The 132,713-nt window shown below is 43.8% G+C and overlaps 2 protein-coding genes and 1 non-coding gene across 3 annotated transcripts; 1 reads left to right on the forward strand and 2 right to left on the reverse strand.

The window, feature by feature from the left end:
- Window positions 1-18,526: 18,526 nt before the first annotated feature.
- RANBP1 (RAN binding protein 1) lies at window positions 18,527-64,717 on the reverse strand. The gene is given in 9 exon segments (XM_030217739.1): window positions 18,527-19,690; window positions 24,967-24,977; window positions 36,531-36,577; window positions 36,580-36,594; window positions 43,622-43,750; window positions 46,070-46,227; window positions 58,440-58,576; window positions 64,188-64,335; window positions 64,624-64,717. Coding segments are annotated over 8 exon segments (630 nt in total). The 5' UTR covers window positions 64,203-64,335; window positions 64,624-64,717; the 3' UTR covers window positions 18,527-19,572.
- On the reverse strand, window positions 32,885-33,015 carry LOC115481243. Its single transcript, XR_003943909.1, has one exon. It is a non-coding gene; the product is annotated as a small nucleolar RNA SNORA77 (small nucleolar RNA).
- Window positions 64,718-64,813: 96 nt separating the features above from the next.
- TRMT2A (tRNA methyltransferase 2 homolog A) lies at window positions 64,814-93,287 on the forward strand. Its single transcript, XM_030217738.1, has 12 exons — window positions 64,814-64,974; window positions 66,331-66,960; window positions 70,825-70,933; window positions 73,315-73,496; window positions 83,199-83,313; window positions 83,968-84,083; window positions 84,659-84,770; window positions 88,690-88,812; window positions 89,938-90,013; window positions 90,377-90,493; window positions 91,134-91,230; window positions 92,901-93,287. Exons 2-12 carry the CDS (start codon window positions 66,341-66,343, stop codon window positions 93,082-93,084), a joined length of 1,851 nt encoding a protein of 616 aa, XP_030073598.1. The 5' UTR covers window positions 64,814-64,974; window positions 66,331-66,340; the 3' UTR covers window positions 93,085-93,287.
- Window positions 93,288-132,713: the final 39,426 nt, after the last annotated feature.

Consider the following 132,713-nt stretch of genomic DNA (forward strand, 5'->3'; position numbering starts at 1 on the left):
CATGAGGATCCCAATATTGAGCCTATATAGGGACTCCACATCTATTGCCAATCGGATGCCCAAGTATCAAAATGAATCCCTCGCCCATTGTAATGGAAAGGCCCCTCCCTAATCTTTTTGCAACTGCGACGAGGACAAGGCCTCCGATTTATCAAGATTGAGACAGAACCCAGCGTAGTTCCCATATTCTTGAAATAATTCTAATATGGCTGGCAGAGATGCCCTCGGATTCCCCAAGTGCACCAAAAGGTCATCTGCGAATGCTGCCACTTTAAATTGAAAAGATCCTACCTGAATACCCCTAATCTCTGGGTTTGCCATCATATCTCTGCTGAGGGGATCTAGCGTCAATACAAAAATTAATGGTGGCATTGGACACCCCTGTCTAGTCCCTCTGAGAATCAGAAAATCCTGTGACAGTTGCCCATTCACCAGCACTCTGGACCTTGGTGCCACATACAATGCTTTAATGACTGAGGTGAAGCGTCCTGTAAACCCATAAGCGCTTAAAGAGGTGAAGATAAAATCCCAGTGCACCCTATCAAAGGCTTTTTCTGCATCAAAACTAATGAGTAGAGATTGTATGTCTTTCTGTTGTCTATATTCCAGTGTAGCAAGTATTGTCCGCATGTTTTTAGCCACTGAGCGCCCCTTTACAAAGCCCACCTGTGCTGCATGGACGACACTGGGTATAACCCTGGGCCACACTGGGTATAAACCGGGCCAATCGATTGGCCATGATATTTGCCAATAATTTAGCTTCATACTTTAGGAGCGAGATTGGGCGATAAGACTCTGGAAGCGTGGAATCCCGTCCCGGCTTAGGCAAAACAACTATGTGAGCCATGTCTAGCGATGGTGGCATGGCCTCCACCTCCACTATCTTATTGAAAAGGCTAGTAAGGGGCGGCACCACCTCTTCCCCCCATTAGTTTATAGAATTCCACATGGAATCCATCTGGCCCAGGGGCTTTCCACCTATGGCTACGGGAAATGGCTAGGGCTACTTCATCCTCTTGTATTGGCTCGTTCAGATATTCTCTATCCTTAGGGTCTATTGAAGTTAGGTTCAAACCTTCCAAGTATAAGGATCCCAGGAGGCCCTCCTCCAGAGGTGAGGCGTAAAGCCGACTATAGTAATTGTAAAAAATAGCTTTTATTTCCTCATCCATGCGAGCCTTATTCCCCCCTTCCCCCTTGAGGGTAAGGATTTTTTGAGATTCCCCCTTTTGGGTGAATCAAACGAGTCATCAGTCTCCCTGCTTTATTTCCTTGATGATATAGCATATATTTACAGTATGTCTGCGATTTAAGAGCCCTCCTGTGGATAAGAGAATTCAGCGCTGCCTGCAGATCTATAATTTGCTGTCACTGGGCTGCCGACGGATAAGCCCCCAGTTGCTTCCTGACCCTACAAATGTTTTCGCTCAACCGCAGAATTTCCCAGTCTCTCATCTTGTTCACATGACAGGAGTAACTTATCATTTCTCCTCGCAGAAAGGCCGCTTCCCAGTACAACACCGGGTCCTGCTTGTGTACCGCATTATAGGCCTTGTATTCTTTCCAACAAGTTAGTAAGCGTTCCTGAAAAGTCACATCGTTACTCAATTCCAATGGAAAGGCCCATTGTCCCATACGGGGTAAATTACCTCCCACTGACCACCTCAGCTTCACCCAGGCGTGATCTGAAATAACATAGGGGCCTCTCTCTACCTGTTCTACTTTTCCAAATTCACCACTAGATATTAGTATATAATCTATCCGGGCTTGGTTCGAATGCGCTCGTAAAAGGTGTGTGTAATCTCTCCCCGTAGGGTGTAGCTCCCTCCAACCATCAACTAGTCCAAATACCCAAATTAGTTGAAGCATTCCTCTGTTAAGATAATATGATGTACCTACTCCTGGGGAAGACCTATCCCATTGAGGATCCCAGACAGCATTAAAATCCCCCCTCCAAGGATCTCTGCTTATATTGTAGCAAAAGATTGACTATGGTCTTGTAAAACTTTTTATCATACTGGTTCAGGGCATAAAGATTACATATGATATAGGTATGCCGTTGTATAGTCACCTCTATCAATACATACCTGCCTGCTGGGGCCACAGCTAAGGATTGTACTTTGTCTACTATCCCCCTCCTAATCACTATGGCCACCCCTCCCTTCTTCCCCTGAGATTCTGCTGCTTTGCATGAACCAACCCACCAAGTTTTCAGTTTAGCGTGCTTCTGGTCATTCAAGTGTGTTTCCTGTAGCAATGCAATGTCAATTCTGTGTTTTTGTAGATGATGTAAAATTTTTGATCTTTTTATGGGCGAGTTAATACCTCCCACGTTCTGTTACCAGGTTCACCATGTACTCTTAGCTAACTTGATTTGTCCATGTAACAATAATCAACTATAACACCAGAGAGGGCGTCCCAGCTCACCTTCTCTGCTTAACAGAGTTGCCAGGTCTGTCCCACACCATAACATTACCTCCCACCCCTCAATCCTCCTGAGTCGCCTTGTCCTATATTTCATCACTTCCTTATCATCCCACTTCACATTCTGCCCCCTCCCCTCCCCTCCTGCTTCCCCTCCCTCATCCAACCCCTTCTTACCGACCCTTCCTAAGAGCGGCCACTCCCAACACCTTCCCCCGTTCCCCCTTTGAAACTTCTCCCATGAATCCTTACCAACTCAGACCCCACAATCACCCAAATCGTCATTACAACCTCACACAAAAAAACCCCAACACTTTATGCTAATGCTGAACTGAACATTTTGCTCGCAACTTGTGTCTTAACAGTTAATCACCATTTAACACATAACTTGCGTCTTAGCAGTACTCCATCATTCCTTTATGTGGTGGCAATCTTTCAGTCAATTCAGCCTCCTCTGACTTCCATGCAAGAGACTTATGAACAGTATGGCATACCGGAATCCAAACGTCCCCGACCTGTTGAGTTTATAAGATCCATCCTCTCCAGCCTGGAGGGTTCAGAGACACAGTCACTGGTTTACCGCCATATCTCCCTCATTCTCCCGATTTCCTATTTGTGTCATAAATTATTGCGCTTTCTCCACCTATGTATAAGTTTGTGTGGAGCCCTTGTAAGTGATTTTCAATATGGCGGGGTATAGCAAGGCAAACTTTATTTTTGCATTGAATAACTTACACATCAGGGCAAAAGGTCTACGCTGCGCCACCACCCCTGCTGAATAGTCTTGAAAGCACAATATTTTTACATTCCCGTATACCAGTGGTTTCCCTGCTCATAGTGCCTGCAAAATTGCTTGTTTGTGTTGAAAGTTTGGGACCCTAAGAATCACCACTCTGGGTTTTGCATGTTGAGGTTGTCTGGATCCGATCCTGTGCGCTCTTTCCACACGAATGGGGCCGAATCCCTCTCCTAGTTTTAACTCTTTCTGTCTTCAGCCTTCCAAGAAACCCACCAGATCGCTGTCCATTATGCTTTCAGGTAATCCCACCAGGCGCAGGTTATTCCTTCGCGACCTGTTCTCTAGGTCTTCCATCTTAGCCTCCAATGTTGTAATCCTTTTAAGCATGGATTTCTGGGCTGATTCAACCACAATGACCCGATCTTCCACATCGCTGGTTCATTGCTGAAAGGTCCCACATTTTTTGGCGAGCTCCGTGAGCTGTAATTGCATCCGTTCTAGCTTAGCGTCTAAAGGAGTAAATCTGCGTTCTAATAGCTCCTCCATCACTGTGGACATCTCTGTGGTGATTTCTGACACCCAAGCCGATGAGATTGTAGAGCCCGCAGAGCTTTGCCATCTTGTCTTCTGCAGCTCTGCCCTTGGCTCTGTCTTTATGTGCTGATCTTGCTGCCATTAGTTATTTTTGCACTGCTCCAATGATCCGGGTTGTAGCCCTTGCTTCCACAAGTATTTTAGATCCATGTGAGGTCCGATTATCTGATAATTATGCACGGGGAAACCGTCGGGGGCCCGGAGCGACTCAGCCTAGCGACTGTCCTCCAGCATGGCGTCACATGACCTCCCCATATTTTGACAGTCCTCGTCTCCACTAGGAGGCCATTCCATGCTTCCACCACCTTTCTGTGAACGAATACTTTCTTAGATTCCTCTTAAGCATATTTCCTCTTAGCTTCAGCACATGCCTCCTCATTCCAGAGTTTTTATTGTACATTAATGCCCCTGAGATATTTAAACATCTCTATCATATCTCCTCTGTCCCTCCTCTTTTCCAGCGTATATATGTTGAGGTTTATAAGCCTGTCTCTATATGTTTTATGTCCAAGACCACTTACCAATTTCGTAGGCGCCCTCTGGACTGACTCCATCGTGTTTATATCCTTCTGTAGGTGTGGTCTTCAGAATTGCACACAGTACTCTAAACGGGGCCTTATCAGAGACTTATAAAAGGGCACTATCACCTCTTTATTCCTGCTGGTCATCTCTCTTCTTATGCACTCAAGCATCCTTCTGGCTAAGACTGTCGCTTTTTCTACCTGTTTGGAAACTTTAAGATTATCAGACACAATAACTCCTAAGTCCTGCTCTTCCTTTGTACACAGAAGCACCTCAACCCCAATATTGTACCATTTCCTCAGATTTTTGTGACCCAAGTGCTTGACCCTGCATTTTTTAGCGTTAAATCTTAGTTGTCAAATATTGGACCATTTCTCAAGCTGTGTTAGGTCCTTCCTCATGTCATCCACACCTTCCAGGGTGTCCACCCTGCTGCAGTTTGGTATCATCCACAAAGAGACAAACCTTACCAGACAGCCCTTCTGCAATATCACTCACAAAGATGTTAAAAAGAGCTGACCCTAGGACCAATCCCTGCAGTACTCCACTGTTAACATCCCTATCTTCCGAGTAAGCTCCATTTATCACTACCCTGTCTCTCCTTCTGTTCAACCAATTTTTAACCCAGTCAGTTAGTCTAGGTCCCATACCAAGGGTACTCAGTTTATTTATGAGCCTGTCTGGAACCGTGTCAAAAGCTTTGCTTCCACATATTCCTCCCCCTCAGCTTTGAGCCTCACAATGCTATTATGGCCCTTGCTCCTGTTGCTTACAGATCTGAAAAACTCTTTTATTACCTAATTTTACCGTATAAGCTATCTTTTCTTCCATTTGCCTCTTCGCTTTCCTGACAGCTTTTCCAGCTTCTCTTAGCTTATCCAAGTATTCTCATCTGTCCTCTTCTTTCTGAGTTGTTTTATAATGTATGAAGACTAACCACCTTTCCCTTTCAGCTACTACATTTGAGAACCAGAGCGGCCTTCTTTTCCTCTGTCCTTTAAGTAATTTATTAACATAAAGGTTAATTGCCTTTAAATTATTATTATTAGCATTTGTATAGCGCTACAAGACACACGCAGCGCTGAACACCTGACAAAAATAGCTCCTTTCAGTCTTGTCCACCGCTGTTCTACTTCCTTCAGCTGTTCCCATCCTACTCTTTCTTGAGGAATTTCCCCATCTCAGCAAAGTTAGTTCTTTTGAAATCTAGGACCTTCAATCTCAATTAAGTCCTCACCTCTGTCTTAATATTGAACCACACCATTTGGTGATCACTAGATGCCAAATGGTCTCCCATCATGACATCAGAAACATTCTCTCCATTTGTAAGCACCAGGTCCAGAATAATTCCATCCCACATCGGTTCCATTACCCACTGCTGAAACAATTCTTCCTGTAGGGAATCCAAGATCCCTTTGATTCTGGATGACCCCACAGCAGGGATGCCCCAATTGACATCCGGCATATTAAAATCACCTATCAGTAGTACTTCCCCTTTCCTAGCTATCTTGTGGATGTCTTCAATTAAGTCTCTGTCCATTTCTTCTGACTGTGAATGTGACCTGTATATTACTCCGATGTAAATACATTTTCCCTTCCCTCTTTCCAATTTAACTCACAACGCTTCTTCCGTACCCCACGTGTCCTGCAGTTCCGTCACTTTATATGAGTCCTAGCATATACCACTCCACCCTTTTTTCTGACCCTGTCCTTCCTGAGTAGATTTTAGCCAGGTATAGATATATCCCTGTCATGGTTTTCCATGAATTACAAAAAATCAGGAAGAACAAATCCAACAAACCAAGTTAAACCATAAACTCACTATAATAAACTTGGATTTAAAATAATTTATCTTTTTTTATCAAAAAGATATAAAAAAAGATAAATTATTTTGAATCCAAGTTTATTATAGTGAGTTTATGGTTTTCCATGACCGCCACTAAATCCAAGTCAGTTTCTATCATTGTAGCCTCTAGATCTAGAAGTTTGTTTACCATAATGCAGGCATTGGTATACAAGGCTCTCCAAATGTTACTCTTCTATAGGGGCATTCGATGATCTACCTTCCTGAGGGTTATTTATACACTCTGTCCCTTCCTTGATAGATGGACACCATCACCTCTCAGTAGTTCATGGAAAGTCATCCAATGGTCTAGGAAACCAAAGTGCTTACGTCGGCACCATCCATACATGAGGGACTGGTTCATGCATGGGTGGTGGTGGGGGGTTATTTTTAAAAAATAATTTTAATAAATAAGACATCTCAAATATTACCCTGGTGAGTGAATGGCCAAGGGCCCCCTTGAACCTTCCAACCCCAACCTCAGGAAACATACACCAGGAGCCCAGACACCCAGAGTTGGGAAGCAAGAGCAATGCTCACTCATGCCTGCTTCCATATTGGGTCAGGTGCCACACATCTCCAACATACTGTATCTATACAGTTCAACAGGTCCCCCCCCCCCCCCCCATTCAAAAATTGATCCTGGCACATACTTCAAACAGAGTGGAGGAGCAGCCTAATGGTTAGTGCAGTGGGCTGGGAACCAGGCTCAATTTCTACTACAGTGTTGTGACCCTAGGCAATCACTTAACCCTCTACTAGACTAGGTGCAAAACTTAGAGAACGAACACTATCTGTATTTAATATATGTAAACTGCTTTGGTTATACTACAGAAAGACAACATATCAAATCAATGACCTGTTACAGAATGAATATAACACACTCCAGGATACAAACTCTTGAATGTAGCTCACCTTGAGCTACTACTGAAAAGGTATGATTAAAAAAAATAATAATAATAAACACTCATTCAACAATGAATCAAGTGCACCATGGTGAGGGTCCTTCTGCAAAATAAGTCTGGCAAACTGAGCCCTTGTAGTGGGTCCTGATGCACTGAGTTGGGTCAGGTGCTACCATTTTCCAAGACAGCACCGCAGAGGCAGGAAGAATCAGGCATAGGGAGGCCTAGGGGCTCCCAGGGTAGTTGTGGGGAAGGGGCACTTAGGCCATAAGCACTCTTGTGTCATCCTAGCTGAAGTACCCAGTTTTATCTCCAATAATCCCTTTGCTCTTGCATATATCTTTACACCAACGCAGGGCTGTACTAAAAGTTTAGCATTAAGGAAAGGCTACAGCAACAGGGCTGGTTGCTTCAGTCTTGTTTGGGTTTGTTTTTTCAACACTGAAGAGGCAATTTCCTACTCAAGCACTTGTATGTAAGATACACACCCACCCTCCTATGTTTTAGTACAGTAATTTTACCACACTACAAGTCTTTTCTATATCAGAAGAATGAGTAGCAGGGAAAATAAAACATGTGCCATAGTATATTGTACAGTTTCCTGCATCAGCCTGACTTCCTTAGTCTCCATATCTCCTAAATCAGGATTCTCCCCACCTTCAGTAAAAAAGCACAGATATATAGTAAGAGCAAACATACCCTACCACAGGGTAAGGGTGAAGTAGGCAGAGACTGCCCTTGCCTTTTACAAATCTGTCTCTCATCACTGATGCCTCAGAACTAGGAAACCATATTTTATGTTTTAACCAGCTGTCACTCAATTGAAGTAATAAGAACAGTGGTCACTTTTCCTAATTGAGAACAGTGAATAACAGATGCCCAGGAACGCAGCAAAGAAAGCAGGAAGTAGGGTGGCCAAACCTGAAATGAAAAGACTTATTACAGTAGTTACAATACCAGTAGCTGGTGAGGAACTACAGAATAATCCTATTAGAGGAACTGGATTTATCAAAATTGAAGATGAAATTCAAGATGAAGGGCCCAAGTAAGACACCTTGGAAAACGAATCTTAACAAGGCTGGGTTCTGCATTTTTAGTAATCTCCCAGACAATAGATCTTAGGGTCACTATGGTCAATATACTAAAATAGCTCAGCCTATAACAGCCAAAACCAAGATGATTTAAAATTATTTGGTAAACAACACGCACATTGATGCTACCTCTACATACCACACCCTGGAAAAGGCCTGACACCCTTGTGCCTTTTTCACTTGCTGCTGTCTAAAAATACAATTTACAATCCATTAAAGTAGGAGTTTGTTGCATTGATCCATACAACAGGCTATGCTTTCTATATGAAAAAGTTATAGATTAAATATCTAGTCTTGATGCACAAGTCTTCACATACTTTATCACTGCAAACCCAAATTAGCACCCTTTCCAAAATCTGCCTTAAAACCTATATGTTAAATAGAGCCCTCTGGTCGCAGAGTAATTGAGATGATTCCAAGGTATTTGTTGCATAAGTTTGATACAAAAGTCTATACATGCCAAGCACAGCTGCCTCAAATTCAGGCTAAAATTATTCAAATGTATATATTGAAACTTTCTTATAGCCTTCCCCCACTATGCTTGATTATGTCTCAGGGCACTATCAGGCCCATTATTATAAACTGGGATTACCGGTGCTGCCTTAATCAGTCAAGCCCTACATAGTAAGTAACCATGAGTTAATTGCTAAGGCATACCAGTGTGAAACTTAAAATTACTTTCAGATCTACAGCAGTCTCAAATTCAGGCTACGGAAAATTTTGACTGCAAGAAGTTCAAGATTATTCTACAACCATTATCCATATTGGATGGTAGCAAGAAAAGCCATATTGCATACTATTTACAAAAAAAACTTGGGGGGGGGGGGGGGGGGGGGAATACCGGACACGTCATTTTGTGATCCGAGACCAAAGCAAACCTTTTTGGTTTCAAAGCTAAGTGATGCCAGTGCCTGCTAACACCATCATCATACGGAAAAGCATGATGGTGACAGCATTAACACTGTGGGGATGCTTTATGCAGCAGGGACAGCAAGACTTCTGAAGATAGAGGGGAAAAAATAAGACAGAACCTGGAAGAAAACCTGGGCTGCAATGATTCACCTTTCAGCAGGAAAAGGACTTTGGGTGCAAAAGCAAAAATGGAGTGGCTGAGCAAGAAATAAAATGCTGAGTGACCCAAAGCCCAGACCTGAATCTAACAGAAAATCTATGGTGAGACTTGAGTGCAGTCCATCATTGATCTCTAGACAAGCTGAAAGAGTTCTGCAAAATAACTCACCATTACTTAAAAAAAAAAAAAAGGCTGCCACTAATTATTGACGCCCAGATGCAAAAGGTCCCCATAAAGAATCACTCTCATTTCCACCTCTGTAAAAATTACTGATTTGGAAATACAAAGTTAAAAAATTACTGATTTGGAAATACAAAGTTATTCCCAAAGCAACTCGCATGCAAATGAGCTGCTTGCAAAAGCAGTGAGCAGCTCAATGGGGGGGGGGGGGGGGGGGGGGGGGGGGGTTAGAACTTTTGTAAAACTAATTCCATCACCATGGAATTATGTGAAAGCTGAGGTTTTTCATTACCAATAGAAGAATGAATTTTGTATTTAGTCTCAATAGCTTTAGTACATCTAAGTATACGGAGTATTCCAGATGTCCTCTTTTATTTGAGTAACTCTCATGTAAAGGTAATGCTATAATTTCTCTAGGTATATTAAGATTCTGTAAGATATCTATATGCTTTTCCTCTTGGATCAGGTTTTGACTGCATCTCCACTTGAAGTTCTTTGGCAACGCTTTGCAAAAATTTGGAAGTAGGACGTATGCTCTTGAAGAGATGGGTCTGATGGTATTCCAGGTGATCTGGTAGAATGTGATGAAGATGATCACAGTGGGGTTACAGAAGCTGTAAAAAAGAAGTGTCAGAAAAAACTTCTGCAAGAAATGAAGTAGATAAAGGTAGTGAAGAGAAATGAGATGATCTGCATGGGAAGAGCGTCTAGATGTAGAAAGCTCTCATTTCTTCCTGCAGACTGTCTTCATAATTCCTGCAGTTCAGTAGGATAATTTGAGGATCTGCTACACACAGAGAGGGGAGGCAGAGAAAGTGAAGGAGCATGATTGCCTGTCCTGAGGAGAATGACTAGAAGGACATCAGGAATGTTTTCTAGTCTTCTTGGCAAGAGGTGGAGAAGCTGAACATACTGCTGATATAGCCGTATTATCTGGCTGAGGTGTTGACAGCTGTCTCTGCACCAAAAAGGAGTGAGGTATCTGTGTAGACTGTCCTCTGTGCTGTTTAGAAGGGCTATCCCTTTGCTTCATTGGTGCAGGAGGGACTGAATGGGAATCCCTGCACCGAATGGGATGATGATTCAAGCTCTCTCCCTATCAGGTGCTGCTGATGGTGTAGGCATAGTTCTGAGCAGTTCATCAGTATGGTGATATCAGCACTTAGGAGGAGTGCTGCCTGCGCAGAGGATTTGTCCTGTAAATGCTTATCAGCACTTCAGGTCTCAGACAGCTTTTGAGGGCAGCTTATCCTTTGTGTGTGTGAAAACTCGAAGCCAAACACCAAGACTGTTTCTCACACTTTGAGGTTTTTCCATTATGTTTAGACTGTTGGGATGTGGTGTCTCAGCAAGAGATCATGAATTTTTGCAGGGACTTACTCATTATTTAAATAGTCTCAATTTTAACTCCCTTATTTTTCTTGCTCTGGGAGACATTTAACCGCAAGCAGAGCGAGAGTTACTGTTTAGGAAGGTCCTATACAACGGATACAGGAGTCATGGGTATCCAAAGCTAAAATTTTATGCATGCACTTTGAGCAACGCTGAACTCTTTAAAGGACATCATTATGAGTGACAAGAAAAGTCTCTCTCATATGGTCCTAACCGTACCATGGACAAGAAAAATTAAGTCGGAATGTGATGGGTCTGTGCTTGGTCTACTATTTATACTATCTACCTTATGCGAGAATTCCCACACATGCGTTTTAAAAGTCTCTCAAGACTGTCAGCTTTGAATCTCTCTGTTTCAGTGCTGGCACCTGCTAACCACCACTCATGTGGCTGAAATATCACCATTGTCCTGGGAGAAATGATAGCATCTCTAACAGCAGTATGCTGCTCAAAGAATCTACTTGTTTGATACTCTAACCCCTCAAGAGACCTTATCTACCATGTCCTTCACAGAAGTGATGTCAAGCGAGAACTTGAGTACTCTGACAGCCTGCTCCTAGCATGGACTATGAGTAGTTTGCTCATGGGACTTTTTACTCAACACAGTGGAGCTGGAAGCTGAAACCACAAAGGTTTTACATTGGTACCCAAACCCATTTGAATTCTAGATAAACCCATGGTGTCTAAAGTGCACTTAGAACGTTTCTACCAGTACTTGTGCTAGGCTCTTTGGGTTAGCACTTAGTATACAGGAGAAATGAACTCTCATTAGCAGACGTAAATCACTCTTGCCTCACTTGACTGTTGGCTCTCACCAGAGGCTGCATTCAAAAGAGCAAGCATTGTTCATCATTGTGGAGGGGGGAAAAATACACTGCAGCCCGATGTCACATAGATAAGGCGGCTACTTAGAATCATTGTAGAACAGAAGCTATTTTGAAAGGGCTACGTTCTGACTACTCAGCCAATAGAACCAAGTGTGTCTTCATTATCCTCTATCCATGGAGAACTAAAGGATTGTTCATTAAAAAAAAGGTAGTGAAGCCTGAAATCTGAGACTTCAAGAAAACATGGAACACAGAAAGGAATCTTAGTTGAGAAAAAGTAAAACAAAAAAGATAGAAGCATAAATTAGTATCACATGTTTATGTTCTACTCAAAAGGAGTCAATGATGAGTATTGGGGTTAATGGAAAGAAAAAAAAATGGGAGTAACACAAACATTAGGGTCCCAATAGTCAGCTGGTGGCAATCAGCCTTTTTCTGACCACTGGCAGTGTTTATCCCTAGCAATTCAATACCAAGCCACTGAATATTGGCACAGGATGTCTAGGTATATGGGAGTGGCAGAAATAGCAAGTGTGATATTCCACATGTATCCAGCTACAGTGAACTGCATAAAGATAAGCCGTTTATGCAGTCACCTTGCCTGGTTAGTGGCAGTCAAGTGCTGACTCTGCTCCAAGAACACCCCCACAATAGACAGTTTGGGGCTGGGAGCTAATCAGGCATTTTAGCAGCACTATCTGGTTAGGTGCTGCTGAATATACCCATTAACCCTGTGCATGTGATTTAAACAGTCCTAGAAATCCTAGCAGACAAACCAGGCACTGTCAGATCAAAAGCCCAGTATCAGTTTCCAACAATGGCCAATCCATGTCACAAGTACTTGGCAGGATCCTAAACAGAGACATGCATTCTTCTTACCCCAGGGATAAACAGTGGGTTTTCCTTAGATCTACCTTAAGATTTTATAGATTCTTTCTCCAGGACTTTGACCAAAAATTTTTTTTTTCTTAAAACCACCAATGCTGTTTATTCCACATCCTCCGGCAATTCCAGGGTTAAAGTAGTATTGAGTGAATGTTTTTTATGAGTGAGGGTAAGAACTGGGGGCAGAGGGATGAGAAAGGTAGGACAAAAGGAACAACAGTTTACTACAGCGTGTGTAACCGCATCTGGGAAAACATGACTAGAGTCTGGTAAACTTTAGTCATGTCTCCTCAGAGGAATTAACATATTTGAAGATATGCTGTTTCAAAACGGATGTGCTTTCCTAACCCAAAGAAAAGGAGAGTTTCTCTTTTAATAGATGAGCGAGTCTAGTTTGCAGAAAGGAGAAGTCTTAAGAGTGCTCAAGGGCTTAAGTTGCACTCCATTTTATTCACAAAGCAAGTCTGATTCATATAAAGTCCGATATTCTACCATCAATGAAGGAGGAGAGCTTTTCTCTTACCAGAACATGGCAAAATGAACAGCAATAGTAAAACATGCTGAGATCAATTGTTCAGATCTGGCATTTATCCGACCGGGAAGTACAAGGAATAATTTATGTGCAACTCATCACAGTGGAAATCTCTCAATCTGCTAGTACCTACTTTTTTTAAACGTTGCTTTTTACAAAATTTGCCATGTTTTAAATTATTGAAAAACTCAAAAATTAAGATGGAGTCAGCAGTCCAGCAGCGAGAGGGGTGCTATCCAGTCTTTGCATTGAGTGTCACATGTATGGTTATCTCCCAGTTGGTGAGATGTCATATGTGTGTGCCCGATGCAAAGAGCTCCTAGCTCTCAGGGAACGTGTCCATTCTCTTGAGGCTAGAGTAGCAGACTTGGTGGAGCTGAGGGAGACAGAGAGGTACATAGAGGAGACCTACAGGGATGTTGTAGAGAAGTCCCACCTCCAGTCTGGTAGCCCACCAGGGGATGTACTATCCTCTCGCACCGAGAATATGTCTCCAAGTGCTGCCCAGGAGAGAAAGGTTAGGACAGCTGTTGTAGTTGGTGATTCGATCATTAGGCATATAGATAGCTGGGTGACTGATGGACGTGTGGATCGCCTAGTGACTTGCCTGCCTGGTGCGAAGGTGGCAGACCTCAAGCGTCACCTAGATAGCATTCTAGATAGTGCTGAGGAGGAGTCTGCTGTCTTGGTACATGTGGGTACCAATGACATAGGAAAATGTGGGGGAGAGGTTCTGGAAGCCAAATTTATGCTCTTAGGTAGAAAGCTCAAATCCAGATCCTCTAGGGTAGCATTTTCTGAAATGCTACCTGTTCCACGCGCAGGGCCCAAGAGACAGGCAGAGCTCCGGAGTCTCAATGCGTGGATGAGACAATGGTGCAGGGAGGAGGGTTTTAGATTTGTTAGGAACTGGGCAACATTCTGCGGAAGGGGGAGCCTGCATTTAAAAAGGGGAGAGAGCAGCTTTTAAACTAGAAATGGGGGGGGGGGGAAGGTCAACAGTCGCTCAAAAGCGCATGGTTTGAGATAAGGTATCTTGCAAAGATACCTCACAAACATGGAAGATAGGGTTTCTGGATAGTGAGGTTGCACAACAGACCATGGTAGGCCAGGTGCCCTTAAATACAACTAAAGATCAGACAAAAGATGGCAAATCAGTAGTGTTCAGTACTAAGCATCAGGCAAATAGGAACAACATACTCTGAAATGTCTATATGTAAATGCTAGGAGTCTAAGAAATAAGATGAGAGAGTTGGAATATATTGCACTAAATGAAAAATTGGATATAATAGGCATTACTGAGACTGGTGGAAGGAGGATAACCAGTGGAACACTGTCATACGGGATACAAAGTATATCGTAGTGATAGGGTGGACCGGACTAGTGGAGGGGTAGCATTATATATTAACAAGAGCCTTGACTCAGATAGATTACAAATTTAGCAGGACACAAATCACACCTTTGAATCATTGAGGGTTGAAATTCCATGTATAAAAAGGGAAAAGGACGGTGATAGGAGTGTACTACCGTCCGCCTCGCCAGGATGAGCAGGTAGACACAGAAACGATAAAAGAAATCAGAGACGCAAACAAAATGGGCAATGTGACAATAATGGGTGACATCAATTATCCAAATATAGACTGGGTAAATGTAACATTGGGACACACTACAGAGGTACAATTCCTTGATGAAAATCAAGGACAGCTTTATGGAGCAGCTGGTGCAGGAGCAGACGAGAGAAGGAAAAAATTCTAGACTTGGTCCTTAGTGGAGCTGGGCCGCTTGATAACAGTGATCATAATATGATCAGTTTTAATATCAACCTTGAACTAACTATACACAGGAAGTCAAATACGTTAGCGTTTAACTTTAAAAACGGAGACTATGATAAAATGAGAAGAACGGTGGGGGGGGAAAAAAAAAAAAAAAAAAAAAAAAAAAACTTAGGGGGACAACTGAGAGGGTAAAAACTGTACAACAGGCATGGACACTGTTCAAAAATACCATCCTGGAGGCCCAGGCCAAACATATTCCACTAATTAGAAAAGAAAGACGGAACTCCAAAGACAGCCGGCCTGGTTGAAAAGTGAGGTGAAGGAAGCTATTAGGGCTAAAAGAAATGCCTTTAGAAAATGGAAGAAGGAACCGTCTGAAAATACAAGCAGCATAAGGAGTGTCAAGCAAATGCAAGGCACAGATAAAGAAGGCCAAGAGAGACTACGAAAAAAAGATAGCATTAGAGGCAAAAAACATAGTAAAAATTTTTTCAGTATATTAAAAGTAGAAAGCCGGCAAAAGAATCGGTTGGGCCGCTGGATGACCAAGGGGTAAAAGGGGCGATCGAAGACAGACGTAGAGGAGAGATTGAATGAATTCTTTGCTTCGGTCTTCACCGAGGAAGATTTGGGTGGGATACCAGTGTCGGAAATGATATTTCAAGCGGACGAGTCGGAGAAACTTACTGACTTCACAGTAAACTTGGAGGACATAATGGGGCAGTTCAGCAAACTGAAGAGTAGCAAATCTCCTGGACCGGATGGTATTCATCCTAGAGTACTGATAGAACTGAAAAATGAGCTTGTGGAGCTACTGCTAGTGATATGCAATTTATCCTTAAAATCGAGCTTGGTACCAGAAGATTGGAGGGTTGCCAATGTAACGCCATTTTAAAAAAGGTTCCAGGGGAGATCCAGGAAATTATAGACCGGTGAGTCTGACGTCGGTGCCGGGGGAAAATGGTAGAGGCTATTATTAAAAACAAATTACAGAGCACATCCAAGGACATGGATTACTGAGACCGACGTCAGCACGGCTTTTGTGTGGGGAAATCTTGCCTGACCAATTTACTTCAATTCTTTGAAGGAGTAAACAAACATGTGGAGAAAGGGGAGCCAGTGATATTGTATATCTGGATTTCCAAAAGGCGTCTGACAAGGTACCTCATGAAAGGCTACAGAGGAAATTGGAGGGTCATGGGATAGGAAGAAAAGTCCTATTGTGGATTAAACACTGGTTGAAGGAAAGTAAACAGAGAGTGGGGTTAAATGGGCAGTATTCACAATGGAGAAGGGTAGTTAGTGGGGTTCCTCAGGGGTCTGTGCTAGGACCGCTGCTTTTTAATATATGTATAAATAATTTGAGAGATGGGAGTAACTAGCGAGGTAATTACATTTGCTTATGACACAAAGTTATTCAAAGTCGTTAACTCGCGACAGGATTGTGAAAAATTACAAGAGGACGAGACTGGGAGGCTAGATGGCGTTTAATGTGAGCAAGTGCAAGGTGATGCATGTGGGAAAAAAGAACCCGAATTATAGCTACGTCATGCAAGGTTCCACGTTAGGAGTTACGGACCAAGAAGGGATCTGGGTGTCGTCGTCGATAATACACTGAAACCTTCTGCTCAGTGTGCTGCTGCGGCTCGGAAAGCGAATAGAATGTTGGGTATTATTAGGAAAGGTATGGAAAACAGGTGTGAGGATGTTATAATGCCGTATATCGCTCCATGGTGCGACCCGCACCTTGAGTATTGTGTTCAATTCTGGTCGCCGCATCTCAAGAAGATATAGTGGAATTGGAAAAGGTGCAGCGAAGGGCGACTAAAATGATAGCGGGGATGGGACGACTTCCCTATGAAGAAAGACTAAGGAGGCTAGGGCTTTTCATCTTGGAGAAGAGAAGGCTGAGGGAGACATGATAGAGGTATATAAAATAATGAGTGGAGTGGAACAGGTGGATGTCAAGCGTCTGTTCACGCTTTCCAAAAATACTAGGACTAGGGGGCATGCGATTGAAACTACAGTGTAGTAAATTTAAAACAAAATCGGAGAAAATTTTTCTTCACCCCAACGCGTAATTAAACTCTGGAATTCGTTGCCGGAGAGTTGCCAAGTTGTGGAGCAGTGGCCTAGTGGTTAGGGTGGTGTACTCTGGTCCTGGGGAACTGAGTTCGATTCCCACTTCAGGCACAGGCAGCTCCTTGTGACTCTGGGCAAGTCACTTAACCCTCCATTGCCCCAGGTACAAATAAGTACCTGTATATAATATGTAGGCCGCATTGAGCCTGCCATGAGTGGGAAAGCGCGGGGTAAAATGTAACAAAAAATAATTAAATAAATAAATAAAAAGGGGTTAGACGGTTTCCTAAAGGACAAGTCCATAAACCGCTACTAAATGGACTTGAGAAAAATCCACAATTCCAGGAATAACATGTATAGAATGTTTGTACGTTTGGGAAGCTTGCCAGGTGCCCTTGGCCAGGATTGCCCGCTGTTGTGGACAGGATGCTGGGCTCGATGGACCCTTGGTCTTTTCCCAGTGTGGCATTACTTATGTAAATACATTTTATAATGAAAAGTTAATTATACAGTTTAAATGGCTATAGAGCTGTATTGCATATTAACATTTCATCAGAAACACAAAAGCAAACTGCAAATACATAATATAAAATTGGCCCAAAGATGTAGATTTTTATTGGCTGCCATACTTCATAATGTTGATGAATGAAGATATTGCTCATTCTTAAGAGAGTACTGTTTAGGCTATTCCCTGCTCTAAACTTTCCTATTGGCTTCTCTCTCCCTCATACTAGGAATGATTGGTGTTCAGCATCTACCCATCAGAAGTTCAACAGTACACTTTTTCTCTTACAATACTGAAAAGACTAGCATCTTTTGCTGTAGCCTTCTGCTGAGGGTACACCCAAAGTGGTCTGGTCTTCAAGGCATCTAATGCATATGCAGGAGGTAAACAAGTATCCACTGGAGGCCCAGTGTATAAGCAAATCTCATGCATATTCACTGTGGTAGTTCTGAAAACCCAACTGGCTAAATATACCTCCAGGAGAGGGCTGGGAAACAGCACAGAGAAAGAAAAGGCATGAAGTTATGCAAGAGGTCTACTGGTTTCAATTTGTTCTCCTTAGGAAAAAAATGCAATCAATAAAGCTTCCTTTAAATCATCAAATTCCACTATTAGATGTGGCCATAGAAGAGGTACTTACTAGTGCTTTAGAGGCAGCCACTGAACGGCTCAAGTCTCAAATTTACTTTCCACCCCTACCAAGAAGGAGCTAAGGCTACCATATTGCAAAAAAAAAAAAAAAAAAAAAAAATGGAGGCAGACATCCCCTTCCTTTGTCAAAAGAAGAAACGGTTCATGATTCAAAGTCAAATTATTTTACACAGAAAAGGGAAATACATTTTTCACAATGCCAAAAAAACAATGGAATCCTCATGTAAGCAGTTATCAAAATTTTAGGAATATGTGCCTAGTATTTCGACAACTAATATTTCCAGCAGGTGGGATTCAGTGTCAGTAGTAGAACCAGTTGCTAGATAAAAGCAGAAGAAGCTAGATAAAAGCAGAAGAAAAGGCACAAAGGTAAGGAGTTAGCTAACTACTTCTTCAAAGAACGTGCAGGTAGTTGTGCACAACACTTTAGAGAATCGTAAACTATGGAAAGGAAGCACTGAACTTCCGGGTCAGAACATCACTCCACATTACACTAGTCATAATCAATTGTTTCTAGTTGTCAGGGTTTTGTTTATTCTATTCAGTTAAACAGTTTTTTCAATGCAAAAAATTGATCCTGGTACATACTACAAACATACTTTGAAATATACTCATTCTGTATCGGTAGGAATGCTTAAAACGTTCCAGGACACACACTCATTCAACAACGCATCTTTCCTCCAAAGAACTAGGAAAAAAAAAAAGTATACAACATAGTGAAAAGGGAACAACCAACATTTCCAGAACACTAGCAGTCTACAATACTTGTGGCCCAAATTAATTCTTTGGTGATTAACTAAAACAGTACAGTGGCTTCCCCTTTTAAGTTAAAACTATCACTTAAACTCCATAGTGTTGTAATGAATAGCTTGTTATGAAAACCTACTAAAAGAGATGAACAAACATGTAAAGACTTAGCGGAAAAAAAGGGTTCTTTGAAAGTGCAAGCATCCACTTAAGTTGTCAGCTTGTGACCCTGAGAAATATTCTGCAAGTCTGTAGTTTATAAACCTTTGGCCTGGGCTTATAACTTGGCGAAGCCTCTTCTGTTTCAGGCCAAAAAAAAAAATAAAAAAAAGTTACACTTCATATTTGAATCAGCAAAAGGCATCATCCTAAAGTCTCACTATTGCTTAGCAAGAATTTCTAAACCAGCTGAATTTTAACTTTGCTTTTGTCTAGCTGCTTCAAAAATAAAATTTACATCTGTCAGGGTTACAACACTAAAAATTTAAACAAAAACCCTCACAACTGTTATCTATTAAGTGTTAACGGCAAAGTTTTGTTTTATAGATCTCCATCCTGTCTTGTGATGATGCTTTGTTTCCAAAATGGTTTTATTCGTTCTTTTGGAGGACTATAAATGTTTCCACTATGGAAAAGAAAGTTAGAACAGTACATATTCATGACTGGGGAATGAAATGCTTCTGAACATATTTCCTGAAAGGCAAAAAGCTCATGGGAAAAAAAAATGCATGTCTGAATTCAGTTTCTGTAAAGTCCCTTGTAAAAATAAACAAATCTTAAGGAAAGAGCACAAGGCCCCAAGTGATCTATTGGTTCTCTTCAGTTTTCTCCTCTGGAGTCTCATCTTTCTTCTCAGGAAGCTTGCTTTCTTCCTTTACAGACAGCTCTTCTAGTTTCTCAGCCACTTTCTCAGCACTATCATTTCTGGCTGGATCTGCAAATAATGCACTGTTAGAGATAAAGGCATATTTTAGAATGAACATACAAAATGGAATCAAGATGTCCATGCTCAGATGTGTCAAATTCCAGTAGTATTTTGGAACAGGACCTGCTGACAGAGCTTTTTCTATTTCGGTTTCTGCTAAAACCGAATCTGCATTCAAAATTCACCATTCAGCATCAGCATAAACCAAAGCTGAAAACAAAACTGGCCCTGCCCTCTGAACAGCAAGACTGCTGCTGGAAGCTCTGGAAGTCATTTTGAGGCAGGAATGAGTAGGGATCGCCCCAGCCCCACTAGCCCAATGACATGGTAGGCCCAGGAGGGGCTGCTGCTAGAGATGGATTCAGAAGGGGGGAGCTCTTTTTGGTTGGGGTGGGGGAGAGCATGGAGTTTGTGCAGCATAGTTTCAGTTTCCCATCAAAACGCACAAGCATTTTCAGACAAAACTGAAACAAGGCCGAACATGGACTTCAAGTTTCAGCTTCCGTGCTGAAACTGGCCTGGTCAGCTTCAATGTTTCTAAAATACATGCAGGAAGATGAGATGTACGCACTGGCTACATATAGTGGGAGAATCCATTTTAAAATAGTTAATGTCTAAAATATCAACAGCGGCAATTCAAAACATACATAATACTATCGGCACTTAGATGTATCAGTTGGTAATAACTGAAGCGTAAGTGCTAATACATAGACATGTATGTTTGCCATTTTAGAAACCTACACATCTGTGCATGCCCAATTAGGTAGAACCTGCAATCATCTGACCCAACTGCAAATGAGTGGGGGAAGCCTCTCCGCTCAATCCTTCCTATAGAGTGCTGACCAAAATGACCACGTTCTAGTGCATATAGACATGCTTTCCCGTTCTGAAATGGGGAAGGGTATGTATATTTTAGCCATGCCTCAGTCCTGTCCAAATATACCCAGGTCCTGGCCCCTTGTGCAAATCACTAATATGTGCATATGACATGTAAATACCAGCTTTTCCACATTATATACACAAACGCAAAATGTAGAATTTACATCTGCAAGTTACAAATATGTCTTCCAAAATAAACTACCCAAATATCTCAAACAAAATGTTCACTCATTTAATTACGGGAAAGCAAGTTGCTCATCTGTTACTGAGGTTCTCCATTGACAAGTCAGAGGAATGCAGCCACACCAATGAGTGATATCACCCCAATGGCAATGCTACTACTACTACTACTTAACATTCTAAAGCGCTACTAGGGTTACGCAGCGCTGTACAATTTAACATTGAAAGACAGTCCCTGCTCGAAGAGCTTACAATCTAAAAGACAAATGTACAGTTAATCTGATAGGTCAGACAGATAGGGGCAACCTATATGTTCAAAAGGTTAGGTTCCGAATGCAGCATTGAAGACGTGAGCGTTAAGCACGGATTTGAAGATGGGTAGGGAGGGGGCTTGGCGTAGGGATTCAGGAAGATTGTTCCAGGCATAGGGTGAGAAGGCAAATGAGCTCTTCCAAAGCTCAGGGAAGCCTTTGGAGGTGGCCCCCTAAGCATATGCAGGCATTCCTGCGCTAACCCAGTCCCATTCTCCTCGATGACTCAGCTGTCTCAAGAAGAGGGGAAGGAGGGTGGATTTCAGCATTTCCCTGCTGTCTTTGGAGAATCCCATTTCAGTTAAACAATTCCACTTTCTCCATCAACTGGCCAGTGGAAGGCAGCCACAGGTTGTCCTAATTTCTTTCTGGTAGACAATCTGGGGGAAAGATATAGATTGTGTGTGTGTGTGTGTGTGTGTGTGGGGGGGTTCTAGGCACAACTTGGTTTATGCAAAGAAGTCACGTCCTCCAAGGAAAATCATTATCCACCAAAGTTGTGTAATATGTGTCACAGCCACAGAGAGAAACTCTTTCAACTGAATCAATAGAACCTCAAGTAGATGATTCCCTGGACGCACATCTTCAGAAAAAGAAAGGCTGGCTAGGGTGGCTGTTGAATTTCCAGGCTGTCAGAGCATGCAGTTTCAAGTTGGGATGCAGCAGCAGCTGTCTTCTCTGCTGGGTTTTCAAGGTGTGATGATGTCCAAGTTGAATCAGCAGCCAGGGAGAGAAGGGCCAGTAGTTTGGGAAACAATACCTGTCTGGCGCAGAGTGGAACAAATTAGGATCAGAGAAGTTCTGTCCAGCTGCACTTTCCTAAATATTTGGGTATGACGGTGGAAAGGCAGAGAACAGGCCCCATTCCAGGAGATGGCAATATATCATATGCAATCCTGTTATCAGCCGGGTGAAGTCGTCAAGGTATATGTCTTTGCAATATCTGGTGTGGAAAAGATGGTCTATGTCCAGCTGACCTCAGAAGTCTCAAAAATCTAAAAAAAAAAATCTACTGAGCCAAAAATCTAAAAAAAAAATCTACTGAGCCACTGAACTGCAGAGCGACCCCTCATGTGTATCTAGTTTATGGCAGAGTGTATCTGCTAGATATGGAGATTGCAAGGTTCCAGACTAACTGCTTTCTGGGAAAAAAAAACCCCCAAAACTGAGCCTGAGTCACCCTGCTTGTTGACATACTAAAGAGCCTCTTGATTGTCTATTTGACTATGCCGGTCTTGTGGCTGAGCCAGGTTTGGAAGGTCCTTACGGCCATAAAAATGGCTCGAAACTCCAGGAGACTGATGTGTAGGGCTCTCTTAATATGTCCACTTCCTTTGGGTACACAACATGTGCTTCCCAACCTGTTGTGCAAGAGTTATGTGAACTGGTAGCATGTGAAAGAGATAGGGGCCCGACGTTGGTCCCAATTTCACTTGAGATGCCACTGAAGAGCTACATTTTCAGGAATGCAAATGGTTATGATGTGGCTTTTGAGCCACGTGACCCAGACCTTGCAGGATTAGTTGTACTGCCAGAGGCAGAGACTGTTGCAGGTTTGAACATAATGCTCATATTGCTTCGCTCCTGTCTTGTGGTAGGAAGATTTTGGTCGCTGAGTATCTATATTACTAATGCATTGAAGGAGCTGCAAAGCTGCAGCTTGGATTTTCTGTGTTAGTAAGAACCCCCAATCACAGAGGATTTGGATCATTGCTTGGGTAGTAATGTTAGCACACTGAGCGGGTCTGGCCAGACATAGCCAAAGGCTCCAATTTTAAAGGCGTGCATCTGCCACTAGTAGGCATTTTGTGAAAACCAAGGGCAGAGAGGAAAGGATGAATTGAAGACCTTGTATTGGTGGTGCTGGTTGAGAAATACAAATCATAGGAAATGCCAGTGCTGTGGCTGAATGGGTATGTGTACAGAGGCATCCTTGAGCTCTTGAGAGGTAAGATCATCTTGGTGTTGAGTTGTGGTACAATGCTAGCCAAGGAAAGGTCTCTTTAAGTGACAATTCCGATGACTTAAAGCGAATGCTACATACCTGTAGAAGGTATTCTCCGAGGACAGCAGGCTGATTGTTCTCACTGATGGGTGACGTCCACGGCAGCCCCTCCAATCGGAATCTTCACTAGCAAAAGCCTTTGCTACCCCTCGCGCGCCGATGCGCACCTCGCATGTGCGGCCGTCTTCCCGCCCGAAACCGGCTCGTGCCGGCCAGTCTCATATGTAGCAAGACAAAGACTAGGGAAGACACAACTCCAAAGGGGAGGCGGGCGGGTTTGTGAGAACAATCAGCCTGCTGTCCTCGGAGAATACCTTCTACAGGTATGTAGCATTCGCTTTCCTCCGAGGACAAGCAGGCTGCTTGTTCTCACTGATGGGGTATCCCTAGCCCCCAGGCTCACTCAAACAACCACCATGGTCAATTGGGCCTTGCAACGGCGAGGACATAACTGAGATTGACCTAAAAAATTTACCAACTAACAGAGTGCAGCCTGGAACAGAACAAACATGGGCCTAGGGGGTGGAGTTGGATTCTAAACCCCGAACAGATTCTGAAGCACTGACTGCCCGAACCGACTGTCGCGTCGGGTATCCTGCTGCAGGCGTAATGAGATGTGACTGTGTGGACAGATGACCACGTCACAGCTTTGCAAATCTCTTCAATAGTGGCTGACTTCAAGTGGGCTACCGACGCTGCCATGGCTCTAACCATTATGAGCCGTGACATGACCCTCAAGAGCCAGCCCAGCCTGGGCGTAAGTGAAGGAAATGCAATTTGCTAGCCAATTGGATATGGTGCGTTTTCCCACAGCCACTCCCCTCCTGTTGGGATCAAAAGAAACAAACAATTGGGCGGACTGTCTGTTGGGCTGTGTCCGCTCCAGGTAGAAGGCCAATGCTCTCTTGCAGTCCAATGTGTGCAGCTGACGTTCAGCAGGGCAGGAATGAGGACGGGGAAAGAATGTTGGCAAGACAACGACTGGTTCAGATGGAACTCCGACACAACCTTTGGCAAGAACTTAGGGTGAGTGCGGAGGACTACTCTGTTATGATGAAATTTGGTGTAAGGGGCCTGGGCTACCAGGGCCTGAAGCTCACTGACTCTACGAGCTGAAGTAACTGCCACCAAGAAATGACCTTCCAGGTCAAGTACTTCAGATGGCAGGAATTCAGTGGCTCAAAAGGAGGTTTCATCAGCTGGGTGAGAACGACATTGAGATCCCATGACACTGTAGGACGCTTGACAGGGGGCTTTGACAAAAGCAAACCTCTCATGAAGCGAACAACTAAAGGCTGTCCTGAGATCGGCTTACCTTCCACACGGTAATGGTATGCACTGATTGCACTAAGGTGAACCCTTACAGAGTTGGTCTTGAGACCAGACTCAGACAAGTGCAGAAGGTATTCAAGCAGGGTCTGAGTAGGACAAGAGCGAGGATCTAGGGCCTTGCTGTCACACCAGACGGCAAACCTCCTCCACAGAAAGAAGTAACTCCTCTTAGTGGAATCTTTCCTGGAAGCAAGCAAGATGCGGGAGACACCCTCTGACAGACCCAAAGAGGCAAAGTCTACGCTCTCAACATCCAGGCCGTGAGAGCCAGGGACCGGAGGTTGGGATGCAGAAGCGCCCCTTCGCCTGCGTGATGAGGGTTCGGAAAACACTCCAATCTCCACGGTTCTTCGGAGGACAACTCCAGAAGAAGAGGGAACCAGATCTGACGCGGCCAAAAAGGAGCAATCAGAATCATGGTGCCTCGGTCTTGCTTGAGTTTCAACAAAGTCTTCCCCACCAGAGGTATGGGAGGATAAGCATACAGCAGACCCTCCCCCCAGTCCAGGAGGAAGGCATCCGATGCCAGTCTGCCGTGGGCCTGAAGCCTGGAACAGAACTGAGGGACTTTGTGGTTGGCTCGAGATGCGAAAGAGATCTACCAAGGGGGTGCCCTACACCTGGAAGATCTGTCGCACTACACGGGAATTGAGCGACCACTCGTGAGGTTGCATACTCCTGCTCAACCTGTCGGCCAGACTGTTGTTTACCGCCTGCCAGATATGTGGCTTGGAGCACCATGCCGTGACGGCGAGCCCAGAGCCACATGCTGACGGCTTCCTGACACAGGGGGCGAGATCCGGTGCCCCCCTGCTTGTTGACGTAGTACATGGCAACCTGGTTGTCTGTCTGAATTTGGATAATTTGGTGGGACAGCCGATCTCTGAAAGCCTTCAGAGCGTCCAGATCGCTCGCAACTCCAGAAGATTGATCTGCAGATCGCGTTCCTGGAGGGACCAGCTTCCTTGGGTGTGAAGCCCATCAACATGAGCTCCCCATCCCAGGAGAGACGCATCCGTGGTCAGCACTTTTTGTGGCTGAGGAATTTGAAAGGACGTCCCAGAGTCAAATTGGACCAAATCGTCCACCAATACAGGGATTTGAGAAAACTCGTGGACAGGTGGATCACGTCTTCTAGATCCCCAGCAGCCTGAAACCACTGGGAAGCTAGGGTCCATTGGGCAGATCTCATGTGAAGGCGGGCCATGGGAGTCACATGAACTGTGGAGGCCATGTGGCCCAGCAATCCTCAACATCTGCCGAGCTGTGATCTGATGTGACGCTCGCACCCGCGAGACGAGGGGACAACAAGTTGTTGGCTCTCGCCTCTGGGAGATAGGCGCGAGCCGTCCGAGAATCCAGCAGAGCTCCTATGAATTCGAGTTTCTGCACTGGGAGAAGATGGGACTTTGGATAATTTTATCACAAAACCCCAGTAGCTCCAGGAGGCGAATATAGTCATCTGCATGGACTGCAGGGCTCCTGCCTCGGATGTGTTCTTCACCAGCCAATCGTCGAGATATGGGAACACGTGCACCCCCAGCCTGCGCAGTGCCGCTGCTACTACAGCCAAGCACTTTGTGAACACCCTAGGCGCAGAGGCGAGCCCAAAGGGTAGCACACAGTACTGGAAGTGACGTGTGCCCAGCTGAAATCGCAGATACTGCCTGTTAGCTGGCAGTATCGGGACGTGTGTGTAGGCATCCTTCAAGTCCAGAGAGCATAGCCAATCGTTTTCCTGAATCATGGGAAGAAGGGTGCCCAGGGAAAGCATCCTGAACTTTTCTTTGACCAGATATTTGTTCAGGGCCCTTAGGTCTAGGATGGGACGCATCCCCCCTGTTTTCTTTTCCACAAGGAAGTACCTGGAATAGAATCCCAGCCCTTCCTGCCCGGATGGCACGGGCTCGACCGCATTGGCGCTGAGAAGGGCGGAGAGTTCCTCTGCAAGTACCTGCTTGTGCTGGAAGCTGTAAGACTGAGCTCCCGGTGAACAATTTGGAGGTTTTGAGGCCAAATTGAGGGTGTATCCTTGCCGGACTATTTGAAGAACCCACTGATCGGAGGTTATGAGAGGCCACCTTTGGTGAAAAGCTTTCAACCTCCCTCCGACTGGCAGGTCGCCCGATGTCGGCACTTGGATGTCGGCTATGCTCTGCTGGAGCCAGTCAAAAGCTCGTCCCTTGCTTTTGCTGGGGAGCCGAGGGGCCTTGCTGAGGCGCACGCTGCTGACGAGAGCGAGCGCGCTGGGGCTTAGCCTGGGCCGCAGGCTGTCGAGAAGGAGGATTGTACCTACGCTTACCAGAAGAGTAGGGAACAGTCTTCCTTCCCCAAAAAAATCTTCTACCTGTAGCGGTAGAGGCTGAAGGCTGCCGGCGGGAGAACTTGTCGAATGCGGTGTCCCGCTGGTGGAGCTGCTCTACCACTGTTCGACTCTCTCCAAAAATATTATCCGCACGGCAAGGCGAGTCCGCAATCCGCTGCTGGATTCTATTCTCCAGGTCGGAGGCACGCAGCCATGAGAGTCTGCGCATCACCACACCTGAGCAGCGGCCCTGGACGCAACATCAAAGGTGTCATACACCCCTCTGGCCAGGAATTTTCTGCACGCCTTCAGCTGCCTGACCACCTCCTGAAAAGGCTTGGCTTGCTCAGGGGGGAGCGCATCCACCAAGCCCGCCAACTGCCGCACATTGTTCCGCATGTGTATGCTCGTGTAGAGCTGGTAGGACTGAATTTTGGCCACGAGCATAGAAGAATGGTAGGCCTTCCTCCCAAAGGAGTCCAAGGTTCTAGAGTCCTTGCCCGGGGGCGCCGAAGCATGCTCCCTAGAACTCTTGGCCTTCTTTAGGGTCAAATCCACAACTCCAGAGTCGTGAGGCAACTGAGTGCGCATCAGCTCTGGGTCCCCATGGATCCGGTACTGGGACTCAATCTTCTTGGGAATGTGGGGGTTAGTTAATGGCTTGGTCCAGTTCGCCAGCAATGTCTTGTTTAGGAATGATGCATGGGTACTGTGGGACGCTTCCTTAGGTGGATAAGGATAGTCCAGGAGCTCAAACATTTCAGCCCTGGGCTCGTCCTCCACAACCACCGGGAAAGGGGATGGCCGTAGCATCTCCCGGACAAAGGAAGCGAAAGACAGACTCTCGGGAGGAGAAAAGCTGTCTCTCAGGAGAGGGAGTGGGATCAGAAGGAAGACCCTCAGACTCCTCGTCAGAGAAATATCTGATGTCTTCCTCTTCTTCCCACGAGGCCTCACCCTCGGTGTCAGACACAAGTTCACGAACCTGTGTCTGCAAACCGTGCCCGGCTTGACTCCGTTGGAACCACGGCCACGGTGGGAGCATCGAGAGGTAGACTCCCTCGCCCGCACCGGCGAAGCTCCCTCCGCTGACGTAGTCGGGGAGCCTTCCTGGGAGGCGACCGCAGTCGGTACCGCACGCGGCACCGATCGACGGAGACCTCACCCCGGGCGATGGACCAGCCGGCGCCTCGCTCAACCGGTACCGGTGGCGCAATCACCCCCCGGTACCGGAGGGGTAGGGCGCAACAGCTCTCCCAGGATCTCTGGGAGAACAGCCCGGAGGCTCTCGTTCAGAGCGGCTGCAGAAAAAGGCATGGAGGTCGATGCAGGTGTCGATGTCAGAGTCTGTTCCGGGCGTGGAGGCTGTTCGGGCTGTCCAGAGTGGAGCGCATCGACACCTCTTGGACAGAGGGTGAGCGGTCCTCTCGGTGCCGATGCCTGCTGGGTGCCAACTCCCTCGGCGACCCAGAGCTCTCGGTGCCGACACGGGAAGGGGACCGGTGTCGATGCTTCTTCGATTTTTTGGAGCGAAGCACGTCACCGGCGCTTCCTGGCACCGACGAGAAGGACGTAGAATCCAACCGTCTCTTCCTTGGGGCCGAGACCGAAGAGGGTCGGTCTCGGGGGCCTGTACCGCAGGAGCCCTCAGGGTAGGGGGAGACCCACCCGAAGGCTCACCGCCACCAGCAGGGGAATGGACAGCCCTCACCTGCACTCCAGACGAAGCAACACCGTCCGACGACATCAGCAGACGAGGTCCCGGTACCACTGACGTCGACACAGTCGTCCGATGTCTCAGCGCCGATGCAGAGGGTCGATGCCTCGATACACTGGCGGCCGAGGATGAAGGTCTGGACGCTGGAGACGTCGATGCACTCGATACCCCCGGTGCCGATGCCGACGAAGAGCCCGAGAACAAATGTTTCCACTGGGCTAACCTCGCTACCTGAGTCCGCTTTTGTAAAAGGGAACACAGACTACAGGCCTGAGGGCAGTGCCCAGCCCCAGACACTGAAGACACGACGCGTCGCCTGTCAGTGAGCGAGATTACCCGGGCGCACTGGGTGCACTTCTTGAAGTCGCTGGAAGGCTTCGATGTCATGGGCGGAAAATCACGCCGGCGAGATCAAAACTCGAAATGGCGAAAATTGGCACCACAAAAATAGGGAGAAGAAAATTTCGACCGCTGCCTAACTAAGGCCTACCCCGACGACGAAAGAAAACTTACCGGGGCGAAAAGCTCGAAATACGGGAAGGGAAAAACCAAAAAGTATCTTCCCGAAACACTTCCTCAAACTTTCTTTGAAAGAACGAGTCGGAAAACGACGCGCGAGGTCAACTTTCCCGGGGCACGAACGGCGAAACACGACCGTACCGAGCGCGGACAAAAGAAGACTGGCCGGCACGAGCCGGTTTTGGGCGGGAAGACGGCACGCGCATGCGCGGTGAGCATCGGCGCGCGAGGGCTAGCAAAGGCTTTTGCTAGTGAAGATTCCGTTTGGAGGGGCTGCCGTGGACGTCACCCATCAGTGAGAACAAGCAGCCTGCTGTCCTCGGAGAAGTATGATTTCCACTTGACCTAAAAGGGCAGCTAAACTAGATGTGACCAATGCGGCATCTGCTGCCCAATGCTAGAGTTGCTGACATGCCATAACCCGTAACACTAGCATCTGTCAAAAAGGACAACCTCACTTCCTGCTGGGCGTTATGGCACGTATCTTGCTTTACAGAGCGCTGATGCTGTTGCCACAAACGAGCTGCACACCACTGCTTGAAAGCCCAAAGAGACCACTTCAAAGGCTTTTTTTTCAGCAAGCCTTCTAGCTTCCTATCCTGTATCAAATAGAACTTGCAGCCTTCCAAGTGATTCGGAGTCAAACTTTAGTCGGACTTACCACTGCTGGCTGCTGCTCCTGAGCTCAGTCTCCATTAGTCTTACCCCAGATGAGAAAGAATCAGGACTGATTTTTTTTTTTTTTGTTGAGTTGCTGTGCTGGAAAAGAGTTAACAAGGGAGAGGTGATAAGTTGTGTTGGAAAAGGAGCGCTCCACAGTTAACTGGGGAGAGGTGAACGTAGGGAAGAAGTAAATTCACAGGGCACCAGAGTCAGATATCTGAAAACCTCCAGATATGATCTGCAGACTCAAGCCACCTGCAAAGCCCAATAGGGGACAGTTGACCAAATGGACCAAGAGCAAAGCAGTTAGAACCAGAGGCTGAAAAGTGTGTCCATCCTCCTGCTGGAGATAGAGAATACAGAAGAGCTGGACTGGATCCCAAGAGAAATATCTGTTTCAGCTCAGTTTTCAGCTCTCTCACTCCACCTACTTGTTAATGGACAACTATCCCACAGGTTCTGGAATAGTGGGGAGCTACATAATAGAAACATATTTAGAAATCAGTAGATCTGCCCAATACCTTCTCAGACCACATGAAACAAGCCCTGACCACCAAACCCTCGCATCAAAGCTGTGTTCAGGAGACAGTCTCCTTCCTGTGATCCAGAAGGTCCTCCAGGGCCATGCCACTATCAACTGGTACAGTAGTCTTCACAGTCCCTGCTGAGACTAAAGCATCCACTACAGGGGGGCTTTAACACTTTCCATCCTGTTCTGGTACAGAGTAAAGATGAACCATGGGGCGCTTCAGCCTAAGAGGCACATCCGGGGCATCCCACTGAGTTTGCATGACGTCCCTGTCTTCCTACATAGGAAAAGATCTACTAGCTTTCCTGATGTCCTTCAGAGAATCCACTTTCCTTACCTCTGGAACTCCAAGATCCTCATAAAAAGTTTAAGTGGTGGATGCCAAGGAGATGAGCTCCTGCAGCTCCTCCTTATGAAAATCTTGAACCATAGATGGCCCTCTCCTAGGGGCAAGTCCTCTGACCAAGGCGAAACCTTCCAATGGCTCTTCATGCTCCCAGTCTCTCCAATGCTGCAGCATAACATCCTCTCCTAACCAGGAGAGCATCTTCATCCTCCTCCCGCTCCAAGGCCACCCTCTTTCGTTTGGGAACCCCTTCTCCTCAGGAACAACCCTGCTCAGAAAGGCAACAGAATTAGATTTTTTTGAGACAGAAGGCTCATTGATGATAAAAAAAAGCGGTTGTGGGTGGGGGGGGGGGGGGGGGGGGGGTGGGTGGGGGGGGGGGGGAACGACGACGACGACCTCCTCAGGAAGGCCAGAGGTGCATCCTCTAAGCAAGACGAGCCACCGATTCCAAGCATGGAGGTTGTTCAGAATCGATGCCTGAGACCCCCACAAAATGGACCTGTTCTCTGCTGAAGGAGGGACCACAGGCCTAGCCAGAGCCCAAGTTCTGACACACCTGAAGCGCCTGCACCATGCCCCTTAGTACATAGCTGGCCGCACGGAAGCTAGCCTCCGTAAGATCACAATATGTACACCCCTCCGGAGCAGAGACCCTGAAGTCGACAGGGCCCCCTTAGACATAGCTGGTCGCACAGAAGCTGCTCCGTAAGATCACAATATTACACCCTCGGAGCAGAGACCCTGAAGCCGACAGGTGGTACGTTTTTGGAGCCTATCTTAACTCATGGCTCTCTAATCACCCGCACAGTGGCGCGACCCAGGAAAACCTGCCCCAACAACAGAAATGGGGAGTTATATGAGAGAGCCTAAAGAGCTCACAGCAACACAGCGAGTACCAGTTCAACTGAGCACTATATTGTTCTCTCTTTTTTAAAACTTGTAGCCGTCCCCTGCCAGAACGCTAGCCCCCCACAGGAACCCAAGGCACAGCAAACAGAACCTACAACGTCCAGCCCTTAAGAGAACGGAGGAAGACCAGGGGTAAGATGGGGAGAGGGACTTGGCCACCCGAGTCTGGTACACTTGGGGACAACAAAGAACCTAGAAAAGCAGAGACTCAACAACAGAGCACAGATGCAGGAAAAGGGCAAATAAGCTGGGGTTTTTGGGGGAGGGGGAGGGCAGAAGTGAATTCAAAAATTAGAAGATCCTAGCCACCTCCCAACCACACCTTGTCTACCACATGCTAGAGACTGATAAATAAGGACTGTACAGGGTGCTTATTGGCTCACAAAAGAATCAGAATTTAGTCTCCAGTAGGTGGATGATGTGGACAACCCATCAGTCATTCTGGGCCAGTCTGGAGGGATATTAAGGAAAGACCATTCTTTAGAGCAGCGTTTACCAAGTCTGATCCTGGAGTACCCCTTGCCAGTCAGGTTTTTAGCAGATTTACATATAATGGAGGTAGTGTATGCAAATCAAGTTCATGAATATTCATGTGGAAAACCTGACTGGCACAAGGGGTACTCCAGGACTGGACTTGGGGAAACAATTAAAGATTCTTACATGCTATGCCCGCCAATGCTCGACAGCCTGCAGGGTGGGGGATAATGTTAATGGCTTGAGGTGAAGCTAGAAGTTAGAGTGAGAAAACTTTGAAGACTATTTCTAAAATTTTCTGATTAAGGCTGCAATGGTGAAGGACTTCTAGACTGGCTGAGGCTGGAAAGCAGGAATTTGTTTTTTAGGGAGCGCATTGGCATATGAATTAAAGGACTAACATTTGGAACTGGAGGCTGAGACTTGGAAGTTTAACACTACGAAATAGACTGATGGCAGTATTAATCTACTAGTGAAAAGTGATCAAGATGTTGCCAAGTTGTGAACTTGTTTACCCTGAGTGAGAAGAGAGCAGAAAAAGATCCTTACAAGTACACAGCTGCAACCTGTAAGGATTCCTCTGGTATATCCATGAGTGATGTCTGGTCCTGGTCTGGTCCCTACCCATTTTCAAGTCCTTACTCAAAGCCCATCTCTTCTCCCTTGCTTTTGGCACCTAACCACCTTCCCCAGTCATGATACCTACACTGACTACATAGTTTGTAACCTTTAGATTGTAAGCTCTTTCGAGCAGGGACTGTCCTTCCCCATGTTTAAACTTGTACAGCGCTGCGTAACCCTGCAGCGCTATAGAAATGCTAAGTAGTAGTAGTACTCTCTAGAGAGTCATAGTTTTCTCAGTCTCCACCTGCTGGAAGGCGTGCACAACCCATCAGTCACATTTTTGGGCTGGTTCAGAGGGACGCTAAGTAATTAGAAAAATGCTTTAAGTGTCAGTAATGAAAGGCGGTCAAATTTCCTTAATATGAATTTGAAAAATAGTCTAAAGCTATGTGTGTCACTGACTGTTCCATGATCACAGTTACTCGTCTATAGAAAAACTAAGTTACTACTGTGATCATGGATAGTTTATCTAGCAGACTTAAAAAGCACAGAGACTGAAAGCTGCAGTCAGGTGCAGAGTGAGTCTGCAGAAGGCAGCAGATACCACAAGGAAAAATGCGACCACTTCAAGAGGTAAAGAAGTTCAGAATTTACATGGATAACGTACTCCAATTTAATGACTTTCCTTGTTTTGACCAGCCATTTAATGTGTAGGGAAGAGTATAACCTTGACTGGAAGACAGGCAATTAACATGTCTATGAAAGATTTGATTAAGCATAACTGTGCAACAGGTGACTATAGGGATTGGACAGACTGATCAGTTATACTAGACCCTAGAAAAAGAGTCAGCACAATATACTTTAGAACCAAAACTAGTAAATAGAGTGCAGTGATAAAAAGGGACATATTTCGTATATCTATAAGATTCCAAATGACCAAGGGGAATATGGTCATTTGGATATTCTTGATATCTTATGCACCTTATCTGTAACAATATTCTGAAATTCTTATTCCATCTATATGATTGTCGTCGTAACCTAATGTAAGCCACATTGAGCCTGCAAATAGGTGGGAAAATGTGGGATACAAATGCAGCAAATAAATAGATAAAATATTGTATAAGGGAGGCTTTGTTAACATTTATAAGCAGCTCAATATCCCAGAGAATGCTCTATCCACAGAGCTGATCGATGCATTCCTAGAATGTCTCTCTTTCAGTATTGGCACCCTTGAAGGTTGAGGGTCTTTCTGCCCCTATAAATGATGAGGTGTTATGGGCCATCAACAACTTCCTGCTGGCAAAGCCCCAGGACTTGATGGTTATAGTAACAAATTCTACAAAATGTTTTAAAGGCATTTTGGCCCCGTTGCCAACTAAAGATTACAATTCCATCAATGCAGACACTATTACATCACTCGTGGCATTTGGCTGCAGTGATAATATTGCTCAAACCTGATAAAAACTCTCACCTTTGTAGTCCTTATAGACCTCTCTACTTGGCACAGATTACAAAATTTTCATATAAATCCTTGCTCACAAGATTACAAAAAACCCATTTTAATTCATGAAGATCAAGCAGGTTTTATCCAGGGCAGACAGACCTTGACAACACCAAGAGGGTTTTTGCACCTAGTATTTGGAAGGGGGGGGGGGGGGGGGGAGTGCAGATTGTACTAGTTTAGTCTTTGGATGCGGAGAAGGCCTTTGATAGGGTATCCTGGCCATTTATGTTGGCAGTGCTTCAGAAAATAGGCTTATTGAGGTCATCTGTGCATCGGATTCAGGCATTATATAAATACCCCTTAGATGTAGTCAAGCTGGTTTTCACCTCTTCCGTTGAACTTTTTAGAGGCATCCGGCAACGGTGTGCCTTGCCCCCTTGCCTTATCTATTGAACCCTTAGTGCATCTAATCCACACATCTCCTGCAGTAACTGGAGTCAGTGGTGGAGAGACAATTCATAAGCTATGCTGTTGCAGATGATAATACTCTGACACTGACTCAGCCCTACATCTTGTTACCAGCTGCAGTAGATATTTTGGATTCATATGGCCTGGTATCTGGGTTTGCAAAAGTCAGAAATCCTCAAACTTACCAAGAAACCTGAGGATATTTGACCCCTACAGCAATCATTTACCTTCTGTTGGGACTGAAACTGGGGTGGGGGGTTTCAACCAACTAGTTCTATTCACTAGATGTATGAAGCAAAACTTTTCTCCTATACTGAAGAAACTTTTAGCAGAACAAGACAATTGGGAGAGTCTTCAGGTTTCCTAGTTGGGCCGCCATTTCTGCCCTTAAGAGGATTGTCCTCGCCAAGTTACTTTGTTTCTAGCTAATCAACAAGCGGCATTATTGCAAGCTGTGGCAATTTCAAGTTTCAAAGTTTTTATTCAGGATTACTACCTTACCCATCAGAAACAATGTCTGGGCAGCTTACAATCTAACAATTGACAGAAAAGAGAGATTAGAAAGGGAGAAGGAAAGAAGGGTAGATAAAAGGGTATAACTACTCCTTGGACTAGATGATCAGCATTCCTTGAGATGGACCACCTTGTGGAAACTTCCTTGGCTCCCTTTACCACGCTTAAGACAGTTGATAAATAGGATAGATGGTCTAATCAAGGCTCCATTGTTAATCTAGGTTAAGATCTTGGTTTTCCCCAGACCGCCAGTATCACCTTTCTACATCTATCCAGCATGCCCCGTTTTATTCCTGGGTTAATAGATAAAACATACGCTCACTGGGCTACTAGATCTTTGCATACCTTGGGACAGGTCTGGGTTGAGGGTTAACTTCTTCCTTCTCTGAACTCAAGACGAATACAGATTGCCCAACAATGATTTATGCTCCGTAGAGCTAAAGTGGATTTATCTCTGGCTGAAAACTTCTACAGAATTAGCCCAAAGATCAGATATGGAAAGGGGGGAGCTCTAGATTATACAAAGCCCCTGTCCAGAAATATATCACTGGATGGAAACATTGTCTTATACTTATGACACTAAACGATGGGATATTTGTTCAAGATTTATATTGTCACCCCTATGATTGAAAATGGTTGCAGGATCTTTTACTAGTGGTATACGCTGCAGAGACTGTTATGGATAAACAAAACTGGCTCACCACTATTGGTGTAATTGTGGGGAACAAGGGTCCTTTTTCTGCATCAGGTGGGGGGGGGGGGGGGTGCTCAACAGTGCAAACCTTTTGGTCAGCGTTATTGAAGGAACTTAGGGGTTCTTTTTACTAAGGTGCACTGTTTAAGGTTCATTTTTCAGTGCACCTGCAAAAAAGGCCTTTTTTGTTTTTTACCAAAAATGGACGTGCAGCTAAATGAAAATTGGTGTGCGTTCATTTTGGGCCTGAGACCTTACCATCACCCATTAACTTACCAACAAGGTCTCATGCGTTAACACGGCAGTAATCGTCAGCGCACATACAATGCCGATTACCGCCCAGTTAACACCATCTGCACACCCGAGCCGGGCGGCAGTTCCGAATTGGCACGCATTGGGCGCACGTAGGCACCTACATGGCTTAGTACAGATAAGCATCGAGACTGTAGGCCGTTGAATTGTTCTATGTTTCTACTATATTGACAATACTGAATCAATAAAATGTTTATTTAAAAAATAGATATATATGTTTCAGTGCATGGAGTTGAGTAATCTGTTATAATTTTATAAGCCAGCCAGAAATGTGTGCTCTAGTCAAACTTTTGCAAACTTCATCTCTGTGAATGCAAAGGAAAATGTACACGAGTGCATGCATTTTTAATAGTTGGATTCAGAATGTGGAATCAATTACTTCCAGCATTATGGTAGATTAATTTGCTGCATTTCAAAAGGGAGCTGAAGATGCATCTGTATAGAACTGCTCATGCATAAGGTGTTGATGAAATGCAAGTTTTAGATTCCTGCTTGTTAATCTCTTACTCTATGCATAGTGTGGCTTTGTTTCATTTACATATGAAAATTGTAAACCTAGACTTTTAGGGCTATGCAGATTGCAACACTATTTGCAGTAACATTAGATTTTACATTAAATAAAAGTACATGTAACCAGTGATATACTTTCAAGGTTTGCAATAAGCTTCTTACCTTTCGTTGTTTATTTTTCACTTCATTTCTGCATTCTTCAATTTTACCTTGAACTTCTGTGCATCTGTTTACAGAAACAAATAACTGAGTGTAATGATGGAAACTGTTACAACTCCAAGGAAGTTTAAGTCAGCCAAGTTGAAATACTACCAAAACATACAGTGTCAAAATATAGCCTAAATGCCATAGGATTTTTGCAGGACAAAAAAAAAATAGCAACTAGCTAAAATCTTTAACACTAGCCACTGGATGTCACTAGTGCAGTACAGATAACAGAAGTAAGTGAAGGACACCATTAGAGTTATCTTTGAACACTTTAGTTAAGAGAGGTATTTTCCCAAATTTACTGGGCTTATAAAAGAACAGGTAAACTGACAAGAAGGCAAATCCCCCTCCCCACTCTATTCTTAAGGAGTAAGTCTTATAAACAAACAAAAAAAAAGCAAACAAGTATTACCAGAACACAATGTGAGATCTAAAGTTGGGTCAGGCCAAATGTCCATCGAGTAGTCTCCAACAGTTGCTAACTCATGTCATCAGAAGTAACAGGCAAATCTCAGATTAAAGCCATTCCTTGTTGCTAATTCCCAAAGTTTAAAAGTACAACTTTCCCAAGTTTACCTGGATAGTTCTGCGGACTTTTCCAGAACTTGCTACATCTGTTTTAAACTCAAGCTATCCTAAATACATTGACCACATCTGCTGGAATACATTCCACAGCTTGTGGTGTGTGTTTGGGGAAGAGGAGGGGGAATTGTAAATTATGGCTTAAGAACCCTTCACAAGGGAACCATTCCAGTTCTTTTTCAGTCACCTTTTTCCCTGTATCTTTCTCAATTCTGCTATATTTTTGAGATATGTGCAGTTCTAAAACATTCCAATACTCCTCAAGAAGCAGTTGCACCAGAGGTAGATATATATAGATATATATACACATATACATACATATCTGCATTTGGCCCCTAAGCTATATGGTAAGCTGTAATGTAGAAAAGCATTAGTACCACAGCAATGTTATTTGAATGTTTAGTGTGTGCTTATTAAATATTCCATCACTATCATGCCTGCATCATATTGTATCTCTTATTTGAATTTCATTGTTAAATGTGTATTTTTGATCCTGTTTCATGGCAGTCTTATTATTAGGTTTCAATTTGCTGTTTTCAAATGTTCCTCTCTCGTTGTATTTATGTTTATACTTGTAGAGTAACAAAATTGCAAGTTTGATGTTAAACTGTACCTACTGTACTCAGCCTTAGATATCATAAGGCAGTTAATAAATCCCAATAAATAAATATACACAAACAGGTAACATAATATACTCCATGTTATTCTTTACTCCTTTCTGAATAATTCCTAACGATTGCTTTTTTGACCACTGCCATACATCATGCCAAGGATTTCAATGTTTAAAAACAACCTCCCCCCCCCCCCCCCCCCCCCAAGGAGATCAACAGACTCACGTGCGGCCGAAAGAGGAACCAGCATGAGGGGGGGAGGAAGGGAGAGACCTGGCACCACCAGGTGTCCCTGCTCAGCACTGTAGCAAGCTCTCTATCTCCACCTTCTGGCAGAGGGACATAACCCATCAGTCTCTGGATTGATCTGTGGAATGCTATAGAACTTTCAACTTACAGTTTGTTAAAGGCTCAAAGGACGAAGCAACCAAGGCAGTTAGCACCAGATTCAAATCCCAGGCGACAATGAGGCCAAGCTTGATCCCCCTCCAAAAAAAAAAAGCAGGCAACATCCAGACAGACCGCAATTGATTTACCCCGAACCAGACCTCAAAAAAGGCAGACAATGCCACTACCTGAACCTTCAAAGAAGCCAAAGCCAACCCTTTATCCAAAGCATTCTGGAGAAATCCCAAGATCTCCACCAGAGATGCATGCAAACGCCTATATCCCTTAACGCCAACTCTCAAATATTCAGCAAACTCAAACATAAGCTACAGCAGAGTTTTTCAAACTTTTGTCTCATGGCACACTTACATGGTGCTAAAATTGTCAACGCACACATTCATAAATGGTCCAGCATTTTCCCTTCTACCCCCCCCCCCCCCCCCCACATACACATAGTCCAACATTTTCCCTTCTTGCCCCCCCCCCCACATGGTCCGGCATTTTCCCTTCTCTTAATCCCCCCCCCCCAATTCCCACAAATAGTCCAGTATCTCTCCCTTGTCTCTTTTGACCCCCCCCCCCCCCCCCCGTACCTTTTAAAAGTTTTCTGGTCTCCAGTGGTCGGAAGCAGCAAGTAGCAATTCATACAGCCTGTTCATGCCAACCCCTGAGCCTTCTCTCGGATGTAACTTCCTACTTATGTGGAAGCAGAAGTTTCAGAAAGAAAAATGCAGGGATGGCACAGGCAGGCTGTATGAATCGCTGCTCGCACAGACTGCTAGAGACAAGGAAACCTTTCAAAGGTATACTCTGTTCCAGCACAAATTAAGATGGCCCTACAAATAAAGTGACCTTCAACTCCTGCGGCACACTGGTTGAAAAACACTGAGCAAGAGAGATGGATCTCTTTTGGGATCACAACAGTACTTATAACTGCCAACAAATCACCTATCCAGCACAGTCTTGCCCTCTCGAGAGCTAAGCCGTAAGAGAAAGGAGATGGATCCAGTAGCTCCTGAGCCAATAGATTCTCCAGTTGCTGAAATTTTAGAGAATATAAACCATACGGGACCATGACTTTGTGCCGAAGGACACGACCCCCTAGGGGCCACATAAGTGGCCCTGGGACAGCCAAGGCTGCACTAGAGTGTAGATGTCTTCCGACAACGCCTCCTGCCATTGACTAAGAACCAGAGCATTTGGGCATTGCTTGCCGTTGCCATGAAAATATTACCGGCTGTCCCCACTTAAGCACTATGGTCGCAAGCTAATTCCGACAGACTCCATTCTGTCATACATAGCATATTTCTGCTGAGAAAGTCTGCTTGAACATTGTGTACTCCAGTGACATGCGCTGCTGACAGATCCAGGAGATCAATCTTCACCCAGGCAAGAAGTTCTGCAGCTTTTACTGCTACCCAACGGTTTACATAAGCCACCACCATTATATTACTGGATAGAATTTCCATTGGTTTACCTTCAAGGATTCGCGGAAAGGTCACCCAAGGCGAGACAAATCACGAGTCTCCAGCCTAATTGATCAACCACTGTGCTTCAGAGGAGGACCAACGCCCCTGCGCTACCTGTCCCAGACAGTGAACTCCCCTGCCCATCAGCCTGGTATCCATAGTTACCAGCATCCACTGCAGGAGTTCCAGAATCGCACCCCTTTTTGCACTGAGCCACCAATGCAGACTGTGTCACTTCCCCATGAAGTGGAAGACATTTCCAATTCCTGCAACTGAGAACCACCTGGACAACAGAAGGATGTAAGGGCCTCATATGCGCCCTGGCCCACTGTATCATCTCCAGCATGGCTGCATTGATCCCAAGACTTGCAGATAATCCCTGGCACAGGATGCTATGAGGTAGCACACCTTGTCTTGGAATTTAGAAATGCACAATTGAAGATAAACTCTGCCTATCTTTATCAAACCGGACACCAAGATATTTGAGACTGAGATGGAAGATTACAACTCTTGTCCGGATTCACTATCCAACCAAGGTGCAATTGCAAAGTACCTGTATATAATATGTAAACTGCTTTGATTGTGACCATAGAAAGGCAGTATATCAAATAATCCCATCCCTCACCTCAATGACTTGGGCAGAGGCTGCCTGGTTCTCCTGAAGTGACATGGCAGTGAAGTGACCAGTTGTCGAGGTAAGGATGAATAAGAATACCTTCCTGGTGTTACGAGGATCAAAAGCAGACCAAAACAGGAGAGCACAAAAGTGAAAATGCTGCTCTAAGACAGCAAAACAAAAGGAGTCTCCGATGAGCCCTCAAAATGAGATTATGTAGATACACCATAAGATCGAGTGAGGTAAGAAGCTCCTCCTGATGAACTGCCACAATGGTAGACTCTGATGTCTCTGTGCAAAAGCTGGGCACCTTTAATGCTCTGTTGACTCTCAAGATCCAGAATGAGACAAAAGGTACCTTCTACTTTGGGCACACAGTAGATGGAATAGCTGCCTAAGATGCACTCTTCTCGAGAAACTGGAACTAATGCCTGTAACTGAAGTCTTATTTATTTAGTGCATTTTTACCCCCCTTTTCCCACAGGATGCGGGCTCAAAGTGGCTTACAATAGACTGGAAAGGCGATCGCCAGACCAGTGGTAATACAAATACAATATTTAAACAAATAAGTAGACAGAGAGAAGAAAGCAAAAAATAGAAATTATGGAGTCCAAAATTAGGTCTTGACTCGCTGAGACATATTAAGATAGGTAATCAGATCTCTACATCCGGCCACTCGCGATCTTTGTCAAAAACAGCTGACCGGCAAGCTGAACCTGCCAGCAGGCAGGAATGCAGGCGAAGGCCAACAACTGGAAACAGCGGTCCAGGAGGAAAAAGGACCCCTTCAACGTGCAGCACACTCCAAACACACAGCAGCCGCAGATGACCAGCAGGTGACAGCCAGCAGCGCAGAAGACGACCTCCCCCGTCAAACACCAAAGAAGAGTGGTAATCGGCAGAGGCCCTCTGACACCTTCCATTGCAGCGTCGGCGCAAATGGTCTCTTTGCCGGACGTCCGACAAGCCGGCTGCGAGGAAAGACAGACTGCTGCTCCCCATGGCATAACGGACCAAAACAGGTGAAAAGGAGGTAATCGGAGCTCATTTTTATGCAGCAAACATTGCAACAAATCACACTGGTGCTGGCATATACCAGTGATGGCGAACCTTTTAGAGACAGAGTGCCCAAACAGCAACCCAAAATCGATTTATCACAAAGTGCCGGTACTCATTATGGGCGGGGTCACCACATGACTCCACCCCTACGATAGCCACACCCCTTACACCAGCCATGGCTCATATAAACAGACATCATTGAAAATATTATACTAGTATAGGAGAAAAAAATAACATGATTTTCTTCCATTATAAATCATTTCTGTAAGCTGTTACAGCTCCAGTATACCAAGTGCAAAATAAGACAGCAGATGTAAATTCTCCAATTCGACATATTCCAAACACTAAAATGAAAATAAAATGATTTTTCCTATCTGTTGTCTGGTGATTTTGTTTTTCTATCCATATTGGTTCTAGTCGCTGATTCTGCTGCTCTCTATCTGTTCTCTTAACTCCATTTCCAGGGCTTCCTTTCCATTGATTTCTTTACTTTTCTCCTTTCTTCTTCATTTCTTGCCCTCCATCCATGTCCAGCAACCCTCCTCTCCCCTCCAGCCACAAATGTCCAGCCACACTCCTCTCCCCCCTGCCCTCCCTCCTAGCACCTGGCAGCACCCACCATCAGGCTTCCCTCCCACCCAGCACCCACCATCAGGCCTCCCTTCCACCCAGCACCCACCATCAGGCAGTACTCCCTCCCACCCAGCACCAGGCCTCCCTCCCACCCAGCACCCACTATCAGGCAGGCCTCCCTCCCTCCCAACACCAGGAACCCCCCTCCTCCTAAAATTTAAAAAGCGTACCTCCTCGGAGTCGGGGTTAAGGTGGCGTGCGTCCGTAGCGGCAGCAAAGCACCTGCGGGACCAGAGCTTGAGAGACAGGGAAAGCCGAAGGCACGTCGAGCGAAGCACACACGCTTCGCTGCCGCTATGGACGCACACCGCCTAAACCCCAACTCCGAGCCGAGGAGGTACGCTTTTTAAATTTTAGGAGGAGGGGGGTTCCTGGTGCTGGGAGGGAGGGAGGACGGGCAGGCGGCCTGTTGCTCGTTGGGTTGGAAGGAGGGCGGGAGGAAGGCCGAACTGGGAGGGAGAGTGGGCGGACCAGTGATGGCGACGGCGCGCGTGCCAAGGGAGAGGGCTCTGCGTGGCCTCTCTGGCACATACTGTTAGTAAATGATCCTCCGCACATGCCTGTCATTAGAATTATCTCCTCCCCTCTTCCCCCCCAACCATACACATCACACTACGCTCGTACACATATTTAGAACTGGGTATGTAAATACAGACTAGTGTAACAAGGTCATTCTGTAGTTCCTCAGTCAATTTATACTAAAATTTGAATAATTGTGTCATCTGCATATTTGATCACCTCATTTGTTACCCTTCCCACATTAATGAACAAGTTCTCACTGGTCCCAGTATTGACCCTTGAGGAACTTCATTATTTGCCTCTCCACTGAGAAAAACTATTTAATCCTAATCTATTTCATATTTTTACCTTTATATGTATACCCGAGTTTGATTTGTAGCTTTACCAGCTACCAATACACATCAAGACACTGCCTCCTACCATAGGACACTAATTTTCTGAGACTCTCCAAATATATTATTAACTGGCTTGCCTTTATCCACCTCTCTAAAAGCATTCTAACTTAATGTGTTAATCGTGTTATTCATGTTATTAACAGCCCCAACCTTGACTTCCCTTCAGTATACTCTAGTCGTCCTGCAACACCACTTTGGGCTTCCAACTGCAATACTATCCAAGAGAATCCAGACTGCCCTGCCCTGAAGCAACAGCTGAAAATCTCAAGCATCAAGTGAATCACCTTGTTCTCTGTATCACTGATGAGCCAAGCTCTCACAGTCACCAGTACCCAGGATGGATTCTAACTCTATTTTTGAGGAGATATGCTACACAGTCCTCACTTCAAGTTACAGTAGAACAAAATTGTAAACAGTAGCAAACAAGATCTACAAATTTCACCCCTTGCAGGTAATTAGTCAAAGCTGACAAGCAGTTGGCTGACTTTCCATCACAGCAGCTCATCAGTGTCTTCATGGGCCATGTTTCATCACAAAGATATAGAAGCCCTAATAAAAATGTAGTTACCTTTTTTCTGGGTCTTCATAGCAAGCAGTCCATGGGCAGTTTTGCTACCCATCTCATTTTCATGGGTAGTAAAATTGTACATAAGGCTACTAATCCTTGGGAAATCCTTTAAGTTAGGTCACTAGCCTCAAAGTGACCAATATATTGGGGGCGGGGGGGAACCCTTTAACCATTTCATATTCTGCATTCTATTGTCACATCACTCACTTTCTGCATTTAGAAAACGAATTGCCAAAAGTTCAGGTTTTGGGGCTTCATCCGCGTAGTCAGCATATGTGTTCCACACCCACGCTCGATCACTCCCAGCATTTGGCTTCAGTTCCATGAGAGGTGTAACTGGGACAGAAGGCAAAAAGATGAAACTATTGTGACACACAGAAATACAATATTATTCTATCCATGGTTTTGGTTTTCAATGTAACTATAACACACAGCTCTGCTTCTCACTGTACTGACAAATGAGTCCCACATCCTCAATACAGTCAATGCTTTTTGGCCATAAAAATTCAGTAAGTTTTTTTTTTTTTTTTACTGACTCGCGTGATGTTTTATTCACACCTCTGAATCTTATGGGAATCGATGCCAGATCATCATTTTTTCAGTAAGTTCATTTTAACAAGAATTATTCCAAAGCTTAAAAAAAATAAAAATAACCCCCATTACCTGAAATTTTAAAATATTTAAAAAATGAAAAACAAAAATCAGTAGCATATATTTTTTTTTTTGGGGGGGGGGGGGGGGGGGGAAGATATTGTACAGCACAAATTAGAAGGTAGTAATTTGGGAACAGGTGCTCTATCATGTTAAAATATTTATCACATAAAAGCAATAGAAAAAAAAGGGGGGCCAGACACCCCAAAATAACAGGTAAACTCTTCAGTTGATGACAATAAGGCTAAAAATATAAGTGCATTCACTCTGCAGCTCCTCAGTACCTCCCCACTCTCATCTCTCCCTACATTCCTCCCCAGGAACTCCGTTCACTGGGTAAATCTCTCTTATTTGCACCCTTCTCCTCCACCGCTAACTCCAGACTCCGTTCCTTTTATCTTGCTGCACCATATGCCTGGAATAGACTTCCTGAGCCGGTACGTCAAGCTCCATCTCTGGCCGTCTTCAAATCTAAGCTAAAAGCCCACCTTTTTGATGCTGTTTTTAACTCCTAACCCTTATTCACTTGTTCGGAACCCTTATTTTATCATCCTCACTTTAATATTCCCTTATCTCTTGTTTGTCCTGTCCTAAGTAAGCTCCTTTGATCAAGTGTACAGCGCTGCGTACGTCTAGTAGCGCTATAGAAATGATAAGTAGTGGTAGTAGTAGTAAAAATGAATATTTAAAACCACGAGAAACTGAACAGGCATTGCCAAACCTGAGTCTCTATGCTTCTCAATCTCAGCTTTACACATGGAGTTTGACCATACACTGCCAGATGAACAAAGCTTACTATGCTATTAACATTTGCAAACATTTATGTAGCTAGTAATGCACAAAGGGGGTTTCCGTGGATCTAACATGTGCCATTAGCAGTCACTGAGAACCCCATGCAAATGTACTGCAATGAGCTCATTAGTATTCTAATGAGCTCGTGTATTCCAGGGGATAAACATCTCCAGAGCAGCCATAATTTAACAACTGCTCTGGAGCTGTCGGAAAGCACAAGCAGGCAGCTGCAAAAGCACACAGTGTGCTGCTCCTGCCTTATGACTTTCTAAGGTGGGTCTGGGTGCACCAAGCATCGTGTGTCAGGGGGTAAAGGGGTGAGGGACAGACTACCAAGTATACTGTTAGGGGCAGGGTTCAGGACCACTGGTCCCAAGATCTTAGGTCATCTGATGTGAAATACTATATGTTTCACCTCAGATGCACCTTGATGAAAGCTTTACATCTCCTCAGGCCTGGCGTTAAAGCCACAGCATTGTCCTCACCCTTTAACTGCTCAGCACATTTTGCTGCATCACCAAAGGCTTTGTGCACCCACAAAACTATGCTCAAGTTACTCTAACCCTAAGCAAAGTCTCGGTGCACTTTAGTGCACTAGCCCCTGAGATAGGAACTGGTTGGAGCCAGAAAAGAAAAAAAATAGAGGGCGGGGGGGGGGGGGGGGGGGGGGAGAGAGGCTTGGAGATGGAGAGCAACTGACTGACTGACTGCTGGGACTGGGTGGATTGTCTGAAGAGAATGAGCAGCACCTTATTTCACCAGGTTTTGGCTATCCCCAGGATACCACCATTGACTCGCTATAACACCCTATTCCACCATACACTAAAATATAGTGATGGTAAGCAGGATTAAAATAGGGTGAACAAAGTAAAAAAAAAAAAAAAAGGTAGCTCTAGCATATTTAAAATATTACAGTCATGAAAAAGTGTCCATGTTACTGTAAAATGCACTGAACTAGAAGCTATAATGAAAGTTTCTGGCACCAGAGCAGAATTTAATACTAATTTTGATGACAGAATTTAGTATTAGACGTGTCCTTTCCAGCAGCTACTTGCATACATTTGTGTTTCTACATGAAAAAAGTTATGTCGAGATGTATTTTCAAAGCACTAAGACTTACAAAGTTCAATAGGTTACCATGTAACTTTGTAAGTCTAAGTGCTTTGAAAATGAGCCCTTAGTGAAGAAAGGGATCCTATGACAACTACATACCATAATGATTTGCACAAATTTTTAAAGTCTTATCTCTCCTCATTAGGAGACGGATAGTTCCCTTCTCTTTGTGTTTCAGCAGTTTCACATCACCGGTTCCTCGTTCCTTCCACTCTGGGGGATCATTTTCTGAAGCAAATCTGAACAGCTTTGCACGCCTTTAAGAAAGAAAAGGATTAGTAGAACCAAAACGTGGACATAAATCCAGTGACTATTGTGCCTTCAGTAGAACTGCTACAGTTCTTCTTCTGTTCTCTTCTGAACCTGGTATGAATACATTCCATTTCAAGCTACTAGGGGATCACCTGTGCAAAGAGTGGGGCTCCTTCCCAGAGGCATCAACAGACCTGGCTGGTTGAAATGAGATTCCTGAGCTCAAGTTGTATAATTCCCATTGTTTAAACATGCAGTGTTGCCTCTAAGTCACAAGGACAGCTCAGAAAAAAAAAAAAGTTATCCAAACAAACCCTCACACACCAAAAGCAATGGCTAGCCACACTTGCATGTAAAAAGTGTCAAATTATCAAGGTGCTAAACAGTAAAAAAAAAAAAAAAAAAGTTGTAGTTTAGAGAGGAAAAATTATGCCCTACCTATTAATTGTTCAAAATCTGTGGGTCATGCCTATCAACCAGTAGATGGAGACTTACTAAAGGGTAGCACACTCATGAACCCTTAGGTCTTCAGTATTTCAAAATGAAAAAAAGGCAACGGAGAATAGGCGTTTCACAAAGGATGCTACCAGTATATAATTTTTCATTTAATAGTATTTTGCTGAATAACTGTGCTATTAAAAAAAAAAAAAACCTTAAAAGACTTTCTTCTAAAATAATGAAAACTAAACTAGCAGTCTTATCACGATACAAAATTGAGTCTCTGGACAGGTCTGGCAGGACAAAGGAACAAAAACTAAGAATTTCTCCTTCCTCAGTGCCCTCACCAAAGAAGTCTAGTAGAATGTGGCACAGCAATCCTTGAGAAAGGTGGACTCCTTAATCCCTGCCCAAGGAACTCTGGACCCAAAAGTAGCCTCTGCTCACATAACTATTCTGTAAGACCTCATAAAAGTTCCATGAAAATGACCACGCTGCAGCTTTGCTATGTCCAGGAGAGTCACCACTTGGGATTCTGACAAAGATGCTGAAACCTCTGGTGGAATGTGCGGTCAAGAAACTGGGATGTCCATTCAACTTTCACAATGCAAGCTGAAATCACTTAGCCAACGGGCAATAGTGGCCTTTAAATTTGCTTCTCCCTTTTTGTGTACCTCTGACTAAAGCAAGTATTCTGTCCTATCTTCAGAACTAATTTGTGACCTCTAAATATTTGAAAGCCTGATAGATATCCAACAACTGCACCAATCAATACCACTCTCTGCGGTTCTCATGTGGAAGGGGGAAGTACTAGTACCTGATTAACGTGGAAGGAGGAACCCCTATCTCCATAAAATGGAGGAAGGGATCTCTAAATAACTAGACCTGCAATTCTGAAACCTTTGCGCTAACAAGATAGCAAGCAAGAACGCCGTTTTGAACATTACCTACTTGAGAGGTTCAAAAGAGAGAAGCTATAAACTTTGAACACCACTCAGAGGAAAACTGCAAAGAGGAAGGGGGGGAGGGTTAATCGAATACATGGCACACCCAAGATAAATGAACCACACCTAGATGAGCGCTAAAGAAGATTTTTTAAATCAACCCTTAACACAAGGCTGACTTGTACTTTTGATGATTCCAGGGCCAAACCGCTTTAAAGTCCTCCTGAAGAAAGACTAAAATGTGAGTTCTCTGCCACAAACTGGGATTCTGCCCTACTTGCACACCATGATTCAAGACATGTAAACCCTAGCACAGTGTTTCCCCAAGTTCAGTCCTGGACTACCCCTTGCCAGTCAGGTTTTCAGGATATCCACAATGAATATGCATGAACTTGATTTGCATATACTGCCTCCATTATATGCAAATCTCTTAAGCATATTTATTGTGCATATCCTGAAAACCTGACTGGCAAGGAGTACTCCAGGACCAGACTTGGGAAACACTGCCCTAGCATATGCCACAGAGGTGGAACAATTTCTAGCCTGAAGCAGGATAGCAATTTCATCTTCTGAATATCCTTTGCACCATAAGCGTGACCTCTCAAAGAGCCACGCTATAAGGAAGTCCCACAAATATGGGACTTAAACATAGAAGGCCCCTCTCCTGGAGAAGATGCTTCTCACAAATCGATCAACCACTGCATTAGGTCTACTCAGTAAGGTTTCCTGGGCCAATATGGAGCTATTAGAATCACTCTGCAGCAATGTGATTACTTATTTTCTTTATTTATTAGGATTTACTGCCTTTTTAAGCAGCAATTACAGCAGTAAAAATATTCAAACAACAATACAAAATATGGCATAGTATACTATTTACAATGTCAACAATACGTAATAGAACATTTTAATTGACTGTGTAGGGTAACATAGCAACATAGTAGATGACGGCAGAAAAAGACTTGCATGGTTCATCCAGTCTGTCCAACAAGATAAAATCATATGTGCTACTTTTTGTGTATACCTTACCTTGATTTGTATCTGTCATTTTCAGGGCACAGACCGTAGAAGTCTGCCCAGCACTAGCCCCGCCTCCCAACTACCAACCCTTCCTCCCCCCACCGGCTCCGCCACCCAATTTCAGCTAAGCTTCCGAGGATCCATTCCTTCTGCACAGGATTCCTTTATGTATACCCCACGCATGTTTGAATTCAGTTACCTTTTTCATCTCCACCACCTCCCGCGGGAGGGCATTCCAAGTATCCACCACTCTCTCTCTGTGAAAAAAATACTTCCTGACATTTTTCTTGAGTCTGCCCCCCTTCAATCTCATTTCATGTCCTCTCGTTCTACCGCCTTCCCATCTCCGGAAAAGGTTTGTTTGTGGATTAATGTCTTTCAAATATTTGAACGTCTGTATCATATCACCCGTTTCTCCTTTCCTCCAGGGTATACATGTTCAGGTCAGCAAGTCTCTCCTCATACGTCTTGTAACACAAATCCCATACCATTCTCATAGCTTTTCTTTGCACCGCTTCAATTCTTTTTACATCCTTAGCAAGATACGGCCTCCAAAACGGAACACAATACTCCAGGTGGGGCCTCACCAACGACTTGTACAGGGGCACCAACACCTTCCTTTCTTCTGTTGGTCACACCTCTCTCTATACAGCCTAGCAACTTTCTAGCTACAGCCACCGCCTTGTCACACTGTTTCGTCGCCTTCAGATCTTCAGATACTATCACCCCAAGATCCCTCTCCCCATCTGTACATATCAGACTCTCCCCACCTAACACATACGTCTCTCGTGGATTTCTACTCCCTAAGTGCATCACTATGCATTGAATTTTAATTGCCAAACCTTAGACGCGTGGGTTATGCACTTCTACCAGTAGAGGGAGACTGAGAAACACTGAACTTTGAACACTGTACATATAACCTGTGCAGAACCCCAACTAGCCAGTATATGAAGAACAAAGCAGAGAATAAAACCAAACCACTCACAGAACCCTGTACGTGGTAACTTAAAACTAAGAATGTTTGTGCTTCCACAGGCTGGTCACAAGAGCAATCAATCTGTACCAGATACGTAACAGCAACAGAACCTGGCAACTGGAGCCTGAATAAACGTAAGCAACAATTATCAGCTGTAGCAAAATAACGAGGCTCAAAAGAACACCTCCTGGCCTACCTATACAGGGCAGGCTCTTGACCGGTCTAGAGGGTCTAGAGGAAAGAAAATTAGCAGGTAAGATCTAATTTCACCTTCCTCAGCGACCCTCCAGACTGGTCAAGACGCGTGGGATGTACCAAAGCAGTAAACATCTATGGGTGGGACCCCCGAAGGCCAGAGGTCAAGACGCGTGGGATGTACCAAAGCAGTAAACATCTATGGGTGGGACCCCCGAAGGCCAGAGGTCAAAAACTTGCCTCTTCCTTTGCATGAACGTCAATCCTATAATGCTTTACAAAGGAATGTAAGGATGACCAAACTGCTGCCCGACAAATATCCAGTGGAGGGATCATACTATTTTCCGCCCAAGAGGCTGCCACCCCCCTAGTGGAATGAGCCGAAAACACCAGAGGCACCTTACGGCCCTTCAGTAAAATAGGCAGATACAATAGCCTCCTTCTACCGCCAGGCTATAGTTGCCTTGGAAGCGGCTGCGCCCTTCTTAGCTTCACTATGGAGAACGAACAAGCGATCCGAGACCCGAAACCCCTGAGTTCTTTTCAGGTAAAAACGTAACACCCGCCGAACATCTAGTTTAGCCAAATGACACTGTTCTGAATCTCCTGCCTTATCCCCTAGGACTGGCAGAGAAATTGTCTGATTCACATGAAATGTGGGAACCACCTTAGGCAAAAAGGAAGGCACTGGCCTTAAAGAAACCTTTATGATGTTTCTTTGGAAAAAAGACAAGAAAGGTTTCCTGCAAGACAAAGCATGAAGTTCCGAAACCCTCCGGGCCGACGTAATGGCCACCAAAAACACAGTTTTCAGAGAGAGATCCTTACAAGTAGCCGAAACCAAAGGCTCAAACGGAGGCTCGTACCAAAGCATCCAAAACAAGGTTCAAATCCCACGGGGGCACCAACTGACGCCGAGGAGGACGAATCAACACCCCCTTTCAAGAAACGGACCACATCAGAATCAGAAGCCAAGGACTTTCCCTGAATCCTTCCCCGGAAACAGGACAAAGCCGCAGATTGCACCTTCAAGGTAGACAGGACCAAACCCCTAGCCTAACCATCCTGCAAAAAATCCAACACGTCCGCGATTGAAGTACAAAAAGGAAGAAATGACCGATCCTAACACCAGTGCTCGAAAAGCCTCCAGACACGAACATACGCCAGAGAAGTGGAACGCTTGCGTGACTAACATCGTACAGATGATCCTAGAAGAAAACCCTTTCTTCCTCAACCTGTTCCTTTCAAGAGCCAAGCCATAAGCGAGAATGGAGACTGGTCTGGCATTACGATCGGACCCTGACACAATGACACAGCCTCTGTCAATGGAATCAGATCCGCTTCCGCTAGATGCACCAGATCTCCGAACCACGGACGACGTGGCCAATTCGGACCTACCAAAAGCACCAGACCTGAGTGACGCTCGATGCGCTGAACTACTTGACTGACTAGAGGCCATGGCGGCAAAACATACAGCAACTCCTGGGGCCACAGCAGAAGCGCATCGATTCACTCTGCCTGAGGATCTTGTCTTCGACTGAAAAACTGTTGTACTTGCGCGTTGGCTGCCGTCGCCATGAGATCTATCACTGGAAGACCCCATTCCAGCACAATGCAAGAGAAAACCGACTGATGCAGTGCCTACTCTCCGGGATCTAGAGTGTGTCTGCTCAGATAATCCGCGTCCACGTTGTCCACCCCGGCCATATGACCCGCCGAAAGAGCTAGAAGATGAAGTTCTACCCAATGAAACTAGTACGACTGCACAGGCTGTACCTCTACCTCTGTTGGAGACTGAGAAAATACAGGCTAGTTGGGGTTCTGCACAGGTTATATGTACAGTGTTCAAAGCTCAGCGTTTCTTAGTCTCCCTCTACTGGTAGGAGTGCATAACCGGTCTCGAGGGTTGCTGAGGAAGACGGCATTTTTATTAAAGAGACCATGGGTGAACAATCAGTTTTATCAAGGTGATATTAAACAACACCTGAAAACACCTCCCCCAGCGGCCAACGCCCCCCCTCAGCCCCAAGTTCGATTAGGCTAACGTAAATACTGAACAGGACATATAAGTACCTCGTACACATTCAGAAAAGTAAATTACCACCACCCCCAAAAGGAAAACCCTATCCCACTCTCCCTCCCCCCCATCCCAAACAGCACTATGCCACAGATTACCAAACCTTCTCCATGTCCAAATTCCACCACAAGTTCATCTACTGAATTTAGTGCCTACCCTTAGCCTAATACATTAAGAAGAATACATCCATGGGGGGAGGCCTCGCAAGTACGGTTCCCACAATAGCAAAAACAGCTTCTTCCTTTTAAGAGAGCCCCGTGCATCCCAGGATGCCAATAGATGGATCTGGTTTCGCCTATGCATGGGGTTCAGGTGAGGTCCATGTCTGCAGGATGCATTTACAGGCCACAAGACTGGGTAAAGGGTTTGATAGTACTGCTGCAACACCACTCAAATCTCAGCACCAGTAGTAATTCTAATACCCCTGTGAGTATTCAAAGCAAAGGATCTGCCGCAGCCCAACCCTCTGCGACACCAATCAGGCCAACCACCACCCTCATTGAGAACAGTTTGTGTCACGATTACCCTCTGTTTTATCTACCTCCCTAAGAATAACCCCAAACCTCTACCTCTCCACCTGCAACTGATGTTCTAAGCGGAAGATTTCATGGTCTGTGGCCCGACAAACATGATTAGTGTAACTGATGTCACCATGAAGTACAGCCTTCGCCGCCCTACCAGTATTATCAGGGGGTTATCCTCATGACCCACATTATTATTAGTATTACATTTGTACCCCGCGCTTTCCCACTCATGGCAGGCTCAATGCGGCTTCCATGGGGCAATGGAGGGTTAAGTGACTTGCCCAGAGTCACAAGGAGCTGCCTGTGCCTGAAGTGGGAATCAAACTCAGTTCCTCAGGACCAAAGTCCACCACATTATGTTTTAGTCCCTCCAACATGCCACCAAATGTTCTTGAAACTTTGCATCTTTATATTAATTCCAGCAGGAAAACCCATTCCTTGGGCCGAACCCCCACCCTATGTGGGGACCAGTCCGCCCACACCCAAGCATCATCAGAGACCTTCTCTTGCGAAATACTAGAGAACTCCTCCCTGGACACCAGTATATAGTCGATCAGAGACTGGATAGAATGCACCAAATCTAGAAGATCACACGTGTTTGGGAGACCCCGCGTTGGCCGGAATATATCAGACCCAGGAGTGCTAGATTTGTTCAATGCAGGATCCCAAGCAGTATTAAAGTCCCCCCCCCAAAAAAAATCAATAAGGGTACACGAGGAAATTTCAACAAGAGATTAGTCAAGCGTTAAATAAAACTGCCTATCAAACCAATTAGAGGCATACACATAACCAAGAAGCACCTCCTGACGAGCCACTGAAGCCCGAGCAAGAATGTACCCTCAAGGTCTGTCTCCAAAACAAGAATCTTATCCACAACATCCTTACAGCATAAAATAGGCACCCCCTAGTTTCTTCCGTATTGCGGATGCAGCCACACAGCCCCCCACCCACTACCTCTTCAATTTAGCATGTTCTTCAGCGTTTAAATGCATCTCCTGTAAGAAGACAATATCAGCCTTGCAGCAGTTGCAAATGCTGTAAAGCTTTGGTACGCTTTATGGAGGAATACCATTCCACATAATTAACTTCACTGCAGTATCTGTGACAGATGCGAAAAAGGTGACAAAATTCCTGAGAAAGGAGAAGGCTGTCCCAACCACCAGCACCCCCCCCCCTCCCAGGCAGACAAGAGGTGAACCAGAAGAGAAAAACTGGTATAGCATACTCTCTCCCTCCCACCAAAGACCCCGCACTCCAGTCACCCCCTGCCATAGAACACTCCTCCCTATCCTCCCCCTTCCTACCCCAAAGCCTCGCTAACTGGTTTCCACCACAGAACAATAACACACACACACCTACCCTCATTCCAGCCCCCATCAAGATAATTACCCAAAGAAAAAAAAGGGACACCTCACACCACTATACTCCCAATCCAATAGAACTCTATGAAGCCCAAATAGACCCCTCAACTCACATATTCAACCTCATCTACCAATCGAGACAGCCTTAAATTGTCCATGTCCCGCATGAACCCTTCCCCTACCACTGTCTGTTTCTATTTAAGGCAAGAAGGTCTCAGAAACCAAAAGTCAGCCAAGTCCCGAACATCAAGCCTCATGGCAGTCACAGAGGAACTCAGTAAGAACGGAGGGTGGGAAAACTATAGTAAAAAAGATGGTTAAGATGAGGAGGACCTGCAAGCATCCAGCAGGGAGTATGTCTCAAAAGTGAGCCGCATCAAAATAGATGGGAACTCATTACCAGAATGGTAAGCAGTTCAGAATCCACAAGACCCTTCTGAGAAGACCAAAGTTCTCCGTCTCCTAAAACTCCGTGTCCCAGGGGGTCCACCCACAGTTTAGAGGCTGTGAATCCAGGCAAGGGGAGACTCCCCCTGCCCCCCAGCAGTGCAACAGCCAAAACAAAAAATGCCAGAGCCCCCTCGAGATATATTTGTGGGACAAAAATCTAGTCAAGCAATAATGTATTTAAGTTATACTCTCGCAATATTAATGAAGAATTCTTAGGAGCTAAAATTCAGAATTTTCCTGACCTATCCAGAGATACCCAGAAAAGGAGGAAGGCGTTCCTAGCTTTGAAACCTTGGTTACTTAGTATTGGGGGCTCCTTCCTACTTAAGTATCCCTGTAGATGTGTCGTAATAATTAATTCCCAGACTTATATTTTCTTTGAACCTAAGAAACTTCAACAATTTATTATGAGTAAAGAATAGTGAAGCATACATTGAATGGAAGCTAATGACCGGAGAATCCTTCCACCTTAGATTCTGTTTTCTTTTTTCTTCTTGTTAATAATATTTCCTTGATCTTGGATCTGAAATTGTTGTGGTCTAATAATTGAATATCTCCTTTTCTTCTTTGCTTTAATGTCAATATTGTACATTATTTTCTGTATTTCTGATTTATGTATATGCATAATGTAAAAGGAAAATCATAAATAAATTTAAAAAAAAAATCTAGTCAAGATGCTTCTCTCTGCCACCAACAGGCCACGAACACGTTGTGGATAGAATTATGCAGGGTCCGAACGGGAAGCTTCCCCAGTCATGCGGGCCTCCACTAGGCCAGGAATTCCTCAGCCGCTGCGGGGGTATCAAAATGGTGTGCTATCCCGAAGCTTAGTTGGATACATCAGCGCAAAGCGGATCTTGAGCCCAAACAGCTTGGTGCAGATAGGAGCAGTCTCTTCTCTGAGCCGCTACACTAGCAGAGTAATCTTGGAAGCACAGTACTTTCCTGCCTTCATAGGTCAATGTCTTCCCAAATCGGAGGCCGCTGACTTAGAGAATAATTGAGGATTTTGCAGATGACCACCCTCGGTCTATTTCCACTAGCCTGCTGTGGTTCCAACCAATGGGCTCTTTTGATCCGCAAGGGGCCATAACAATCTGGGAGATGCATCTCTCATTTGAACCACAGCATCGAGCACAGATTCAGGCAGACCGAGCAAGCAGAGATTATTCCTCATGGATCTGTTCTCCAAGGCTTGAGAGAATTCCTTCAAAAAGGCAGTAAATAAATCCTAATAAATATTTTTTCCTTGAGTGCTGCCACCTCTGCTTCATATATTGTGCCTACATCGCTTCAACGGCAGACATATGGTCCCCCAACTCACCGGTGCAGGTTCATAGGAAACAAAGACCTGCTTGAGCTCCTCCAAATGACTTTGCACTCGAACCAGCTTAGCATCTGTGGGTTGGAGCCTCTTGTCAAATAGGGCTTCCATCGCCACAGTTACGTCCATAGTAACTTCCACTACCCAGGCAGAGCTCACCAAGAGCCCCCCCCCCCCTCCATCTTCTCTCCAGGTCAGCCGCGGTTGGCGCCTTTCCTATGTGCCTTTACTGTTAACAGGCCGCTTTAAATCTGTCTTCTAAAGCTTGCCCCCACGATCAGCCAGCTCCTCCTTGACTTATAAATGGGTAGATTATGCGGGGTCTGGAGAGACTCGAATCATAGTCTACTCCAGAGCATGATGTCATGTGATCTCCTGAGAATGTTTACTTTTACATAAAGCATTTCTTAAACAAAACTTCCTGTCCTTAGGAATTTTCCCAAGGCATTTGAGCGCCTTAAAACTCTTGAACCCCTGTAGCACACTATGAAGTCTGATGTCCCAAAAAGGAAGACTGAATTTCAGTTACAGAACCTGTACACTGAGCTGCTTCAGCTGAGGAATGTTGTAATAGCAGCCCTCCTCAAGGTGTCACCCCCCCTTAAGAACTGTGGACCTGAGAAGGAAGCTTTTTTTAGTTTGAATGAAGTTTGTTTGATTTTGGTAGGGCTCAACATTTGATCTGGATTGGGAGAGGACTGCCATGACATGCAGCACACTCACCTGATGCTCCTTATCAACCTTTGGAATGGGAGCATGACATCATAGAGCTTGACACGCTCCACTGAGGCCTCCATAAAGACGGTATCCATATGCTACCACATGCACACCAGCCGCCAAACTAAATTGAGGGCGATGCTGCAGCCTACTTATACAGTACTCCAGAATGGCCAACACTGCCTTTTTCTCAGGGTACGACAGGTGTCAACTTAAGGGGCAGGAAAATTCCAGCATGTAGCTCCTTTGCAGGAAGCTTACCTTCTAGGTCAGGGGTGGGCAACCTACGGCTTGCCATTGAATTTTAAGCAGCCCATGAGACTATGGGAAGTACACACAGAAAACACTGTTAACCAGAGTTTTGGCAATTTTAAATACTTTATTTTGCAAATATTTTCAGAATAGCCACTCTAGCAGTTTCTTTCCGTCATTTTTAGTAACATTTATCACATGAAGTCTACGGAGTTCTGTGCATTCCCAGTTCCGACATTATGTAATGTTACAGTCTGCTAGGGCTAGTAGACACTCATGTGGCCCTCTATGTATAAAGTCTGACCACCGCAGCTCTAGCTGATCCACCACACTCTGAGCAGAACCCCCCCCCTCGGGAAGCCACCTGCTAAAGAGCAAAACACAAAAGGGGATAAAACCATGCCTCCCAATTCTTGAGGATGGAAAGCTTCACTCTGAGGACAGAGGAGCCCCTGGGCAACATTTCCCCCTCCCCCCTTGCTTGAATATGTAGGCTCTGTGCAACAAAATAAGTTCAGGGGAAAAGTACTCTGCAAGGTCTGACGGGTCAGCAGATTGACCAAGTTCCTCAGGACATAACGGCCATCCAGATATGAGAGTGTAGTGGTGGTGGTAGTAAGTGCTGTCCACAAATTCTCTGTGTAGCAAGAACTGGTAGGCTATCCTGCAGCCTGCCTACAGGTTTAGATGCTCAGCCCTGCTCCCAGCTGACTACCCATGCCCTCTTCATGCATCCCATGCAGCAGGAGCATCACTTGACCCGACTATCACTGCCTGAAAGCCTTCCAGCACTGAACTCCCTCTGGGTGCAGAAGCTCAGAAGGCTGCTCCCAGCACATACAGCTGGCTATCTTCTATTGCCCTACGCCCAAATAGCAGCAAGATCTGACCAGCATAAGCTCCTTCCAGTGAGGCCGACTGGTGGTTTCTCTCCCCTTACAGCCTCAGCTGAAAAGTGTGCCAAGGCAACACTTTTTTGGCAGGCTCTCGTAAGGGGGGTAGGGGGTGGAGGACAGAAAGGAAGAATAAGACAAGGGACTCCCCAAAAAAGAAGTTGGCAGCCTGCATTGGCCAGGGAAGGATCCTGAATGCCTCAGGGATCTGCCACTGAACACTTTCTGGCACTGTCTGCTTCACTGGGTGACCTGTTCAGCTGGGCCAAGGAGTTCTACAAAAATCAGATCAGCTCAGCTGGGCCAAGGAGCTCTACAAAAATCAGATCAGCTCAGTGTGGTGGATATCTTTACCATCTGCTGAAGAGAAACATGTATTGAACCGAAAGCCACACAGTGCCCTCTTATGAGGCACACCTTAGACTGAGCACACCTCCATCTGCTGGTTGAGGGACATAACCAAATAAGGTCTAGACTGGTTGGGGGGAGGGGATTACCTGTTAGCAGATATAATGGAAAAGCTGTTTACAAAGTCTAATAGGAAAAAAAGAAAAGATGCTTAGTGGCCACAAGCCCAACCAGCTTTCAACTAGCCATTATATTAAGGTCTGCCCAAAGAGCAGAATTTTATCCTCGTCTTTAATTTGATGTAGGACTCAAACTTAGTTTCAAGGGCAACAAATTCCATAAAGCCAGGGCAGCATAAGCAAATACAGTTAGCTCTAGTTAAGAGAAAATAAAACAACTGTCTTTGAAAAGAACAAAACAAGTCAGTATTATTTAATAAGACTGTCCTTGCAGGAAACCCCTATTCTTGGGTCCACTTAGCCTCCATATTGTACATTTATTCTGAAATACATTTCCATGGAGATGGGTAAATCCCTACAATAGGAGCAATGGCCCTTCATGTTAATAGCTGATCTTGTCTTTAAGAGACCAAAGCCAAGGCTTCTATTTTACTGCCATAAAATAGCTCTCTCCAATAATTAATTTACAAAATTAGAACCAAAATTGGTACCAATTGTTCATACAATGCTTATTTTACTTACATCTTGAAAAGTTCCTCCTCATCTTCTTCAAGCGTTTTAATTTCTTGTTCAGGCAAGGAAACAATTGGTTCAAAATGTGGGTCATGATTGGAATCCTCTACATTTTCAGTTGAGGTGTCATGCTCCCCTTGTGCTTCCTGACAAAAGGAAGCACAAAACACTATAGATCAACTTGCAATGGTCTCTCATACAGCCCAAAGAGAAAATTTTCATTCAAATGCGATACAAGGTCATAAAATGAACTTCGCACATGCTTAATGGTAGCTGCAAAGCTTTATTCATTGGCTACCAGTACAATACAGGGTGAAATTCAAAGCTATGCCTGATCATCAACACCCTTGAAGGTAATGAGCCAGAGTAAACAGGGTCTTCCTCCATGCCCCTTCAATGTCATTAAGATCCTCCCAATAATATCCCTAACCACACCCTCAGCAAATGGAGATCACATTGTTATATTATCAAGGATTTATCTCTTGCAAACTCTCTAAATTTAGATTCAAGGTGTTACATCTATCTAATATAAAATAAGAAGCTGATAACAGAACATCAGGAATTACATAAATACAGATAAATTCATTATATACAATAAAAATTAAGGCCCTCCCCAGGACTAGTAAATATATGTTTTCAAAGCTTTACGCAAAAAAATAATTCCTCATTGAACATAATTCACATGGAAGATTATTCCAATAACAGCTAGAAAGAACTGAACAAAAGAAGCCTTAAAACGTATATTCTTAATTGAAGGAAATGCTATAAATAGCTATATCTTCTAGAGACCATCTTAGATTGCAGCATTTTCACCAACTGGGACCCATTTTCAGGCCACAAACTATCTAAAAAACTTAAACACACTGATGACACCTGCCAAGTCCTCTCTAGAGTAGCCTCCACATTCTGGAAAGCACATGCAAAGGTTCCTCTTAACATATGACATCTCTACGTCAGGTGAAAGCTTGTCTTCTCACAAGCCTTTAACAGAAGAGGACTAACACCAGCTGCTAACACTATTGCAGGATTGCAGCTAGAGTAGGAGTCAATAAGCATTTTCAAGTACATTTTCCAAATTTAGATGCAATTTCTCATGAACACCCCTGTTTACTAAGCCGTGCAGGAAAGTGAATGGGCTGTGTCTGCAATAGTGCACTGCAGACATTAGCGCAGCTTAGTGAACCGGGGGGGGGGGGGGGGGGGGAGTTTGTCACCCTACTTTTCCTTTTAACTCCCGTTATTCCCTCTTATCTGTGTTCCACCTCCATTTACACCCTACAATATTAAGATGTCCAATATGTATTATGTTGCTATTGTAAGTAGAATATTATGCCATAACACAAACATTTGAATATATTTTTACTGTTGTGAATTGTCCGTTAATGTATGGCTTATTATTTACTGCCTTGGGTGAATTTCTTCAAAGAGGCAGTAGTTAGAAGTGTATTTTCAAAGCACTTAGACAACTAAGTGGAGTGGAGGAGTGGCCTAGTGGTTAGGATGGTGGACTTTGGTCCTGGGGAACTGAGTTCGATTCCCACTTCAGGCACAGGCAGCTCCTTGTGCCTCTGGGCAAGTCACTTAACCCTCCATTGCCCCATGTAAGCCGCATTGAGCCTGCCATGAGTGGAAAAGTGTGGGGTACAAATGTAACAAAAAAAAAAACAAAAAAAACTTATATAACTTTGTAAGTCTTAAGTGCTTTGAAAATGAGCCCCATAGTAACATAGAAAATGACAACTGATAAAATACCTGCAGGATTCATTCAGTTTGCCCAACAAGCTTATTATGGTTACAACAGCCACATTCACTATCAATACGTGCTTAAATTCATATATTTCAACCTTAAGATGTCTTCCCCTCCTTCACTGTGATTCATCTCTCTGACCTCATGTGCAACTTTCTTTAAATTAGTTGCCTTACTCTCTAACCTATCTATATGTTCCATATTTGCTTATACCCTTTACTATCAATTAAAATGTTCTATTACGTATTGTGTTGACGTTGTAAGTAGTAAACTATGCCATACTTTGTATTGTTATTTGAATATTTTTACTGCTGTAATTGTCTATTGCTCATGTTTGATTTATTCTTACTGTACACTGCCTTCAGCGAATTTCTTCAAAAAGGCGGTAAATAAAACGTAATAAATATTATATGCCATGAGTGCAGGTGATCAACGCATATTTTATATTGCATACACAGCAGGTTCTCTTTGCCATTTCCAGGGCACAGTCCTTAGTCTGCTTGGCCCTGGCCTTTACTTCCCAATTACTGCAGTTCCCATCAAAGTCCATCCTGATCTGCCTGCCATTTTCAGGACACAGATCATAGAAGTCTGCCTAGCACTGACCTTACGTCCGAGCTACTGGAGTTGTTATCTCAATACCCCATCAATAAATAAATCCAAAATTAAACAGTACATAAGTACATAAGTAGTGCCATACTGGGAAAGACCAAAGGTCCATCTAGCCCAGCATCCTGTCACCGACAGTGGCCAATCCAGGTCAAGGGCACCTGGCACGCTCCCCAAACGTAAAAACATTCCAGACAAGTTATACCTAAAAATGCGGAATTTTTCCAAGTCCATTTAATAGCGGTCTATGGATTTGTCCTTTAGGAATCTATCTAACCCCTTTTTAAACTCCGTCAAGCTAACCGCCCGTACCACGTTCTCCGGCAACGAATTCCAGAGTCTAATTACACGTTGGGTGAAGAAAAATTTTCTCCGATTCGTTTTAAATTTACCACACTGTAGCTTCAACTCATGCCCTCTAGTCCTAGTATTTTTGGATAGCGTGAACAGTCGCTTCACATCCACCCGATCCATTCCACTCATTTTATACACTTCTATCATATCTCCCCTCAGCCGTCTCTTCTCCAAGCTAAAAAGCCCTAGCCTTCTCAGCCTCTCTTCATAGGAAAGTCGTCCCATCCCCACTATCATTTTCGTCGCCCTTCGCTGTACCTTTTCCAATTCTACTATATCTTTTTTGAGATACGGAGACCAGTACTGAACACAATACTCCAGGTGCGGTCGCCCCATGGAGCGATACAACGGCATTATAACATCCGCACACCTGGACTCCTCCATACCCTTCCTAATAACACCCAACATTCTATTCGCTTTCCTAGCCGCAGCAGCACACTGAGCAGAAGGTTTCAGCGTATCATCGACGACGACACCCAGATCCCTTTCTTGATCCGTAACTCCTAACGCGGAACCTTGCAAGACGTAGCTATAATTCGGGTTCCTCTTACCCACATGCATCACTTTGCACTTGTCAACATTGAACTTCATCTGCCACTTGCACGCCCATTCTCCCAGTCTTGCAAGGTCCTCCTGTAATCGTTCACATTCCTCCTGCGACTTGACGACCCTGAATAATTTTGTGTCATCGGCGAATTTAATTACCTCACTAGTTATTCCCATCTCTAGGTCATTTATAAATACATTAAAAAGCAACGGACCCAGCACAGACCCCTGCGGGACCCCACTAACTACCCTCCTCCACTGAGAATACTGGCCACGCAATCCTACTCTCTGCTTCCTATCTTTCAACCAGTTCTTAAACCATAATAATACCCTACCTCCGATTCCATGACTCTGCAATTTCTTCAGGAGTCTTTCGTGCGGCACTTTGTCAAACGCCTTCTGAAAATCCAGATATACAATATCAACCGGCTCCCCATTGTCCACGTTTGCTTACCCCCTCAAAAAAATGCATTAGATTGGTGAGGCAAGACTTCCCTTCACTAAATCCGTGCTGACTTTGTCTCATCAGTCCATGTTTTTGTATATGCTCTGCAATTTTATTCTTAATAATAGCCTCCACCATCTTGCCCGGCACCGACGTCAGACTCACCGGTCTATAATTTCCCGGATCTCCTCTGGAACCCTTCTTAAAAATCGGAGTAACATTGGCTACCCTCCAGTCTTCCGGTACTATACTCGATTTTAGGGACAGATTGCATATTTCTAACAGTAGCTCCGCAAGTTCATTTTTTAGTTCTATTAATACTCTGGGATGAATACCATCAGGTCCCGGTGATTTACTACTCTTCAGCTTGCTGAACTGACCCATTACATCCTCCAAGGTTACAGAAAATTCGTTTAGTTTCTCCGACTCCCCCGCTTCAAATATTCTTTCCGGCACCGGTGTCCCCCCCAAATCCTCCTCGGTGAAGACCGAAGCAAAGAATTCATTTAATTTCTCCGCTACGGCTTTGTCCTCCCTGATCGCCCCTTTAACACCATTTTCGTCCAGCGGCCCAACCGACTCTTTGGCCGGTTTCCTGCTTTTAATGTATCTAAAAAAATTTTTACTATGTATTTTTGCTTCCAACGCTAATTTCTTCTCAAAGTCCTTTTTTGCCCTCCTTATCTCCGCTTTGCATTTGGCTTGGCATTCCTTATGATCTATCCTGTTACTTTCAGTTGGTTCTCTTCTCCACTTTCTGAAGGATTGTTTTTTGGCTCTAATGACTTCCTTTATCTTACTGTTTAGCCACGCCGGCTGACGTTTAGTCTTTTTTCCCTTTTTTCTAATACGTGGAATATATTTGTCCTGAACCTCCAGGATGGTGTTTTTAAACAGCATCCACGCCTGACGCAAGTTTTTACTCTGCGAGCTGCTCCTTTCAGTCTTTTTTTCACCATTTTTCTCATTTTGTCGTAATCACCTTTTCTATAGTTAAACGCTAGCGTACTTGATTTCCTAGTTTCACTTCCTTCAATGCCAATATCAAAACCGATCATATTATGATCACTGTTATCAAGCGGCCCTCGTACCGTTACCCCCTGCACTAGATCATGAGCACCACTAAGGACTAAGTCTAGTATTTTTCCTTCTCTTGTCGGCTCCTGAACTAGCTGTTCCATGAAGCTGTCCTTGATTTCATCAAGAAACAGGTAGTCTCCACAAAGCAATTCATAAACCATCATATCCATTAATTGAATGTTCTGATGCATACTTATTAGGTGTTTCACTGGTTTTATGTTGACATTCTATGGTATTTGAAAGTATCATATTTGTTATGATGATTGTTGTTCTGTAGAATGTGTATATTTCTGTTTCATTTTAGCCCTACTTCCAAATTTACCTCATTGTTTTTATGTTTATATTTGGTCATTTTACTATTATGCTGTTAACAAAAGTGAATGTTTTAAGTTAAAAACAAACCTGCTGTACATGATCTTACTTCACAAAGCCGGTTAATAAGCCTCAATAAATTCTACTTCCCCCTCCCTCTTTACTGTTCCAGCCAGCCGAGTGCAACTAATCTATACATTTCTCACAACAGCCTCACTAGCCTTGACCTTTTTGTCCGTCTTGACTAAACTAGAAACTCTTAAGGAGCAGAGACCGTCTTTTATGAATCGTTGTACATCTAGTGCTTCTATACAAATTAGTAGCAGAAGCAGCAGCCCAAACCGGCCGGGCTACAAACATCCCGCAAGGCGGCTACTGGGAGGGTGGATGTTAAGATTTCTAGGGCAGTAAAAATGTACACTTCCCAGAATTGTACAGAGAAGAAAACTGAGGGGCGAGGACACGTTCCTTCCCGCTGGATAAACCGGAGCCCTGCGATGCTTTTCCCCCAAATGTACCGCATTGCGCGAATAAGGAAGCGGCAGACTGGGCGCCCCCCGCACCACCTCCCCCTCTACACACAACTTCATAGCTGCAAGAGCATTAATGGAAGCAGCGAAGGAGAGCAGGGAGCCTAGTGCAGCAGAAGCCGGGGCATCCTCACCTTGGTGTCGGCCATTTGTTGCAGGATGGTGCCGGATTGTCTCTCTCCGCCTCTCGTCAGCTTTCGCGCTGATTTTTTTCCTCCACCTCCTCTCCAGCACTTTTACCTCAGTCTGACCCGAGCCTGGCACAGGAAGTACAACCTCCCCCTGTAAGGGAAACACATGCACACCGCGCCGGTATATAATCAGCTCTTACTATTCAACACAAATAAATAAATAGGAAGAAGAAATCCACCACCATCTCCCAACTCCGTTATAACGCATTTCTCCCGCCAGAAAATTAAGTTTAAACAACTATCTTCCACACCTATTTCTAGCGACCTAGACCCCCACCCCCCCGCGCGACAGAATCTACGATCTATCAGCCGACTAAAATTTAAACCATTTACCCCCCACCCTTTTTTTTTTTTTTTAACATAACGATAATTACTTCACCTCGTTCTCTCCAGCTCTACGGCTCCCGTCAGCCTTTGCCCACTGCACCCACTCAAAATGGCAGCTCAAAAAAAAAAATCCTGGCTGGGAAATAAATTGCATTAATAGATGATTTTATATTTTCAAATTTAAACGTTTCCCAGTACCTTTTTAATTTAGTGGCTCCACGGTTTGAAAACAATTTTATTTTGTTTTACTCTAATAATTGCAGTTGTATTTTAACTTCCGGTCTTGCTTCCGCTTTCCGGTGATGTCAGCAAGATGGCTGCCTCCAGTTGAAAAGAAGTCGGAGTGGTTTTTGAGCAGGAAAAAGTAGGGAAATTCTGGAGGATTCGTGTAAGCGGTCTGCGGGTGAGTTAGAGGGTTCCTCTCTTGTCTGAGATTCGGATTTTCATTTTCACTGCGATCAAAAATCTTATTGTTATGTGTTTGAGAAATTCTCTAATAGTGTGTATTTTAAGGAATCAGGAGGATACTTTTTGCTGTCAGTGACCAGTTGAATGTTTGGGTAGAACTGACGCATTTGTATTACTGGAGGACGAATAGTTTTGGGGATCAATATTGTTCACTTTCAAATTAAATGACGCAATGATCAAATGAATCTATGCCAGAGATCTTTGCTATTGTTTATGTGGGAGCCAAGATAATCATCGACAAAGCGATATACACCCTTTCAATCTCCACTCCCATCCCCTTCAGACTAGCTCTCTCCCCCTCCCTCCAATTTTTAAGTTCCTCGCCCCCCCCCCTAGTTTTTCCGGAGGTTTGTTTGTGGTGTCACCTCTGAGCACCTATTCAGTTTTCTTCCTGCATGATATAGTTACAGTATGTTTGAACTGCATGGTGCTCTCTAGTCTTGTAAGAAGAGCAGAATAGGATTTTTGGCAGTATATAGGCTCAAACTCACCACCAGATATTAAACAGAATAACTGTTATGAAGGTATTATTATGCCAGCAGCAAATTTGAGGTGGGGGGGGGAGATTGTGTACTGGGGAAAGAGTCAGGGGTTGCACTTAGGATTGATGGGAACTGGACCTTGCAATGAAGTACATAGATCCTACAGTATTTATTTATTTATTTAGGATTGTAGATAGTCTGGATCTTCATTTACTGTTTCATCAGCAGTAGTTTTTTTTTTTTTTAACTGGGTTAGGTTGCTAGTCAACCCTCCTCCTTTCTCATCTGAGCTTGCAACTAAGTAATGCTAATCAAACACACTGGAGAAACTTACTACTCAGTGTACTCAGATGCACAGGTGGACCTAAGTCCAAGTATGTAAAATAGTTTAAGATGTTTTGTGCAAGTATAATAACTCCTTGCTCCAAAACGCTTTGAAGCTTGAGGTAACAGGAGATAAAGTGACTGACCTGAGATCATAAGGAATGTCAGTGGGGAAGCAAGGTGAGAGTTCTAGTCCTAAAGCCAGTTATTCTTCTAGATTAGGTGGGCATTTGGCTCTTCACTTGCTGTTATATTCATTGATTCTATAAATATATAAATTGAGAGAGAGTTTCAGTACCTTATAAAAAGCTAACAAAAAAGATATTATAGTACCTTGCTATTGATTGCGATGTGGGTTGACTGTTGGTTTTACAAACAGAAAGGCATGCCCTAAACTGAATTTAAGGTTGAACTTTTGAGTGTTTGTTATTGTAACATAATAGACATATATCTTGTTAGAATCATTTATATAAATGTATTTGCAGGTTTGAAAAGATGGAAGAAGATTCTCCTAGTAACAGTGTGTGTGTTCCTGAAGAAATAGTGAACTCTACTGGAAAAGAAAGTACTGTCAAAGAAAACAAAGAGGAGCATGGGGATGGTAGTAATGATATTGATAATGCTGTTGATTGTACCAGTGTGTACAGATACATCAAGGAAGACATGTTTACATCAGAGATCTTCAAAGTTGAAATCCAGAATCTTCCTAAATATATTGGGTTTAATGATGTAAAGAAGTTTCTTGCAAAATATGGTCTTAACCCTCACAAGGTAAAACTATTTGGAAAGCAGACATTTGCATTTGTGACGTTTAAAAGTGAGGAGGAGAGGGACAAAGCCATGAAAGTCCTTCATGGGGTGATGTGGAAGAACCGAAACCTGAGTGTTAGGCTAGCAAAACCAAAGGCCGATCCTATTGTGAAAAAAAGGAAAAACGAAGGCAATGACATGGACCAAACAGAACTCAAGCGGCCAGCTTTGGCCAGAGGGTGTGAGGAGGAACCCCTCAGTAAGCAAATAGCAGATGTGGTGACCCCTTTGTGGAATTCCTCTTATGAAGAACAGCTGATGATGAAGGAGCAGGAATGTGAGCAAGTCCTGCAGAAACTGACAAAGTAATTTTTTGGATTGTTTGTCTCGTGTACTGCAGATGGCAGTTTTTCAAGTCTAGCTGACAACATATGGGCTAATTTAAACTGTTGCTATAATAACAGTTTGAGTTAGAGACTGAAATATTGAAATGCAGATTACTTAAATACAGTTAGGAGTTCATTTTTAAAAGGCTTGCATGGCTGTTATACGTGTAAGTGGCTACATTTGCACATGTAAATGACCACAGCACATAAACAGCTATTTTAAAAAGCTGCTATTTACATGTTTTTGGCAGTGTTTTAAAGAATGTGTTGCAGCACGAGTACATGCATAGTATACTTTAAAAAAAAATTGACATTTATACCTGTGCTAAAGCAGGCATAAGTGTCTCATTTGGACTTTGGTTTTCATGAATGACTGAGAGGGCAATTATGCATATCTGTGAGGTGTACAAACCACCTCAAAAAATTAAAAGTTAAAAAAAAAAAGTTTTTTTTTTACTTAGTTTGTTTCATAAAAACCGGAAGTAAGATATTCAGAACCCAAGTGATGCTGCTCTGTTTCTTAATAGCATGGCTGTTTGCACTGAGCACACCAGTATTGAATGTGTATTTTATTTCACAGCGTCCTTATATGTATGTTATAAAAAGGCCAAAGATAACAAAGGCACCTTAAAAAATGCTGGCTTCATATAACTGCGATATAGGATGTCTACTATATTTCATAGAACTCCTTGTAGTCCAGGGAAATTAAAACACCATTGAAGGATTGGCCAGTGAACCTCGGCGATAATGCATAGGGGAAGAGAACCCCTGTGCCGACTAGACCTATATAACGCATTTCAAAGATGAGTATATTAAGAACGTACTAATATAGTGTGATAAAACATTGAATAAGTTTATTCACATTTTCTAAGATTTTGTAAAATAAAAATAACACGGGAAGGTGGTGGTGGCTAAGAACCGGTGATGACTGGAATATGTAAGTCACTTTTGTATAAGGAGACTAAACACAGTGTGTTATCACTGAGGTTCACTGGCCATCCCTTCAGTGGTGGTTTAATTTTCCTGGAGTACAAGGAGGCTCATTTTCAAAGCACTTAGCCTCCCAAAGTTCCATAGAAACCTATGGAACTTAGCCTCCCAAAGTGCTTTGAAAATATGCCTCATTGTGTTATAAAAAGGCTACATGTGCAGAAAACCTTTTGTAGAATACTCAAAGGAATTTTACACACCCCAATTCATGGCTATATGCCCTATGCAAGTTGTGCTTGACATGGCTAGTTTTTCTCTCTGTATCCATATTTCACTTGCATTATGTGGAATCCCGCTCAGAATTTACCAGAAACATAGATTATTGCATGTGACCACTCTGCCTGTATTTTCCACTTTTTTTTCCCTGTTCAGAATGAATTGTTTTCATATAAATATCTTGAGCTGAAATACAGCATTAACACAAAATATATTTTGATTATTTCATCATGTATTCTTTAGGGAAACAACTTTTATAGTACTGTACCTCCACTGGAGAGCATTTCAACCTGGCCAGATTTTGTCGCACTGTACCTCCACTGGAGAACATTTCAGTCCAGTGGTGTATTTAAATTAGGTGCATCAGTGGTGTACACACTCCCTGTCAGACCCACAATCTTAAAATCCTCTTAACTTTAGTTTTCACCTGGGCAGTGGCAGTGAAAAAGGAAAACAGTAAAAAAGGAAGTTGCATCAGAAGGGGCAGGATGGTTCAGGAAGGAAGTCCAGGAGCAGGCAGCCTATGAGTGCTGCTGCCCGGATGAAGACTAAAGCCAAGAGGATTTTATGGTATGGGTAGGTGGTGGCGGTACAAAGGGGGGGGGGGGGGGGGAGAGCCACACCTCTTGTAAAATGTTCTTGGCTACACTGCTGTTTCAGCCCAACTAGATTTTGTCGCACTGTACCTGCACGTGAGAGCATTTCATCTTGGCCAAATTGTTTTGCACTGTATATCCACTGGAGAGCATTTCAGCCTGGCAAGATTTTGTAGTACTGTATGTTCACTAGAGATCATTTCAGATCAGCCAAATTGTGTAGTACTGTATCTCCACTGGAGGGCATTTCAGCCCGGCTGGATTTCCAGTCTAATTACTTGAAGTTTCTGCTCTAGTCAACGTTGACCCCAAAATACTTCCTGTACGTATTTTTGGTCTTCAGTAAAAATCCCAAAGTCTTCAGGAGTAAAGTAACTTGACTCTAATTATAGCATCTTTGCTTTTCTGAGTTTGATGTTTGGTTGTTTTGCTGTTATATGTAAAATGTGTGTTTCATATTTAAGATGATTTTAGTATTTCGTTTGGGTTTTTTTTTCCCCAGTGCCCTTTCAGAATATACTGTACATGCACTAAATACCATTATAGGTTTTCATTTAATGCCATACCATAATATTGACAAGCAATTCTGAGATCAAATCCTTCCGGAGGTCTGCTTTGTCCATAATGTATGCACAAAACTCATAGGACGATAAAAGTGAGGAAATGACAGCATGGAAAAAGCACCGTTCATGCTTTCTCTTGTTCCCCTAAGTACGCCTTCAAGAAATTTAGCAGGAATTAATTTATATGTGCTTGATTTACCATGAGATGTATCTCTTACACAAGATTTTAATGTAAATACTTTTTCAGTTCTCAGCTTTAGAAAACATCATGATTTGACTTTTTCTTCAAGGAAAGTACATGGTGTTTGTAAATAAATTTGTGAAAAGAGATTTTAGAAATTTGTAGGTAAAAATATCCAAAGTAACAACCTTTCTGAAAGCAATTTTTTTAAAACCACAGCTAACCGCAAATATTATCTGGACATAGTTCAGTTGGAAGATTGAACAAAAAAAGATCTTTGTTTTGGTTTTATGTTTTATTCCTGAGATTTTTGGGGATGATGCAAGTGCGCTAGGCTTTGCATGCATCTTAGCTCAACTTTTGTGGGCACTCTGTTAACAAATTTTGTGCTCAAGCTAATTGTGTACAAAGATTTGGGCTGACATCAGCACACTGCTTACTTAAATTCCATAGGAATGAAGACAATAGCTATTAAAGGCAGATGCAGAGAATTGTGCAAAAGACCCATAGGCTGGGCGCAGGGTTTGCTAATGCTGAGCTTTTAACGCAAGGTCTGAAGAGGGGTAAAAAGTTAGCTCATTATTCTGCAGGCAGCATTAGTGAACATTTCCAGCTTTTTTTTTTCTTTGTGAGCTTACAGGATCTGTAACTCTTTTTCTAGCTTCCTTGAAGGGGAAGAATGAAAAGAAACAGCAGGGATGAGGAGCTGAAAGAGTTGTGGTGACTAGAATGAAGTGCTAGACTGTTGATTAAATGTAGAAAAAAGGGGTTTCTTTTTTGGGCTGGGAAATGGACGTGCGGCAAAATTTAAAACCAATGCTCATCTATTTGCAGCCTGAGTCCTTAACGCCATCCATTGACTTGGCGGTAAGGGTTCACGCGGTATCTGTCCAGCGTGCACCAACTACTGACTACCGCTAGGAATGCCCCACGGTAGAAAGTAGAAAATTATTTTAGTCGCATGCCAAGCTCGGAATTACCGCCAGGTGCACGTGCTAGCCAGGCATTAATGCCGATTTGACGTGCGCTGCACGCATATGGGCCCTTAAGAGCTTTTGTAAAAATGCCCCTTAGCGTTTAAAAGCTTTCCAGAAATCTTGCTCCTGAACAGGCATATTTTCAAAGCGCTTAGCCTTCCAAAGTTCCATAGAAGCTAAGTGCTTTAATATGGGACCAAAAAAAAGGAGCCTTAAACAAAGCCAAGAAAGAATCAAATTGCTATTTTGAAAAAAAAAAAAAAAAGTTAGTAAAGCCACTTTTTCTTGAAACTTAATTTATGCACTTTTGGATTTTACAGGGAAATAGGAAACAATAACAAAGCCCTTCTGCCCTGGTTGGTCATGCAGAAGCAGAAGTATAATAAAGTCTGCTGTCCACTGGAAGGAGTGAAGCCTTCACCAGTACAGGTAGTGTATGTTGACATGAGGCTTCCAGGCTTTAATGTGTTGTAAGCAGTGGTCAAACATTTATCTTATTTTACGCATAACATTTGGAGAACATACTGCTAAAAACAACAGGAAAAATGTCTTACTTTGAATTTATTTTCTTTCATGGACAAATCCTAGTTAGAGACCTGTTCGGGAATGGGGTTTGTGGGAATCCCATGGAACCTGTGGGGTTCCTGTGGGGATGGAAACGGTTCCTGTGGGTTGTCTTGGAAGTGTAAGCTGCACCTGCGCCAGCCTCTCACTAACAGAGTACCAAGCTGTTTGAGTACTGTATCCTCTTCCTCCTCCTTGCTTTAACAGCACAAATGCGGAAAGTCTTCCATTAAGGAGGTGGTACAGACACAAATGATGACAGAATTCAAAATGACATGGGATGAACACAGAGGATCTCTAATTATAAATTGGAAGTTATAAAAAAAAAAAAAACCCTAACCTTAAATGGCTGCATGTGTTTGGATATGTCGCGTGACTCTTAGATGGCAACTTTGGCTGTGATGAACTAGGGTCGATACCGGGCAGACTTGTATGGTCTGTGTCTCATATATGGCAATCTGGCTTAGGATAGGCTGGAAAGGGCGTAGGCAGCAACTTCAGTGGCTGGAATATGAGGACAGAGCAGGAAAGAGTTTTTTACAGTCTGTGTCCCACAAATAGACTGGAGTGGGCTTTGAGGGCAACTCCAGCAGTTGGAACATAAGGATAGGGCCGGACAGACTTCTATGGTCTATGTCCCAGAAACACCAAAAAGACCATAATCAAGTATATAATACCACACTCGTTGATTTAATCTGAATTTATGAGTGTGACTATTGGGCAGACTGGACGGACTGTTCAGGTTTTTATTTGCCATCACTTACAGGGCAGACCTCAACTCTGACACAGGCACAAGCATCAGATGTCACCTGACCTATTTGCATGTGGCGACCTCCTGGCACACAGTGCCAGTGAATCGGAGACAAATCTTACATGTGCACACCAGGGTGTTCCAAGTTCCAGCTTCCGTTCCTTCCTTGCCTGCAGTGTTGTGGCTCAAATCCAGAGAGAGACAGAGAGAGAGCTGACCAGAATTTTCTTTTATGTACCATTAAATTCTTGCGGGGATGGGTAAGGTTCCAGCAGGGACTGTGGGGATGGGTAAGATTTCTGTCTCCGTTCAACTCTCTAATTCTAGTAAACACCTTATATGACTCGGATCAGATCCTTAGCTAAGTAAAATCAAAACTGAAAGGTCTGTTGTTGCTTATTGATGGAGGGCAAATCAGAGAGCTTGAGTCACATTTCCTCAGTCACAGCAGCATGCAGTGATGCTTCAGCTGTATCCCTATGACTGATATAACATATGACCATGAACATTTCTAATGATTCTGTGCTTATAAAACAAACCATTTTCAAAAACAAGCTAACTTATTTAAAGTCTAATGGCTCAAATATTTGGCCTTGAGACTTTGGTTAAAATACGAGTTTACCTAAAACATAGTTGGTTTTGTTTTAAGTAGCTGAGTAACGATCTGTATAACAGTTCAATTATGTTTTATTGCAATCCATTTTGTTGATCGAACAAGAGGGTGGAAAATGAAATCTAGACTGTTCTCCATTCTGGTCCATGCTCGCTCATCTCCTACTCTTCTCTACAAACTTTGGGGAAGGGAGATGCTGGAGCAGAATATCCTTGTTGCTCTGGAGTCTGAAAGAAATTGTGGAAATGCATTCCAGGTCAGTCCCCAAGAAATTGAACCCTGCCTTAAAGTCTCTCTGTGTCACCTCCTCTAAGTCTGCCACTCTAGCCTCCAGAAATTGAACTCGTTTCCTGAGAGCCAGGAGCTTGTGCACCAAGTACACACATATAACCTTTCACCAATTGATATATACATGGCCACTCCATGCAAAAGACTGGATAGTAACCCCTCTTGCTGCTGGACTACTGTCTGCATCTTAATTTGCTGTTAGCTATTTAAAATTGCTAAGAAAGCAGGTAGATTCCAACTAGTGTAAAATACGTTTAATCTATTTGTTGTGTTTTATGTTTGTCAGTAATCACAAAGGGACTACAGTTAATCTGTTGCAAACTATAGGGGCTGCTCCAACAATTGTTTGTCCCAAAGTAGGCTTCAAGAAAACATTTTCAGTGGTGGCAATCTTTGATCTACATGAATCTGTAGATCATAAATTTATTATTGGGAACATAATTCACCTCCAGTTTATTCATATACACAGAGACCAATTAACGTAGAGAGCTTTGTACATAGTTGGATCATGTTTATACAGAGCTGCAATTTTCTCTCTTTATATAGATATATAGATGTTTGTACAGATATCTTTTTTTGTTTGTTTTCCTTTAGACGGAGTATCGTAACAAATGTGAATTTCTGATTGGTGTAGGCGCAAACCAACAAGATAAAACAGTGGGTTGTCGTCTTGGAAAATACAAAGGTGGGACATGTGCGGTTGTTGAACCATTTGACACCATTCACATTCCGGCCATCACCAAGAAAGTAGTAAAAGCTTTTCAGGACTACATCAGGTGAGCATCGATCTCCGATGCCTAAATATTTACTAAGAATATATAGAGAAGTGTTCCAGCAGAGTAAGTTGGGACTTATTCACTACGCAGCAGCTTAGCTCCAATCACAATGCTGCAGCTTTCTTTTTGGATTTTATTAATTTTTTTATTTGTAGCATTTGTATCCAAGTAACAAAAAAACTTTGGGAACAACTCCGCTCAATTATATAAAATAACAGCTCAAAAAATAGCGGAAAAGAGCAATAAACAGTGGAATATGAATATTAATCGTGGAGGGGGAGAGGACCTCGGACTCGTGCCACTTTCTGATCAATAAGATCATAGCAATATAGTCACGGGCCATCTTGCCTCTTTTATTGATTCCCAGCCATGTGCCTCCTCTTCCCAGCTCCATATCCAGACCTACAGCAAACAAAGTGGGAAGTAAATATGAAATTCCTTAGCATCCCTCCGGACCGGCCCAGGATTGGACTGATGGGTTGTGCACGCCTACCAGCAGGTTGGAGACTGAGAAAAAAACTCTGACTCTAGCGATCCAATAGGAGCCCTGGTCATGTGACCCTAGCCTCAGTATTTTCTCAGTCTCCCAGCAGGTAGGAGTGAGCCCATTAGTCTCTCTATATTGTCTTTCAGCTTTTTTCTTTATTGTTGGCTTTAGTCTGCCTTTATTCTGTGCCACAGGAATTCTTTGAGGCTTGTTAGGTGTTCTTTTCAGTTTGGTTGACTTTCAGCCTCAGGGGTGAAAACTCGGGTGTCCCGGGTCCCTCCCCCCTTGTTCCTCCCCACCTCCCTTATTATTTAATTCAATTTCAAAGGGAAGGGTTGCCCTTTGATTAGCAAAGGGATTTTACCTTTGGGAGAGGCAGCCAGATGTAAAAAGAAGCTAAATTTGTTTTACTGCCACGGACCTCTTCAGTCCCCTTTGATTAAACGAGCAGGCAGCTCTGTTACTGTCAAGTGTGTGTGGTGTGGCTGATTAGCGTTTCCACAGCAGGGGAACATAAAGAGCACAGATTTCTTTGCCTGGTCTGGCTCCCATCACTGTTTGTTTTCGGGGGATTTGTGTGGTTAATTTGAGCGCTATTTAAAAAAAAAAAAAAAAAGTTTCGGTGCGAATTGGGTACGCGCGCGCACGCGCTTGCACGCGCGCGTCAGCGATGTCGGAAAAACTTAAGTGCTGCTCCGTTTGTCAGCGTCGGGGTGTTTCATCTTCAGGCGCTTGTAAGTATTGTACAGCGCTAGCGAGAGCGTCGGGTCCGGTTTTGCCGGCAGCGGTTCAGTCAGCTGGTTCGGTCTCTTCACCGGCGCGCTCTGACCCCGTGGTTGCTGAAGGGTCAGGCGCGCCCCCGGACTCCGGAACGCCGGTTTTGGCGCGAACGGCGGCCATTTTGAATTCGTCCTCTCCTTCTCCCTCGCAGCCTGCAGGGCTTTCGGTACCTCCGTTGGATGTTTTTTCTGCAGGAGCACTGATGCAGGCTGGGCCTACTCAGGCAGGGGGGTTTCCTCCTGAGTTTGTGCTCCAGATGTATCAGGCTTTTTTGCTGCAGAAGGGGGATTCTTCAGCTGAGCCAGGGCCTTTGAGTATGTCTGCTCCCCCTCCCTCTAAGAGATCTAGGGAGGGAGATTGGCAGGAGCATTTGGAGTCAGTTCATGATCAGGAAATGCCCTTCTTAGAAGAAGAGGAAGATCTGGCGGAACATATCTGGGAGGAATCTTCTTCTCCAGATCCTGAGGCTAGTTCTTTTGCTCAAGGAGAAGATCCTTCTGTAGCTAGAGTTTTCCATAAGGATGATTTGCAGGAGCTTATTTCTATGGTGTCTTCTACTTTGAACTTTGAAGATTTACAGCCAGCTTCGGAAGTCCGTAAGGTCGATTTCTTGATTAAAGGCTCTAGGTCTGCTTCCAAGACTTTTCCTATGCACCAGGATATTTGGGATGTTATTAAAGCGCAATGGGAGTCCCCAGATGCGGTTTTCCGGCAGTCCAGATCTATGTCTCGTCTCTATCCGGTTCCTGAAGCGGATAAGTCTTTGCTTAAGGTGCCGGTCGTGGATGCCGTGGTGTCGGCGGTGAATAAGCGGAATACAGTCCCCGTAGATGGCGGAACAGCTCTTCGGGATGTTCAGGACAGACGTCTGGATTCTCTGCTCAAGAATAGTTTTGATGTTTCTTCCTTGGCAGTACAGGCTGCCATTTGTGGGTCCTTAGTGGCTAGGGCCTGTTTTAGGTGGGCAGAGAGAGTTCTGGACAGGACTTCGGATGATCTTCAAGCTATTGATTTAGAGGTGGCTAGGATTGAAACGGGAGCGGCGTTTCTGGCGGATGCCTTATATGATTTGTTGCGAGCATCTTCTAAGTCTTTGGCTCTGGGAGTCGCTGCTCGCCGATCGCTGTGGTTGAAAGGTTGGTCGGCGAATGCGGCCTCCAAATCCAAATTGAGCAAGTTTCCATTTAAAGGTTCCTTTTTGTTTGGGGAAGAATTGGATAAGTTGGTTAATTCCTTAGGAGATGCTAAAGTCCCTCGATTGCCGCAAGATAGACCCCGCCTGTCCGGTCGAGGTTCCTTCTCTGGTAGAGGTTCAGGTAGAGGTTTACGTAGATTTCAGACTGGTCGGGGTTTTCAACCTCACAAATCTCGGTTCTACAATAGGACACAGTCCTTTCGGGGTACTCGCAGAGGAGCGAGTTTCTCCTCTCCAGGTTTTAGATCACAGACCCGTCCTTCCCAATGAAGGGGCGAGGGCCTCTCCTCTGGTGCCTGTCGGAGCTCGTCTTTCTCAGTTCTATCAGAGGTGGGCCCACATAACTTCAGATCAGTGGGTCTTGGAAGTTATACGAGACGGTTATGCCTTAGAGTTCGCAAGGCCTATTGCAGACGCCTTTCTGGAGTCTCCCTGTCGTTCTCCTCTCAAGGTGAGGGCGGTTCGGGAGACTCTACAGAGGCTGTTAGATCTTCACGCTATCTGTCCAGTCCCTCCTTCCGAGTACAGGCAAGGCCGGTATTCCATTTATTTTGTAGTTCCCAAGAAGGAAGACTCTTTTCGCCCTATATTGGACCTCAAGCCGGTCAATCGCGCTCTCAGAGTCACAAGTTTTCGGATGGAGACCCTGCGATCAGTCATAGTCGCAGTGCGCCAGGGAGAGTATTTGACAGCCTTGGATCTCACAGAGGCTTATTTGCATATTCCCATTCGTCCGGCTCACCACAAGTTCTTGCGCTTTGCAATTCTAGGGCAGCATTACCAGTTTCGCGCTCTGCCCTTCGGTCTGGCGACGGCTCCCCGCACTTTCACCAAAGTTATGGTCGTGGTGGCTGCGGCCCTCAGGAAGGAAGGGATTCTTGTTCATCCATATCTAGACGACTGGTTAATCAGAGCAAAGTCTTATCAAGAGAGTTGTCGTGTCACAGAACGAGTGATGCAGTTCTTGCAGTCTCTAGGTTGGGTAGTAAATGTGTCAAAGAGTCGGTTGGTTCCTTCTCAATCTCTGGAGTATTTGGGCGTCACGTTCGACACGACACAAGGCCGAGTGTTTCTACCGCAGGCCAGGATTCTAAAACTCCAGTCTCGGATTCGGGTCTTTCTTCAACAGCAGCGTCCGTGTGCTCGAGATTATCTTCAGATTCTCGGATCCATGGCAGCCACCATAGAAGTAGTACCCTGGGCCAGACTCCATATGAGGCCTCTTCAGTGGTCTCTTCTATCGCGTTGGTCCGCTCAGAGGGAGTCACTATGGAGGCGTCTGCTTCTCCGCAACAGAGAGCGCAGCTCGCTGTTTTGGTGGCTGCGGATGAAGAATCTCACAGTAGGCATGCCTTTGGAATCTCCTCGCTGGATACCGTTAACAACAGATGCCAGTCTCCGAGGCTGGGGAGCGCATTGCCTGGGGCAGTGGGCCCAGGGTCTTTGGTCTCAAATGGAAGCAGTTCAATCAATCAATTTGTTGGAGACCAGAGCGATCCGGTTGGCCCTGCAGCACTTCAGGGCTCTACTAATAGGCAAAGCGGTCAGAGTTCTTTCGGACAATGCCTCAGCAGTGGCCTATGTCAACCGTCAGGGGGGAACGAAATGTCGTCTCTTGTGTCGGGAGGCGGAGAGTCTCCTCGCCTGGGCGGAGATTCACCTCTCGGCCATTTCAGCATTGCATGTGGCCGGAGTGGAAAACGTTCAAGCCGACTTTCTCAGTCGCCACACTCTCGATCCCGGGGAGTGGTCTCTCAGCGATCAGGCGTTTCGGTTGATAGTGGAGCGCTGGGGCACTCCAGTTCTAGATCTGTTTGCATCCAATCTCAACACGAAAGTCCCTCGTTTCTTCAGTTGTCGAAAGGATGTAAGAGCGGCAGGGGTAGACGCTCTCTTGCAACAGTGGCCCTCAGACCTTCTTTACGCGTTCCCTCCGTGGCCGCTAATAGGCCGTGTCCTACAGATGATCGAGGATCACGGAAGGCCGGTAATTTTGGTAGCACCGGATTGGCCGCGGCGTCCTTGGTACGCGGATCTACAGCGTCTATTGGTGGCGCCTCCTCTTCGGCTACCAGTTCACAGGACTTTGCTGGTTCAAGGGCCAGTTCCACATCCAGATCCGGGTCGATTTTGTCTTACGGCTTGGCTCTTGAACGAGCCCGTTTAGCTAAACGGGGTTTTTCAGGACCGGTGATTTCCACCATGCTTAGGTCTCGTCGGCGTTCCACTTCGCTAAACTATATTCGTACTTGGAGAATTTTTGAGGCCTGGTGTGCAGAGGCTGACATCCTTCCGTTTCGAGCATCTGTGCCTCAGATGTTGGATTTTCTACAGCGAGGGTTGGATAAAGGGCTGTCTCTTTCTTCTCTTAAGGTGCAAGCGGCAGCTCTTTCTTGCTTTAGAGGTCGGATTCGGGGTAAATCTTTCTCCAGTCTTCCGGAGGTGGCTCGTTTTTTAAAGGGAGTCAGCCTTCTTCGTCCTCCGGTAAGATCGGTCTTTCCATCTTGGGATCTTAATCTGGTTCTTTCGACTCTCACGAAACCACCTTTTGAGCCTTTGCAAACATGTTCTTTGAAGGATCTGACGCTTAAGACAGTGTTTTTGGTGGCTATTGCATCGGCTCGGAGAGTCTCAGAGTTGCAAGCTTTTTCATGCAGATCTCCTTTTCTGCAGTTTTCCAAGGAGCGTGTGGTTATTCGTCCGGTTCCCTCCTTTTTGCCTAAAGTGGTATCCCGTTTTCATCTGTCCCAGTCAGTGTTTCTTCCTGTTCTGGGATCGGCCTCAGGGATGCAGGAACAGCGACAGTTACATACTCTGGATGTTAAAAGAGTGCTTAAGCGGTATCTCGCAGTTACTGAAGATTTTCGACGCACGGACCGTCTTTTTCTACTGTTGGCCGGTCACCGTAAGGGGTTGGCGGCTTCTAAGCCCACATTGTCTAGGTGGATCAAGGAGATGATAGGGTCAGCCTACCTTTTGGCAGGTAAAGCTGTCCCGAACTCTGTTAAAGCTCATTCAACTAGAGGGCAAGCTGCGTCCTGGGCCGAGTGTTCATTGGTTCCACCAGCGGAGATTTGTAAGGCAGCGACTTGGTCCTCTCTCCATTCGTTTTCTAAGCATTACAGGCTTGATGTGCAGTGTCGGCAGGAGGCGATTTTTGCGTCGCGAGTGATTTCAGCGGGTCTGCTGGGGTCCCTCCCGTAGGACTACTGCTTTGTTACGTCCCATCAGTCCAATCCTGGGCCGGTCCGGAGGGATGCTAAGGAAGGAGAAATTAGACCTTACCTGCTAATTTGCTTTCCTTTAATCCCTCCGGACCGGCCCAGGCCCCTCCCGTGTTCTATATTTCTGTCTAAGTTTCTATGTTCAATTGTTGGTTGCAGAGCTGTTTTGTTTGCAAGTTAAAAAAAAAAAAAAAAAAAAAAAGATGATGCATTTTCTATGCAGGCCATACCGCTGCTCTGGTTAGAGCCACAATGATTTGGCCATACCGATGCTCTGGTTAGGGTATTCGGTGAGCCACTGTGATAAGGCCATACCGATTCTCTGGTTAAGGTTTTCGGTGAGCCATTGTGATAAGGCCATACCGCTGCTCTGGTTAGAGTACGTGGTGAGCCAGGATAGTCTGGCCATACCGATGCTCTGGTTAGGGTACTCGGTGCGCCATTATAATAAGGCCATACCGTTTCTCTGGGAAGAGTTGTCGGTGAGCCTTTGTTAGAGCACGTACTTACTAGTGCTCTCTGGCTGCTTGAATTCCTTGAGGCACAGACTGTTTGTTCTTTCTGCTTTGTTATGAAAATACTGAGGCTAGGGTCACATGACCAGGGCTCCTATTGGCTCGCTAGAGTCAGAGTTTTTTTTCTCAGTCTCCAACCTGCTGGTAGGCGTGCACAACCCATCAGTCCAATCCTGGGCCGGTCCGGAGGGATTAAAGGAAAGCAAATTAGCAGGTAAGGTCTAATTTCTCCTTAGTTTGTTGGGTTTATATCACAGTTGGGTGTTGCTGGGTTCTCTTTCCCTGATGAAGCCCCAGTTGGTGAAACGGGACCGTTGGGGAGGCCTGTAATCAAAGCAGCAAACAAGCTAAGTAACTGTGGTTCTTGTTATTCAGCTGTGACATATGATATTTATAGGCATTGGTTGCTAGAAGCGCATGTATGAAACATTCAGGAGGAGGTTGGTGTTAGAGGACCAGTGATTACATTAACATGACTATATTGCTATGATCTTATTGATCAGAAAGTGGCACGAGTCTGAGGTCCTCTCCCCCTCCACGATTAATATTCACATTCCACTGTTTATTGCTCTTTTCAGCTATTTTTTGAGCTAGCATTTGTATCCCACATTTTCCCACCTATTTGCAGGCTCAATGTGGTTTACATTATGCCGTGATGGCGCTCGCCATTTCCGGGTACAGAATTTCAAATGGTAATACATTTAGTTGTATACATACATGGTAAAAGAGTACATTTTGGTATTACTTACAAATGATTTTGCATTAAGGTGCATATATACATGGTACAGAGGAATGCATTATGGCATTGCATGGAGGTTTCTAAGTGATAAAATGATTTGTAGCATAAGTTAGGTCGTCGACTATAGAGATGTCATCTTCAATTTAGGAAATAGATTGGTAGTGCGTATTGTGTAGCTTTCTTTAATAGCAGTGAGGTTAAACAGTCAAGTGACAAGAGTTCGGTTTTGTCTAGTTCGTGTAAAGTCTATTTATTTTGTATATAAGATGGAACATTATGGTAAGCCTTCTTGAACAGGTTCGTTTTCAGTAGTCTACGGAAGATTGTTAGGTCATGTATTGATTTTATGGCCTTCGGTAATGCGTTCCATAATTGCGTGCATACGTAGGAGAAGCTGGATGCGTATGTGGATTTATATTTCAGTCCTTTGCAACTGGGGTAGTGGAGATTGAGGAGTGTTCGAGATGATCTTTTTGCATTCCTAGTAGGCAAGTCTACGAGGTCGGAGCTTCCCCGTGAACGATTTTGTGGACCAGGGTGCAAACTTTGAACGCAATTTGTTCTTTTAAAGGGATATATGGGAAGGGTGAAAATTTAGTGAATGAATGACTAACTATACTGAATACCTTCAGGGCCAGAGAATGGCAGTAACCCAGTTGAGAAATGGGTAACTTTCTTAAAGATTTGGGACCCTCTTTACTAAACCGAGCTAGGGGCGTGTTACTCCTATAGGTGCCTACATGGTTAATGCGCTCTACTTTTTAGCATATTTTAAAAACACTAGCACACCTTAGTAAACAGGACCATTAAAATAGTCACTGATTTAAAATATTCAAAGATTTAAGTTATTCAAAAGCGCTTGTGCAGTCAGCTGTGGATTGTAAACACAGAAATACTTAAAAATTCTGTGTTAGCTAATGGATACATTTTGGCCGGATAATTTGATGTCCTGTCGAAAGTTATCTATATAACGAAAGGAGAGGCCAATGGCATTCCAGGGATAGAGTCAAAATTTCTCTAGATATCAGCAATCATTGCCGGCTATCCAGATAAGTTCATCCATTTAGGAGACTGCACAAATAACATTTAAACAGAAAAGTTACTCATTTACATTTAGGATGGCATATTCAGCATTCCTACCTAAATAGATAGTGCCACTGAATATCTGGTATAAAGATAAATTATTATTATTATTTATTGCATTTGTACCCCACATTATCCCACCTATTTGCAGGCTCAATGTGGCTTACAGAGTGTTGTTTTGACAAAGTCATGACAGGATCTAAGATACATCTTCTGATTACTACCAATTGTATGAGGAATTATAGAGGTAAGTGATTAGGTAGGGTGGTGTAAGAAGTGTATTTTAATCCTTGAGTGGGTTGGGTGGAATTAAGTCATTAAGGGTTCTTTTTGTAAGCTTTGTTGAAGAGATGTGTCTTCAAAGATTTGCGAAACTTGGTTAGATTGTCCATGGTTTTCAAGGCTGTGGGTAAGTGCGTTCCATAACTGTGTACTTCTGTACGAGAAGGTAGTAGCGTATGCCTGCTTTATATTTAAGTCCTTTACAGCTGGGGAAGTTCAGAAATGGATAAGTAATCTGCTTATCTTTTATTTGTGGATGTTTTCTTTTAAAATGTTAATTAGAATGGCTCATTATTGTATCTGCTATGTGGATATTAATCACTGAGTCCTGTTGTATTAAGCCTTAGTCTAAGAGAAATTTTCTCGTTCTGTTTGTCTATTATTGACTGAGATGCAGGGAGCTCTTAATTGTAAATGTACATGTCTCCCCTTCCCTTGTATTATACTTTTCTCATTGAATCTAGCAAGTGAGATCTCCATGCTAGCAGACAGAAATTTGGCCTTTCTCCAAGCCTGAACCTTGCAGTGTCTTTTCCTTAGATCTTTCATTCCAATTCTTGTCACTTGTCCCTTTTATGAAAGTGATCCAATCTCTATTGGACAGGAGAACCTGCCAAAGGCCAGGTATTGTGATTTAAATAGTTGATACCCAGAAGTCCTGCCTACTTCTCTTGTTGCTAGGAATAATCAACATATCTGTTTTTCTTTCATTTTTTGAAGCTCATATCTACAATTTTCAGACATGCCTTGATCCTTTCTAAACATAATGGGCAAGATTCTATATATGGCACCTGAAAAATCCACACTGTAAAAAAAATAAATAAATACGCATAGGCATATTCTCTAAAGTATGCCTAAATTTTATAGAAAAGGCTTAAATCTCCACACTGTATATAGAACACGCCAAGCTCCTCTCCATGCGACCAAACATTCGGTCATGACCATTTAGGCTATGTTTTACTTGGCATAAATCCCTTCGCCTTTATTAGGTGTAGAGTGGGTGTATTCTATAATAATGCACCCATTCCACGCCCATAACCATGCCCCCTTTTCAACTGTGCGATTTGGAATGTACGCGCACCACGTTACAGAATACGCTTAGCGAGTTGTGCACGTAAATCGTAATTAATGCCAGTTAGTGCTGATTTCTTGTTAACATCCAATTCACAGTGTTGATTAGCTAGTTAACCAATTAAGTTACATGCATTGTTACAGAATCCGCTTTGATTTCCGAGTGGAAATTAAGGTGCGATTTGCTGAATTTGGGGGAATATTTCTATTTGAAAGCAAAGAGAAAACCTAAGAAAAAGCTGTTAAGAGTTCTTGGATGAATTTTTTGGATTGACTATTTAATGGAGGACCATTGGAACATTAATGTGCATGTTTGGGAATTGCAGGCTCACACCATATTCTGTGTACAGCCCAGAAACGTACGAGGGACACTGGAAGCAGCTCACAGTCCGCACCACCAGAAAGGGACAGATTATGGTTATTGCTTATTTTAATCCCCAGGTAGGTGTGACATGGTCTGATGCGTCCAGAGCTAGTAGAGGTGACTGTTCTGTTAGAGCTCTGTGGGCCACTGTGGGGTCCAGGAGCATGGCATGACCCTTCCAATACTGCTGCAGGTCAGGCAGCAGAAACAAAGTGGTAGAGCTCAAAATGTCATTGGCCAAATACTTCACAAAGGTGGCAGGAAAGGACAATGGCATCACTTCTCTTTTTTTTTTTTTTTTTTTTTCTTGTGGAAGATCAAAGATACATGTCTTAAATTGTAGTTGAATGAACTTTATACAAAGTCAGCAAGAATACTTAAAATTACACATCCACTTTGTTGTAAAATATTTATCATCTACACTGAAATGGCAGTATGCTTTAAGATGCTCTATGGGTACTGTCTTTTTTTTCTTGAGCAGTTTCAAAAAGAATGCATTCAACTACTTTCCCTTTGAGGACTTGTGCAAAGTCCATGGGCAAAAGTATCTGCGTTTGTTCTGAATGTTATCCTCTCAATAAAGCTTTAATTCTAATACAACCATTTCCTTAACACACAATTGTTTGCTGGAAAGTTCACATTGAGTTCAGTGACGGTGTTCCTCAGAGGTAGCCAGCAGGCATGACAATGGGATGGTAACAGGTTGTACTAACTCCTAATGTTCCTTTCAGAAATTAAGCAAAGAGGAACTGAGAGAGCTCAAAATGTCATTGGCCAAATACTTCACAGAGGAGGCAGGAAAGGACAGTGGTGTTACTTCTCTTTATTTTGTGGAAGAAGGTCAAAGGTACGTGCTTGGAAACGTATTGAATGAACAGTATTACCATAGAACCATTGCTGTATATGATAAAAAGGTACAGAACACAAATGTACACGGGTTTTGAGAGAGGCATGTTCCTATCCTGAATGACTTAAAATTGAAGGGATTGTGTGCAGGACAAGGTGATGCATTCATCGGTAATCAACCCATCTGTAGTGGATTGAGCCTGGTGGTGTCCCCCGAAGGAGTGACCTCTGGGTAGAAGCTGTCTGCTGCTCTGTTAAGTTTTAACTGTGTTTGCATAACACGGTAGCTGTAATATTATCAAGCTTAAATCAAAGAGCTGGCTTGGAGGTCAGCACACATGTTGTTCCTTTTGTAATTTTAACAAAAAAAAAGTAATATGTAATAATACATTTCTAAGTGCTTGCATGCTTACTTAATATTATCACAGAGGGTTTTGTTTAGAGTAATTGTGTGCTTGTGATTTCCCCCCCCCCCCCCCCAAAAAAAAAAAAAAAAAAAAAGTTAATTGACACTGTGAAATACAAAGCTCATGCATTGAAGAATTTTTAAGTGGTTTTTTTTTGTTTTTCCTGTAGGAAGTCTCCTAATCTTGAGGATTTGCCTTTAGAACATGTGACTGGGAACAAATATATATATGAAGAGCTTCTCGGTCTTAAGTTTCGAATTTCGCCGCATGCATTCTTTCAGGTACAACAGCTTAGTTTTCAGCTTTTAGTATGTTTGTGTGTTGGTAACTTGTAGTCCTTCATTCATTCTAATAGTACAGTTATGTTTCTTCTATCCTGTTATCCCCACTAGTGACAGCATAAGAGAAAAATCCTGGAAAAACTTTTGCATGCCATCATTTGTTCTGTTCCTCTCCCTTCTTCATTTTCTAATGTGAGTTTTATTGAGTCTCATGATGGATGACTGAGATGAACAATGTTACACACATGAACTTCTTGACTTAATTGTCATTTGTATGCAACCTTGCAAAAGATAAATTGGGCTTCCATTATGTAACGTCCTACTATTTCAGAACCAGTGGGATAGTTGTGTCCATCAACCAGCAGGTGGAGATAGAGAACTGAAAACTGAGACATATCTCTTGGCATCCTGTCCAGCCCCTCAGTATTTTTTATCTCCAGTAGATGGATGGACACATTTTTCAGCCTATGGTTCTGAATGCTTTGCTCTGGGTCCAGTTAGTCCCCAGCTGAGCTTTGTGAATGGTTTGAGTCTGCAGAGTCATATCTGAAGGTCTTCAAATCCCTGTCTCTGGTGCCCCACAAATTTTACTTCTGCCCTCTCTTCACCTCTCCACTGTTTCCTCTTTTCCAGCACAGCAATCTTAAAAAAAAAAAAAAAAAAAAAAAAAAAAAAAAGGATAGAGGTTTGCTGGGGCGCATGGGACAGAGTATCAGTCCTGTGGTAGGACTTGTGGAGATTGTGAGCTTGGGGAGCAGCCGGCAGTGGTAAGTCTGCTTGGAGGGCTGCAACTTTTACTTCGTGCAGGGGAGAGATCCTGATTCACCCTTTTGGGACGTGTTCTGCTGTGCTTGTGACAGTTGGGGTGAATGGTGACTCACACAGAAGCAGTTAAGCGGTGTTCCCGCTGTGGGACCAGCCAGACAGTGTTGAGGCACTGCAGTGCCTGCAAGCCAGGAATCCCATGGGATGCGGAGGAAACGTTTGGCGCAGCATCTGAATATGCCAAGGTCTTCGGGCTCTCAGGCAGGGCCAGTGCACAGTTTGACTTAGGAGAGCACGGGAATGGGCGCCATTTTGTCAGGGCCGACTGGCAGTGAGGAGCAGCCTTTGTCTCATCACGCGCGGAGCATAACCATCATTTTATGCCCTCAGGGCCCAACAGAGCATTCAGCTTCATTGGGATCTTTGTTGTCTCTTGAGTTTATATTGCTCTTACACCAGGCCTATTTAGTGAAGCAGGGACAGCTGGAGTTACTTCAAGGGGATTCAGTTTCTCAACCTGCTGACCCTCTGGCTTTTAAGAGATCTCGTTGATACCTCCAGGAGTGGAAAGATGAGTCTGTCTCTCCTTCCCCCTCCTTATCTAATGTGGCCTAAGTCTATTCAGAGGAGCCATCATTGAAGGAGCTGTTAGAGGCAGGAGATGATCCAAAAATACTGAGGTGGTTTCATAAAGAGGAGCTCAGTACTCTTATTTCTGAGGCACTAGTGGTGCTTTCCACTGAGAGGTCTACTTGGCATCTTGAGGGAGCTTAGAGGTTCTTCTAAGGCCTTCCTGATTTCATCCAGACATTTAGGACCTGATTTCAGCAGAATGGGCCTCACTGAACGTGGGTCTGAGATACATGGCTCACCTCTGCCCGTTAGTTCTGGAGAAGAAAAATTAAATTGCAGCTTCCCAGGGTGGACTCTGGTTACTGCGGTGACTAAGATCTCCTTGACAGTGGAAGGGGGGCATTGCCCTAAAAGACCTACAGGAGATGGGAAGCTAGACGTGGTCTTTTTGGGCCTTCAAGCAACAGTGTGCAGCTCGTTCGTGGCAAGAACATGCCTGAAGTGGCATCTGCAGTTGGCAACACATGACTGGTGCCATATTGCCCAGCTGGAAGCTGGGTTGTGGGCAGATGCTATTTGACATGTTATGGGTTATCTCTATATAACACATAGAAACCGTTGTACGTTTCTCACTTGTCTCTGTTTTTTTTTTTATTTTTTATAATGCTGTGAGCCCCACCCCAAACACATCATGTTTGAATAATATTAGAAGTGCTCAGTGACATACATATTACTCGGGCGAGTCTACTGGAGTGGTAATATGCCTTATGTAGACATCATTGCATTTCTGCCCTCCCTTACCACCTATATCATAGAGTCCATTTAAATATGCATCATTCTTATTAGATAAACACTTAGCTGCAGGCAGGTGCAATCCGTTGTCACATTGTTAACCAGTATCACCCAGTAGTTGCCTGAGGGCTTAGTGAATGTGTGCTCGTGAAGTTAAAACCATTCTTTCCTGCTGTCTTCCTGGCACGGCTTGTAAGCAGTAAATCTTCCAATCTCAGCACTGTCCTTCGTTCTCAACACCCATGGTGTTTCGCTATGGTAAGCGTCGTCAGGAGAACCTAAACCCGTCTGACTTCCAATGCTGGTGTACTGCTGCTTCCTGGAGATGGTCCGCCTTCTACTCCCGCGGTCCAATGGGACCAAGCTTGGGGGACTGCAGACACCTTTGTGTTAGCACTGTAGGGGAGCAGACAATACATTTTATCATGCTTTCTGGAGCTGTAGGAAGATTCGTGGGTTTTGGGGGAAAATTGTTGAATACTGAGTCGAGAGATAGCAGGTATACCGGTACAGATGCTGTTGGATGTGCCAGGTTCCTTCAGGGGGGCGACATCAGAGGATACCCTGTTATTTTGTAAACTTAGTCTGCTGGGGAGGAAATGTATTTTACAGTGTTGGACGGCTGATGTGGTCCCGGAGTACTGGCACTGGCGTAACCTCGTGCACCAGTTGATGATGTGGGAAGCGAAAGAAGCTAAGAGATCAGTACGATGAAAAAATATATTTTTTAGAAGTCTGGGGTGCTTACATAGATACTTTTGTCTTCAAGAGGGAAGAGTCTGGTACTCAACGTGCTGTAGACAAATGGTGATAATCAAGACATTAACCAATTATGAGCGGGAGAGGGGTGAGGAGGGGGGAGAGGGAGGGGAGGGATGGGGGTAGACAAGAGGGGGGTGGGTAAGGGTGGTGGAAAGGGGGGGGACTAAGGAGAGGAATAATAAAAACTAACTGGAAACAATATGGAAAAAATTTTTGTTATTGTACAGCAGTATTACTTTATTGCTGTATTTTTTTCTTTGTTTTTGTTTGTATACTGAGATATATGTCTGCTGAAGTATTTAATGTTGTTTTCAATAAAACACTGTGCACTGGAGCTTAGTGTGCGGTTCCCGGGGTCCTTTTACTAAGGCGCGTAGGCGCCTTCGTGCATCCAACATGCGCCAATTTGGAACTACCGCGAGCCCCGGGCGGTAATTCCATTTTTTTTTTTTACATGCATCCGAAAATATTTTTTGTTTTCTACCGCGTGGCGCTAACCGGGCGATAATTGGCAGTGTACATGTGCTGACGATTACTGCTCGATTAATGCGTGAGACCTTACCGCTAAGTCGATGGGTGGTGGTAAGGTCTCATGACCAAAATGGACACTTGCCAATTTTTATTTTGCCGCACATCCATTTTCAGCCAAAAAAGCATTTTTTGCAGTTGTGCTGAAAAATGGACCTGTGCACGTCCAATACACGCGCCTACAACAGCGCAGGTCATTTTTAGCACACCTTAATAAAAGGAATGCACTGCAAATATATGCAATAAATGTTTTATTGTGGATATGCTAAAAATCAGCCCTGTTTTACGGACCTGAAGGGCTGTATATCGGAACCCCTTTATTAGAGTGGTTTTACTATGTACAAGATTGTGACTACTGGCTTCCTTGGAATGCTCTCTGGCTAGCTAACCATTTTCCAGGAAGACAGGCTGAGCTTTGTGTTCGAGGTCAGAAGCATTCTACTGTATTAGTGATTGTAATTCAGGGAACATATGGAATCAATATGTTGCAATTTCTCAGGTTAATACAGCAGCAGCAGAGGTCCTATATGCAGCTATCGGGGACTGGGCCCAGCTGAGTGAGGACAGCATAGTGCTTGATGTGTGCTGTGGAACTGGAACCATTGGGATTTCATTAGCAAAGGTGAGCAATCTCACGCCAGGATGGGTATTGGTTGTGTTACCTAATCACCTGTGCATTCTTGAACTGGAAGCAGAAATTGGATATGAATACAGAAAACATTTCTGATCTTTACAGTCAATTCAGTGTAATGTAATATTGAACCAGGCTTCTAAGTTTTGGTTTTTTTTTTTTTTTTTTTGTTCTTTGAGGGCTACAAACAGCTTAGCTCTGGTTTTCAATTTGATGTTAGAACCTGTCGTGCAAATTAAACTGGTTCTTGGACCAATCACTTGCAAAAATGGATATCCTGAAAAAAAAAGGAAAGGGACTGGATTTCATATATTGCCTTTCTATGGTTACATATTATATACAGGTACTTATTTTGTACTTGGAGCAATGGAGGACTGAGTCACGAAGTGCTGCAGTGAAAAAATTGAACTCTGTTCCCCAGGGTCTCAGGCTGCTTAACTAACCATTAAGCTACTTCTCCACCCTCATAAACAAGACTGGATTATGGGCTTTAGGGACTGGAGTTGAAGAGCCCTCGTATAAACCTCTCAGCGGTAAAATGGGCCTTTGCTAAGGATTAATTCTTCAGTTTCCCTTATTCTTATTGTGTGTGCCTCCTTATCACTGTAAGGAAAGAATTGTGGATCACTTCTGTTTTCTCACAATGTTATGATTGCAAACTGCAGTAGTCACGATGGCCCGAAGGTGTCAGCATCATATGTTTTAATGGGATAACGCCAGTCTGCCTGGGGTCACAGGTACAAACTATCCTGGCTGCCCTTTTGGGCAGACTGGATGGGCCATGCTGATCTTTATCTGCTGTTATTTACAATGTTATCTTTTGTATAGGTCTGCCTAGCCTAATACTTTGGTTGCAGCTAATATTTCGGGAGATAATGTATACACGTTACAAAGTGTTTGCTCTCAAGTTTCTGATCCATAAGGTTTTCAAGTAAATGTTCTTCCAGTTTCTTTTATGTAGACCTCAACCAGTCTTGGTTGCAGTAGGTCGTGTGGTTTAAGTATTGTGCAGAATCCGAGCAAAAGCATAAGTAGGCGTGGTTTATTTTTTTTAAGTTACAAAATATAGCAGTGCTAAGTCCTTTTTTTTTTTTTTTTTTTCCCCCCCTTCTGTAGAGAGTGAAGAAAGTTATTGGAATTGAGTTGTGTCAAGAAGCTGTGGAGGATGCCAAGGCAAATGCCCAGATGAACGGTTGGTTGAGCAGAGCCTCTGTTGCAGTAATAGGCTGGCTTCCTATTGGAAGGGGAGGATGTAAAGTGGACGGGTTAGAGCAGTGAACCAATTGGAGCTGGAAGTGTCTCTGTGACTTGGCTCTTCTGCTTGCCTGTGGTATTCTCAGCATTATCTAGTGAAATTTTATTTAGCAAATTCAAGATTTTGTCAAAGAAAAAATGTAGTATATGTAAAGAAAGCAGAATAAAAAGTAAGAAAGATATAATTGGAGTTGGGAGAGGACAGATTGTTTCTGCATAATTTTAGCTAAGTAAAAAATGTTTTTAAATGGCAGTGGTAGATGTTTGTGTTGTACGTTTCTGCAATTTTTTTTTTGGGTAGATTTGGATAATGTTGAGTTCCGATGTGGAAAGGCAGAAGACCTCTTTCCTACGCTGATTAATTTATATGCATCGCAGAATGTGGTCGCTATTGTGGATCCTCCCCGTGCAGGCCTGCGTAAGTACTTCATTTTTCCGTTTCTCGGCTACAAGAGAAGGGCACAGTGTTTTGCAATCAGGTCGATGCTTGGGTTTTAGACCCAGCTGAGCCACTGATTCTGCATGTGACCTCCATGAAATGTCTCTATCCCCTTTTTTTTATTTTTTGGGCACATAGAAGGATCCAGGTGCTAAGTCTGTACTTTTTTACCTCCTTTACTGATGTCTTTGTACTCAATCCATTAATAATATAAATTTACCAGCCATGGTCTGTAAAGCTTACGTGATACACAGTCGTTGAATCACCTTTGTACCAGTGACCTTTTTATTATCCTGTTTGACATTTTAAGCAGGTTTTCAGGTGAAACACATCAGTCTAGTCCGTTCTGATGCATGTATGTAATTTTACCTGTTGCAGCAAGGGACTTGGGGGCAGTCTGTTTCACAAGGAAGGGGAAGAAGTACAACAGTGTGAGTGGAGAGTGAAACATTTTGTAATAATTTTGGTTGGGAAGGGACTAGATGCTACACTACAATATATTTGCTGCTCTCTCCTTGACCCACTTGTATAGGAGATTGTTTACTTGGGTCATCAACAGTGTGAGATGAATTACTGATAAACCAGCCATGCCCATTCTCATCTTATTGTTTGAATGTAGATTCCAAAGTGATCCTTGCCATCAGAAGGGCAGAACATCTGCAGAAGGTTCTTTATGTGTCCTGCAATCCACGTGCTGCCATGAATAACTTTGTAGAGTAAGTGCCAACACTCTCCTCTGTGAAAAATGTACCTCAAAAGACCAAGCAGGGCGTTCCATGTCTGGGAGCACCTTGGCTGTCCACAAAAAAAGTATTCTGATAATATATTCTGCAGCCCTGTGAGGGCAACCATTAGTACAGTGGTCTCCAACATGTGGCCCCTGCAGTCCATTTTTGCAGCCCTCGTATCCAGTGACCCCCCCCCCCCCGCCGCTACTGTGGGTAGAGAAAAGCCCTGTGAAGCTCCTTGGGTTGCGTGTGCCTGCTTGGTCACATTGACCCCTCACGCATGCACACACATGCAAGTGCCAGTCGACTCGCCTGTCTCCATGTGTGTATTTGCACACAAGTGTGTCAGTGTGACCACGCAGGCTAACGCAACCCAAGGAGCTTCGCAGGGCCTTTTCTCTAACCACAGTAGCAGCAAAACCTACCTACAGTGCACTTCTGCTCCAGCTCAGTCCCAAACGTCTGCATCCGTCAGGTGAGCAAACATTGCTTTCTGGTTTGGTGTGTGAAGCATTAAGCATACAAATTTTAAAATGCCATCATTAGCAAACATAAATGTGCCCTGGGAGCACATTGCTATCAACTTGACTACACGTTTTCTTGTCATAGTGGCCAACTTTCAGACAACGTTTTACCCACATAATTCACTTTGAAAACAGTGGTCTCCTGAAAGACTGATTGACTGTCACCCCAGTCTGCTCTGCTGTACTAACCTCTAACGGTCTACCACTAAGCACTCAGGAAACCCAATATACATAAGAGCTTACGTTTGTAAGACACCCCCCCCCCCCCCCCCCCCCCGGTACATTCTTTTCATTTTATATCCAGAGGACTATTAAGCATAAAAATAATTTCCTTTGGGCTCATGTGGGATGGGAAGGATTAATAGTAACACAGAAATAGTCTCATTTATGGTTTTTGTAACAACAAGCCAAAATAGTGATTTTTTTAAATGTATCCTTGTAGAATAAAAATTAGTATTTAAAATTTACATTTGTAATCTTAAGTAGAGGAGTGTGGTAGCCGTGTTAGTCCACTCTTAAGGTTATCAATAGAAATCAAACAAAATAAAACATGGAAAAGAAAATAAGAGGATACCTTTTTTATTGGACATAACTTAATACATTTCTTGATTAGCTTTCGAAGGTTGCCCTTCTTCCTCAGATCAGAAATAAGCAAATGTGCTAGCTTAAAATCTTTTGATGGCCCCAGAGCTTTTTCTTGTCCACTTAATGGCTCTTTACATGGAAAAACTTGGAGACCTCTACATTAGTACATGCAGTCGGTTGACTGATTTTGGATTAAAACTATAGACTTTGCGTGAAATATGTTTCAGAAATATGCAGGGGAGCAGGTAATCCTTATCAGCTCATCTATTTCTAGTTTTATTTCCAAAAGAATCAGTTTTAGGTTAAAAAAAAAAAAGTGTTTGCAAATACACCATTTTCTTGAGTATCATTGGTGTTTGTGTTCAGAAAGTACCAGGGCCGCAGTGGGATTATACCATGTATCACTTAACCTTTGGTGATAAACAGTGCTGCTTCATGCAAAGACAAGATTATTGTTAGATCTTACACCAGGACAATTGCCAGTTTTCAGACTGAAACACAAGGGTTATGTGTATGACTTATAAAACTATTTTTCTTTCTTTGTTGTAGTCTTTGCCGGGCCCCTTCCAACAGAGTGAAAGGAACACCATTCAGACCTATCAGAGCCATGGCTGTGGATCTGTTTCCGCAGACTATGCACTGTGAGCTGATTGTTCTTTTCGAGAGGGTGGACAATTCTAATGAAGCACCTTTGAACTCGCAAGACATACCAGCTGGGACAACGGAAACATGAGAACATGATAGTAGTACAGCCTGCTAAAAATACTAAATAAATAAACTGAAAACCCAACTGCGCGGAATGGGTCTCATTTCATGACTTAGAGCCTGTCTCTGGACATGTCAAACACTGCTGAAGACCTGGGGCCCTGTTTTCTAAGGTGCGTTAGCATTTTTAACGCGCCTACAATTAGCATGCTCTAAACGTGTAGGTGCCTATAGGGATATTGTAGGTGCGTACATAGCGTGCGTTAAAAATGCTGATGTGTCTATAATGCGGCTTAGTAAACGGGGCCCATGGTTTTCCTCTTGGACATTGGAATGCTCTTTTGTTCCAGCCATTTTCCACCTTATGAAATCTTTGGAGTGGCAGAGTAGCCTAGTGCTTAGGGCAACGGACTTTGCTCCTGGGGAACTGGGTTTGATTCCCTTCAGCTCCTTGTGACTGGACAAGTCACTTAACCCTCCATTGCCCCAGGTACAAATAAGTAGCTGTATATACCATGTAAACTGCTTTGAATGTAGTTGGCAAAAACCACAGAAAGACGGTATATCAAGTCCCAATTCCCTTCCCCCTTTACTTTTCTGTATCGGGACGCTTTTTGTTGCCTTGAATAATAAAAAAAAATGTACAATTATTAACTTGCAAATTTTATATTGCAATTTGCAATTTATATTTTAAGTGCTTCAAGGCTGTGGAGATGAAGAAACAGTTTTGTAATGTGTGCTTAACAGTACAACGCTGCCTACCTGTCAGGTACCACATTTTTATTTTTAACAGTGGTTGGGTCATATTTTTGTTTATATAGTTGAATTATTTGTATGTAGTAAGCTGCAACACTTGTGATCTGACCCAAGACAGGTGCCTTCTAATTCAGTTGCTGTCAGATAGTGATTTGTTTTAACCCAGAAGTGCTAAAAGACATTCTATGAAGGTCCAGAAATCCTTCTATCTGACCTTTTCAGTTCTGAGATAAGCATGTATATGTTTTCTTAACAGATAATTTCAAACCAGACTTTGCACCTTTTGGCTATTGAACCATGTTATTCCAATCCAGTGGTGCTTTGTCTTGCTATGACTATCAAATGAGATGATCATTTTTTTCTTGATCATTTCAGTGTGATTATACAGTATTTTGATTTATAGACAGGGGAAAAAGTTGAAACTGGAGTGGTTGGCCACAGTACGGTGCTACTTACACAACAATGATCTGCATGGTAGAGTTAAGGTCATAGAAAACATTTCCTTCTGCTATGGTTTATAGCTTTAATTCATTTAATGTACTGCATTTTCATGTGGCTATTGCAAAGTCCTTGTCTAAAGCATGCAAAAACAATTCCTCAGTAGTTAAAATTTTGGAGCAAAGTGCTTTAGACTGATAAAAAGAAAACTGAACTGTTTTGGTCACAGCTACACAAGATACATTTGAAGAAAAGAACACCTGCCAAGTGTTAAGCATAGAGTGTGATCTATTAATCTTTGGGAACATTCCAAAAGTAAGAATAGATTCTTGGCTTCCAAGTGTTCCCTGTAAGTAGTTGGTATTTTTGTTCTTGCTTCTGAGTTTTCCCAAGCTGCTTTTGGAATTCTAGCTCAGCAATATGCATTATAAGATTGAGATTTCCCCTCAGATTAACAGGTCTGGGGCCTGTCCAAGCCAGTCTAAAACCTTCATCTTTCTTTCTTGTACCTACTTCATTGTTGTCACGGAATGCTTAGCCACACACCTGGGGCTACCCTGTGGCCACTTAGAGGGTCTATCCCCAGCACAGCTCAGGTCCGCCTGCACATGCCACTTGTTCTCTACACTAGTACCTGAGTAGCCATAAATCACATCCTTCCTCTGCTGGCATGAATGGGGCCCTCAAACATGACAGCAGGATGGGAATAAAAAGGAAAAAGTAGCTAATGTATCTCCAAAAATCAAGTTCCAATTTTGATATGTCCATTTTGGCTTAGATAACAATTGATAAAGGAGGTAAGGAGACAGTATTATTAAGTATAGGGAAAACAGAAGATGATATGTGCCTAAGGTAGTCATGCTAAGCAAAAGCATTTCTGTAGCATACTGCAATATCGGTTTTACAATGACCCTTAAAGTTAATAATAACAAAATATAAATAATAAATATAAACAAGGCAAATCCAACACAGGAAGTCTTTAAGAGGTAAACTCCGTGATGATGCCAAAAACAGAATAAAACCCAAAGCTATACAGAAAAAAGATATACAGAAACATAGCACAAATAATCTCCCACCGACTGGGTCTCAACCACATCTGGGCGAGTCTCCTGCTCTTAAATTATCCCTAGTGATTTCTAGGTTACTGGGGCCATACTCTCATTGGTCTCACAGTTCATAGCACACACACACACACACACACACACACACACACACACACACACCACATGGATTCCTAGTCCAGACAATCAGAGGCAATAAACTAAAAATGTTTATTGTCATGAAAAATTAACAGAAAAGGTGCAATCAGCAAAACAATAACAGGTAACTGAAATATGGATCAATTAATTAAATATTTATTTACTATCCAAATAGTATCTGTGGAGTTCAGGACATATAACTGCTCACAGGTTATCAAATATAACTGTTCACAGGGCCTCAGCAAAGAGATCTTTCTCCTCTCTCTTCTCACTGGCTAAGACTGGAGAAAAAAAACCTGGCTGAACGTAAGCTCTTGGGCCAATCAGAATCCAGAACAGCAAATTTTTTAAGTAGCTGGCCACTGTATAGCCACTGTCTTGCCTCTAAAAAGGAGCTAAACAACTTCAGAAGAGACTGAAAGAAAGCCCTTCTGGCAAAGGAAAAACACTCCAGAGTTTAGTTTTTCTCTTTATAATAATGATAACATTTATTAGAGTAAATAAATGGTTACAATAACAATTATTTTATCCCAGTGTTACAGAAAATTGAATCCTTATATCAATCTAAATTTCAGTATAAGGAAAATAAAATCTCTCTGGTCTTTCTGTGTAGTTCCCTGGAAACTTAATAAATCTGACTGCCACAAGATGTGCTTGTCAGATTACTGAGCTTAATTTTGTCCAATCACTTAATGCCGTATAGTTTCTCTCTTATCTGGTATTCTTCAACTCTGACCTCAAAGGTCACCTTCACATAATTCTGCTTCTTTGGTATTTTCCCCCAATTATCCATCATTTGTCCTTTGTAACCTCCCTCCCTCTAATACTTATCATTCCTACTTGTCCTTCACTGAGAGTGTCTCTGTATAAGTTCAGAGCCTGTTTGAAGCAAACAGACACTTGTTAAAGTTTGTGGCCCATTACTAGGGCTAAGCAAGCCTGGCTATTGTCCCTGTAAGGGTCAAGAAAGCACAGGCTAGCTATGTGCCCTACTAGATCATAAGGGAATAAGTTACACATAAAAAGCTGGCTGATCTCTGCAAAACCAGACAGCTCTATACTAAACACCACATCACTGCAGGTTAACTTCTTCTGTGTTAAACTAAAGAAAGAACAGTCATTTCTCTGTAATAGCTCTAAACATAAACATGTACCACCCACTGGCCAAAATAGAGAAACACACTTCATGAAATATTCTTATAATTCATATGCTGGAAAATTCACCATTTCACCACAGTTGTCAATTGTCTTGCTGAAATATTCAGCCTCTTCTCAGTTTCTGCCTAGGGGACCATTAGTTTGTAGCATATAGTGATATTTGTTTCAATCTATCCCTCCTTCCTTCTACCCACCCACCCACCCACCCACCCAATACTTCTTGTGTCACTATCACTTCTTGTGCCACTGTCTGTCACATGAGCCCCCAAATCATAGTCGAGTCTCTCTCCTTCTGTGCTTAACACTTGGCAAGGTGGGGTTTTTTTCTGCTCATGTATCTTGTGTGATTGTGGCAAAATAATTTGATCTTCATTAGTCCAAAGAACTTTACTCCAAAACGTTTCAGAGCATCAAGGGTGGTTGTTTTATTTTTTTTGCATATCTTAGACCAGGGTTGTCCAATTTCAGTCCTCGAGGGCCACAATCCAGTTGGGATTTCACAAATTCTCCAGTGACAATGCATAAGATCTACTTGCATACAATGGTGACAGTACACGCAGATAGATCTCTTGCATATTCATTGAAATAAAATACCTCATGTACCAGTCTGTTGTTTTAAAGCTGCTACTTATTGCAAATTTTATTAATCAACGTAATCAACCTATGGATACGGAAGAGTTTTCTTATGGCACCACTCAGGAGAATATGATGAGCATGTACAATCGTTGAACTTTGCTTATGAGACATTCTTAACTGGAATTTATGACTGTTGATCTCTATTTAAAAGACAGTCTATGATTTGAGGAGGACTACCTACAAGGATGCTCTTTGTTATATGTACTCTGTCACGATAATCAAATTGTGATAGGAAATTTTATGCTCAGGAGTGCATTTGTATAGATTTAGGTTATTGTTGAGCTAAGTGGTGCGCATATGCTCTATGTGTATAGGTATGAATGATGGTATGTATGGTTATTGAGTTTGTGGTTTAAGGTATGCAGTATGAGCAGGAGATATATCCACATTGAAAGTATTAATGATCTAAATTTATGTGTTAATATTGACATTAATAAAATTTGAAATAAGAAGTAGCTTTATAACAGACTGGTACGTGAGGTATTTTATTGTTGTACTAAGTCCTACGATATTTACTCATTTATTATCTAATTGCATATTCATTGGGGAAATCTTGAAAACTCAACTGGATTGCGGCCCTTAAGGATCGAGGTTGGACAACCCTGCCTTAGCCAGTTACTTTTGTAATAAGGTTGTAAACAAGCTTTCCTTCTGCCAGCTCCACCATACAGATTGTTGCATAAGCCAACTACTGATCTTTATGTGTAGAAATGTTTTCCTTGCCTTGAACTGTGGCTAGGTGGGTAAAAAAAAATATTTTTCAGTAAATAAATATTCCCTGTCGCCTAAAATTTTCAGCAGGTCGTTTGCAGATCTGAATAGTTTATGGGGATTTTTCTTTCTCTTTTAGATATTGTATAGACTTAAAAAATTCCATTAACTTCCATTTCTTAATACTGTTTCTGACAATTGGAATTGCCAGCTGGAATCTTTTTTTTTTTTTTTTTAAATATAGCTTTCCCATGATTTGAAAGAGTAGATTTTCTTGATGTTCAAATGCTTAGAGATGCCCATGGTTGTTAAAAGTAACATATAGTACATGGAGAGAACAATAATAGAAACATAGAAATATGACAGCAGATAAAGGCCAAATGGCCCATCCAGTTTGCCCATTCTCCATAACCCTTAACTCTTCCTTTTCCTAAGGGATCCCAGATGCTTGTCCCATGCTTTCTTAAACTCTGATACAGTCCTCGTCTCCACAACCTCCACCGGGAGGCCATTCCACGCTCCCACCACACTTTCCACAAATAAATACTTTCTTAGACTCCTCATATGCCCCCTCATTCCAGAGTTTTCCTTCATTTGAAAAAGGCTCTCTTCCTGTACATTAATGCCCCTGAAAAATTACAGAAGCACCTTACGAGACTGGGCGGCTAAATGGCAGATGACGTTTAATGTGAGCAAGTGCAAGGTGATGGCATGTGGGGAAAAAAGAACCTGAATTATAGCTACGTCATGCAAGGTTCCACGTTAGGAGTTACGGACCAAGAAAGGGATCTGGGTGTTGTCGTCGATAATACACTGAACCCTTCTGCTCAGTGTGCTGCTGTGGCTAGGAAAGCGAATAGAATGTTGGGTATTATTAGGAAAGGTATGGAAAACAGGTGTGAGGATGTTATAATGCCGTTGTATCGCTCCATGGTGCGACCGCACCTTGAGTATTGTGTTCAGTTCTGGTCGCCACATCTCAAGAAAGATATAGTAGAATTGGAAAAGGTGCAGCAAAGGGCGACTAAAATGATAGCGGGGATGGGATGATTTCCCTATGAAAAAAGACTAAGGAAGCTAGGGCTTTCAGCTTGGAGAAGAGACGGCTGAGGGGAGACATGATAGAGGTATATAAAATAATGAGTACAGTGGAACAGGTGGCTGTGAAGTGTCTGTTCACGCTTTCCAAAAATACTAGGCCTAGGGGGCATGCGATGAAACTACAGTGTAGTAAATTTAAAACATATCGGAGAAATATTTTCTTCACCCAACGCATAATTAAACTCTAGAATTCGTTTCCGGAGAACGTGGTGAAGGCGGTTAGCTTAGCAGAGTTTAAAAAGGGGTTAGACTGTTTCCTAAAGAACAAGTCCTTAAACCACTACTAAATGGACTTGGGAAAAATCCACAATTCCAGGAATAACGTATAGAATGTTTGTACGTTTGGGAAGCTTGCCAGGTGCCCTTGGCCTGGATTGGCCGCTGTCGTGGACAGGATGCTGGGCTCGATGGACCCTTGGTTTTTTCCCAGTGTGGCATTACTTATGTACTTATCATAATAATCATCTAAGCACCACTTGACATGCAAACACATATGCAGGCACAAGGCGACACCTACAAACAAGCTGCCTTCTTGCAATACAGAGACATAATGAGCTAGCTGCTTAGAGGCAAATAGATTCATCCATCTCTTACCTGGTCCCCAAACTATCTCATCAATAGACCAGATAGTCCCATCTCCCTGCACCACCTGGTGTATGAATTGTATGCCCTTGCTAGCCCATCTCCTAAAGGTGACATTATCCATCCCTGGCAAGAACTCTGGGTTGCCCACTATTGGAAGAAGATCATTACAAACAGGATTCTTTCCCCCTCCCCCCAATATCCACTTAAGCCTCCTCCATGCTTCTCTTAAAAGGTGCACATGCATACTATTGCTTAAATGTGGAGGGAGCGATTGTGTGCAAGAATGCAGAAGAAAGTTCAAGTGTAGGAGTGCTCGCTCAAATTGCAGTGGAGTGAAAATTTCTGTATCTAGGGTCCAACCTCTTACATAGTGCAAGTTGCATTCAAGGTTATATAATTGTAAATCACAGAGGCCCAATCTTACTTGATTCAATGAACCCATTAACGCATCTGCTTTCAATATAGGTTTTTTTATTTCTTCAACCAAATTTAGTGAATAACTGGTTAATGATGCGGAGATCTCATGTAGTTTAGATGCATGTCCTGCATCTTTAATGAAATATGCTTCTCCACTATATATATACATCTATTGACTCAGTGGATTAATAAGTTTCAAGAGGGTATGTTTCCATCAGATTAAGGCAGTATTATTTTTATGCCTATTCCAAAAAATCTAAATGTGATTTGTAATTAAAGACCAATAGCCTGTATACCACTTGTAACAAAATTATTGGAAGGTCTTGTTATACAACAGCTTCAAATATATTTGGATAAATATGATATTTTCATTATTCTCAATCTGGGTTTCAAAAGTTTTATAGTACAGAAACTGTGGTCAGTTCAATTGTTGCCTTGGGGGGGGGAAAAAAAAACATTGCTGAGCCAAGGCAAATGTGCCATCCTAATCCAATTTGACCATTCATGTGCCTTTGATCTAGTGAATTACAAAATCCTACTGTTTACTTTGACCAACTTTGGTATATCCGGATCTGTATTAAAGTGGTTTCAAGGTTTTCAGCAGGTCTTGTTTAGTAAAATGGGAATGAGGGATTTTCAGACTACTGGAGATCGCCCTGTGGAGTTTAGTAGGGCTCGTCCTTTTCACCTACTTTGTTCAATGTTTTATTACAATCATTGGGTTTTCTTTTGGAGGAGGCTAATTTCACTTTTTTTTCATATATGCAGATGATATTTCAATTGTGTGCCATGTTCAAGACTAGTCTGAAACACTGGTATTATGAAATGTTTTGTGGTAATAGAAAATTGGATCACTTCTCATAGGCTTAAATTGAATATGGAAAAGTCAATTGGGGTCTGTGGCTCATCCTTTTAGTTTTGCAATTTAATATTGTGTCAGACTGTTTTAATGTTGATAAGTCAACAAGGATACTTGGTGTAGAGCAGTGGCGTAGCCAAGGGTGGGGCCTGGATGGGCCCAGGCCCACCCACTTTGGGCTCAGGCCCACCCAGTAGCAGCACACCTATGATGTGACTGGCAGGGATCCCCAAGCCCCAGCAGCCGAAAACTCCCAACAACTGTCCCTCCTGCATACCTTGTAAATAGCAGATCTTTGCCTGCAGCGAGTAGCAACTGCTACATACTGCTCGCACAGGCCCCACAGTCTTCCCTGTGATGTATTCCCGCCTATGCAGAAGCAGGAAGTTGTATCAGAGGGAAGGCTGTGGGGCCAACATGAACAGTGTGTATTAGTTGCTGCTCGCAGCCAGTGAAAATCTGCTATTTCAAAGGCATGCGGGGGAGGGGGATGTTTGAAAGACCATATGGCATGCAGGTGAGAGAGGGTGAGACCATATCACTTGTGGGACAAGGCAGAGTTCTGCCCACCCATCTTGCCCAGGCCCACCCAAAACTGGGTGTCTGGCTACACCCCTGGTAGAGTTAGATAATATGCTTAATATTTGATTTCATATTAACTTAGTTAAGAAGTCTTTTTTCTTGCTAAAACAAATTGTAAAATATTAAGAAATATTTTACCACCTCTACCTTTAGATTAGTGGTTCAATCTTTCATGCTTTCTAGGATAGATTATTGTTTTTTTCAGTCTGTACCAAAGCATCATTGCATATTTTGCAAATAATACAACAGCCAGGCTGATGTATTCTCTGAATCGATTTGATTCAGTTGCATCATATTTGTCAGAAATGCATTGGCTGCCAGTGGAGCTGAGGGTGCAGTTTAAACTTGGGATTCTTGTATTTAGGCTATTACATGGTGAGACTCCTTATTATCTTATAAAAATGGTCAATATTTCCACCAGTTGTAAGTCTGATTGTTTTAAACAAGTGTTTACTGCACTTTCCGTCGGTGCATAATGTTAGATTTAAGAGATTACTGTGTACTTCTCTTACTTATAAGGCAGTATCATTTTGGAATTCTTTACCATTAGAACTTAGGTTGATAGTAATTTCCTAAGCCTTTTTTTTTTTTTTGTAATTTCATAAGTATTTTAACATACAGAAATTGGTTTTTAGTTGATGTTTCCTTATCTTTACTATAGTTATTAAACTGACTGATATGTAACATCTGAACATTTGGTTTACTCCATGCCTCTAGACAAAGCTTGGTAAACTGTATTAGACTCAGACTATTACAAGCATGTAATTTGTGTGTGTGTGTGGGGGGGGGGGGGGGGTCCACTGACAGTTGCACACTTAGGTGTTGAAAATGCCCTGTTGCCCTATGTAGAGAAAAGGTGCCCCTGAGAACATCATCTGTCAGTACAGCCTCTAACTTGTGCAGGTTTAAACTCTGCAAAACGCTCCAGGGGGAGACTCATCTTCTCAACATGTGGAACGATTTCTTAGTTACTGCAGGTGGAAGAAGCAGCTTTTAAAGGTTGCTTGAATTTGCTTGATCAAAGTAAGTGATGGAGTCTAGCAGTCTCCCAAGATTGCTGATCTGATTGTAAGGCGGAGAAAGGGGATTTTGAAGTCAGGTTTCTGTCCGCTTGTGTTAGGAACCCACTGAATCTCCATTTGGATCTAGGCAGAGTTGTTTGTTCTTTGCCCATACCTGAGATGCTGTAAGGCAGTCAATTTGCTCAAAGTCATGGATAGATCTGCTTTAGGGTGGTGGACTTTGGTCCTGGGGAACTGAGTTTGATTCCCACTTCAGGCACAGGCAGCTCCTTGTGACTCTGGGCAAGTCATTTAACCCTCCATTGCCCCATGTAAGCTGCATTGAGCCTGCCATGAGTGGGAAAGCACGGGGTACAAATGTAACAAAAATAAGTAGCTGTGCATCAGCATAGATACAGAATTTTGTGTCCATCAACCAAAGCAGCTCAGCTAGAGGTATATAATAAACTAGTAAAAAAGGCCTGTTTCTGACACAAATGAAACTGGCGCTAGCAAGGTTTTCCTTGGAGTGTGTATGTTTGAGAGAGTATGTGTGAGTGACTGTGTGAGAGAGTGTGAATGTGTGTGTGTGTGTGTGTGTGAGAGACTGGGTATGAGTGTGTGTGTGTGAGCATGAGTGTATGTGCCAGGGCTCTCCCCTCGCTCCCAGTTCCAGGGTCGTCCCCTCCCTCCCCTGCATTATGCTCTCTCCCCTGCATTCATCCATATGCAGGCAACATCCTCTGTGTCCTGCCCCCTCCATCCATCCATGTGCAGCATCTCTCCCCTGCCCCCTCCCTCCGAGTTCCAGGGTCCCATGGAACTGGGAGGGAGGGGGGACATCAGCAGGTGGTAACAATCCCAGTGACACACATTGGAACGTTGGAGGAGCAAATTATTATATAAGTGATCCGTGTAGTACCCCACAGTTCAGTGCCCAAGGTGATGATGTGTTGTTACTAAACAGAAAATCAGTTTACTTGTCCTACCCTTGTTTATATATCTCAACTGTACTTGCCCTCTTATTTGCCTATTAAGATGTTTAGTTGTCATCATACTGACCATAGGCACCCTGTTAAGAGGATTAACATAGCCTTCCTCTCCTATTTTGGAGCACTGCTTCCCAATCTGGCAGCAGCATGAAATACATACTGGAGCTTCCCTTCCCCCCAGACCCAGTGACTCAACAATTCAGTGACTGTCAGTAAACAAACACTATGCAGAGCTCTGAATGTTACCAATAGTTCTCCCTGGACAGAATGAATCTTGCAGCCCCACAATTGAAGTGACTCTCCCATGACGTCACTAACCTGGACTCTTATAAAGCATTTAAAAATAAACTAACAACGTATGTGCTCATGCCCCTAATACTGTATAAATACCAGGAAACACTGCCCCCTTGACAGTTTTTTTTCCGCTGACGGTTACACGTCCTTTTCCATCATCCACCAGCAACCAGGACATCATTCACTTACTCAGAGATTCCTTCTTCAAAACCAGACTCAGCAAACCCTGGATTCTCACCTGCCCGTGGTGGAACCAGCTCCGCTTCTGCATAAGCGTACCTCATCAGTGTCTACCTCGGCTTCCATGGCAGCAGAACTGTATTCCAATTATGACTCCTCTGCAATTGCAAGCACAATCCAGACCGTCCTCACCAGACGGTCATTCTGATCTGGGAGCAGACACACCGGGATTACTGTCTGATCCCTCTCCAACGCAGCCATCCAGGACATCTCAACCAGAAGACATCTCCTACCCAAACTTTCTCCATAAGCTGGCGGCAGCGTTAGGCATTCAATCCACATCCTACCCGGACCCTAGATCTAAAAAATTACAGACTCTTCGCTACAAGGAGGCTCCAACAGAAATAATTGCCCTGCCATTGCATGACGTCCTGGCAGAACAACATAAGGCAATATGGTCCATGCCTTTTTCTGCAACTCCAACAAAGAAGAGTCTAGACACTAAGTACAGGGTCCAGGATACTTTCGGCTTCGGAAAACCACAATTGTCACATCAATCCATTGTGGTTTGCTCGGCAATGCGTAAGCATAGAAGTTCCAAGGACCACTCCAACTTCCCGCCCACTAAGGACATGAAGCTCATGGACTTACTGGGAAAGAGGATGTACCAAAATACGATGCTGAATGCACGCATAGGACTGCATGTGTTTCACTACACTGAGTACCAATTCACTATCCTAGAGGCTTTGTCCAAGATAGTGGATTCCCTGCCAGCATCAGCACAGGCACAGCTGCAACCATCCCTTCAACATCTAGACGACTGTGCCACCAATCTCATCGGCGCCGCACACGACTCTTATGACACGTCTGTGAGAGGGGCAGCGGTGGGCATTTCAACAAGACGATTGGCTTGGTTGAAAGCTGGTCTCCGTGAAGATGTCCACATCAGGGTAGTAGATGCCCCTTGCTTAGGTGATAACCGCTTTGGAGACAATGTTAAAGACATTATAGAAAACATCAAGCAGGATTTCACAACTCTAGAAACCCTAGAGGACGACAACCTCAATCAGTCTAGATTCTCATCTCAACGATCCTCATTTAACCCTTCCTTTAATTCATAGAGGAAAAGATGTAATTATCGAAAACCATACCCCTTCAATAAATATGGATCAAACTACAAATATAATAACAAAACTAATAGATCTCAACAATATAAAAAACCTCCTAGAGATCGGAGACCTCCTAAACAAGTCAGTACTATGGCTCCGAAGAGCCTCCCTTCCCTTTGACCAAACGCCACAGGATTTGCCAGTGGGGGGCCGGCTGCAGTATTTTGCCCCACAATGGTCCCTTGTCACGACCGACAAGTGGGTCCTTTTCATCGTCAAGCAAGGCTATCGACTAAATTTTTTGACTACACCACCCCATTCACATGTTGTCACCTCGCCCATTCCACAATCCCACCGTCCTTGGGTTCAGGAAGAAATTGCCCGTCTCCTCCAGATCAGGGCAATCGAGCCAGTGCAAGAGACTCAAATAAACACAGGATTTTACTCAAGATTCTTTGTTATACCAAAGAAAAAAGGAGGTCTACGATCGATTCTCGATTTAAGACCCCTGAACACATACATCAAAAAAGAAAAATTTCGAATGACAACTTTGCAGGTAATTCTCCCGTTGTTGGAGCAACATGCCTGGATGGTATCCTTAGATCTCCGGGACGCCTATCTGCACATTCCAATTCACAGTGCCTACAGGAGGTACCTACGGTTCCCAGTGCAGTCACAACATTACCAATTTTGAGTTCTACCTTTCTGCCTCTCCTCATCACCAAGGGTCTTCACGAAATGCGTAATCACAGTCATCTCTTCTCTTCGCCAGCAAAGGATAGCGATTTTTCCATACCTAGATGATTGGCTTATATCCTCACCCATAGTCCAGGAGATTGTCCAAGCCCTCCGGAAAACTATCTTGCTACTACAACTCCTCGGGTTCCTAATCAATTTCGAAAAATCACAACTTCAACCAGTGCAATCCCTTCAATTTATAGGGGCGGTACTGCATACGCCTCAGACGCTAGCATACTTGCCACTCGACAGGGCTCTACACATCCGGTCGCTCATCACCCCGTTGACCTCCCGCAAGCACACCACAGCTCGAACTGTATTAGTGCTTCTGGGTCATATGGCAGCGACCATACCGGTGGTATGTCTAGCCAGATTGCATATGCGGACCTTACAGTGGCATCTAAAAGACCTCTGGATTCAAGCCATACATCCTCTGTCAGCAATTATACTGCTTTCTCTAAGTCTCAAGGTGTCTCTTCGATGCTGGAACTACACTCCAAATCTTATTCAGGGTATGCCGTTTCGGCAAAAACAGCCCTCCCTTTACCTAACAGATGCCTCCAAACAGGGCTGGGGAGCGCATTTCGGAACTTACAAGACACAGGGCCTTTGGACCCCTGCGGAAACCAAGTGCAGCATCAACTTTCTGGAGCTATGTGCTGCAAACAAGGAGGCATGGACTCACGGCAGCTTTGCAGGGAAGCCATGTAGATTTGGCAAAATGCTCTAGCTCTAAAATCCACAATCTCAGCAACATATATACCGGGGATACCGAATGTATTGGCAGATTCTCTCAGCAGACAACTCCTGCCTCACGAGTGGTCACTCAAGAGCACTGTTACGCGAGATCTGTTCAACAGTTGGGGACACCCTGTCATCGACCTCTTTGCATCCCCTCACAACAACAAATGTCCCAGATTCTGCTCAAAGTATCCCAGTCAGAGAAGAATAGCAGAAGATGCTTTCCAAATTCCATGGACAGAAGGCCTCCTTTACGCCTTCCCTCCTATTCCTCTCATTTCCAAGGTACTTCAGAAGGCCAAATTGGAGGGGGCTTCTCTCATTCTGATAGCGCCACATTGGCCACGGCAAGCATGGTTTACCTTCCTACTAAACCTAATACGACAACCTCCGCTTCCTTTGACTCTGCAACCGGATCTGATCACCCAACAGGGCACCTGCATCCAGACCTGCCGTCTCTCCGGCTTACGGCGTGGCTACTGGAGTCAGGACGGACATGATGTTCTCACAAGGGGTACTTCAAGTTCTGCTAGCTTCCAGGAAGGAATCTACTTTGAAATCTTATGGATCGAAATGGAGGCAGTTTTCCACGTGGTGTTCCAATCATAAGTTCATCCCAGAAACTGTGTCCATCTCACAGGTATTGGAATATCTTCTCCATCTTGCAAAGTCTGGCCTCTCGTATACGTCCATCAGACTTCACTTGGCAGCTCTTTCAGTATTCCATGACACAGTAGACAATTGCCCGCTTATGCAACATCCGTTGTCGAAGAGATTCCTTAAAGGCGTCATGCATCTGTACCCTCCTGTTCGTCCACCAGCACCAGCATGAGACCTGAACTTGGTGTTAAATGCACTCATGACATCGCCATTTGAACCACTGTGCAGTGTGGATCTTAAGTACCTCACTTGGAAAACTTTGTTTCTCATCACACTGAAGTCAGCGCGCAGAATTGTGGAGATTCAAGCGCTGGTACATTACCCTCCATACACTCAATTGCTGCATGATAAGGTTATTCTGCATACGCACCTTAAGTTTCTACCAAAAATTGTCTCCCCATATCACTTAAATCAGATCATCATGTTGCCAACTTTTCATCCTCCTCCACATGCTACAGAGGACCACAAATGGCTGCACACTGGACTGTCTGAGAGCTCTTAACATCTATCTCCAGCGAACCAAATGTATGAATCGACCATCTCAGTTATTTTTGTCTTTGAGGTCTGCTCTACATCCAAAACCGGTAACCAAAGGGACTTTATCTCAGTGGATTGCAAAATGCATCACTTTGTGCTACCAGTTGGTGCAATCTCATCTTCCAGGAGTGTACACTGATGTTCCTCGTGTAACTGCTCACCATCTGAGGGCCATGGCTGCCACAATGGCTCATTTACAAAGAACGCCCTTGCAGTACATCTGCAGAGCAGCAACATGGTCGACGATGCATACATTTACAAAACATTACTGCATCGATACTGCCTCCTCTACAGAATCAAGTTTTGGACAGGTACCAGTTTCTTTTACAATTTCAATGTTGTTATGCTTGAACTGTTACCTGTGTAGCTAGGGAGTCTTCAATTGTGGGGCTGCAAGATTCATTCTGTCCAGGGAGAAATATAAGTTGCTTACCTGCAACGGTAGTTCTCCTTGGACAGATGATCTTGCAGCCACACAATCCCTCCCTACCCTCCCTGCAGTTGACGCTAGCTATTTTATGGAACTGACAAGGGGGGCGGTGTCTCCTGGTATTTATACAGTATAAGGGAGCGTGAGACAGCACAAGCACATACGTTGTTAGTTTATTTTTAAATGCTTTATAAGAGTCCGGGTCAGTGATGCCATGGGAGAGTCACTTCAATTGTGTGGCTGCAAGATCATCTGTCCAAGGAGAACTACTGTTACAGGTAAGCAACTTGTATCTCTGCCAGTTCCTGCATGAACAGGAAGTTGCATCATAGGGGGTGGGACCAGCAGAGCTATCAGTGACATGCAGAGCTCTATGGCCTCACACACAGTATTTGTTTACTGACAGCCACTGTCATACTGACATTGTGAGCACCGTATCTGTTATTGGAATGTTCTAATGCTAGCCTATTAAGGTATGCTATTGTATTGTGCCAACATCATAATTACTATATGTTATATGAATGTTTTCATGCTGCTTATCATAGTGTAATATTTTTACTAATTTTATTTGTTACACGAATGTTCTACTGTGCTGTTTTAACATGTATATTTCTTACACTATATCATGTTATTCCTATTACTAGGATTTTGATTTGCCTATCTCCAAGTTTAATTAACTTATTTTTATTTATGCTTCTATCTGCTCATTGTATTGTTATGCTGTTAACAAAATTGCAATTTTAATGTCAAACTACACTAAGCTATACATGCTGAACAGTGTGTTGGGTGAAATCTCTTCATAAAGGCAGTTAGCAAATAAACAAAACCCAAGATTCTTTAATATGAAACTTTATTGCTTAAGATTGTCTGACTATGCACAGGTTGTAGTCAGACCAAACAGAAGGGCAAGCGATTAGTGAAAAATTACACTTGTGACAATTCTGCACTAACATCAAGCAACTGCACTCCACAGAATCCATCAAAACAACCATGTAAAGTAGCAGGCTATAATGTTCTGTTCATTTTCTCTTCTCAAATACATCAAAATACTTAACTGGCTATCTGGGAAATAGCTAAGAGCTTTATATTTCACACTTAATTTCTTCCACCTTTTTATGCTGGAATGTCTGACAAAGAGCACAATCAATAAGAGCTTAATTAGCCCCTGAACAAACCAGTTTCCAACAAAGAATACTTGAGATGTTACACATGTAATCTTCCTATATTAAAAACTCACTTTATCATCCAACAGACCAGTCCAAATGCTTATGCCTCTTTTTCAGCAGATGGAGAGACCCCCCCCCCCCCCCCCACATATGAATCCTGCCCTACGTAGGGTTCATGCAGCCAGTTCCTCCTCAATTGTTTTCTAAGCTCCAGTAGTTCATACACTTATTCTGTGCAGTGTTGGAATAAGTCTGGGGTATAGTCCCATATCCACTTGGAGAACTGGATAACCGAGTTTAGACAGCTGTAAAGCAGGGTGGGGAGGGTTTCTGGCCCTTGTTCTGTCTCTCAATCCCAGAGGAGAAATTTTGGAAGAGTTCAGATCCTTCTCCCAGTCTCCTTTGGCTACTCAAAAACAAGGCCTTTCTATTATTTACCCCCTCCCCCCAGCGTCAGTAATACAGTGGAAGAAAGGAAGAAGGTTGTTTGTAGCAAAGCAGCAAACACTGTTAGATAATGAATTTGCCCAGCTGCAGGAGGGAGCTCCTACAAAGTGCATAACCAAAGAGGGAATGGACAAGTGTGCTTGGGGCACCAACAATAGTAGTGATTGCAGTTGCAAGGCAAGTAAGTGTGTGTGTGTGTGTGTGGGGGGGGGGGGGGGGGGGGGGTCAGGAGTTTAAGTGCCACAAGAAGTGGTAGAGCAAATGATCATTCAAAAACATGTATTTTATGTGTTCAGTATAGCATTCAATGAACCAAATGAACCAATCTAGTGGATTTTTCATCATGTAATTAGGGCAGCTATCTAGTAAACATTTTGCTGTGCTTATTTTTTCAGTAGTGTTTTAACTAAGCTGGTTGAAGGTATTTTAAAGGAGGACCAGATTCTGTCTGCCTTGATATTGAGGCAGCCATGGCATAATTATATATATAAGAAATCATATGAAGGGTTAATTCTGTTAAAAGCTTGAAGTTAGAATTCTAACTTTTTACTTTGCAACTGAAGTGAAGGTATGCCAGATGTTTCATATTATTTCAATGTCTAGCTGCCGAGCTAAGGTTAGGAAAGGTCAGTGAGAAATGCAACTCTGTCCCTTGTGAATTGCCAATGCTAGCTGGCACAGCTGTAAACTATTATGACTGAACAAAGGAATGAGCCAGATATATTGTAGTTTACAAGATAGAAAATACTATTTAGAGAGAGAGAGGCAATAGATTAGTATTTACAAGTTTTTGATATTTAGAATATGTCTTATAAGAAGGCTTATTTTAGAATATGTTTTATTCTCTGTAATTTCTATGTAGGATGTTTGTTCAACTCTGTGTTACTTTTAAAATGATCCTTTGTCTGCTGTTTAAGACTGCAGTTGAGGAGATCAACATGTGGTTTGACTTAGCCATAGGTCTTAGCTAGTTCTGTGTATGGAGCTGAGAGGTGAAAAAGGTCAGAACTAGTCAGCTCTCTTCTCCTTGATTAATTATAGGTAAAATGCAGGAATGGTCTTGGAAGTAATAACCTGATATGTATGCTATTAAGTAAGACTGACTTTTGACCTCTTTAATGAATGCCAGAGTTTAGTTAGTAGGTAGTATGAAGCTGACTAGGAATATGAGAAATCAATCATAATAACATGTAAGAGACTGGAGACCAAATGTCTGGCATAAGGGGCCCCAGGTCAGAGGTCAGTTTAGGATGTCTGGAACCTATGTAACTGATATTTCAAAAGTAATGATTGGTTGAGGCAAGGTAGCCAATCAGTTTCTTAACCAATTGGGAGTAAAGGGGGCTAGGCTAGGAGGAGGGCTTAGGACCCTATTTAAGTGGGAGCAGAAGCAGTTTACATCAGAAGGAGCTCAGAAGAAAGAGAAGGACAGAAGGAACAGACAGAAGAAGGAGAAGACAGCATAAGAAGAGAAGCAGCTGAGACAAAGACACAAAGAGCTGAGAGAAAGAGAAGAGAGCTAGAACTGATGTCTTGCTTTGTTTGCTGGCAAATAAAGAAGATTTCTCTCTCATACTGGTGTGTGCTGTCTGACTCCTGAAGCATCACAAATTCCTATCTCAATTCCTGCAACAATTCTTGGTGGCAGCGGTGGGATCCTGAATCCTGCATTAATCCCAGCACCTAACTGACTGGAGAACATTCGCCGGGTATGTATTTTGTATTTTGTATTGTAATCCTAGCTAGGAAGTTGTAAACCAGCCCCTCAAGAAGGAGGGAAGGAGAATCTGATCAATTCTCAGCGAAGGCCCTAGTACCTTCTAGTCGCGGGGACTAGAAGCGAAAACGCTTGAGCTTATCTGTATCTGAGAAATCTGAAATTGTTGGGTGGGATTTTCTGTATGGAATGTGTGATGAGTGAATGATTAAATGAGTGCGGACTTCTTATAGCTGCATTTCCAATTAACGCGAGTTCAATTGGTCAGCAACGGAAGGAAGCGATTGCTGTCTGTCTACCTAGTGTCTCGAGAGTGCGGACCCCTTACTGCACTTTCAAAAATTCCCTCCCTTTTTGTGTGTTGTAACTGTAAGCATTATGGGTGGGACATCATCTAGACAAATTGTTACCCCCCTAGATTGTATGCTTAGAAATTTTAAAAAAGGTTTTTTAATTAATGACTATGGACAGACTTTAAGCTCAGGTACTTTAAGAACCTTGTGTGAAGTTGAGTGGCCATCTATGGGAGTGGGGTGGCCCCCTAGTGGCAGCTTAGATATTGAAGTAATCCGGAAGGTCTACAGCATAGTTGTAGGAGAACCAGAATATTCTGAACAACTCCCTTATATAGATTCCTGGGACAGCCTTGTGACTGACCCTCCCTCGTGGTTGAAAACTTATATGGGATCCCCAGTAAAATTCATGTTAGGTCGTGTTCAAAGAAAGATTAGAAAATCTAAACTAGAAGAGGGAAAGAGCCCCAGGAAGCTTACCACCCAATCGGTGGCTTCCGCCCCTACCCTGTCCGAGAAACCCATACTCTCTGATGACCCCTCAGATCTTGAGCCACCACCTTATGGCCCATTGTTGGGGTTCCGTGCCACCCCCAGAGATCCACGCCGCCCAGCCCAAGCCTCTCCAGCACAGGCTTCTCCGGATAGTTCTTCCCCTCCTGTGCGAACCCCACCACACCCTAGGTTGGACTTTTCACCTGGCCTCTACCCTTCTGTGCCAAATCCTCTCCTGTTAACCTCTGTAGACCCACTTTGGGCTCCACTCCCTGACTCCTCAACTCCTGACAGCCCAGCCTCTCCCTCTAGTACCCCTACCCACTCATTAGGGGCCCGGCATCCCTTTCAATGGACTGACTCACCTGTGACCACCTCTCAGTCTATGAGTACCCCTCCCCATCCCTCAGGGGTTCAACATACCTCCACTGAATGGGTTAGACCCGCTGCAATTACCTTTGAGCATGATAGGAGGGTAGCTCCTAGCTCTACCTCAGGTTCCATTCCCACTTCCTCGAGAGTTCTGCCACTTCGTCAGGTAACTACCACTCGACCGGATCCTAATAATCAGGGTCAGGTTATACAGGCACAGGCCTACCAGTATGTACCCTTCACAACCACCGATCTCCTGAATTGGAAGACGCATTACCCCTCTTATACTGAAAAGCCTCAGGCAGTGGTGGACCTAGTGACTAGCATTATGGCCACCCATAACCCAACCTGGACTGATTGTCAACAACTTCTCCTGACCCTCTTCACAACTGAGGAGAGGAGGAAGATTTTGCAAAATGCTGAGGCCATCACGCGAGAGCGTGTTCCCGACGGGACACAGGATCCAGAGGGATGGGTTAGAGCTCGGTTTCCTCGCGCAGCTCCAGCTTGGGATCCAAATGATGGGCAGCACTATGAACTGTTGTCTGGCTATTGCCGGGACTTACTGGAAGGTATGAGGAAAGGCATAAAGAGGCCCATTAATCTGGCAAAGGTCTCTGAAATTCTCCAAGGGGCAACTGAATCCCCTGGGGCCTTTCTAGAGCGACTAATTGAAGCCTACAGAACATACACCCCATTTGACCCTGAAGCCCAAGAAAACCAGAGAATGGTGAATAGCGCATTGGTGGCCCAGAGTATGCCAGATATCCGGAAGAAGTTGCAGCGTCAGGAGGGATTCGCAGGGATGAATACCACCCAGCTAATTGAGATCGCAACCAAGGTTTTCATTAATAGAGATCAGGAGGTGCGCCGAGAGGCTGACCGGAAGATGCAGAAGAAGGCCGACCTTTTAGCGGCAGCCATTACTAATTCCACCCTTAACCGAGGTCGACCTCTAGCTAATGGGAAGCCAAAGTGGGACCCCGGACCACCAGCCAGGCCCCGAGATTCCTTCAATCAATCCCGGCCAAGGGGGGAGAATCCCAGACCAAGATTGGAGAGGGACCAGTGTGCCTATTGTAAGGAAAGAGGGCACTGGAAAGATGAATGCCCCCAGAGGCGCCAGGGACTGAGAAGGGGACCAGGAGATCGAGGAAGCCGAGGCCGAGTTCGAGAGGGAAGATATGAGCCTCCTGAATCTGACATCATCGGGATAGCCGAGATGGCAGAATGGGACGAATAGGACAGACCGGGTTCCTACAAACTGGGCTCCCAGGAACCTATGGTCAAGTTAACTATAGGGAGCCGCTCAATTCCATTCATGATTGATACAGGAGCTGAACATTCTGTTGTGACGGAGCGATTAGCGCCTGTGTCTGGAAAAACTGTCCGAGTGGTGGGAGCCACGGGGGTGCAGAACCGGAGGCCCTTTCTGACAACCCGTAGATGCCAATTAGGCTCACACATAGTCACTCATGAATTCCTGTATATGCCAGACTGTCCAATCCCTTTGTTAGGTCGAGACCTGCTGTCCAAGCTTAGGGCCCAAATTTCTTTTGACTCTGATGGCCAGACTTCAGTCTCCTTTCGGCCCCCGACATCCAGCCCTAAGGGTATACTGAGTTTCTGCTGCCCTCTTGAAGAAGAATGGCGGCTGCATCAGTCACATGGCCAAGTTGACCTACCCCTGGCAGACAGCTTTCAGGTCAGTGGGGTATGGGCAGAAGATAATCCCCCAGGGTTGGCCCGAAATATTCCTCCTGTACATGTAGACTTACTTCCAAGTGCCCGGCCAATCCATCTTCGCCAATACCCAATTCCCAGAAAGGCTCTGGAAGGGATTCAAGCACATTTGAATCGTCTGTTATCCCATGGAATTATTCGTCCTTGCCAGTCTCCATGGAATACGCCACTATTGCCAGTTCAAAAGCCAGGGACTGAGGACTACCGGCCAGTCCAAGACTTACGAGTGGTCAACAAATCCACTATCTCATTACACCCTGTAGTGCCTAATCCATATGTCCTGCTAGGATTGATACCTTCTGGGGCTACCCATTTCACGACACTAGACCTAAAAGATGCCTTCTTTTGTATTCGGGTGGCCCCAGCCAGTCAATTGCTTTTTGCCTTTCAATGGGAAAACCCAGTAACAGGAAGGAAGCTTCAGTATACATGGACTCGCCTGCCACAGGGGTTCAAGAATTCCCCCACCATTTTTGGGACTGCCCTAGGACAAGACCTTAAGACTTTTAAATCTGAGCCTTCCAGGCGAGTTTTACTCCAGTATGTAGATGACCTCCTGATTGCAGCAGTGACCCAGGAAGAGTGTTTTGAGGCTACTAGAGAATTGCTGGAGCTACTCTTGGATGCAGGCTATAAGGTCTCACGCTCAAAGGCCCAACTCTGTCAGTCAGAAGTGAAGTATCTGGGTTTTTGCATTTCCCAGGGAAGTCGGAGACTGGATGCTAGTAGGAAGCAAGCGGTAGCTGCAATTCCCCAACCCAAGTCCAGAAGAGAAGTTAGGGAATTTCTGGGAGCAGCTGGATTTTGCAGAATTTGGATTCCAAATTTTGCATTGATGGCGAAACCCCTTTACCAAGCCACAAAGGGGGGTGAAAAGGAACCATTTGAATGGGGACCTACTGCTCAACAATCCTTCATTGCCATAAAGAAAGCCCTACTCCAAGCCCCTGCGTTAGGCCTTCCTGATGTGGAGAAACCTTTCTCACTGTATGTCCATGAGCGACAGGGGGTTGCTCTGGGTGTGCTGACCCAGATGATGGGATCCTGGCAGAGGCCTGTTGCATACCTGTCTAAACAGCTGGATGGAGTGGCTAAAGGATGGCCAGCCTGTATGAGGGCCATTGCAGCAACAGCCTTACTGGTCCAGGAAGCTGATAAGTTGACCTTGGGGCAAGAACTGGTTGTTAAAGTCCCCCACGCAGTTCTCACCCTCATGGAGTATAAGGGCAACCACTGGTTTACAAATAACCGTATGGTTAAGTACCAAGCTAGCTTGTGTGAGAATCCACGGATACACCTGGAAACAGTGGCTACATTTAATCCCGCCACTCTTTTGCCAGCATCTGAGGGACCACCAGATCATGACTGTATCCAAACTATGGATGAAGTGTACTCCAGTCGACCAGATCTTAAAGATGTTCCGTGGAGGGACCCAGATGTAATTTATTTCACAGATGGAAGCAGTTATGTGGAGAACTCCAAGCGATTGGCAGGCTATGCTGTGGTGACAGAGGACAAGGTGATAGAAGCAAGAGCCCTGCCCCAAGGAACTTCAGCTCAGAAAGCAGAACTTGTGGCCCTCATACGAGCTCTGGAGCTAGCAGCAGGACTGGTGACTAACATTTATACTGATTCCAAGTATGCCTTCACAACTCTACATGCTCATGGAGCTTTGTATAAGGAAAAGGGACTCATAAATGCTGCAGGCCAACCTGTTAAGTATGGACCTGAAATACTTCAGCTGCTAGAGGCTGTGTGGGCCCCTAAGAAGGTAGCTGTTATTCATTGCAGGGGACACCAAAGAATAGATACTCCAGTGGCCCGAGGGAATCGCCATGCTGATCGGGTGGCCAAGGAAGCTGCTCGAGGACCCCCAGCAAGTACTGTGACCCCCCTGTTCCAAATTCGACTGCAAGAATGGACACCTATGTATACCCAAATGGAAGAGAAATGGGCTCAAGAAGAAGGTGCAGTAAGGAGACCTGATGGCTGGTTACATCTCCCTGATACCAGAGTTCTGGTGCCACGCCACCTAGCTTGGCCTGTAGTGTCTCAAGCTCATGACCTATCACACTTAGGGAAAACAGCACTAGCCCGCCTACTCAATCGAGTAGTGGTGCTGGAAGGATTGGATAGTCTGGTTGCCACTGCCTCTGCCCGATGTACTCTCTGTGCCCAGAATAATGCCCGTCAGGGACCCCGTATTCCACCAGGAGTTCAGTCTAGAGGACTAACACCCTTTGAGTCCCTAGTTATAGACTTCACAGAAATGCCCAGGAGCGGTAGGTTCCGATACCTCTTAGTCATGGTCTGTACCTTTTCTGGGTGGGTGGAAGCATATCCTACAGTCACTGAGAAAGCCACAGAAGTAGCTCGAGCCCTCCTTAGGGATGTCATCCCCAGGTATGGACTGCCCCTTGCCATAGGTTCAGATAATGGTCCCGCCTTTGTTGAAGCTACACTTCAGGCCCTGTCCCGCGCATTGCGCATTACCTGGAAATTGCATTGTGCCTATCGTCCCCAGAGTTCAGGGCAGGTTGAGCGGGCAAACAGAACCTTGAAAAATAGCCTAGCAAAGATTTGTCAGGAAACCCAATTGAAATGGCCACAGGCATTGCCACTAGCCCTCTTTCGCCTCCGATGCACCCCAACTAAAGGAACAGCCCTTTCTCCCTTTGAAATTGTGTATGGGAAGCCCCCAGCCATTTTACAGGGAATTAAGGGAGACATAGGGATTTTAGGGTCTACCCAGGTGCAGGAGCAGGTAGCCCTCTTGGGTAAGATAATTTCTGAGCTTCAGTCTTATGTGAGAGAAATAAACCCTGTCCCCTTCCAGGCTCAGGTACATTCCTTCCTGCCAGGGGATAGAGTTTGGGTGAAAGACTGGAGGCTTCAGCCTTTGGGGCCCCGATGGAAAGGACCTTTTACTGTTTTGCTTTCTACCCCTGCAGCTGTGAAGGTCGCAGGGATAACTCCATGGGTCCATTGGTCTCGAATTAAGTCTGCTGATCAGACTGAGCCCAGCACGGATCAGACGGAGCCTAGACAGTGGAGAGCAGAAAGAGATCCAGCGGAGCCATTGAAGTTGCGCCTGACCCGAACCAAAGAATCTACTAGCTGAAAAGAAGGGTCAACTGCATACTGCAGGAGCGGCTGAACTTCGGCTTCATACTGAGACTCTTTCTTGCCCTGATTCTGGCTTTCTTGGAATTTGAGAGCTTGATCCTTGTCAGTTGAGGGTCTATCCCAACTGGTATAAGAACTCAAAGACTGAGAACATTATATGAGAGTAATCTGTGATTAGCACAGACTGTTGAAATATTATTGCTTAATTAGTTTGCTGTATTTGTTTTAGATTAGGAAGAAAGAAAATGTTAGTAGTTTGGATGCTTTTGTTGTTTTCTACTCCTTGCCTCCTTGTTCCTAATACCCCAACTCGCTCCAACCTTTGGTTACACTCAGTCCAGGAACTAATTAGCCAAGCAAAGATTACTTCCCCTTGTATTGTGTGTTCCCGATTTTCTCCTTATACTACAGATGTCCCAGCTGTTCCTGTTCCTGTGCAACTCCCAGCTCTTATACCTCCCTACTTTTCGAGTTCAGGTCCTTGGAGCCAGGATTATACTTGGTGGTCCTTTTATAATGCTACTTCCCCCTCTGACTCTTCTCTAAGGCCAGTTTTTACGTCTCCCTATCCAGCTTCTGGAGTGTTTTGTTTAACAAGAAGCATCTCAACTGTTCTTCCCATTCCCTGTAACTATACTAATGTTCTCCCAGAGAAGGAGGAACCTGTGTGGGTAGTTTCTCCAGGTACTCCTATGTGCCCTACTACCATACCTGTAGATTATGACCAAGGTGATTATCTGGCTCCTAACTATACTACTGAGAAGACTATAGTGTCCAAGCTTATTTTCTACTTTCATAAGTCCCCGGGGTATGAAGAGTTACTAACAAATGAGCAGCCTGTCACAATTGGGGATTGGCGCCTATGGTGTGCAAAGTCTCCATTTCGTCTTCGTTCCCCCTGGGATAGGGGCTCGCATTATGGGCACCCTAAGTACCCTGTCCAGCCTGAGCCAACATTTATTGGGAACTTTCCTCACCCTCTCCTTGGTCATTACTGGCTTTGTGATAATGTCCTCCACATGATTCTTCCCTCCACATATGATTTTTGTGTATTGGTAACCTTGAATTATTTTCCTAAAGTTATTCCTCTTAAGCCACTATCCCCGCACCGCTCTAAGCGAGAGGCTTTGTCCTTACCTTCCTCCGTTGCTACAGAGGATGAGGCGATTGAATTAGCCCTCCAGTATATTAATTCTACTTATCCTCTGACTAAAAAGAGACTTGTAGCCCTTTCTGCCACGGCCTGGATTCCAATTGGAGGCCCGGTAGCGGGTATTACTGAACTAGGTATGGCTACCCGGAGACTTCAATCCCTACTCCATGTTTTAGTTCATGAGCTGAACGTGGTAGTCAATGCATTGCAGGATCAAATTAATGAATTAAGTATAGTTTCTAGATATAACCGTATGGGTCTTGACTATCTCTTTGCAGCCCAGGGTGGCCTCTGCACAGTGTTAAATTCTTCAGAGTGCTGTACTATTGTCATAAATAGGACGCATGTAGTTAGGCATGCCATGGATAAAGTCCTACAGTTGGCCAGCCTTAATGTGGAGGATTACCGAGGAGGATTAGATCTTACCTCCTGGTGGTGGTCATTGACCTCCTGGATACGTCCCTTGTTCATTTCCCTAATAGTCTTAGTTTTAGCAGGGTTTTTGTTTTGTTTCTTGGCCTCATGTGCTTCGGCAGTATGCCGTCGAACCTTAACAAGTAGGGTAATGGTGATTCACAAGTCTATTCCTAGTTAGGATCACTATAGTCTCCAGAGTTTGAGATGTGAGACTTATCTCTGCATAAGCTGATTTTAGTCTCAAAGGGGGGAATGAGGCAGCCATGGCATAATTATATATATAAGAAATCATATGAAGGGTTAATTCTGTTAAAAGCTTGAAGTTAGAATTCTAACTTTTTACTTTGCAACTGAAGTGAAGGTATGCCAGATGTTTCATATTATTTCAATGTCTAGCTGCCGAGCTAAGGTTAGGAAAGGTCAGTGAGAAATGCAACTCTGTCCCTTGTGAATTGCCAATGCTAGCTGGCACAGCTGTAAACTATTATGACTGAACAAAGGAATGAGCCAGATATATTGTAGTTTACAAGATAGAAAATACTATTTAGAGAGAGAGAGGCAATAGATTAGTATTTACAAGTTTTTGATATTTAGAATATGTCTTATAAGAAGGCTTATTTTAGAATATGTTTTATTCTCTGTAATTTCTATGTAGGATGTTTGTTCAACTCTGTGTTACTTTTAAAATGATCCTTTGTCTGCTGTTTAAGACTGCAGTTGAGGAGATCAACATGTGGTTTGACTTAGCCATAGGTCTTAGCTAGTTCTGTGTATGGAGCTGAGAGGTGAAAAAGGTCAGAACTAGTCAGCTCTCTTCTCCTTGATTAATTATAGGTAAAATGCAGGAATGGTCTTGGAAGTAATAACCTGATATGTATGCTATTAAGTAAGACTGACTTTTGACCTCTTTAATGAATGCCAGAGTTTAGTTAGTAGGTAGTATGAAGCTGACTAGGAATATGAGAAATCAATCATAATAACATGTAAGAGACTGGAGACCAAATGTCTGGCATAAGGGGCCCCAGGTCAGAGGTCAGTTTAGGATGTCTGGAACCTATGTAACTGATATTTCAAAAGTAATGATTGGTTGAGGCAAGGTAGCCAATCAGTTTCTTAACCAATTGGGAGTAAAGGGGGCTAGGCTAGGAGGAGGGCTTAGGACCCTATTTAAGTGGGAGCAGAAGCAGTTTACATCAGAAGGAGCTCAGAAGAAAGAGAAGGACAGAAGGAACAGACAGAAGAAGGAGAAGACAGCATAAGAAGAGAAGCAGCTGAGACAAAGACACAAAGAGCTGAGAGAAAGAGAAGAGAGCTAGAACTGATGTCTTGCTTTGTTTGCTGGCAAATAAAGAAGATTTCTCTCTCATACTGGTGTGTGCTGTCTGACTCCTGAAGCATCACAAATTCCTATCTCAATTCCTGCAACAATATGATCAATGCTGTTTTCACATTCGTTTAGGAAATCTGCAAGGGATGTTTGTGTTACTGCAAGATGCGATCTTATGTTTATTTTTTTGTTCAAAATATTGTGTGAGCTCATCTGCTGTTGGTGGTATTTCATGTGATGCTAGTAAAGATTGGGTGTTTAGTACACTGTTCATTAGTTCATATACTTTTTTCATATTAAGGGAAAGGGAAATGGGACTTGATATACCGCCTTTCTGAGGTTTTTGCAACTACATTGAAAGTGGTTTACATATATTCAGGTATTTATTTTGTACCAGGGGCAATGGAGGGTTAAGTGACTTGCCCAGAGTCACAAGGAGCTGCAGTGGGAATTGAACTCAGTTCCCTAGGATCAAAGTCCACTGTACTAAGCACTAGACTACTCCTCCACTCTGTTCTCAAATATGTGCTTGTAGTATTCTACTTTGGCTCTCTTTATATTGTGTTCATACAATCTTAAAGCTTTCCTCCATATCATTTTGTTCACGTCTGAGTTGTTTTTGGACCATTTTCTTTCCAATTTCCTACAGTGTCTTTTCATCTCTAGTAGCACATGATTAAACCAGTGCCGTGGTTGTTTTTTTGTTTCTTGTTTTCATTTTAAGTGGTGCTATTTTGTTAAGTATTTTTTCATAGTTCATCCCAGTTTCTTATGAAATGTATGTTATTAAGTGATATGTTTGTTTGGTCATTCAGCGCTGTTAACCAGAAGGTTTGATTGTCCACTTTTCCTCTAAGGAAGTGTGAGATGTTCCTAGTTCCCTGTTCTTACCATTCTCTTTCCATTGAAGTGTGAATGTGAACTTGCTGTGGACTGACCCAACACCTCTTCCCAGCTGCAATTTCTAGTATATTGTTATTATTGGCCGAGAACCTGTAAGCTAGTACGGCTAATAGATGACCTTTTCATGAGAAAAGGTGGTGTGTGCCATTGGGAGGTTCCACTGGTTCAGGAAATTTATTAAAGTCTTATGGTTGGTGTCATGATGTTTTTCTAGGTGTAGACTGATATCACCTAGTAGGACGTCAGAGAAATTAGTGCAAATATTTGATACAAAATCCATGCAGTCATCTTGGGTGTTAGACCAGCTTTCTGGAGGATGACAGGAAAGAATGAAGCATAATCAGTATTCATCCCAGAGTACAGATAGAATTGAAAAATGAATTTGCAGAACTATTGTAAGTAATATGTAATTTATCTTTAAAATCAAGCACGGCTCCAGAAGATTTTAGGGTGGCCAATGTAACGCCGCTTTTTAAAAAAGGTTCCAGAGGAGATCCGGGAAATAGTGGTAGAGATTATTACAAAGAACAAAATTACAGAGCATATTCAGAAGCATGGATTAATGAGACAAAGCAAACATGGATTTAGTGAAGGGAAATCTTGCCTCACCTCACCCATCTATTACATTTCTTTGAAGGGGTGAATAAAGGTGAGCCAGTCGATATTGTGTTATCTGGATTTTCAAAAGGCGTTTGACAAATTACCTCATGAAAGACTCCAAAGGAAATTGGAGAGTCATGGGATAGGAGGTAGTGTCGTTTTGTGGATTAAAAACTGGTTAAAAGATGGAAAACACTAAATATTCTCAATGGAGAAGGGTAGATAGTGGGGTCCCTCAGGGGTCTGTGCTGGGACCGCTGCTTTTTAACGTAAGTATAAATGATCTATAGGTGGGAGTAACTAGTGAGTTAATTAAATTTGCTGACGACACAGTTATTCAAAGTTGTTAAATTGCAAAAGGATTGTGAAAAATTAGTAGACGACCGTACGAGATTGGGAGACCGGGCATCTAAATGGCAGATGACAAGTAATGCGAGTAAGTGGAAAATGATGCATGTGGAAAGAGGAATCCGAATTATAGTTGTGCAATGCAAGGTTGCACATTAGGAGACACCGACCAGGAAAGGGATCTAGGCGTCGTTGTTGATGATATATTGAAACCCTCTGCTCAGTGTACAGAAGTGGCAGCTAAGAAAGCAAAACTATTAGGAAAGGAATGGAAAACAAAAATGAGGATGTTATAATGCCTTTGTATTGCTCCATGGTGTGACCACACCTTGAATACTGTCTTCAATTCTGGTCACCGCATCTTAAAAAGGACATAGTGGAATTAGAAAAGATAGAGAGAAGGGCAATGAAAATGATAAAGCGGACAGGATGACTTCCCTATGAGGAAAGGCTGAAACGGATTGGGCTCTTCAGCTTGGAGAAAAGACGGCTGAGTGGAGATACAATAGAGGTCTAAAAAATAATGAGTGGAACGGGTAGACGTGAATCGCTTGTTTACTCTTTCCAAAAATACTAGGACTAGGGGGCATACAATGAAGCTACAAAATAGTAAATTTAAAACAAATCCAAGAAAAGTTTTCTTCACTCATGTAATTAAACTCTGGCATTTGTTGCCAGAGAATGTAGTAAAAGCAGTTAGCTTAGTGGGGTTTAAAAAAGGTTTGGATGACTTCCTAAAGGAAAAGTCCATAGACCATTATTAAAACAGACTTGGGGAAAATCCACTGCTTATTTCTAGGATAAGCAGCATAAAATGTATTGTACTTTTTGGGATCTTGCCAGGTACTTGTGACCTGGATTGGCCACTGTTGGAAACAGGATGCTGGGCTTGATGGACCTTCGGTCTGTCCCAGTATGGCAATACTTATGTACCTATAATGTTGTGTCAGTGATTTTGCATGCTAAAATTTCAATTGCAGAGGATATATGCTTAGCAATAGGCTCATTTTGAAGAACAGTAATCCTTGTTGTTCAGTTCCAATCCAATCTCTAACTGAAACTGAAGAACTAGGATTACTGTTTATAATCAATGCTAATAAGTCAGAGAAACTGAAACAACTCTCTGTAAACATGGAAGATGTAATGGCGCAACTTCACAAACTGAAGAGCAGCAAAGCACCTGGTCCGGACAGTATATGTCCCACAGTACCGATAGAATTGAAAAATTAACTTGCAGCGCTGTTAGTAATATATAACTTAACATCAAGCATGGGGTTTGAAGATTTGAGGGTGGACAATGTAATGTCAATCTTTAAAAGGGGTTCCAGAAGTGATCTGAGAAATTATAGACCCATAACCCTCATGTCGGTGCTGGGCAAAATTGTAGAGACTATTATAAAGAACAAAATTGCAGACCATATACATAAGTATGGATTAATGAGAGAAAGCCAACATGGATTTAGTCAAGAAAAATCTTTCCTCACCAATCTACTATATTGCTTTGGAGGGGTGAAAAAACATGTGGTTGATATTGGTTTATATGGATTTTCAAAAGGCATTTGACAAAGTACCTCATGAAAGACTCCTGAGGAAATAAGAAAGCCATGGGATAGGAGGTAATATTCCATTGTGGATTAAAAACTTGTTAAAAGATTGAAAACAGAGTAGGGTTAAATGGTCAGTATTCTCAAAAGTGGATAGGGTTCCCCAGGGGTCTGTGCTGGGACCACTGCTTTTTAACAAATGATCTAGAAATGGGAATAACATTAAATTTGTTGATGACACAAAGTTATTAAATGTTGTTAAAACACAAAAGGATTGTGAAGAATTGCAAGATGACCTTACAAGACTGGGCATCCAAATGGCAGATTATGTTTAATGTGAGCAAGTGCAAATTGATGCATGTGGGAAAGAGGAACCCAAACTATAGACATGTGATGCAAAGTTAAACACTAGGAGTCACCACCCAGGAAAAAGGATCTAGGTGATGATACATAAACCCTCTGCTCAGTGTGCAACAGCACTAGCTAAAAAAAAGCAAACAGAATGTTAGGAATTATTAAGAAAGGAATGGAAAACAAAAATTAGAATGTTATAATGCTCTTGTATTGCTCCATGGTACACACCTTGAATGCTGTGTGCAATTCTGGTCACTGCATCTCAAAAAGGGTATAGCGGAATTAGAAAAGGTACAGAGAAGGGCGATGAAGATGATAAAGAGGATGAGATGCCTTTCCTATGAGGAAAGGTTAAAACTAGGGCTGAATGTTAATCGCGATCAACGCTAACCCGCCTGCCTAGTCTGGCATCTCTTGCAGACCGACGGCGGCTCTTCCCTCCCAGTTTACCTCCTTAGTTGTCTTGCAGCGTATTGAAATGCTGCTTCACCCTGCAGAGCGCGCGAGAGAGAACGAACAGGTGAAGGCATGGGGGGGGGGGGCACATAAGAGAGAATGGGTGAAGGCTCCCCAAAGCTACAGTACCTGTTCAATGGCTGGTGGGGTAGCTGAAGCTCAGCAGCTGACGAAATCCATGTCCTGAGTCACCCCTTTCCCTCCTCGTACTGCCTCAGGAGCAAGGAAGTCAGCAGGGTACCTCCAGCCACCAACGCTTGCACTCCCCAAGCATACTGTTTGTGCATGAACTGAACATTAGAGAATGGTATGGTGACAATAATCTGTGCTTAATTAAAATCTGGCCATTTACTGAAGGTGCAGTAGCAAAAAACAGTTACCGTTCCCGGTCCGGCATCTCTGTGACTGCCTTTGCTCCTGTTCTCCCTCCCGCAGTAGCTCTACCTTATGCAGCCAGGCAGTGGTGTGCTGGAGCCGGCTCACACGAGCCGTTCGTTAATTTTTAAAGAATTTTGTGAGTCGGGTGTTAACTTTTAACCAGCTTCCAAAATTTGGGCTCAGGTCCCTTCTCGGCATCGTTGTCCTCCTCCTCCCCTGTGGCTTGTTCCAGTGGTATAGCTAAAGGAGGTCTTGGGGGCCCAGGTCCACCATTTCTGTCTCAGGACACCCCAACTATACCTGACTGCGAGGACAGGGAGCCTCAAAACAAAGCAACCAAACCTGTGAGCTACTTCTTCCATGTTCTCGTTCTTTATTGTTGGTACCATTTTTATTTGATCCCACTTATATTTTCAAACATGCCGGCTTGTGCAGCATACAGATGTACGCACAGAGGAAGTATAAAAACAGATTACAATTTATAGCAAATTACTACTCTACTTATGAAAAGTTAATCAGTGTGTCATTTGGAGGGACTGGTTATAGGGACCCACAGAGAGGAAGCACTGAAATGCAGGAGAGGGATTGCATGTGGACCCACGGAAAGGGAGAGGGCTGCTGGACCTGAAGGGGGAGCTGGAGAAAAGGGAGAAAGGCGCTGGACCACTGGCTGGAGGGAAGGGGGAGAGAGGTGCTGGACCCATGGGGGGGGGGGGGGGGGTAGGGCTGGAGGGAAGGGAGAGAAGTGCTGGACCTGCAGGGGAGGAAGGGACACAGAGGGCCAATGCCAGACATGGAAGGGGGTATATGGACACACAGGGAAGATGATAGACATCGGAGAATAGGAATGCAGAAGGGAGATGCTAGACTTCTGGGGGGGGGGGGCATAGGGACTCAGAGGAGTGATGCTGAACATAGGTGGCGGGGTTAGGGCTTAGTGCTCTCTCTGGCCAGGGGCAGATGTTCTAGTTGCACCCCCTTAACGGCATGTGTGATCTTTTTAATTTTTGCACTGTATAGGAGGAAATGCATATCTTTCTATTTCTGTGGTGTGGCTTCTTGTGGTTGTAGGTTAATGTATATTTATAATTTTTGATCAGTTATGTATTTGGCATTTGTGTCGTGTGTGTGACCGAGGTATGGCTTATTCAGTTTTCCTGATAGTGGAGGGGGATATTTGTGAAGGGAGACAGGGATTTTGTTGGCCCTTGTTCTGTATTGTTTGTGATTTATAAAAAGACAGTTGTACAGAATATTGTTTCTTTTTACACTTCAATAAAATAATTTAAATATAAAATCATAACGAGGCTTGTGCAGATGGGATCCGACAGAACTCACGGGGACAGGGCATCATTCTCTACTGTGCATGCTTGAGGAGTGCCAGTATCGGCGGATGGAGGCACCCTGCTGACTTCCTCACTGCTGAGGCAGCACGAGGAAGGGGGACACTTTGGCAGTGGATTTCTTAGACTGGCTTTGGCATCCCCACCAGCAAAGGTAAGATATCTTGTTGGGGGGTGGGGGAGAGGAAATGTGTCCTCTGTCCATCCCTGTGCCCCCCCCCCCCCACCCGAACAGCTGGCCATGGCCCAACTTTAATTGCACAATTAACAGCAAGATTAAAAATGTTAATTGCAATTCTAGGGCTCTTCAGATTGAAGAAGAGATAGCTGAGGGGAAGATATGATAGAGGTCTATAAATACTGGAGTGGAATGGGTATACACAAATTGCTTATTTACGTTTTCCAAAAATAATAGGACTAGGGGGGCACGCAATGAAGCTATTAAGTAGTAAATTTAAAACGGGAGAAAATATTTCTTCACTCAACGTATAATTAAACTCTGGAATTCATTGTCAGAGAATGTTAAAAGCAGTTAGCTTAGCAGGGTTTAAAACAAGGTTTGGATACTTTCCTAAAAGAAAAATCCATAAAGCATTAAGATGGACTTAGGAAAATCTACTGCTTATTTCTAGGATAAGCAGTATAAAATGTTTTACTCTTCTGGGACCTTGCCAGATACTTGTAACCTGGATTGGCCACTATTGGAAACAGGATACTGGGCTTGATGGACCTTCAGTCTGTCCCAGTATGGCAATACTTATTTTTTTTTTTTAAAGTTCTTTTTATTTAAAGCTTAAACATTACAATGTGCCAACAAAGAAAGGCCAATCACAACATTCAGCAACAGGCGAAGTAAGAACACGAGCATGCAAATAGCAGCAAGAAACTCTATACCCTCTCCAACGTTCTTAAGACTCCTATGGCCGGTCAGTAAGTGAGCAAACCAATGGACAGGCAATAACCTTTGATGCTCAAGGATTGGACTAGAAAGAAGTGATCCAGGGTGGGGATGGTGGTTGTGGCAGTATCAGGACCACCTCCCTTCCTGTACAAAGGGGTATAGCCCTTGAGGATTTTCAAGTCCAGAGGCTGGATGCAAGTACTTTAGAAAGCGGTCCCTGGAGTGGCAGGTGGTGGTCTCCAGTTATTACATGTTCAGGACTATTCTTTGCTGGACTCCACATCTACTTTCAAAGTTCTTGGAGGAATATGGCAGTTGTTTTATATCAGGAGATGGTTGGTTGATGTGACATCAAGCTCTTGCCCTAGGAAGCTTTTTTGTTAAGAAAGGGGGGGGGGGGGGGATCAGCCACTCTTAGTCAGACAAGGATTTAGAAGGCTCTAAGCCCCAAAAGTTGCCCATGGTCAGGCCCAGACAAAGCAAGGTTCCACAAGGCTCATTGGTATATTCCAGGCAAGGGACAGCTCCTTATTTCAGGGGAGGTTACAGTCATTTTGTGCGAGGAGGGAGAAGGGTGCAGTAAGCCCTAAAACCACAGGAACTTCCAGAGGTATCCACAGATAAATTGTTAGTAGGCTCTTTATCCCTCCCCCCCCCCCCCCAAGAGAGGATCCAGTTAATGTTGGGCCAGTAGAGGTAGTGTTGCGGTATAAAGTTATATTCTAGACATTCTCACCATTCTGTATAAGTCTGTTTTCTCCTTCCTCAGTACAAAGATAGGGGGTGGGCGAGTACAGGTATTCAGTCTTCTTTCTTCAGAATGCAGAAGAAAGAGGTCTTCTTTCATCACATTTGACCTAAATAGAATAAACTGGGTATTCTGCATTTCTGGATGGGGAGCTCGCACCTGGTAATTGTAACAGTGCAACAGAATGGGTTCAGCACCCTTCAACTTTACAGCAGCTTACCTTCTATCATACTCTGGAAGGAGCTCCAGGTACTTGAGCCTCTCCATGCTGGGGCACCATTGTCAGTTTCAGATGTGCCTTTTAAGCTTGGTTGCAGCTCTCCAACTTTCTTGAAGGCAATGGTTATCAGTGGCATAAGAGGGTGCCCATATCTGGCCACTTGGCTTATCGGAGCAAAATTAGAATCTAAAGACAGATGGAAGAAAGTTGAACGGCCACTTCTCAGATGATTCAGGTGTGTCAGAGCCTTTGGTGGATGATCAATTTCACTCAGCCATTTGAAACACACTTCCCCTCCCTCAAGTCTAGATTATCTTGGCGCCTCCTTATTATCAGTAAAGGGAAGGTGTTCTATTCCAGCAGTACAGTAAACAAGCCCCAAGTGAGATTGTTCTTGTTGAGAAGAATGTCCCAGGCACAGGTCTACACACAAGTTCGGGGTTCCATGGCAGTGGATCTAATCTTGGTTCTATGGTCATGGGAACTTATGAGGCCATATCACAGTCTCATCATTGGCGCTAAAAGGACCATGCGCTTTTGGACTTCAGAGGTCAATCAGCCTAGTTTGTGGGTGTGGGGGCAGCTCAAGTATTGTTATAATACAGTGATATAGAGGTACCCAGATGGATGAGGGTGGCAACACAGGGTTGACCTGTAGGAGAACCCTTTGCTATGATCAGGTAGCACAGGGTTATTAGTTCATGTTTGTGGTCAATAATCTGGTTGGAAGCAGAAGCCTTTTGTGTAGCTTTGCATCACTTTGAGGCTTTGGGGAGAAAAGTCAAAAGCACCACAAGTGATAGGGAGGCAGAAGGAATATAGCGATGGCTTAGGAGGCATCTCTGTTCAATCGGACTGAAAACCATCTGCATGTCATATCAAAAGTTCATATTACAGGAACTCAATGTCCAGGTTAACTTCCTGGGTAGGCACTCTCTGGATCAGGGAAGTTGCTAGCACAGGCATTCTCTCTCTTCCATGCCCACTGGGGATCTGCTGATATAGACCTGGTGGAAATGTGAAAGTTCTGTTGTGTGGCATTCTTTAGGTCCGGAAACCTGGGGCAACAGTGGCCTTTGCAGAGCTGATCTGTATCTTTTTGATGTGGCCAGCAACAAGACGCAATTCATCTGGATCGAGTCATTCAGGTATCTGGGTGGCCAAAACAAGCACAGACTTGGTCAGACTTACTTAAAAATGGAGAGGGTCTGCAGCTCCATCAGGGAGGAGGTTTTCATGCAAGGGCCTATCTCATTTTTGTCTTGTGGCTGATTATGGCTTGCCTTTGAAGAGGTCTCATTAGGACGTAGGGACTCCGTGCCAGATATTGGTACTCTTTCAGCTGTGAATTAGATCCACTTCTGCGACACATCCAAGAATATAGAGTGTTTAAAGCCTGCTGTATTCCTTGCATTTTGGCCTCTGTGGGAGTTGCTAAAGAAAAGCTTGGCCATAAATGATTTGATAACAGTGCTGGTGGGTTTCTCTGGGTGTCTTGGAGACACCTTTTTGATGTGGCATCCTGAGGTTTTGCATTCCTGAAAGGGGCAATGCTTCTTTGTCCTCCAGGGTCTACCAAGTTGGAATGTTAGTTTAGTCCTCCACCCACTCTGTCCTCATTTATTTTTTTGAGAAGACACAGTGTGTCTGGCAAGCTCCTTGAAGGATCTTATGCTTAATGTAGCATTCTCTGTAACTATTTGCTCAGCTAATTGAGTTTCTAAATTCTAAATTTTTCTGTGGGGAACATGGTATCATCCTTCTGCCTAAAGTGGTTTTGGTGGTTCTTGTGTTTCAAGTATTGTCTCTGCTGTCCTTCACAAAGGAAGGCTATGGGGAAAGATTTCATATTCTCTAATTAGATGGGCACAGGCTGCTATTGCTTTAGTAGAAGGTAACCAAAGAATTTCAGAAGTAGGTTGTTCTGATGGTCCTGTTTAGAGGAATAAGGAAGAGTGAAGCTGTAGCTAAATTGAACATACTGTTTTGGCTCAAGAAGACATTCACCTTGGCCAATATTCCCAAATGGTATGATGTGACCTAAGAACAAGAGTTCATTCATTATTGGGTTAGGTAACTTAACAGACAAAGCTCATGTGATGCCTCTCACAGAGCTCAGTAAGGCAGCTAGGTCATATTCTCTCTCTGGTGTCATAAAGACACCATTTTTGGAGTGGAATTGCTTGGAGAATGTATTTCTTAATCTCACCCAGTTTTTGAGATTGCTTTGTTACATCCTGTTTGAACTGGTCTGGTGACCGATAAAGGAGGAATAATTTGGCTTTACCTGCTAATTTTCTCTCTCTAAACCCTACCAGCCAGTCTAGAGACCCTCAATTTCTGAAACTCCTTTGGTTCGGTGCAGTGTTGAGATTCTGTGTGGTTTTCTCAGGGGTGTTGAAAGCATTGCTGTTGTGGTCCATGGGGGACTGTCCCTCCCCCCTCCTGTTTAGTGGAATTCAGAGATGTCTACATTTGATTTCTTACAGAATAAAAACTGAGAAGGACCTAGCTGCACAAAGCCCTATATAGAACAGGATGTGCAAGCTTTTGTTCTGTTTCCATCTGCTGGTAGAGGAGTATAATCTGGACTGGTCTGGTAGAACTCAAGGAAGGAAAATTAGTAGGAAAGGCCAACATTTTCTAAATGCAACCCCCCCCCCCCCCCCACAACACAAAGTCCTCCTTGTGCACAACAAATGTGAGGCAGTTCTCTCAGAATTACTATATTTCTACTTTGTTTAATAAATACTTATTCTTTTTTAAAAAATGGGCAGGTGCTTCAGTAGTTAGCATTTGACTTAACGGAGATCAACTAATCCATTTTGTCACCTAAGGATTCTAAACACCGATCACTGTATCTTTATAAACCAGCATGCTCCACTGGTAAAAAAAATATACAATATGTAAAGCAAACAATTCCTCTTTATAAGCTGCTGCTGGTAGATGACCTGTTTCCTTCCCGCCAGGATGGAATGTGCCTACTAGGAAAATGCAGCCCATGTCTTTGTATGAAAATAGGAAAAGTGAAGCAGCATGGCTCCAACACATTTGCATATATTAGTCTTTCTTCAGTTGGTCTTCACTAAGAGCAGGGGTTTCAAGTACTACATTGTCTGGCTTTGCAAGTAACTAGCATCTTGGGCTAGGGACAGGGAAATAAGATATTCATACTGAAAATCCAGAAAACCGGGCCTGCTTTCAGTGCTCTAGGGCCAGAATGAAAAAACATCTAGTCAAGACATCTACTTAAAGCATTACAACAAAAATCAAGAGTTTAGGGAGGTAATGTGATCGCAGCAGAATGAACATTTTTCTCTTTTTTATTTAAAAAAAAAAGGCAGAAAAACCTAGAAAATATCTTTGGACATAAATATATATTAAGGGATAACTAGGCAAGCTAAGAACCACTTATTTAATAATGTCACTGAGACGGTTAAAAAAAAGGATGAATAAAATTTTTGTTTTTGGACACCAGGTTTGCTCTGTGCAACTCTTAAGTCAAAGCTCTAAAACACACACACAGCTTTAACCTGTAACTGACATCAAGCATCACAAGACAAAGTTTAAAACAGAGCTCGACTCACAAAGTGGAAAATAAGTGTTCATGCAGAAGCTAATGCAAAAATCTAAACATCCTCTGAACTTACAGCAACTCATGCATATGTGCAAATGCAAGACGCCAAACAATAGTAAACACTGAAACACAAATACTTCACAATATCATGACAAGAAACAGCAGTTAAGGTCATTTGTTCCAGCAGTTATTGCGTTTTTTTTGTTGTTGTTGTTATTTTCTGGATACTTAGCCTATCCAGTTACCAAAGCAGCAAAAGAGCTCTAATAACATCCTTAAAAAAGCAGATATTTGGACTTGGCTTTGGTTTGCTGTAACCATAAACTAGTTGTTCAATCCAGACACAAGGAGGGCTGATTCAGGGATGTTTCCATAATTCAGAATATTCATAGATTAACTCTGCAGTAAATAGCATAGTGCTGACTGTGCTAAAAACTACCAAATGAAAATGAAAAAGCTACTTACTATATGTAGTGCATGATGGGCACGGAAGTAAGATGCTGCACTGGCAGCTTCCAGCTTTTCCAAGTACTGGAGAGGCAGCGCAAACCATATCACTAGTTAACATGTGACCTCTCTTTTCCCCCTTACCTGTATATCATAATGCATAAAATATAATATAATTTATACAATGAAAAACTGAAAACAGTGAACCCACTTCTATGAACTGAACATCTCTCAGAATTTTAAAATGGAAAATTAATTTTGTAAACTGTTAATTGTACCTGAATGTACCTCAACCTTGAACTACCACTGCAAAGGCGTGAGCTAAATACTAAGGTGCGGTAACAGATTTAGCGCATGCTAAATGCTTCACAGCCCACTGTATGGCACTTAACACTAATTTGTTAGCGCATGCTAAATTCATTAACACACCTTAGTAAAAGGACCCCTAAATACCTTAC

The sequence above is a fragment of the Microcaecilia unicolor genome, chromosome 11 (genome assembly GCF_901765095.1).
Source record: "Microcaecilia unicolor chromosome 11, aMicUni1.1, whole genome shotgun sequence".
NCBI classification, from domain to species: Eukaryota; Metazoa; Chordata; class Amphibia; order Gymnophiona; family Siphonopidae; genus Microcaecilia; species Microcaecilia unicolor.

Excerpts from the sequence above, each read along its gene's own strand:
- TRMT2A (XM_030217738.1), top strand. The coding sequence starts at position 66,341 with ATGGAAGAAGATTCTCCTAGTAACAGTGTGTGTGTTCCTGAAGAAATA. Across the intron at positions 66,961-70,824 it reads GTCCTGCAGAAACTGACAAA|GGAAATAGGAAACAATAACA; the intron begins GTAATTTTTTGG and ends TGGATTTTACAG. Across the intron at positions 88,813-89,937 it reads TTGGGATTTCATTAGCAAAG|AGAGTGAAGAAAGTTATTGG; the intron begins GTGAGCAATCTC and ends CCCCTTCTGTAG.